The 144,179-nt window shown below is 40.4% G+C and overlaps 2 protein-coding genes across 4 annotated transcripts; one reads left to right on the top strand and one right to left on the bottom strand.

The window, feature by feature from the left end:
- The first annotated feature begins 45,183 nt into the window (after positions 1-45,183).
- On the top strand, positions 45,184-121,982 carry LOC121866550 (probable pyruvate dehydrogenase E1 component subunit alpha, mitochondrial). Of its 2 annotated transcripts, XM_042366320.1 has the most exons (8): positions 45,184-45,295; positions 52,863-52,931; positions 55,367-55,576; positions 67,495-67,636; positions 77,741-77,946; positions 102,560-102,715; positions 115,241-115,489; positions 121,224-121,982. In XM_042366320.1, exons 1-8 carry the CDS (start codon positions 45,245-45,247, stop codon positions 121,410-121,412), a joined length of 1,272 nt encoding a protein of 423 aa, XP_042222254.1. In that variant the 5' UTR covers positions 45,184-45,244; the 3' UTR covers positions 121,413-121,982. The 2 variants fall into 2 exon arrangements, with proteins under 2 accessions (XP_042222254.1, XP_042222260.1); XM_042366326.1 differs by lacking the exon at positions 52,863-52,931.
- A 224-nt stretch (positions 121,983-122,206) lies between these two features.
- Positions 122,207-130,162, bottom strand: LOC121866566. Of its 2 annotated transcripts, none has more exons than XM_042366337.1 (2): positions 129,716-130,162; positions 122,207-122,710 (listed from the first exon to the last, which is right to left on the bottom strand). In XM_042366337.1, exons 1-2 carry the CDS (start codon positions 130,007-130,009, stop codon positions 122,576-122,578), a joined length of 429 nt encoding a protein of 142 aa, XP_042222271.1. In that variant the 5' UTR covers positions 130,010-130,162; the 3' UTR covers positions 122,207-122,575. The 2 variants fall into 2 exon arrangements, 1 of the variants encoding a protein (XP_042222271.1); XR_006088993.1 differs by lacking the exon at positions 129,716-130,162 and adding an exon at positions 128,678-129,017 and having other exon boundaries at positions 122,581-122,710.
- Positions 130,163-144,179: the final 14,017 nt, after the last annotated feature.

Genomic DNA, 144,179 nt, shown 5'->3' with positions numbered 1-144,179 from the left:
AAATGTAAATTCGCCTTTGGTAAACCCTAATGCATGTACTGAGTGAAAACTTATGCAGTAAATCATTCATTATTGGCGAATAATTATTCTCCAACAGTAGTAAATACACTCCTCACTTTCTACACTTCCACAGTTGTATATTTTTAAGTAGCAAGTGAGTGACTCTTGTATCGTTTTCTTGGGGGTTTTGGGAGAGTTTCATTTGTCTTCTGTGATCAATACAAATGTTCCAATATGTGTCATCACAGGGGATAAGACAAAGATAAACCTAAAGCTTGCTCAGTTTTGTTTTGTTTTTTATACGATGTTTGTGAGTGAATACTTTGGGCAGATACTACTCCCTCTACAAAAAAAAAGATACTGTATATATAATAATGTACAGTACAATATATAAGAAGCAGTCGAAACTTGCCACTAATGTTACTCTCTCGTTATAACATTGAAGAATCCTATTTCCTTTAAGACCTACAAAAGATTTCCTCAGAAACATGTTCCTATTCTCTGGCAGTTTGTAAGTAGTGGCGTAATTTTAACTTTCCATGCGGCTGACGGGGATATAACACCGGCTTCGACATATCATTCATAATAGTTTCGATACTGATTTTTCGAAGGTAATGTTTGACAAAATTTTCTCTCTGCTATTAAACATGTTTTAAGATCCCATTTTTGCTATATACGAGGAGTCATGAGTCATAGAGAAAGTGAATACTAGATTAATTTTGAATGTTAATCTTGTGGTAAATGAACAAATGACATGAAGTTGCCCTTCCTGCTGGTAATGGACTAACCACTAAGCTACCTTAATCCTCTGCCTTATGACTTGCACCTCCATTATCAACCAACATTGATCATTAGTGCGCAAACGATTAACGCCGAATGTAGTCAACACGGTGATGAATAGGTACTAGTGTCCTTAGTGCACAGATGATAAACATTTACGTGGCCCATCAAACAAACGGAGAGGCGCGTAGTTTGTTAGTCTTATGTTCTGCGATAATCACATTGACACACAGCACATTGTATTCGATTGTAACCTTCTCTTCTTTTGAAGCAATTCAGTTTAGTGTTGGGGCAGATTATCTGGAAAAAAACAGAAAGAAAAAAATAGAATAAATAAATTTCTTTGGTCATAAAAAACTTGAATAAATTACCACTCCAATGCATTTTACAGATTGTTTTTATCTCCTATATAACCTAAGTTATTAATATTTTAAACTGCTGCACCAGGACTCACGGGCAACCCAATTACCTTTCCCTAATGGCAACACACTAGACGTGACCATGCCGAGGGAAGGTAGGTGGCCAGTGGCCTGTGTAGGATCCCTCCATTGTTATTTATAACTTTTCGAGCACTTTTTTGAAGCCCAGTTATATATTAATTTATTAGTTTAAAATTTACTCAACCAAGACCCCGAAATGAGATCTAGAAGGCCTTGACACAAGTTAAACAACATGTATTTTCTCCCAGGACGTTCTTGGCTGATTTTCTCATTCAGAGTCTTGGCAATATAACTGATTTTCAACCTTACAAACGTATGGTAAACAAACTTGGGGTTGTTTAGACCGTCCTTGTTACCTCTCATGGAAGAGCAATGTTAATTCAGCTAAACTCAACAGACAGCAAACACGATGCTCATCCTCTTGAGTTTTCGAAAATTATCAACGAAACTTAATTTACATCTTACAACAACGTCACAAGATTATTTGACACAACATTCAAAGCCACGAAATAGTCTGAAAATTTACAGTATATAGCATGCAGACGGATTAACTACCACCATCAACCACACCCGACCATCAACCATACCACCACCACCATCAACCCCACCACCACCACCATCAACCCCACCCGCGCCATCAACCACACCACCACCACCACCATCAACCACACCCGCACCATTAACCACACCACCACCAAAATCAAGCACCCCACCATCAACCACGCCACCACCATCAACCACACCTACCACCATCAGCACACCTCCTGCAACCACACCACCACCATCAACCACTACACACCATCACCACCAACCATTACCACACCATCAACCACTATGCCACCACCATCCGCCATTACACCACCACCGGCAACCACTACACACCATCATCAACCACCACCAACACCAGCAACCACTACACCACCACCATCAACCCACGCCACCACCATCAACCACACACCACCACCATCAACCACGCACTCCACCACCAACCACACCACCACCATCAACCACCTACACCATCACCACCAACCGTACACCACCACCATCAACCACTACCACCACCATCCAGCCAGTACATCACCACCACCATCAACCACTGCGCCACCACCATCATACTACAGCATCACCAGCAACCACTACGCCACCACCACCAAAGCAACCTACTACCACCATCAACCACTACATCACCACCACCATCCTTCTACCACCATCAGCCACTTCTGTCTTAGCAACCACTACTACTACCACCATCAGCCACCATCACCACCGTCAGCCACTACACCTGCCATCCTTTACTACTAACAACTACACCACCTGCATCAACCACTGCACCACCACCATCAACCACCATCACCACCACCATCAACACACTACACCACCACCATCATACCAGCATCACCAGCAAACACTACACTACCACCACCATCAGCCAGTACATCACCACCACCATCAGCCACTACACATCAGCCTACTACACCACCACCATCAACCACTGCACCACCACCATCAACCACTACATCACCACCACCATCAGCCACTACCACCACCATCACAGCCACTACTACAACCATCATCAGCCACCTACACCACCACCATCAACCACGACACCACCACAATTAACCACTTCATCACCACCAACAACCACTATACCACCACCATCAACCACTTCATCACCACCATCAACCATTACACAACCACCATCAACCACTACACCACCACAATTAACCACTACACCACTACCATCAACCACTACACAACCACCACCATCAACCACTACACCACCACCACCACCAACCGCTACACCACCACCATCAACCACTACACCACCACCATCAACCACTACACTACCACCATCAACCACTACACCACCACCATCAACCACTACACTACCACCATCAACCACTACACCACCACCATCAACCACTACTCTACCACCATCAACCACTACACCACCACCATCAACCACTACCACCACCATCAAAACCACTACATCACCACCATCATACACTACATCACCACCACCATCAACCACTGCACCACCACCATCAGCCACTACTGCACCACCATCAGCCACTACATCACCACCATCAGCACTACATCACCACCACCATCAACCACTACATCACCACCACCATCAGCCACTACACCACCACCATCAACCACTACTATCACCATAAGTAACTACTACCACCATCAACCACTACTACCACCATCAACCACTACTACCACCATCAACCACTGCTACCACCATCAACCACTACTACTACCATCAACCACTACTACCACCATCAACCACTGCTACCACCATTAACCACTGCAACCATCATCAACCACTATTACTACCATCAACCACTGCAACCATCATCAACCACTGCAACCATCATCAACCACTACCATTACCATCAATCACTACTCCCACCATCAACCACCACAACCACCATCAACCACAAAAACCACCACCACCATTACACACCTCCACACCATCACCACACCACCACCACTACACCACGCGATCACCACTACACCACACCACCACCACTACACCACGCGATCACCACTACACCACACCATCACCACACCCACCATCGACTCATCACCACCACCATCAACCACTACCACCACCATCAACCACTACATCACCACCATCAGCCACTACATCACCACCACCATCAACCACTGCACCACCACCATCAACCACTACCCACCACCATCAACCACTACATCACCACCATCAGCACTACATCACCACCACCATCAACCACTACATCACCACCACCATCAACCACTACACCACCACATCAACCACTACACCACCACCATCAGCCACTACACCACCATCAACCACTACACCACCACCATCAACCACTACACTACCACCACCATCAGCCACCTACACCACCACCACCATCAACCACTACATCACCACCACCATCAACCACTACATCACCACCACCATCAACCACTACACCACACTCCAACCACTACACCATCATCAGCCACTCACCACCACCATCATCAACCACTACCACCATCAACCTACCACCACCATCAGCCACTCATCACCCACCATCATCAACCACTACACCACCACCATCAACCACTACACCACCACCATCAGCCACTACATCACCACCACTATCAACCACTGCACCACCACCATCAACCACTACACCACCACCATCATGCCCCATCATCACCACCATCGCCACTACACCACCACCATCAACCACTACACCACCATCACCACCCTACACCACCACCATCAACCACTACACCACCACCATCAACCACTGCCACCACCATCAACCATCACCACCACCATCAACCACTACACCACCACCATCAACACTGCACCACCACCATCAACCACTACACCATCCAGCCACCAACCACTACACCATCAACAGCTACACCACCACCATCAGCCCTCAATCACCTGCCACCACCACCATCAACCACTACATCACCACACCATCAACCACTACACCACCACCATCAACCCTACACCACCACCATCCAGCCTTACCCCACCATCATCAACCACCCACCCAACCATCAACCACTACACCACCACCATCAACCCTCTTCACCACCATCACCACTCATCACCACCACCATCAACCACCACACCACCATCAGCCACCACCATCTCACTCACCACCACCATCAACCACTACCACCACCATCAACCACTCACCACCACCATCAACCACTACACCACCACCATCAGCCACTCATCACCACCACCATCAACCACTACACCACCCATCAACCACTACACCACCCCATCAGCCACTACATCACCACCCATCAACCACTACCCACCACCATCAACCACCACCACCACCATCAACTTCATCCACACCATCAGCCACTCACCACCATCAACCACGCACACCGCCACATCAACACACCACCACCATCGGCCATGCATCACCACCACCATACCCACCCCACCTGCACCACCACCATCAGCCACTACCAGCATCCAACAACCACTGCACCACCACCATCATCCACTGCATCACCACCACCATCAACCACTACACCACCACCGCAAACCACTCACACACCATTATTACTCTGGCGTCACCATTAACCGCTGCACCACACCATTAACCACTTTTCACCCACCATCAACCACTACACCACCATCAGCCACTACACCATCATACCATCCCGTCATACCACCATCCACCCTGCACCACCACCATCCAAGCCACTCACACCACCACCATTCACACCACCACCATCAGCCACTACGCTTCTACCATCAACAACTCACCACCACCATCAACCACTACACCTCACCATCAGCTACAGCATCACCATCAGCCACTACACTACCACCACCATCGTCACTGCATCACCACCATCAACCACTACACCACCACCATCAGCCACTCACCTGCCATCCACCTACACCACCCATCAGCCCTACACCATCCCATCAACCAGCTGCATCACCACCATCAGCCCTGCCTATCTACCGTCACCCTTCCTCATCAGCCACTCGCCATCAGCCACTCAACACCATCAACCACTACCTGCAATCAACCACTACCACTCCATCAGCCGCACCATCAACCACTGCCACCCCTCATCACACTCACATCTGCCACCATTAACCACTACAGCCTGCATCAGCCACTGTCCATCAACCACCACCACCAGCATCAACCCTGCCATTCACCATCAACCACTTCATCCACCTCCATCAACCACTAGCCACCATCAACCACTACACTCACCCATCAAGCCACTATACTACATCAGCCCACTGCCATGCCTACCACTGCACCACCACCATCAGCCACTACACCACCACCATCAACCACTACATCACCATCAACCACTATACTATCTACCATCAACCACTCCCACCATCAGCCCCTACCACCACCCCATCAACCACTCACATCACCAACCACTACACCACCACCACAACCCACGCCACCACACCCCCATCAGCCACTACCCACCACCATCAACCACTACACCACCACCATCAACCACTACACCCTCATCACCTCACACCACCACCATCCACAGCCACTACACTATCCCCATCAGCCACTAGCACCACCATCAACCACTGCACTACATCCCAGCCACTACACTGCCACCATCAACCACTACCTGCCACCATCAACCACTACACTACCATCAACCACTATAACCACCACCATCAACCACTGCACCACCACCATCATCCCTACACCCATCACCATACACCACCCACCATCAACCACTGCATCTGCACCATCAGCCATTGCACTCAAATCAACCATGCACCACCACCACCAACCACTACACTGCCGCCATCAACCACTACACCACCACCACCAACCACTGCACCACCACCATCAACCACTACACCACCACCATCAGCCACTACACCACCTCCATCAGCCACTGCACCACCACCATCAACCACTACACCACCACCATCAACCATTACACCACCACCACCAACCACTGCACCACCACCATCAACCACTGCACCACCATTAACCACTACACCACCACCATCGACCACTGCATCACACCATTAACCACTACACCACCACCATCAACCACTCACCGCATCCAGCCTACATCACCGTCGTTAACCACTACACCACCACCATTAACCGCTACATCCCCACCGTCATTATGCATCACCAATCAACCACTGCATCGCCACCATTAACCACTACACCACCATCAGCCACTGCACCACCATCCAGCCACTACTGTCCCATCAGCCACTACACTACCACCATCAGCCACTATCACCACCATCAACCACTACATCACCACCATTAACCACTACACCACCACCATTAACCACTACATCATGCCATTAACCACTACATCACCACCATCAACCACTACCACCACTACCATCAACCACTACACCACCACCATTAACCACTACACCACCACCATCTACCACTACATCACCACCATCAACCACTACCGCTACCATCAGCCACTGCACTCAATCAGCCACTATCCCCCTATCACCACTGCACCACCCACCAACAACCACTTTCACGCTCCGCATCAACCACTACACCGCAATCGACAACGCATCACCACTCATCAACATCATCGCCAATCAACCACTGCATCACCACCATCAGCCATTACATCACCATCAGCCACTACACCTCCACCATCAACCCTACACCACCACCATCAACCACTACATCACCATCAACCACTCACCACATCCATCACGCCATCGCCGCCATCAACCTGCACCTCACCATCAGCCACTACCACCACCATCAACCACTTCATCACCACCATCAACCACTACATCACCACCATCAACCACTCACACCTCACCATCAACCACTACACCACCACCAATCAACCACTGCATCACCACCAATCGACCCTCACCACCATCAACCATACATCCACCACAACCACTGCATCACCTCAACCACTACACCGCACCATCCACCACTGCACCACCAATCAACCACACACCACCACCATCAACATCATCACCACCATTAACCACTCACATCACCACCATTAACCACTACACCACCACCATTAACCACTCACACCACCACCATCAACCACCTACACATCCATCAACCACTACATCACCACCATCAACCACTACATCACCACCATTAACCACTGCACACCACCAATCAGCCACTACACCTGCCATCAACCACTACACCCACCACCATCAGACCATCACCACCATCAACCACTATACTATCCCCATCAGCCACTACATCACCACCATCAACCACTGCATCACCGCCTCCACCATTACACCACCACCATCAACCACTACATCACCACCATCAGCACATCTTACACCATTAACCATGGCACCACCATCAACCACAACACCACCTCCATCAACCACTGCATCACCACCATCAACCACTACATCACCACCATCAACCACTACATCACCACCATCAACCACTACACCAAATCACCCTGCATCACCACCATCAACCATATTAATCACACCATCAACCACTGCACCCACCACCATCAACCACTGCATCACCACCATTAACCACTACATCACCACCAATCAACCACTACATTACCACCATCAACCACTACATCACCACCATCAACCATTACCACCACCATCAACCACTACACCACCACCATCAACCACTCACCACCACCATCAACCACTACATCACCACCACCATCAACCACTACACCACCACCATCAACCAAATCTACCATCAACCACTGCATCACCACCATCAACCACTACATTACCATCAACCACTGCATCCTTACCATCAACCACTACACCACCACCATCAACCACTACACCACCACCATCAACCACTACACCCATCAACCACCTACACCACCACCATCAGCCACTACATCACACCCATCAACCACTACATCCCCACCATCAACCACTACATCCACCATTAACCACTCCCCCAATCAGCCACTTTCACCCATCAACCACTACCATCACCACCATCAACCACTACATCACCCCCATCAACCACTACATCGCCACATCAACCACTACATCCCCACCATCAACTCATCACCACCATCAACCACTTTCACCACCATCAACCCCCAAATCAACCACTACATCACCACCATCAACCACTACATCACCACCATCAACCACTACATCACCACATCAACCACTACCACCACCATCAACCATACATCACCACCATCAACCACTACACCACCACCATCAACCACTCAACACCACCACCATCAACCACATCACCACCATCAACCACTACATCACCACCATCAACCACTCATACACCACCATCAACCACTACACCACCACCATCAACCACTACATCACCACCACATCAACCACTACATCACCACCATCAACCACTACATCACCACCATCAACCACTCACATCACCACCATCAACCACTACACCACCACCATCAACCACTACACCACCACCATCAACCACTACACCACCACCATCAACCACTACACCCACCATTAACCACATCACCACCATTAACCACTACACCACCACCATCAACCACTACACCACCACCATCAACCACTACACCTCCATCAACCACTACATCACCACCATCAACCACTACATCACCACCATTAACCACTACACCACCACCATCAACCACTACACCACCACCATCAACCACTACATCACCACCATCAACCACTACACCACCACCATCAACCACTACACCACCATCAACCACTATACTATCCCCATCAACCACTACATCACCACCATCAACCACTACATCACCACCATCAACCATTACACCACCACCATCAACCACTACATCACCACCATCAACCACTACATTACCATCATAACCACTAGAGCACCACCATCAACCACTACACCACCTCCATCAACCACTACATCACCACCATCAACCACTACACCACCACCATCAACCACTACACCACCACCATCAACCACTACATCTCCACCATCAACCACTACACCACCACCCATCAACCACTACACCACCACCATCAACCACTACACCACCACCACCAACCACTACAACAACACCACCACCATCAACCACTACACCACCACCATCAACCACTACACCACCACCATCAACCACGACACCACCACAATTAACCACTTCATCACCACCAACAACCACTATACCACCACCATCAACCACTTCATCACCACCATCAACCATTACACAACCACCATCAACCACTACACCACCACAATTAACCACTACACCACTACCATCAACCACTACACAACCACCACCATCAACCACTACACCACCACCACCACCAACCGCTACACCACCACCATCAACCACTACACCACCACCATCAACCACTACACTACCACCATCAACCACTACACCACCACCATCAACCACTACACTACCACCATCAACCACTACACCACCACCATCAACCACTACTCTACCACCATCAACCACTACACCACCACCATCAACCACTACACTATCCCCATCAACCACTACACTACCACCATCAACCACTACACTTACACTACCACCATCAACCACTACATTACCACCATCAACCACTACACCACCACCATCAACTACTACAACACCACCATCAACTACTACACCACCACCATCAACCACTACACCACCACCACCAACCACTACACCACCACCATCAACCACTACACTTCCACCATCAACAGCTTCGTTTTGGTCATCCATTCCGAGACTGGATGACTAAAACGAAGCAGTCATATCTTTGAGACTTCACAGTGATCTTGATGTTTAGCCCATCATCTGGAGGCAAACTTCAGCAATATAGAATAATTTATTGTTCCGTGTTAGATTTTCTCCCAGAGGATACTATTGACACATCTGGCAACAAGATACATCGCCACTAGGAAACCTGTCTAACAGAGATGATTTTCTTTAGGTTATGAACTCATCTTTTACACCTTTAGGTCAATCGGATGAAATTTTAGAGGTTAATTACTGCCTGGCTAGGCCTTTATGTGTAAAGCTAGGATTCCATTCACGCAGTAGCGGTAGAGTTAGCGCCGAAAATAGGTCGTAGTAACATGTACATGGTTGTTTCCAATAGTACGGTCGCATTAGCGGTAGCGTTAGCGTTATGCGTTTGCATTACATTTCAATCGGTTCCTGTACCGATTGAAAACGCTACCGTATGAAAACAGACAAGGGAATTCCACACTGTGACGTCACTAGTTCCTGTTTCATCCACCAGCCCTTGAGACATCAGATATTCTTGCCACAGCTGTGCATTTCACAAAAATGTAAGGGGAAATGTGACCAAGAAAACAACTTAATTTTATCCAGCATTTATCTGCTGTGTTCTTAGAAACTTAGCAACTGTTTCATCAGTTCACTCAGTATTGCATGTATATAATACCTAGCAAGTGTTATTTAATCAGGTAATTAAGTATGCACTAATCTTATATATTATTTAACTAGATTCATATATTTTTGACACACTTGTTCTGAAATCATGGTTAATGGTCTCAATAAAAGGGTTCTTTAGAAAACAAATTTTTGTGTCACATTATCTATCTATGGTCCCTACTATTTCCTATGTTATAATTATGCATGATTTACCTTATAAATATTGCAAGTCGTTGCCTTTGGTAAATGACTTCTCTGTTCTTGCTGTGTTTCACCAAATCCTCCTCGACCAAGGAGAGTACATGTGCGAATTGTTGTCTGGTCAGTCGAAAATATTCTTTTAATTTTTCTTCATCCAAGCTTAGCTCTTTTACCAAAGTATTGGAGGCTCCAAATTTGGACGATTCAGCAGCAATTTATGCATCCACCATCTATGCTTCCTTTACCGTTTTCCCTTTTGCATCACACATGATCTTATACAAAACCAGATAATTAATAGCAAATCATCCTGTTCATAATAAATAGCTTCGTAGCTTCGATGCACTGGGAGCCATCTTTCCTGTCCTGTTCCCGCTGTGTAGGACAGAATATGCAACTGCAAATGGAAACAGGGGTGTCTGTTTCCCAAGGCAATTTACGTAAACACATATCGCAAACGCACTGCCAACGCATATAGGAAATCCTAGCTTGAGTTATTAACGCCCAAAATATTGTAATTACACATTACGTAACGTGAAAACAGATCAAGAGCCTGCGTGCCTCATAAATTCGGGAACTATTTTAATATTTTTTCACTAACCATTCAAGGCTCTTGTCTCCCTTTGGAAAATAATAGAAAAGACAATTAGTGAATTTGATTTTCTCGCATGTAATCACAGTTAAGTGTACGGCATCCATGAACGCTGTGCCTCTCAGTACCATTCGACAGTATAGTGTTATCAAGTACCACTAGCACCTTGTGGAAATTCCGTTATTGGTATGTAATATTCCTTACTAACTTTATGGTTATCGTGGAATTAGACAGAAGGCTACAAGTGACCATGCTGAAATAATTATCTTCATCTATGATCATCACCTCTCTGTATATCGTGACATGTTTAACCCAAAGATACAAATTTTAGATATCCTTTATTATGATAATGTTTCTTAGCTATTAGGAAATTTGCGAGAATCAGTTGACACGAAGAGCGAAATCATGAAGACCCGACATCAAATATAATGACGGTGGATTAATATTAAAAGTTAATATGGTGGTAAATGAACGGGTAACGTATATCATCTACCTTGCCTAGTACGTGGTAATAGACTGGCTAGGCTACTTTAATCCCCTTCCTTGGTCTTTCCGCGTCACTTATATTTGTTTCACATGTAAAAAATGCAAGGAAGCAAATTACGGTAACCTATTTCACCATTATCACCCTCAACCCTTCTCTCTCACATCAAAAAATCATTCCCATCATTAGGACACTGTGATTAAAACCACGGACGCCGGGAGGGTTTGCTCTTAGCGGCTTAGCGTGGCTGTCGTGTCGTGTTTGTGTATTACATTGCCAAATTATAGATAATTCTCACCCTCGAGACCTTACCCGTCCGTGAAAATTGCTATCGAGCGTCCAGTACAGAAATCTATACGACACATTTACTCCGGTGACTTGTTATTTATCGTTTGTTATCGAACCACTGGTACAATCTGCATAGGGGGGAAAGGTGTAATTAACTTGTCTCGATACTTACGATACCTGACGCTTTGATCCCCACCAAAAATTAATTATTTTGTGTGTGTTTATTACGCCCGTCCATCAATCCGTCAACGCTGATTTTGTTATTCCAATAAACTTGACATATCTTAAGTATTTCGCCCCTAAGGATAGGAAGGTGACTATTAAATTTTGGTCATTGGGTCAAAGATGCTGAAAACATAAATGTTATCCGAATCCGAACATGAGTGGATCTCGTGAAGACTATAAACCCCAGCTTATTTACCTGATGATTATACACCCAAATGCTAAATGGGAGGTTAGGTATTAGATTAAGCTAGGTTAGGTTATCATTAGGGTGCTTAATCATCAAGTGAAGTAAGCGGGGGTACCTAATGATCAACTTGAGTGTCCCTGCACCAACGATCATGATAATGAAAATGTTCCTTGCTCCTCTGGGAGAGACTGTTACTTTATCAAATATGTTGTCATTGCATCGAGGGTTAGTGTCATCCTTGGTTTCCGAGCTCAATGTTATGTTCTTGCAGATACGCTATGAGTAAAGAATGAACAGTGGGAAAAGATGGATGAACAAAGATTTTTTTTTTTATATTTAGTTTCTTTTCAAAATAACTTGTGTGCCTCCCTGGTGTATTGTGGGAAAATTGCTGACATCTGTTCAAAAATAGCTGCCAGAGTATTACTTGAGATTGAGGACTAATTTTGGTGGCAATCCATAGGTTTGGGAGTCTTTCAATTCAATGAAACTCATTCAAAATTGTGGAACTATAAGTTATATATCTTTATAAGATGGAGCCAATAATGGACTATCACAGCCCCTTGGTTGTATAAAATATCAATGGTATGCTATGTATATAACGTTGCTAGCCTGCTGCCAAATATAAGTTCTTGAGAATAGAAAATTCAATAAAAAGCTAAAGTACAATCGTTGTACAAGTGAACACCAGAATATTCTTCTCCAGTAATATGTAAGTATTGGTTGTCCATGTCGTATTTAATAAAAAGCTTTCCAGTGGCGTAGTTTGGGGAGGGGGTAAGAGGGGGCCCCCTATTGCCATCCTGATCAGAAAAAAATATCTGGTCCAGTCGGAAATCGAGAACAGGTTGTAAAAATATGGCGATAAAGGAGAGAGAGAGAGAAAATTTCATGTGGCCCAGTTTTAATTGTACTTCTCATAACAATAAATTATATTATCTGTAGAATAGATAGTACCATGGCTTAACTTATGACGTAGTGGCTTGAAAACGTGTATGAGTCATTAAGAGGTTTCCGAATTTCTATGATTACAAAGGATTTTACCGACATTTTGATCTACGTAGCTTGCAACACTGTCACTGCTGTAGACTGCAGCTTATTTTGCCACTAGGCTACATCAACATACGCTGCAGGTGATTCATGATTGCCCCAGTCCAGTAGGTTGCAAATTTGTTCGTCTTGGTTTTCCTTAATTGCGGCATCTTGTACTAATTACAGTAAGTTAAGCCAGAGATAATCCATATACTAGTCGCCTTTCTTTGGGTGAGTCTTCTGCTTCCTTTTGTCAACTAATCAGAGTTCGTTAACTTAACTCTCATGAGTTATTTTAAGTTGACGTCTTTATTAGAAGTGGTGGAATTGTTCATGTTTTCTTTTCTAAATAAAAGCTTATATTGTGTAACCCTTTTGCCCCCTCTGTAAAAAGACCACGCTCTGCCGCTGAAGCTTTCTTCTGACCTGTTTCCCATTCTAGCTAGATACGTCTTGCAGTTGGCAACTTCGCTCCTCTCACGACTTATTCAAAATATATAAATATATACCTATATATATGACATCCTTACACTTGCAGTATTTAATATAAAAAAATACTGAAATGTGGCAGAAACATTTTTTTAAACATTTACAAATTTTATAAGCGTTGTCACCATATATTGCATATATGAAATTATATCGATTGTTTTCAAATGCATGAGTCCTTAGAAAAATGTATGGGACATAACCTCGGTAATAAAACTGCTGTCTCGGCTATCTTAACCTGGCACCAGTTTAACACACAAAGCAAATCTTACGCTTTTTACATTTATCCATTGTTGATATCATAGATTCTATGAAACCCTGAAGAAATGAAGGAAAATATTTCAGTTTCTATAGATAGACATGTGATGTGACTTGTGCAGATGTCATTACAATAGTAAGACGTTACAACTCGGTCGACCCAGGAGACTGAGCGGTGCTTATTGTACATAGTCTTAGAGCAGGGGTAGGGAACCTTTGAGGTCGGAGGGCCAGATTGAAATTATAAGAGTTCTTCGGGAGCCACCTATTATTTTCACTGTTAATAATAATCTATGCATATTTAACAGGTATGACCGCTACTCAATACGGTTCCTCTATTATAAATTAGTCTTAAGATAGTGTATAAATATCCTCTAAATTTAATTCAAATCTACCGATAAATCCTATACCCCCCCCCCCGTCTCCCCTTAAAAGACAAACGAGCACTAAACTCGGCGGTCACAGTTTCCCCAACTCTGTGTTAAGGAGTTAATGTGTGTTATTTAGGTCACGATCACTTACCACTAAATTATACACATGATCAAAGAATAAAACATGCAGAGAGAAGCTCGAGAAGCAGCCATCCCCCTGGACTTCCCCGCCCACCTGGTACGATGTCATCCGTAAACTTTCTGACCTCCCTTATGTCTATGGGAAGGGGTATGACTTTGCTTGGGAGATTGGTATCCCCGCATACCCTGAGCAACGCTCTTGTGCATTATGCAGAAGACCCGACAGCCGCACCCTTGTCCACTGCCTCCTAAGATGTCCCCACACACAACGCTTCCGTGACGCCTGCTGGACCACCACTCCACGACCCCCTGACGGAGACACGATGATCCTCCCCATACTGGCCAGACATTATGTAAATAATATTGATAATGTGTTGAAGGAATATCCTTCCTTCCTTCCTTCCGTAGGCTTTAGTAAGCACCTTTATAATATTTATATATACTTGTGTCATTTGCCAGATGCTTCTGGTGTTATTGTACAGGGGTACTTAGTGACTGCACAGGATCCCGCTTCCTCTATCAAGGAATAAATATTGAAATTGAAATTGAATAAAACATGAATCACGAAAATTGGAAGTAAGTTGTTCAGACTGGCAGAGCCTGGTTAAGGCTTACGCTAAGTACAGTATGCCATGGTATAGCCGATTTGGGGGAGGGGGGGGGGGCCGCCCCCAGTAATTTTTTTCCCAGGATTAATTTTATCTTTTTTCACTTCGTACCATTTTTTACATAATTACAGCAAGATAAATTCTCTTTATGTTTTTGAAAACTGTACTTTTACAAATTAAAAGAAACTCAACAATGAGACGTACTGTACTGTACACTCACGATAGTCAGCGTTTACGGCCTTTCATACCCCCACCTTCTTCCTTGCCTGGTTAAGAACTGTATGAGGTCATGCCTCTCAGACAATAAGTTTAGTAATTCTTATATTCTCTCAACAGAGTTTGATCTCACACGATCATTAAATTTCAAATAAGTTGTGAATGACTTTGCAGCAATGAAGACAAGGAAGAAAACTTTTGTGGAAATGTTTGTGTTCTATATTCTTGTACATCTCTTGTGAAATATTTGTTACTCTGAATAAAGCTATTATTATATGCGTTAAGTGAAGTACCTTTTGTCATCTTGTGCTAAACTAGAAATAATATATCGGAAGAAGACTTTCTTGTAAATGTACGAGTTCTATACCCCTGTATTTCATTGTCAGTATTATTCTAAACTAATTATTTATTCCTATAAAATATTTGTTATCGTGAATAAAGCTTTTTATAATACTGTATTCACATTCAGTGTATTCATTTTATCTTGTGCTGAGCTAGAAATTATAAATAAAGAAATGATTCTAGGGATAAACTGCAATCTATTTTAATTTATTGAGACAAAATAATATATATACAGTTGGTAATGAATATATGAGCCCCCCCCCCTTGAGCTCTTGGCGTAGGGCCCCCACTAACCTTCGCCAGGCCCTGCTGAGTGGTATTATATATACTGTATATATATATATATATATATATATATATATATATATATATATATATATATATATATATATATATATACAGTATATATATATATATATATATATTACAAATATTGACACCCCTGCAAGGAGTGGCTACTTAACCTCTATGGGTGCTAGTCAGCCATTAGCACATCAGTAAAGTAAAGTAGGTTGCTCAGCCATATTACTGTCACAACAGTCATCCATCATCAACCATAATCGAAAGCTGGCCGACCAAAAAACATGTTAAGAGATTATAAACATGAACCTGACAGTTAAGATCGGTTAAATCATAGTTTATGACCCAATGTTCTCTCACTCTCACATCAAATACTTATATACCATTCCCCTCACAAACACTTGCGTTTACGTCAAACATCGACCCCCTCTCCCCAATCACACGGTATTGTTGACTCTGGCTCATCACTGACATCTAATTTAACACTATGAGAGTGATGTTCCCATATCAAAAAATAATCCAAATAAATACCCACCCTCTTTTATGACAGCCGCACAGCGCAATAAAGCATTAAATATTGAGTGTCCGGCAGGCAACTCTGATCCCGTAACCTTCGATGCGGATCAAATATTTACCCTGTGAACTCGTTACCTATACTCACTGGGGCCCTCGACACGCGAATCCCTCGGTCAACGACGCGAATCATAGGGTCTGTGCTTTAGCGGCCATGTAACATTAACTTAGCTATATTTCTCAGAGAGATTGTAAACAGTGCAGAGTAATGCCAATAAATTGATATATACCTCTGTAAGTGATTAGAGTGCTAAGTAGGTTACACTTTATTTTTTCTTAGCTGATTGCGACATTGGTAGCGTAGAAGAGACCGATACATGCAAACACTCTCTCTCTCTCATTTGTTTGTTTTTTCTTCATTTTTTTAGTAATTATCAATTGTATAGAATTGAGGATGTATTTTATATAATGGTGGTAGTATTGTATATAATAGTAGTAACATTGTACATAATGGTGGTTGTGTATATAATGGTGGTTGTATTGTATATAATGGCAGTAGTATTGTATATAATGGTGGTAGTATTGTATATAATTGTAGTAACATTGTACATAATGGTGGTTGTGTTGTATATAATGGCAGTAGTATTGTATAAAATAGAGGTTGTATTGTATATAATGGTGGTAGTATTGTATATAATGGTGGTAGTATTGTATATAATGGTGGCAATATTGTATATAATAGTGGTAGTGTTGTATATAATGGTGGTTGTGTTGTATATAATGGCAGTAGTATTGTATAAAATAGAGGTTGTATTTTATATAATGGTGGTAATATTGTATATAATGGTGGTAATATTGTATATAATAGTGGTAGTATTGTATATAATGGTGGTAGTATTGTATATAATAGTGGTAGTATTGTATATAATAGTGGTAGTATTGTATATAATGGTGGTAGTATTGTATATAATTGTAGTAACATTGTAAATAATGGTGGTAGTGTATATAATGGTGGGAGTATTGTATATAATAGTGGTAGTATTGTATATAATGGTGGTAGTATTGTATATAATGGTGGTAGTATTGTATATAATAGTGGTAGTATTGTATATAATGGTGGTAGTATTGTATATAATGGTGGTAGTATTGTATATAATAGTGGTAGTATTGTATATAATGGTGGGAGTATTGTATATAATAGTGGTAGTATTGTATATAATGGTGGGAGTATTGTAAATAATAGTTGTAGTATTGTATATAATAGTGGGAGTATTGTATATAATAGTGGTAGTATTGTATATAATGGTGGTAGTATTGTATATAATAGTGGTAGTATTGTATATAATGGTGGTAGTATTGTATATAATAGTGGTAGTATTGTATATAATGGTGGTAGTATTGTATATAATAGTGGTAGTATTGTATATAATGGTGGGAGTATTGTATATAATAGTGGTAGTATTGTATATAATAGTGGTAGTATTGTATATATTGGTGGTAGTATTGTATATAATAGTGGTAGTATTGTATATAATGGTGGTAGTATTGTATATAATAGTGGTAGTATTGTATATAATGGTGGTAGTATTGTATATAATAGTGGTAGTATTGTATATAATAGTGAATGTATTGTATATAATAGTGGTAGTATTGTATATAATAGTGGTAGTATTGTATAAAATGGTGGTAGCATTGTATATAATAGTGGTAGTTAGGTTAGGTTAGGTTAGGTTTGTCTACATATGGACAGATAGTACTTGCATAAATCTGGGCTATTTACATATTGATTATAAAACACACTACCCGGATTCACTAACACAGGGGCACAGATCCATATCCTGTCATGTTCATACAGGAATTCATAGCTTTGAATCAGCATTTCCTGTCGGCTGTCACGTTGGTAGGTGACATGCAGCTTCACGCCCCAGTAAAACCTATCGAGTAAGCATTTAACTCACCAGCGAGCTAGCCAAACTAACCCTGAGCCTGCTACATCATCTCGTAGCCCTGTGTTAGTTAACCCGTACATAAAGCCAGCTGAGTGTAATTTATTTTATAATAAATAGAAAAAGATGTTATGTGTTTACTTTAAGCATGAACTCTCAAATAATGCAAGCCTATATTACTTGTCTTGTTACTCCTAGTGTATCTAACAAGAAGTATTATCTACGAGCAATACCATAAAATCACATTCAAGTATTCCCAGGTGGATTACCAATAATTATCCGTGCCCGGAACCGGACCACAAGGATTTGGTAATAGAAATAAGAGAGGAGAAATATTGACTTCTGTAAGGAAAACAAGATGATAATTACAAATACATGGGTCTATACAAGGGTCTCATCTCAGAACAATTTAAACAACTCACTCAAGAATCAAATAGAGTACATTTTAATTCAGGAAGGATTCAGAAATTCAGTAACCCGAACCAACACCTATCCAGGGGCAGATTGTGGGTCAGATCACGTCCCAGTAATGAGTTAACTGAGGCTAAGGCTTAAAAAAAAAAAAAAAAAATATATATATATATATATATATATATATATATATATATATATATATATATATATATATATATATATATATATATATATATATATATATATATATATATATAGATAAAATCAAATGGGATTAAAAGTAAACTCAAAACTCAGTGAGATCAATCATATTGTGTCTTGTCTGAAGACTTGTTAGTCTCAAGGCCGTCAGTCTACTTGGATAATCGAGATGACATAGTTCAGGAATTATCTTAGAGCGACAGTGTTGGACCTTCTCTTGGGATGCTAAACCTTTCTGGACGTAAGGTTCCCATGCCTGTATACAGTAACTCAGACTGGGACGTACTGTACGAGAGACGTAAAAAATCGAAGCAGCATTTTCTTATCTTTGTATTTGAAGGTACGTCTTATAATCCCTAAATCTCGGTTGGGTTTTCTCATTGCTACTCCCACTTGTTGCGCCGGCTTTAGTTAGTGATCTGTTACTAAGTGTTATGGAGAATAATTATGATTAGGGTTGTTGTAATCTACTTGCTGAGTCTTACATTTTGTAATGCTATAAAGTATTTGCCAGTCTCGAGACCATTTGAACAGTTCGTCCAAACTTTTTTGCATGATTGCGACATCGTTTTTACTTGATACTTTCCTAAATATATTCGTGTCGTCTTCAAACTGATATTGTAGCTCGATATATTGTCATCAATATCATCAATGTCGACAAAGGAGTTCAAGAAATCATAAGTAGAGACCTTCTTGCTCTGAAACCAAACTGAGAATCTGTAAGGATGTTAATGCCATCACAGAAGGAGTTTAGTCTATTACATGCTAGCTTATACAGTATCTTACTTAAGGCTGGGAGGACTGATATTGGGCGGTAATTATTGAAAAGACTTTTATCACCAGATTTTTTGGTATCTTGGGCAAACTTTACCAATTTTCAGTTTATCCAGAAAGACACCACCAGTGAAGGAGGAGTTACAAATGCGTAAGAGAACAGGTGATCAGTAATATTCTCAGCAAGGTTCCTGCCAACACTGATGAAGTAATCATTGAAGTGGTTGGTAATGAGAGAAGGTTCTCGTACAGTTATACCTTCTATCATAAAAGCTGAGTGGGGAGCCGTGGGTTGAGTGTTTCTGTTCTGGGGTTCTGGGTAGGATTTATGACACTAAGTTTTCTCACTATTGCCTGATGCGGTCTGTGTTTTCTTTGTATAAAATCTACGTCTGGCAATCCTAATTGTTTGTGTTACTCTATTTAGAATACAACTGCATGCAGAACCGAGTTACGGGCCTTTTTTGCAAATTTTCATTGAAATTTGTATTTTACTGCTACCATTGCCTTGATTTCAGTTGTAATGCAGAGTTTGGAGACTGATTTACATATTACTAAGTTAGTTTTGAGTTACAAACATTTATCAAAGTAGACACCCATGTAATATGACCTTTATACCCCTATACACACACAGCTACGTTACGGTGTAAGGAAAATGTTGTGTTTAATATAATTAGTCATAAACTGCTAGATGCAAGAAGACTAGGGCTGGGGTGTAGTAAGGAGCCAATGGTATGAGTGGGCCGGACGGTATTAGAGATAAATGGTTTTAGTGGGATAGTCAGTCAATCAGAGTTGTTTGACTGCTGGTAAACATCTTCATGACTTGTGTAACAATGATGTAATTGCCTTAGTTACTCAATATATTTAGTTATGAAAATTATAGTGTTACCTATAACAAACATTAATAGTCGCCTCTTCTGGCAGCTGTGCAAGAGGAGAGAGGACCAAGGAAGCCTAAACTGAAGCAGCAACAACAGCAGACAACACTAACCGACTGTCCAACTCCCAATGTTGGAGGAAGTCCTACAGGTTGTGGTGGGGGCGCCCCTAACCCTACTAGAGGCCCACCACCCCTATTTTCCCCCTTTAGTCTGAAGGTTACCCCAACCAAGATCCCTGGCGCACACCTCCCCACGCCCGTCGACCTCCCACCCTCCCTGGCCAGACACCTTGGGCTCCCGGAGAACCCTTTGTCGTAAGTATTGTAGGTGAATGACTGCTTCTGTAATTTAATTAAAAATATCACCTTTAATCACTGTTTACATTTATTTCAATTTGTGAAAAAGACTGCAGAAATGCTATGTTTGGTCATTACTGTTGTATGGGTCAGGAACTTAAACACTTTAAACAGACACCAGAAATGTAGTGCTACAGGAGATTGCTAAAACTAAGTTACGCTGATAGGAAAGCAAATCGAAGAAGTACTAATGACAAAAGAATCAAGAGCAATATTTTAAATTTACAGATATGGAAACGAGATTCTTTGTCTTATTAGGGATGAAGGATAATAGAAAACTATTGATGGGAAATTTTGAAAGTAGGAGGGCCAGGGGAAGGCAAAGATTGAGGTGGAAGAATTATATAAATGCTAAACCCAGAGGTATGCAAAGTCTGGGAGGATTGGTAAAAACAATCCGAAGACGTTTGGAAGCGAAGATACCGAGGTTGCCAACCCTGAGACATGAGGATGACGCTTTTATAGATATATTAAATGAAATGTGCCATTCTCATTTTAAAGTAGGTGTCTGTTGAACTGTCGTTGACTTTCAAACATAGCAGTAGCGTATTTTAGCTACTGTATTTGATTTTTTCTCTTAAGTTAACAGAATTTGTGTTATTGAGAAATGTTTTCAACTACCTAGTCTATACTGTAGAATGACAAGGGCCGATTTAGTACAGGTTTGTAAGCCAATCAAAGAACATTATTCAGTCATATAAATATATATCAGGAATTAGCGGATGGCTACTCCACTGGAGGTCACTGCTTCCAATCAGGGCTAACTTCTATGACGTAAGTTTTGTGAACTCTTGGAATAACTTCCCCTAAACTCTTATGACAGCACCAAGTGTGATTTCATTTAAGTCTAGACTTCACCAACACTGGTAAATGTTTAGATATAGTCGGCCACAGTTTCACCTGGTACAGTGGCTGGCGAATTTTCTGAGATGTGGCAACTGATTTTGTTTATTTCGTAGTAAAACTCCCAGAATTGCCCTAATGAACCTCGTAATATTAGCCAGACTAGGATGCTAAATAAGCATGACTGCATGGTTATAGTTTTAATTCAAAATAGAAAGTTTAACGTCATTAGCTACCATCTTCTATCTACTGGATAGTGGTTGGTGGCGGTGTGGCGAGGCGTTATGACGTAAGGAGGAGTGACACAGAGTAGGGGTAGGTGAGAGGTGCACCGACGTAATGTTGTGTTTAGTAATATATCCTTATCTGTGAATGTGATATTTCATTTGTGGTTTTAGGTAATTTTAGCATAAACTAATGAAGCATTATTGCATCCAGTCTTTGTTATGTGAACAACATTCACACTCTCCATGTTAACTTTTTTTGCCAAACCTAGAGCATGACGAAATGTGCAATTCCTTTGGGAGAAATGTTATTTATATGCATTTGCTGTATGCTAGAATAATGTTATTTCTCATACTGATGGAATAAATATACGGCTAATGATAGTTGATGACACAATTGAGTCGTGTAGGTCACATATAGTAAAGGGGTAAATTGGGTGACTTGACAGCTATGTGGCTGTCCAGACTATTATAGACTTTTTCTCAGAATCGGAGGCACTATGTCATTGTGGGTTGGATGGGTATAAAGAAGTTTGGTGGCGGCAGGATAGTCATGTACCCGTATTTTGACTTCAGATCTTGTTTAAGGCTGGTTTGGATATTACAAATATTCTTGATCACATGTTTCTCATCTGGTCTGTGTTCCTCCATCTTAAAATCAAAGATGGCCGCTTACCAAAAATAGAAAAACTAAACATAAATGGACTGAAAATAGTCAATGAATACCATTTTGAAGGTCTTGGTCAGGAGAATTCATAATAGTATGATTATATCAGCCAGGCTTATTTTGCCCCCGGTAGACATAAGGGGTTTGGAGGCGTTGTGTTTGTGCTGCCCGTTCACTAGTCTGTCCGTCCGGCATGGGTTTGTTAACTTCATGAAATCAGCTCCCACAAACATTTCGATGATTTTGAAAATAAATGAGATGAACGATATTGTAATATGGTTCATATCTCGTGTGTTTTTCATCCTTTATAATGCTTAGAACTTATCGAAGCATCTAGAATTCACGTACACCTATTTGTACTGCATTGTACCTTCTTTTAATTGCTGGTTCCACACTTTTAGTCATCATTTTATATTCTTTTGCAGCTGTTCTCTATTTCGATGTTGAACTATTCACACAGTTAATATTTCAGTGTTTAGGGTTTGTATGATTAAAACTTTATAATACAGAACTCAAATCTTATCTAAAAGAGTCTCTTGAAAAAATTAGTCAATGTCAACAAAATCTCCATCGGGCTTTGAACCAATAACAGCCTCACATAATGCTTTAGTTTGTCAAATGTTTCATATATGTATTTCAGAGATTTAGCTGTTTTCACTTTTCTTACAACAACGGTTTCTGTCTCCTTCCAGCTTGGCATCATTCTTGGCCTCCAGTCCATTCTTTACCTCATCTCCCACCTTGGTGTCTCCTCCCCCTCCCTCCTTGCTAACACCGCCAACGCCCACATTGCCACCCATAATTCCTCCCATTCTGCCACCACCTCACCCACACCCTCCACCCTTTGGACTACACACCTCCGCCTTTAGTGCCGTCAGACCTAACCTCCAGGACTATGGTAACTCAGGTAGGCTGGGATTTTTTTTATTTTGTGTGTATAATTTTTTTTTCATCTTAATCGTTTTTATTTGCTTGTTAGGCTGCTTGTATTTTTTCCTGTTTATTTCTGATTTTATTTAGGTTTCATAGCTTATATGTTTACCTACCGGTATATATTATACTGCGCAGTATTCTTGTTTTAAACTACTTGTTTCTAGACGGTTTGACGTCTGTGTGCTTTGTTTGTCTCCTGCAAAGTAATTAAACCATAGTATTGTATTGATGTGCATGAATGACCCGAGACAATGGCATCGATTAATGCTTTGGGAAGGACATGATACTGATGGCGGTGCACCTCTCTTACAGTGATTAAAATGAAGGAATGACAGTGAATAGAGGTAGTGAGTGTGCCGTGCTTGCCTTTACTCTGTACTCAGGAACCCTGCACTATAGTAGGAAAAGTCTGGTAGACTGCCAAAAGATAATGCTCTTATATCTTGTACTATAATGTATGTTTTTATATTGTGCTCACTCAGATCTCTTGCTTCTGTTACACGTATTCTGGAGTGACAAGTCAACACAATTTTATGTAGCATAAAATATATATATTTTTTTAATTCTTTGAATAGACGTGGAATTGTTTAACACGAGTTTTGGTTATCTGTGAAATCATGATCATTGTTTGGGCAGTGATCTATTTAGTATTCAATCTGCTCGTAAGAGCTGAGATTTCATAAAACAACGAAAGCAACCATATTCAAAGATCTCTGTCAGCTTTGGGAGTGGTCAGAGAATAGCTATTAGATTCGGTGGTACGAAATGCAAGAAGATGCACCTAGGTCGTACCAACAGTAAGCAGGAGTATCACACTATAGGTAGGCAAGGGGTGACTCAATAGAAGTTTATTAACATCTCGGAGGGCAATACTCAATCGAGCATACCTGGAACTGGCGGATACCCGACCCACAAGGGGTCACATTTTAAAGTTGAACAAACCACAAGTCGAGTTGAGAAAATTGTTAGGGCAAACTTTTTTTTACTGAAAATTTTAAACTTTCCGAGCAGTTTTCCAGAGAGTGTTGTGATGGCACCGAATGTATGATCACATTCAGACCAGACTTGACCACTGGCGCAGGTACAGATACATTCTAAAGCCAGTACAGTACTTGCCAACAGTGTGTAACAGAGAAGTGACCGACCGCCCAAGCTGCTAACAAGCCAATTAATGGTGAAGAGGATAAAGTAAAGCATAAGTTTTTGTATAATGTATTTAACTTACTGATATTGATATCGTAGCAGTTTATTTTGACAGAAAACATACAGATACAACGTTAACAATAAATATCAACAATGTTGACATGGCTGAGCCAAGTGAGAGCCTGGGCTCTCTTAGTGGCACCTGGTATATACTGTACTGTACATTATCTAAAGAAATTATTTTATAACATTTAGTGTCGTCTGGATTACAACATGTTACACGGTGTAGTCAATACATTTAGCACATTACCACGTTTATCACAATTTATTTATTTATTTATTTATTTATTTGTATATTTATTTATTTATTTATTTACATGTATTTATATGTTTTTATATATGCTGTATATATTTATATTAAATATTCATACTTGCTTTTTCACTCTAACATATGCTAGATATCCTATTGATAATACACTTACACCTCATCCTTCTTTATCATAGGTCGTTTGCGAGAGGAGGTGGGAGTGCAGGTGTTAGGGTGGGTGGTCCGCCAGGCACGAATTTCACCCTTCCTCACACCTCTGGCACCCTATGATCTCCTGTTACTACTCACCCGCGCCTGGCCACAGCTGCTGCTGCTTCATGCTGCCTACTGGCCACTAGACCTTCTACTCCTCTTGCAGAATGGGCCCAAAGTTGACTTGGAGGTCACGGTGAGTTGCTTCTGGACAATGGTTCTTAAGTTTACTCTGAAATAACTGTTCATTTATATTGTTCCATGATATTTTGTAATGATTATCCCGTAAAAAGTAACTTACACCGGTTTTTAGAATGGTAAAAAAATATGCCTCTGTTTTCTCCAAGTGAGAGTTCAAACTCTTTAAGTATCTTTTCTTGATTCACTTCTGAAATTAAAATTCCACAGCTCCCTATCATTATAAATTTTGTTTTGTTTTTGCCAGACTGGTTTATTTAAGAGTGATGAAGTTGGACAGGTTGCTGCAATACTACGGATGTGTCGGCAGTACTCCCTAGACTCCAGTGAACTCCTGCTACTCTCCGCTGTCATCCTCCTCAGATCTCGTAAGTCCCTGGTAATAAAGTAACAGTCGTGGAAAGGAAGATTTATTGTAGTATATATTTTTGTAACCTTGGTTCACTGGAGGAGACTGGTGCTGGTAGTCTCGACTCAACATAACTAACCAAGTCAGTGACACTAGAACAATGGTTCTAGTAAAGTAATTGTGTGTATATTTTTCAGCAAATTGGTAGTGCTGCTTCCGAAGTCCTGTGGTTGGTAGTATTAGTCTAAGTAGGCTGTGGGGTGGAGGATGAAAACTACCGGAGTTACTATAGAAAATATAACCAAATTGAGTCAAGATATGTACAGAGACTCTGGGCCTTGACCACTGTCACAGGTTCTGAGGATAAGAAAGCCCAGTTAAGACTGTCAGTTCACCGACATGTCAAGGGCCATGGCGGTGAATATACAAGGACACTAACTTTAACAAAGCAAGGTATACATTTCTTGAATTGGTTAATGCCAGAATTATCGTTTTCTTCTCACCCTCGCCGGTGGTTACATGTGGAGACAGGGTAAGATCATACTCCTGATTCAGCATACTGGAGGCGTTCTCATGCTCGACTGTGGCAAACATGTGGAGGGGTTTAGAATTCTACTGACTTCCATTTTGGGCCCTCACGACTGCCGAGTTATACACTGGTTATTCACCACGGTCATTCACCATGGTGAATAAAATGCCTTGGACACCCTACTTCTTAAGGATATTACTTTCAAGTGGGCACATATGAAATGGTTATACGTACAAGAAAGTCAATGTGCGCATTATCAAGTGCAGGCAATAATTCCTTATTTTATGAACTTTTTAGTATTTTCAAAGATTTGTAACAATTCAAAATTTGAATTGAGGTGACAACTCTCTATTAGAGAGTTTGCAATAATGAACTCTTTATTATAAGAGGAGTAATTATTTGAAGTTAAAAGTTTACAGTCAGCCTATCAACCCACCAGCTATTGAACCAACCAACCAACAGGAGTAAGCTTATGCCCCTCCCTGAAAGGTAAGAATATTTAATGTATGTGCAGGCTGCTATAAACATATTGAACTAAAGTTAAAAGTGATAAGTGATGACCATCAAGTAGGACTTGTTGCCTTATCATACGTGATGTTGAAATGCATTTATTGTGGATTCTAAACAGTATGTGTTGCTTGTCGCATCACAGCAAATGACTTTTAAACGTGTTTACAACTTGTATCAAACTGGCTGAACAGGGTAACAATTTTCATGAACACAATATTGTTTATTATTCGATACTTCTGATTTAATTTCAGTACCTCAAAATCAAGGGTATACCAATATTTTGTTTCTATAATTAAAATAATTCTACCAGATATAGCTATTTTTTATATATTTATCCTTTTCTCTGTACAATTTAAAATTTCGGTATATTGCCTGAAATTTTGGTAGACTTTGCAACGCTAACTGGTTGTGCCAGCCTTGGACCCTTTTCACTGCTCGCTGCGCTGCCAGACTCACAAACGTTGAAAGTAATGAAAATCTTTGGTATGATGATATGGTGTGATAATTTCTGGAAATTTACTGTATTTGCTTGAAATTATTGTATGTATCCCCGGAAAAGATGTCTTATTATTAGCTTATACAGTATATATATTACAACATACAAATGATAGAACAAATTGCAAGTTTAAAAAAAAATGGGGGTTAAATTTTTCCTGCCGTAATATAGCACAATTTAATTAAACACCAAATACTGGATATTCAACCAGATATCCAGTATCCATCATTTATGATAGGCAGGATATTCGGTATCGGGTTATCCGACACATCCCTACAGTAAATAATACCTAAGTCCGGTTGTCTCGGAATATTCCTTGATACTGAGAGTCATACAACTTGTTAACTAAGGGTGCAGTTGTTGTGTTGGCGACAGCTTCTACATTTTAAACAAATCCATGCCCTAGTCCTGGCCAACCTCGAGCTCGAGGGGCAAGTATTATTACATAATACCTTAAATTTACATTTATCTCCATCATCTTTTATCACCTTAATTGCTGGTCTGTAACATCTTGATTTTACATGGTTAGTGATACCCCTGAGTGTACCTGGGCATGTGCCAGTACTGGTCAATTCTAGACTCAAAAAGAGGTCACTCCTCTGGACAACAGCATTACTCTTATTGTATGCGGCTGGATCTTCAGCCACTTGACAGACAGTAGTCGCTATTACTACATACAGTGTTGCTACACACAGTATATCCGGAGTTCTGTATGACTACAATATGCATTGAGAAGATTTAGTGTCTCAGCCTATCTATTTATGTGTCTTAAAAAGCTTAAGACTCTGACTTCCGGTTAAACTGCAGTGTGGTTTCAGAACTGGTCATGCTTCATTATGCTCAGGGAGAGACCAGACAAATTATAGTTGTTAGGTCTATTCATTGAGACATCCCCTTGCCACTGTGTGAAAATATTTGAAGCAGAATGTTTTGAATTACTGGAGGGAGTTCTGGGGTACAGTAGGAGGTTCTGCAGTTTATTAGCAACATTGACATCCTTATTACAATTATATGAGAACTTAAATTTGTGTTAACAAAAATACCGTGATCTTTCTCACATCTAGTTTCAACTAGGGAATGTCTTCGTCGTGCACCTTCCCACTTCAACATCATGAAATGCAAGGGGATGCATGTAAGTCATACCAATAGTAAAGAGACTTATCACATGTCCCAAAGTGATGAAGACACATTATTAGCTGAGACCAAATGTCCGTCCCTCATAAAGCTTTTCAAAGCTGGTCTCCCAGATATGCTAGAAACTGTCAGTTGATTGAGTGTCCACAAGAAAGCCTGCACTACGGCACCTCAGGTATTCAGAGAGAATAGAACGCTTGTAGTTGCCTAGCTTATACTATAAACAGGTAAGGGGTGATTTAATAAAAGTCTATGAGCTAAAAGTACCCTAGAGGACATTACACAGTCGAATGTTCATGACAAGAACTGGCGGATACTTGCCTGACTAGAGGTCACAACCTTTTGGTTTAAGAAGCCACAATTTTAGAAAATTGTCAGGGAAAGATTTTTTTGAAGTGAGAGTTGTGAACTGTTGGAACAATCTGCCAGAGTGGATTGTGGTGACACTGACTGTTAACTCATTCAAGACCAGACTTGACCAACAATGGCGTAGGTTTAGATAAATTGTGAAGCCAGTGCATGCTCAATACTTGCCAACAGTGTGTAACAGAGATGTGATCGACCGCCCAAGCAGCTAATAGGCCGGTCAGTGACAAAGAGGATAAGTAAAGGAAAATACTATTGGTATGACCATGTCGCATTCTGAGCCATTCTCTTACATTTTGCAACATTGAATCTCAGCATTAATTCCTTTTGACCAATTATGAAGCCAATTAATATATTTGTAATGTTTCACAATCTATTAGATTTTTAATTTATCTGAATAACTTACTGTCATCTGCAAACATTCGTATGGAAGGATGAACAACTACTGCTGAATGCTAAGAATTAACACATGTCTGGTCACCTTGCATCACATCAGGAAAAGGTTTATATGAAGGAGAAATATACTTTACAGCGTTTCATCACGTGGTTAGGTAATAAGACACATTTTTCTTAATTTTATGTTCGAATGAAATTCTCTTTTTTTACGATAGTTAGTAAAATTAACTAAAGTGGTTTCAGAATTATATTATGCTAAATAGCGTCCTTTCTTTTCAGAGCCAGGCTTATCCTCTGAGGGAACAGTGCTCATGTCAGTGCTGCATGAGAGAGCACAGGCTACTCTTCAGACCCATACAGCCACAGCTTTTCCTGGTGATCCCCTGAGACCATCAAACCTGCTGCTGCTGGTGGCATCATTACACCGCCTTCCACAGCAGGTAGTAACCCGAGCCCTTATTCCCAGTCTTGCCTCCCCGCATGCGGCTTCTCTTGTCATTGCCACATTCCTCACATCCAGTTAAAAGGATTTAGAAGTTGTCAAAAAGTTTAGAAAATAAATTTAACAATTTGTAAAATGTTGTTAACAGAATTTTATGTAACACAAAATGTGATTATTGAACAAATGTAATATTAGAATTGACCATTTTTGCTCATTATGGTATACCAAAAAAATAAGTATTTTGTTCTTGATGTTTATGATATTTATGTTATACTCTATCAATGCTTTCATAATACAGGTATGCAGTTTTAAATTTTGCATATGCAGTATATTGTAACAACTATGCAGTTAATGTTATTAATGCTCTATGTATTGTAAGGATATTTTTTTTGTAATACTGTGCAGTAGTGCAGGGTGAAAGTTATGTACAGTCCCCCTCACTGATCATTGATAACATACTGTAATCAGTGTTTAACACTTGTGTCATTTAAGAAATTTTCAATCAGTTGTCATTTCAGACAATTCACACCCCTCGCTTGGCCCTGATTCTTTACAGATAAAGAAATAGATATAACTTACAGAAAGGGCATTAGTTGTACTTAGAAAAAAGTATTATTTTCATTTACATTTCACCATCCTAACACAACCAGACGTGACATGCACCTCGGATACTGAGACAGATTGCAAGCACTATTATTATTATTACATGTTTTATTTACTCTATTAGTATAGTATAGTAGATTGTTCTAGCAAGCAACAAGCACATGTGAATAAAGAATCACCGCAATTAACTTCAAACATCCTCTTGTTCACACTATGGCCAAAGTTTAACGTGAACAATATGAATGTTATCTGCATAATATAGCAGACGAGGGAAAATAATAGATATGAAATTAAGCTTCAAGTAAATGTTAATAGTTCACCATTAATGGTTACCATTACTGCAGGGCACCTGCCTCCACTTCCCTCCCTGCTGCCCCCAATTCTCTATACGTCACTTCACCTCGCTAGGCAAAAGATACTATCTGATAACAGTCTATTTAATGCATTTCTTATTAAACATGTAAACATCCCACAAATATTTACATCTATATATTTGTTTTAATATTATTTTACCTTTATTCCATAGTATGTTTCTATTACGAGTATCCTATAACCAAATACAGCTCTGCCACTGCACAAAACCTGAAGAGCCCCTGTAAACGCACGAGTGAGAGCGACTGTACACTTGCAACACTGTACAGAATAAGTACATATAAATTTTATTTGCAGAGGCTTCCTTTGCTCATGGTCAATTATTAATGCATTATTTTTTTATTATTATTGTTTGTTGTTTCGAGTTAAAGTTAATGGTGTATCTCAGTACCTGTTAGTTATTACTAAGCTTTTGTTTCAGTCATAAATCGCGATGTATTTTTATCTGATCAAGCAAGATTTTTTTTTTCAACGATACATACTGTATTTGTTATTGAGTAATACGCTACTGCCCTGTGATAAGTAGAAATGATCCCATAATCCTACCCCAGCTCTGGGTCCACTTCTCAATATTTGTACTTTTTCCCAAATAACTAATGTCGAGAAGAGAGCACATCTAAGGTAAGGTAGAATTTCAGTGCAATTTCAATATAATTTTAGTCGCTATCTTAATTGATTGGTTACCGCAGATGTGTTCTCACATCCCCTACTAGAGGGAAAAATAAATGTATGAATCTTTGAAATTACAGGCCCTATCTTACTGTACGGAGCAGTAGTTAATATAACATTGTATTTTTATATACAAGTGAAACACCTATTGATGCGACAGTCACATAAAGTACCAAGGCGAAGTGATAGATGCCTGGCTCATTTTGTGAAATCACCAAAAGGTGCCTCATTATAGACTAAGGTTGATTAGTGCCGTACCAATTGTTTGTCAAAGTACTTTCAGTAGTAAGTATAAGGGAAACAGCTATGGGGCCAATAGGTGGAGTGACTATTATTTGTTTGTATTAAATACATATACCATGTGGTTAGTTCACCTCAAAATATTAGTAATTATAAGTTTATGTATGACTTACAGTACTGTCATTCTTCCCACTGAGTACTTACATTATAGTCAAATATAGAAATTTAGAATTTAGTAAAAGTTGATGCTAAGATATTAACTATCGTATTACATAAAATACACTTGGTCTTGGAAGTTCCTAGAAAATGGGACAGTCAGCCAAAGATGCACCGACCCCACCCTGGGTGTCGTACTGGCAATTTTACCTGGCAATACTTGGTTAAGGAAGACTGTATGTAAAGGTGGTTGTGATTGGTGGATCTGCTTTCGGCTGTATCACTGTCAGGATAATTATTAAACAAACCAATGGTAGAATTTTTATAATAATAAACTATTCATTGTTAAAGGTCATGAGAAGTTTCCAAATTTTCGTATATTTGCTTAAATAATGAAGAAAATTATATTAATGAATTGGCAACTCAACTACAACCACAGCTGCCACAAGATTCTGACCTTAAATAACAATGAATAGGTTATAATTATAAAAAATCTACCTTTAGTTTGTTTAATAATTATCCTGACAGTGATATAGCCGAAAACAGATCCACCAATCACAATCACCTTTACATACAGTCTTCCTTAACCAAGTATTGCCAGCACGAGACCCAGGGTGGGGTCGGTGCATCTTTGGCTGACTGTACCATAAGTATATCCTACCAGTTAGATAATGGAAGCAACGGATATTGTTATTCTCAGCGATAAGGATGTGACACATTAGTTTTTGATGACTTAAATTTTGTGTATGTTCATGTTTAGTACTGTACTACAATTTTAATAACAGATTATGTAAGTACAGTATTGTATTAAGTAAAGACTTGTACTTTATTACTTGGTATGTACAAATATTTCATCTGTGATTTGTATTGTAAAAATATCTGATTATTGTATAAAATGTATTGATTAAACAAGATGTTAGTCATTGACCTTTAATTTTGAGTTTACACACTAAATACGATGTGGTACAGTCACCCAAAAAAGTCCTGTCGCGAACCATGAACCCCGAGATTCAGACGCTTGAATCCGAAGCATTTATGTATCAGTGTCTACTGCTTCGGGTTCACGAGTCTGAATCATGGTTCGCGACAGGACTTTTTTGGGTGACTGTACATGGTACAGTACCTTAAACTTTCTGAACCATCGTTCACGTGCCACCATAATGTTTATAGCTATGCATCATAAGTGAACCCTTCCATGAGATACTGGTATTGTTCTATGCCGATGGTATTACTCTCATAGCTATGGCCTCACTGCTGCAGTAGATTTACATTAGCAATATCGGGGTGTTGGTGTTAATGCGTGTGCCTCTCACCATTGTGTCTTACGGCCACAGTTTTAATCACCCTCTTCCATTGACATAGGTCGTCGTGTCGACAACCATAATTTTAACCTCTGGGCTTCAGGTCACATCCTGTGGTGAACCGGTAAGGCTTCGAGTCACGTCACATGACGTTTTGATGTTCCCGGGCCTATTTGAATAAAAAGGGTGGTACTGGGTAGATTATGTTGCCAAATAGGTATTTATCTTTCTCTCTCACACATGAGAGCCTTCCAGTTGCTTCTCAGTCTTTGTAATGTAGGTATCTATTCCTTGGAGTTGACTCACGTCACCATGTGTTTCTACCCCCCCCTCCTAACCCCCAAGCACATGTCTAGTATTCTGATCAATTACTGGAGCAGTAATAATGATTATTAATAGTGTAAATAGTAATAACATAGTAAAGCAAGTGTCTTGTACCTCATTACTGCAAACAAATTAGTGTTGTTTACCTTGTTACTACTGCTTCACCCAAACACCACTTCATGAACAGGATATTTATTTACTGTTTATATCATTCGTGGCCAGTTTGTAAGACTAAAGTTGCCTTTTTTTGTTTTTTAAATGTTCCCGAATATACCCACTGTAACGCTCGGAAGAGAGGGGAGGCGGAAAAACGAACTAATAATATTGGAATTTGAAGAAGTGGCAGTTAGCTCCTCTTCGTCACCCCATCGTAATTGGTTTGTTTGTTTTGTTGGATCATTATAACAAATACGTTTAATGAACAAATACGTTTAATGAACAAACACGTAATAATAATTTTAGAATATATTTTTTTTTTACATTAATGTTTCATGGCCTTGTTGGGATCGTGACAGCCAGTAACCGTTCGCCAGCGGCCAGCCAGGCATCACAGAAGGTTCTCTTCAGGCAGCGTGTTATTGAAGTATCTGTATATTGTAAATATGGGGATATACTTAATGATAGTAATAATGTTCAGAAAAACGCCATTCAAGTTTACAATTGATTTGGCATGTATGTAGACAAAACATGTACATAGTTCATCATGTATATTATATACAGTGCTGTATCTTTTGGACCTTTACCTGGCACGTCAAAAGACTTTTAAGCTGTTTTGTAAGTGTGTTTTCGTTTGGAAATTATAAGCTGGCGAGTTTCTGGGTGAATTATGTATAAAGCAAAAATCACTTTGAGGACATCGTCACCAAACTTTGAGAGATTTACTACTAAAGTATTCGCATTTAAGATAATTTATTCAACTTTTTAACAGTTTTCTAAGCGAGTTTTTGTCTGAAAAGTATTGTTTAAGCTGGTGTGTATATTGGCGCCTGCTTTTGTAGACAAATGCATCTCCGTCATACCAACCACATGAGCCATAATTTGTGGCGGCCCCATATGGGCATCTCCCAGCAGTCCTAACATGGACTTCGAAGAGGTCCATGTTTGTACACTGCTACCCAAGAGAAGAGAGGAACGTAAAAAAAAGGTACTGGGTACATCCAGTGATCAGCTAGGTTGCTCAGGGTCATTTTTACTCTCCCTTTAAGATCGTACTTTGCCAAGTTTTTTTAAATCCTTTAGAATGACTTCTAATACTTTTAATGACCTAATGAATGATTACCATAATTGGACCAGCAATTTCACATCAATGCACCAACATAAAGAAATGAGTGCAAGCAGAAGAGACTAGCAGTAACTTTAAGGTAACAAGAACATATTGCATATAATTTAATTCAATAAGAAATCCGAATTCAGCATTCCACTGAATGTAACAAAAAAATGTGTTATGTAGATTTCATGAAGTGAAATGCAACATTATATTTTTTTAGTAAGAAGACTAAAAGGATACTGCATTGAATTAAATATGTAAACAAAATGCACATTCCATAGAGTTTAAGAAGCAAACAAAATTCCTCATTGTATTGACCTTTTGTAAAACTAAATGCAGCCCTATGTTCAATCATGAATGTATTAAAAGGAACATTTATATGAATTCAATAAGAGAAGCGAAATTCGTCCTTATTTTATATCTAAAAAAGTATGAAAACATTAGGAAGATTTACGCTAAATCAAACAGTTCAGGTCTCTCGAATAAACTGACAATGGTTTCTGACGCTGGAGATGGTACACTTGATACAATCTGCGAACATTAGCAAACGTCCTGCTGTGGTGGAGAGTTGACGTTACGGAGAGGACCTTGGTTATGGAGAATATTTGTAGAGGACCTTGGTTAGGTAGAGGAACTTGGTTATGTAGATGACCTTGGTTATGTAGACTGATTGTAGAGGACCTTGGTTAGGTAGAGGACCATGGTTATGTAGATGACCTTGGTTATGTAGACTGATTGTAGAGGACCTTGGTTAGGTAGAGGACCTTGGTTATGTAGATGACCTTGGTTATGTAGATGATCTTGGTTATGTAGAGGACCTTGGTTATGAAGAGGGCCTTGGTTATGAAGAGGACCTTGGTTATGTAGAGGACCTTGGTTATGTAGAGGACCTTGGTTATGAAGAGGACCTTGGTTATGTAGAGGACCTTGGTTATGTAGAGGACCTTGGTTATGTAGATGATCTTGGTTACGTAGAGGACCTTGGTTATGAAGAGGACCTTGGTTATGTAGAAGACCTTGGTTATGTAGATGATCTTGGTTATGTAGAGGACCTTGGTTATGTAGAGTACCTTAGTTATGTAGATGATCTTGGTTATGTAGAGGACCTTGGTTATGAAGAGGACCTTGGTTATGAAGAGGACCTTGTTTATGTAGAGGACCTTGGTTATGTAGAGGACCTTGGTTATGTAGATGATCTTGGTTACGTAGAGGACCTTGGTTATGAAGAGGACCTTGGTTATGTAGAGGACCTTGGTTATGTAGATGATCTTGGTTATGTAGAGGACCTTGGTTATGTAGAGTACCTTGGTTATGTAGATGACCTTGGTTATGTAGAGGACCTTGGTTATGTAGATGATCTTGGTTATGTAGAGGACCTTGGTTATGAAGAGGACCTTGGTTATGTAGAGGACCTTGGTTATGTAGAGGACCTTGGTTATGTAGATGATCTTGGTTATGTAGAGGACCTTGGTTATGTAGAGGACCTTGGTTATGTAGATGATCTTGGTTACGTAGAGGACCTTGGTTATGAAGAGGACCTTGGTTATGTAGAGGACCTTGGTTATGTAGATGATCTTGGTTATGTAGAGGACCTTGGTTATGTAGAGTACCTTGGTTATGTAGATGACCTTGGTTATGTAGAGGACCTTGGTTATGTAGAGTACCTTGGTTATGTAGATGACCTTGGTTATGTAGAGGACCTTGGTTATATGTAGATGATGCTTTATATAGAGACCTTAGTTATGAGACCTTGGTGCATAGCAAAGACCTTAGTTATATAAAGACACTTGAATTATATAAAATGATCTTAATTTATGTAGAGACACTTAATTTATGTAGAGACAATTATGCCAAATAATCTTAATTTATGAGACCTTAATTGAAAGAACCTTAGTTATATAGAGACTAGTTATATAGATAATCTTAGATTATAGAGAGACCTTGAATTTATGTAGAAATACACACCCAATTTATATAAATGACCTTAATTTATATATAGAGACCTTAATTTATAGCAAATGATCTCTTGAATTTATGTAAAAGACCTTGAATTTATAGAAAGAGACACTTAATTTATATGAAGAGACTTGAATTTATGTAGAGACCTTGGTTATGTAGATGATTTTGGTTATGTAAGAGGACCTTGGTTATGTAGAGGACCTTGGTTATGTAGATGACCTTGGTTATGTAAGAGGGACCTTGGTTATGTAGATGATCTTGGTTATGTAAGGGACCTTGGACATGAAGAGGACCTTGGTTATGAAGAGGACCTTGGTAATGTAGATGATCTTGGTTATGTAGAGGACCTTGGTTATGTAGAGGACCTTGAATTTATGTAAAGTAGTCTTAGTTATGGTTATGTAGGGACCTTGGTTATGTGGATGACCTTGGTTATGTAGGGACCTTGGTTATGTGGATGACCTTAGTTATGTAGAGGACCTTGGTTGTAGAGGATCTTGGTTATGAAGAGGACCTTGGTTATGTAGAGGACCTTGGTTATGTAGATGATCTTGGTTATGTAGAGGACCTTGGTTATGTAGAGGACCTTGGTTATGTAGAGGACCTTGGTTATGTAGAGGACCTTGGTTATGTAGAGGACCTTGGTTATGTAGAGGACCTTGGTTATGTAGATGATCTTGGTTATGTAGAGGACCTTGGTTATGTAGAGGACCTTGGTTATGTAGATGATCTTGGTTATGTAGAGGACCTTGGTTATGTAGAGGACCTTGGTTATGTGAGGACCTTGGTTATGTAGATGATCTTGGTTATGTGAAATTGGTTATCATGGGGACCTTCGTTATGTAGGTAGATCTTGGTTATTCTTAGAGGACCTTGGTTATGTAGATGACCTTGGTTGTATAAAGGACCTTGGTTATGAAGAGGGACCTTGGTAATGTAGATGATGTCTTGGTTATGTAGAGGACTTGGTTATGTAGAGGACCTTGGTTATGAAGAGGACCTTGGTTATGTAGAGGACCTTGTGGTTATAGACTGGTGTAGGGACCTTGGTTACGTAAGGGGGCTGATTAGAGGACCTTGGTTATGTAAGGGACCTTGATTTAAATGTAGAGGACCTTGGCCTGTCTTAGAGGACCTTGGTTATGTAGACTGATTGTAGAGGACCTTGGTTATGTAGAGGACCTTGGTTATGAAAGGGACCTTGGTAATGTAGATGATCTTGGTTATGTAAGAGGACCTTGGTTATGTGGGTAGACTGATTGTAGAGGACCTTGGTTAAGTAGACTGATTGTAGAGGGACCTTGGTTATGTAGAGGGATTGCTTGGTTATGTAGAGGACCTTGGTTATGTAGACTGATTGTAGAGGACCTTGGTTATGTGGTGATTGTAGAGGACCTTGGTTATGTAGACTGATGATTAGAGGACCTTGGTTATGTAGACTGATTGTAGAGGGACCTTACGTAGTTATGTATACTGATTGTAGGGGACAAATTAGGTAGAAGGGACCTTAGGTTATGTAAATGACCTTGGTTATGTAGACTGATTGGCAAGAGGACTTGGTTATGTAGGACCTTGGTTATAGAGGACCTTGTGTGTGGGCCGAAGAATGGTTATCATGTGATGATGATTTATGTAGAGGACCTTGGTTATGTAGACTTGGTGTAGAAGGGACGCGTTGGGTAGAGAGGATGCTGGGCCTTGGTTATGTAGACTGATTGTAGAGGACCTTGGTTATGTAGAGGACCTTGGTTATGAAGAGGACCTTGGTAATGTAGATGATCTTGGTTATGTAGATGACCTTGGTTATGAAGAGGACCTTGGTAATGTAGATGATCTTGGTAATGTTGATGATCTTGGCTATGTAGAGGACCTTGGTTATGTAGACTGATTGTAGAGGACCTTGGTTATGTAGAGGACCTTGGTTATGAAGAGGACCTTGGTAATGTAGATGATCTTGGTTATGTAGATGACCTTGGTTATGAAGAGGACCTTGGTAATGTAGATGATCTTGGTTATGTAGAGGACCTTGGTTATGTAGACTGATTGTAGAGGACCTTGGTTACGTAGACTGATTGTAGAGGACCTTGGTTATGTAGAAGGACCTTGTTATGTAGATGACCCTTGGTTATACAGGACCTTAATTATGTGACCTGTGGATGACCTGTAGAGGACCTTGGTTGTAGATGACCTTGGTTATGTAGAGGACCTTGTTATGTAGAGGACCTTGGTTATGTAGAGGAGTTATGTAGATGACCTGGTTATGTATCAGGACCTGTATGTAGAGGAGTAGATGACCTGTTGGTGTAGGAGGACCTGACCTTGGTTATGTAGAGGACCTTGGTTGTGTAGAGGTGGTTGGTTATGTAGAGGACCTTGGTTATGTGAGGACCTTGACCTTATGTAGAGGACCTTGGTTATGTAGAGGACCTTGGTTATGTAAGATGATATTGGTTGGTGTACCTGGTTGTGTAGAGGACCTTGGTTATGAAGAGGACCTTGGTTATGTGGAGGACCTTGGTTATGTAGAGGGTTACCTGGTTTGGTTATGTAGAGGACCTTTATGTAGAGGACCTTGGTTATGTAGAGGACCATGGTTATGTACAGGACCTTGGTTATGTACAGGACCTTGGTTATGTAGAGGACCTTGGTTATGAAGAGGACCTTGGTTATGTACAGGACCTTGGTTATGTAGAGGACCTTGGTTATGTACAGGACCTTGGTTATGAAGATGATCCTGGTTATGTAGAGGACCTTGGTTATGTAGAGGACCTTGGTTATGTAGAGGACCTTGGTTATGTAGAGGACCTTGGTTATGTAAAGGACCTTGGTTATGAAGAGGACCTTGGTTATGTGGAAGATCTTGGTTATGTAGATGACCTTGGTTATGTAGAGGACCTTGGTTATGTAAAGGATCTTGGTTATGAAGAGGACGTTGGTTATGTAGTTCGGTCATTTGCTCATCCCACCCGATGCCTCGCCTGCACTCGTCCTGGAATTTGATTTTGGCTCATATGGTGCTCAGAGCGATGATTCCTAATGGGTCGTATATGGAGCTGACCATACTCAGGAGACCTTGCTTCATTTGTGGCTTCGTTGGGATCTGGATTCAGACTGCAAGTTCGTCATTCTCTAGATCTCACACGATTCCCAATGTCCGCTCAGCTGGGAGCCTGCCATCCTTCAAAAGTACTTCTTTCACTTCCATGGCTTTTTCCATTTGTGGGACTGCTCTGGGGGCCCCTTTGTGGTTGCAGATCCATTTTATAAGTGTGAACCCGCTTTTCTTCATCAATTGCCTCAATTGGTGAGTGACTATCACCGCCTTCCCTGGTGATGCTACTGAAAGAAGCAGATCGTCGACATAGAAGTTTGACTTGCTTTCTTAATTTCTTCATGGAGCTTTAGCCCGTGGTCTTTGAATATTCGTCCTAGTGCATATCCAGCACATGATGGGCTCCACACTTCCCCGAAGAGATGTACCTTCATCCGGAAAGTGACCTGATCTCCCGATAGTTGGTCATCTGTCCACCACAGGAAGCGCAGGGCGTCTCAATGCTCAGGCAGCACTCGTACCTGGTGGAACATAGCCTCAATATCAGCCGTGAGTGCCATCCTTTCTTGTCGGAACCTAATGAGGACTTCCACCAATTTGTTGTTGAGGTCTGGCCGTTGCATCACTTGGTTGTTCAGGGACACTGACTCTGTTCCCTTGATGGTTAAACAAGGCCGGGCCCAGGCGAAAAGATGGGGATGCTTGTTTACATGTTTGGCCACCCGAGCTATACACCTGGAAGTCCTCACCTCACTGGATACAGACTCATTCATCAACGCTATGACGAGGTTCACATCCCGCAAAGGACCTCCCAAGCGCATAAGATCTGACAATGGAACCAACATGATTGGAGCGAACAGAAAACTTCAGGAGGGGGCGAGTAAGTGGAACAGCAGTAACAATGTAAGGAACACACTCATGCAAAGACAAATAGAATGGGAGTTCAACCCTCCGACTGCCTCTCACATGGGTGGAGTATGGGAGCGTCAGATCCGCACGGTGAAAAAGGTTCTCCAGGGGGTGATGGGCACACAGGTACTAGACGACGAGCGACTCAACACCCTGTTCTGTGCCGTGGTAGAAATCGTCAACGTGAGGCCCATCACCCCAGTATCCAACGACCCGAGAGACCTAGAAGCACTCACGCCGCTTCACCTACTGCGAATGCACGTGGGAACCCTGCTCACTGGAGGCGATCAGTCCATAGCAGAAGCATACCGATGAAAATGGAAGCATGCCCAATTAATTGCAGATCAATTCTGGAAGAGGTGGGTTTGTAATGACGGGTTTCCTTCATCATTACTATCCTTCAGATTTATTCTCTTCTTTTATTATTCTTCAATACTTATATCTTATTTGGCACATGAGTATTTCACTATGTTAAAACATGAACACTGATATTCACAAAATCGACTAAGTTAAACTGACTTAACATGGTGGCAGGAAACAATCGTTCACATACCTGGAGATGCGTTGAGGAAGAGTAACGAAAGTGTGATTTTTCCATGTGCATCCGTATATATGTGAGCCTGGGGCGGTTCCGGCCCACTCATACATACCAGAAAGGCTGATTTCACCAACAACAGAAATTCTATTCACCTCGGTCGCTGTACAATCGACTATGAAAATCAGTGTAACGGGTCAGGCTACTTTTCCAAATCTATCCCTATAATCTAACCAGAGATTGAGTCTGTCAGGAAAAAGGTGAAATGGACGTTATACCCGCACTAACAACTCTACTTACAGGAAACCACAAACCACAGCCAAGGAATTCTTCCTGAGAAGAGCCGTTAGGTCTTGGAGATTTTGAGTTTGACAGAATCTTTTCAGTAGATTAATGACTTTCTAAAATAGACAACTGACACTAACTAAACTACAAACATCCGATTCTCTGATGTTTGGGCATCAAAACAATCTAACTTCAGTAGCACTAGGAACTCATGGCTACCCCCAAGGACGATATAAGGATAGGCCACCCATACTGACAAACTCGACACTCACTTACTTGACAAGTTTTACTAACAATAAGGACAGTTGAAGCTTGCAACATTACTCACAATGGATCTTGAATGTTCCAACTGTAATCAGACATATCTAAGTTTCCTCAACAATTGTAACCACAGTTGCAATTTCAAATTCTGTCATTACTAAGGAACAACGAAGTCTCGGGTGCACTCTAAGATTGAGAGAAAACGAAGGACTCAGGCGTCCTGAAGCGATGAGAAAACGGACTCCTCATACGGGGGACTCAAAGGAAGGCATAGGTACATGTTTTGTGGGCTATTGAGCGTAATATGAATCGTCTGATTTTACGTTAACTGTTGTATACGACCGTGGTCATTACAGGTTAAGGAATAACTCCCGACACTCCGGCGGGGACAGAAGCACTTCCGGGCGCACCACAACTTCCGCACTGGGGACATTGTCATCATATCTGGACATCCTCTCCCAAGGAGCCAATGGATGCTAGGAAGGGTATTGGAGGCGGTACCGGGTGATGATGGCCTGGTGCAAAGTGCCAAAGTGAAGACGAAGGACTCAGTGTTAATACGTCCAGTGACAAAGCTCTGCCTATTGGAGGGAGTCGGATAGTGAGACTCCCGGCAGACAATGGGTTTCGAGCAAGCTCAACAGGGGGAGTGTTACCGCCACAGTAGGATAAACTAGAAGGGAGAGAGGGAGAGAGGGAGAGAGAGAGGGATACAGAGAGAAAGAAAGGTAGACAGTGGCGTAGCTAGAGTGTGTGCCGCCCGGGGCGGCCCTTGAGTTTGCCGCCCCCCCCCCGTGACCCTACAAAAAATACATATTGCACAGTGACTCACTCTTTTATATATATATATATATATATATATATATATATATATATATATATATATATATATATATATATATATATATATATATAGTTTGCCTTACTGTTGTCAGACAAAAGCCACCCCGATCAAAGTAGGGGGCTTTTGTCTGGGTGGCTTTCGTCTGGGGGGCTTTTGTCTGGGTGGCTTTTGTCGGGGGGGCTTTTGTCTGTACCCCAGTGAGGATAGTGTCTTAGTATAAAATCGCAATGCTGTGAAACAAAATCTTAATATTTAATCTCAGTACCGCAGCAAAAGTCACATCAATATTTTTTAACCAATACTTTAATATTTCTTACCTTATAGTATTATGTCTTCCAACGAAGTAAATAACTGGATCGAAAACACAAGAGAACTTAAAAGTCGTCTAGCCTCCCCTCGTCTTGTCACGATGGAGACTTGTGGAGAACTGAAGTGAATTGCTTGTAACTGGTGGATTGGTCGGCTGTACATGAACTGATATGACCCGAGACTGCATGGTTTTGCAGCTACTGGAGACGTTAATTCTTCCCTTTGTATCGGCGGCAAGTTAATCCTCGTCATGTCTGACCTAACACCTGACCCACACCACATGAGCAGCTTGTTTGAAGTTGTTTCCTTAATCCTCAACAGGTTACAGGTTGTGTGTGTGGGGGGGGGGCGCATAGCAAGGGTGTACGTAGCTCATGACGTGGCCGTGATGATGTGGGTCAGGTGTTAGGTCAGACACGACAAGGATTAACTTGCCGCCGATACAAAGGGAAGGATTAACGTCTCCAGTAGCTGCAGATATGGGTGATGAGCAGACCCAAAAGTGCCGCCCTGCCGCCCGGGCGGACCGCCCCCCCCCCTAGCTACGCTCGTGAAGGTAGACGTGAGAGAGACAGAGGGAGTGTTGACAACGAACATTGCTGAGGTGTCAAATGTGAAACAGATGGACCTGGCCTCGGGGACTAACTCGCTTCCTGTGTAGTTCAGAAGATAGTCTCTAGCCGTCCAGTGAGCTAACAAGTCAGGGAGCTAATAAGTCCTACATAAGACCCGAAACACGGTTTGACTGCAACCGCCCAATGAACGAATAAAGAACACGCGAGTCTTATTTGCAAGGGTCTCATTATCCCACAGTTGCTCATTGGGTGGTTACATCCACACTTCTGCAAGTTCTGCTGGATGGGGTCCGTTCATCTTATCCTAACCTGAGGATTGTGTTTTGAACATCTTTATGTATTTATAGAACCACGGTTTTGTGTTGAAATGGTGATGTATTGATGGAACTGAGTAGTAATCCGATGAAGTATCTGGTGTAGCCAATTCCCCATATATACTGTACATAAGAAAATTTCATTGTGTAAGTAAATTCATGAGAATAAAATTTCATTTTGTAGATAATTTCAAAGGGTCACAGAAGATCATTGCTTATGTATTGATGCCGAAAGTATGTATTGATGTAATAAGCTGATGAACTGTTATGAATATTTCCCAAGTATTATTGTAATAAGGCAACATTATTGTTAAGATGTGCATGTTAACGGAGACCCGCTTATGAAAAGTTTTAAAAGAAGCAAGAGATAATCCTAAGATATAGCCACGAGCAAATCGCTGAACTATTTATTTTTAGGCAACAAGAATCAACCAAAAGTTATAAAATATAATTTAATTTACAAGATTTATTTTTATATATCATGTATGTTTTATTTTTGTGGCATACTTAAGAAATATAGGGGGTGTTCGAGGGTCGTGGCAGTTTTTGAACACTATGACCCGCAGCAGAGGGCCGTCGAGGAGCAGCTGCTACCAACAACAACATCAAAATGTTGTCCAAAATCTTGAAGTCTGTGATCAGTCAGAGTCAAATCAGTCAGGTGTGTGTGAACAAGTTAAGGTATTTTTGCATGTTAGTTGAGGATTATGGTACAGTATACTGGTTGAATTACGGCCTGACATGATAAGGCCGATGTGTTGCAGACGACACCAGCTTGGCTGAACACTGTTGTTGGTTAATATTCGTTTTATTATCATAGGTATTTCGGATTTTGTACCTTGGTGACTACGATAGGATTCTTTTTTTTTTAGCTAGGAACCGGCAATCATAGGTTAGGTTAGGGTAGTACGTTAGGTTTAGGTGGTAAAAATTATTTTTTTCCATTTTTTTTTATCAATATTAACAAGGTAGTTGATATCCCAATTGGGATAAAAACGAGGTAAAACTGCAGTTTCGGACAATACGCTCTAGTAGTTGAGCAATGTGTTTTTCCGGTGGCTAAGACTATTTTAAGACATCTTTTCTATGACATTTCCATCGCAAATGACCAAAAATTAACAACTCTAACCTCCTAACCAGGGGCTCCGCCCTCATGGATCCCCTGGTATATTTAAGTAATTTGCGAGGGAAACGTCATAGAAGAAAGGTGTCTTACAATTGTCTAAACCATTGGAAAAACACATTGCTCAACTGAAGATCCATATTGTCCAAAATTGCAGTTTACCAAAAACGAGTTTTTACCCTGATGTTTTGACCATTATAATAAACTTGACAAATACAGACTTACATATACTCACAAGAGACTTCTGGAAGAGGCTATTGAACCTTTGACTCTAGCTCTAAACTTTCACTTATACTTGTGTGGTTGATTTGGTGATGGTTGAAGGTATTGGATCGTCTTTAGGGAGTGAAGAGGCAGCGCTGGTGGGGCATGAGGCGACAGCAATGGGAGACTTCTTAAAATAGATGTCCAATTTAGACTGCACAGTTTGCTTTTTCTTTTTGTTATAAATTTCCCTGTAGCAAGCAAGTGCATCTTGGAACATTCTGTCAACTTTGGCAAAGTGCTCAACATTTTGATCCATTTCGTCAACCATTTGCATCCCCTTATTGATTGTAGCAAATGCCTCTGCCATTTGCTTCACTGAAAAATTTTTGGGGGTGCGCAGGTTCTTTTTCTACATTTAGACTCTCTTCTTCTTCTGCATTTTTCTGTGCTTCCAGTTCGATAAGATCCTCATTACTTAACTCTTCTGCTACACTTTCAACCAACTCTTCAGCATCTTCATTATCAATTTCTAACTCAAGCTGTTTACCCAACTCCACTGTCTTGTTACTAATTCAGAAATTACTTCATCTTCATTAAATCCTCTGAAACTGTTCACATATCTTTTCAGGACTTTCTTCCATATTCCATTCATGTTCTGACCTGTAACCTCATCCCATGCTGCAGCTATGTTCTTTATACATTTCAAAATGTTGTAGTCCTTCCAAAACTCTCTTGAGCGTTTTCTCACCTTCAGTAGCAGCAACAGCCTGAGTGAAGGTCGTACGTAAATAATTTGCTTTAAAAGCTGCAATAGCACCTTGATCCATGGGTTGGATGATAGAGGTAGTGTAAGGTGGAATGTAGACCACCTTAACATCAGCGTGCATGTCGCCCAGGTGTGGTGGGTGTCCCGGAGCATTATCCAAAATTAACAAAATCTTGAATGCAATCCCTTGTTGCAGACTGTACTAGGGTACTAGGGTCATCCATGCTTTCTTATTACTGCAATAAAACACTGGCAGTGTGTGCTTGCTGACATATTTAAAAGCCCTTGGGTTCTCTGAATGATAGATCATGGAGGGCTCTATCTTAAAACCAGCTACTGTATATTCCCCCCCAACAGAAGTGTAATTTGGTCCTTGAATGCCTTGAATCCTGGCATTGTTTTCGCCTCTTTGTGGATGTATGTCCATTCAGGCATGCGCTTTCATAATAATCCAGTTTCATCCACATTGAATATTTGCTCAGGCAAATAATTTCCTTCCACGATGACACGATCTAGCTCCTCCTTAAAAGCTTCAGCAGCAACAACATCAGCACTAGCTGCCTCTCCACTCACCTTTACATTATGTAAACTGTAGCGGTTCTTAAATCTGTTAAACCACCCATGACTTGCTGTGAAGGTTTGCTCGCACTCATCTCCTGCCTGCTCCTTCAGGCTTTCGAAAAGCTTCTTGCCTTCGCCTGTAAGGTAAGAAGGCTTAAGGGTACACGCTTTTGTATCTGATCTTCCATCCACACCACAAGTAATTTTTCCATCTCATGAAGAGGACCTTGTCTTTTCTTCGTTATTATAGTTCCCTTTATAGGTGCTGATCCTTTCACTACCTCACGAATACGTTCCTTGTACTTCAAAATAGTGGATATGGTCGAGTGCGAGAAGCCTAGGTTGCGTGAAATTGTTACTACAGTTTTTCCATTTTCATACTGCATTATTATCTTCATTTTTGTCTCAAAAGTAATTGACTGTCTCCTTTTCTTCTGAGCACCACCAGCACTCTCACTTCTACGCTTGTCAGTCATTCTAAAGTCAATTAAATACGAAAATAATGTCAGTACACAGCGCGATCAGTTGCGGATACAACGACAGCCAAACACCAACTAAGCGCTCTACGGCGTGGGTGCTGTAGCCACGAGGCGACCCAAGCCACACGATGCTCTCGTACTGGACGGAAAAGTTTCGGTCTAGAAAATGTGTGCGTCATTTGAAAAAAATTTTGGTACCGACTGTGGCGGTCGTATGTGCGGGTGGTTGTTACAGACTGAGGCAGGTTGTAAGTGCGGGTGGTCGTAGGTCAAGTAGGTCATAAGTCGAGGAGTTGCTGTATACGTACAGGGTATTATATTATTATTATTATAGGGGGTCCCCGTGTTACGAACGGGTTCTGTTTCTGAGAAAATTTTTAAGTTGGATTTGTATGTAAGGGTACGCACAGAAAGAAAGCAGGTTTACCAGCGAGTTGTGGTCCAGCTTTTTCCCTATATAATTGTAATATCTTTGCCTACAGTTTATTTTCTTTATTTATGTACTCATTACATAATGTTGAGAAAGTACATTGTAATTTTATGATAAAGCCTAACTGCCCCCAAAAATTTTTTTACTTACCATCACAGTTCATTTCCTTGCAGATTTCAGCCCATCATTAATCCACAACATTTCTGTTTGCATGCAGTTTGCTTTTTTTGTCCCACACTGCAGGTCTCTCATATACACACGATATCAACACCTCAACATCCATGTTGCAATGCCTCCACACTCCACAGCAGCACGTCTACCCGCTCGGGCAAGCGTGAAAAGAAGGGTTTGTTTATTCCGGTAAACTTGTAGGCGCGGGATGTCAGCTCCGACAAGCTTGAACCTGCTTTTACTGTGTGTGGCTGCACTTGATAGCATGGTCATATTCATTGCGCTTGCCGTTAGGTGCTGGCAACCTGCTTTCTTTCTGTGCATACCCTAAGTTGGAACACATGCTATGTGCATACTTTACTTACAGAACTATGTTTAAAATCCCACTATATCATAGCCTAAGTCCTGAAATCACTTAATTTAAGACAAAAGACGAAATAGAATGACAAAATAGAGTAAATGAAAATAAAAAAATAAGTCATCAAGCAAATAAAACATTGTAAATTTCAAGTTTAACCCCGTTCGTATCGGCCGACGTTCATGAGTCGGACTTTGGTAAGTCTGGGACCGCCTGTATTATTAATTTTATCATTATTATCTTAAAATGTGCAGTTTATGGTGCAAAGCAATATAGCTGTTGTTTAAAGGTCTTAATAATAAAGTTGCTTCTATGTTTTGCACGAGAGTGAATCTTCGACTCCCCACTCCTCCACCCTCCCTGACTCACCACGCAACTCCTACTCTGAGTTGCTGGAAGTTGAATCACTGCAGACAGTTTACAGATTAAAATAATGTTGTGTCCTCTCATTTCCATGAGGCAATTATGATGAGAATACAAATACAATTGATACCCAATATTTCAAGCAACTCATATACAGTGGTCCCTCGGTTAACGAGCACAATTCGTTCCAGAAGGATTCTCGTTAACCGAAAAACTCGTTAACCGAAACCATTGTTTCAATGGGTTTTTGGGTAATTGGTTCCAGCTCACCGAAAATTGCCTAAATTCAACAAAAAAGGTAGTAAAGTACACTTACTTAGAGGTGTGTATGTAGAAGGCTCCTGGATGATGATGATGATGATGGGAATTAGAATGGGTTTGGAGGAGAAGGGAGAAGAGAAGGCATTGGGGTGGAAGAGAAGTTACCCCATGGTGCCATTTCACCCATAAAATTTTAGTTCTCTTGGTGTAATTCAAGATTATTTTCTTTAAATCAACACTGCACTGCATTAAATATTGTCAATATGTAAAATAAATTTCAAATTGACCAATAATTTGCTTGGAAACACAGAAAAAAGTATTTAGTTGAAGAGAGTCTTAAGCAAGAAGTTACCTCCAGTGAAAAGACAGAGACTGACGCCTGTATGGTGTGTTGACAGGCTGTTTGGCGAGCAAAAAACTAGCTTCCTATACTTCAATTATGTTCAATAATTGTTAAAATGACCAAAAAATTTAATATAAAACTTTTAAATTTATTGAATAGATCAAACTTCTTGATATATACCAAAATAGTAAGGAATTTAAGCCCTAGAACCGATTACTGTATTGGCAGACTAATACTACAGCTGGTGGACCAGCCAAATGCAAGCGAAAACATGTGGAGGGGCGCTCGTTAAAAACTCGTTAATCGAGGGATTGCTCGTTAACCGAAGTTAAGAATCTTATGGAAGGTAACTCGTTAACCGAGGCGCTCGTTAACCGAGGGATCACTGTACGTATGAAGTAAAGTAATATTTGTATGATTATTCATTACTTGGTTGCTATATGGCATAGACAGGCTCACACCAGAATGGTATTAGGACTTTTGGGCCACCAGCTGTATGTAGGGTGGATGTTTGGGCTATGGACCAAAAATTTCTTGACTGTAAATTATAAGCCCCTTAGTACCTTTGAGAACCTTCCAGGGATTGTGGCCCATATGTCCGGAGGTCGTGGCCCACGACCCAAATGTCTTACATTCCCCCCATGACATACAGTCGAAAAGTAGTATAAGGTGCAACAATTAGTATAAGATGCAACAATTAAAAACACTCAGAATTTGTGGAAAACTACATTTATTTTAACCAACACCTAATAATGTGAACAAGTAGCTAAGACTAATAACTCCCACACCCTGGTTGGTTGAAATACTGCCTCATAGAAATGAGAGGCCACAACATTATTCTACTCTGTAAATTGTCTGCATTGATTAGACTACCAGAAACCCAGAGTAGAAGTTGGGTGATGGAGGCAGGAAGGGTGGGGGAGTGGGGAGTCAAGGGTTCAACCAGCAATTCTGTCCAGGACTCCCTTCACGTTCACTGCACTAGATAGAAACTTTATTATTTAACACCTTTAGGCAACAGTAATATAGCTTAGCATCATAAATTGCACATTTTATAATAATAATAATACATGTAATAGTTTTTTGTTTTTGTTTTTTACCTCACTGTTTGGCAGAACTGAACTACGTGGTTTGCTGATTCGTTACCAGACAGCTGTCAACTGAACTACAGTATTTTTGTTCACATCAAATTTGCATTACAATAAATATATGGTGCCCACTTCCTAATTGTTTTGATTGCTACTTAATCCCGTCAGTACGATGTCATAATATCTATTTTATTCTGGCTACCACCAAACAATTTTATTCGGCCGGGGAAATTCCATCTCGTAGTCAAGGGGTTAATCAAAACTTTGCTTCTTCTAAAAAATATAGATCCTAACATTTCCATAATGCATCTGTTCATAAATGCTCACTTTTGTAAAGGAATGCCTTACTGAGAACATGAATTCATTCCCCTCTCATCCTTTTGTAACTTTAGTACAGTATTTTCATCTGGCCAGCGCTAGACGATTATACTCAGATGAGGAAACCCATCGGTATTGTCAACGTGTTATTCTGCATTGTAATCTCTCCCAAATGAAATACTGTACACTTCCCTCCTTACTCCAAGTACTCCCATCGCCTCCTTCCCGTCACACACACAAAAAGACAACTACTGTACCCCGACACACCCTTCCCCCTCTCCCTCCTGCTCAATGGGGGAATACTTCGAATTCAGAGTTCAGTGTTTGGGGTTCAGACCTGAGGGAGAGAGAGGATTGGCAACACTAAGTGGTAAAGTCAGGAGTGGAGCCAAATGAATGTCAACGAAAATGGAGCGGAGGTATGTTTTCATGGCTAATTTCATTGACTATATGTACAGTGCAATACTGTACTGTACACTAATTCTATTTCTTAGACACTTTAGATCTACTCAGCAACCACCTCCACTGCCTTCTCTGAGGCAGGCAGCTGCAGGTGCTGAGCTCTCCCCATCCACGCTCAGGCAAACATTCGTGCTGGACCCCAGTTAGGATTGCAAGGGGATTTGGATTAAGCAAATCTGGGTTAGAGGGAGTTTACTGTAAAGTCAAAGTTGTTTTTTCCTCTCTCCTGTGTTGCTTCTGCATTAAAACAAATATTTCAGCGGTAATCTCCTGGTGGTACAATGGTAGCATGCTTGTATTACTACTGTGTTTAGGGTTCAATCCCTGGCTCAGGGCAGCTGTGAGAAGGGTGTTATCAGCATGACAACCACACAGCAGATTTTCTCCTGGTAGTTAAATTTCCTCCTGTACTAGACAATGAAGGTCATATAGAACTGAACAACTGCCTGAAGAGCTAGTAAGCTGATAAGTGATAGAAATGATAAATGGAAAACTAGTAAGTGGACCAGGGGAGGTGAGATAGTAAGTTACTAAGATGAATTATAACTATGTACAGTACTGTATACAGGTAATGCTGACATACATATTTAGGGCACATCATGTTTATAATATGTTTTTCTATGCATTTTTTACTTAAAGATTTCATCTGTAAAATACAAATCCAGTGGTGGAACAAACCGACATTTGAATTTACTTAAGAAACCGAAAGTGCTGAGGTTCTATGGTCTCCTTGCCTTTGGCAAAGTGATTTTTTTTTTGCTGAACCATCTCTAATTTAGTATGAGGAATGAAATGCAGTGCAATATTTAATAATGTTTGGCATGTTAGTGTTGACACCTGGTGTGTGATAGTTAAACCTCACAGTAAAACACTTTTTCACTTGTGTGTGACACTGAGCCCTGTTACAGATACAGTACTCTAGTACTGTACTGTATTTATTGATAAACGTTGATTGAATTGGCTTTAATTATGGGTGGAAGGAATTTAAGCTAATGACTTTTTTATGAAATTTAGAACAGGTTATTCCTGTGATATTCACTTGAATTGTTTTGGACTCATTCTTTAACTATAATCTTTATGTATAAAAAACAAAACTGACCAAGATGTATGAGCAGTAACATTAGTTGATTTATTTTATCAAGATAATGAAGATTGAATTATGTGGTTCCTTGTCAGGGACTCAGTCTTCATTGTTTTCTTTAAACTTTTACTGAGCAAATATTGTAAATTGCAGTACTGTATCTTCTTGTGAATGGTAATTTATTTAAATTTCTTCTCATGCAACACTCACGGAACAGTACAGTGCATGGTCGGGCGCCCGCAGTACAGCTTCTCTCATGTGGACAGACTTCTGGGAGTTGTCTATGGTATATTATTAATGTTCCTTTTCATGTGCATTGGTGTTGTTGTTCATTTATATACAGGTATTTTTTATTTATATTTACTCTTATTTTTATAAATACTGTACTATACAACACAGTAGGTTGCACATTTATTGGTTTATGGGTAAAAACAATACTGTGGTGCATGTGTTGGTAGCATACAGCTACATCATTGTTGGTAGTGTACTGTTGTTGGATACACAATAAGAGAACTGCTAGATAAGAGCTGTAAAAAGCCATGAAGAAGGAAGGCTGGCAAGAAGAATCTCCTGCCAGACTATCAAAGGCTTTTTGGATATCTAGAACAAGATAAAGTTTATGGGGTAAGGACAGGGAGAAGATGTAATGGGTCAAGATGTAACCCATGTTGTACACCAGAGATTAAATCATTTTAACCTAGACTGCAAAGATGCAACTATTCTAGTTAATGCCATCTGTCAGATGGCTCTTGAAAATGCCTCAGCCACTTGGTGAGATGTGGGAGAGTAAAGCTGGGGGCTGGTCTTGTGAACACACACCTTTTCCTGTCACAACTAGTACCCTTAAAATAAATACAGTATTTGCTATAAATGTTGTCTTCTCGAGGCAGGGAGTCAAAAAGTAGCCATGTCCACCAATTGATCACACATTTTGTCATCTTTTTTCAGTGTCAATCCTGTGATGTAACCTCCTCTTGTATTTACTGCTAGCATTCCACATGTAAGAGGCGAGCTTGGGCTCTTTAACTGAAAAGTCATCAGATAGTGGATGAAATTATATTCACCTTCCATTCACTTTGCTGTCATTAGCATGTCACTCGCTGCTCACTTGTTCTTGTTGAATTGGAAGAGATTGGGGATAGGAATGAGGGTACAGAATCAAGTGTACAGATTCTAGTGTACTAGTCTAGCGTGCCGAGTCTAGGGTACAAGGTCTAGTGTACAAGTCTAGCGTGCCGAGTCTAGGGTACAAGGTCTAGTGTACAAGTCTAGCGTGCCGAGTCTAGGGTACAAGGTCTAGTGTACAGGGTGTAGTGTACAGAGTCTAATGTTCAGGGTGTAGTATACCGAGTCTAGTGTACAGGATCCATTGTACAGGGTGTAGTGTACAGAGTCTAGTGCATAAAGTCTAGTGTGCGGGGATTAGGGTACAAGGTCTAGTGTACAGGGTCTAGTGTACAGGGTCTAGTGTACAGGGTCTAGTGTACAAGATTTAGTGTACAGAGTCTAGTGTACAGGATCCATTGTACAGGGTGTAGTGTACAGAGTCTAGTGCACAAAGTCTAGTGTGCAGGGATTAGGGTACAGGGTCTAGTGTACAGGGTCTAGTGTACAGGGTCTAGTGTACAGGGTCTAGTGTACAGGGTCTAGTGTACAGGATCCATTGTACAGGGTGTAGTGTACAGAGTCTAGTGCACAAAGTCTAGTGTGCAGGGATTAGGGTACAAGGTCTAGTGTACAGGGTCTAGTGTACAAGATCCATTGTACAGGGTGTAGTGAACAGAGTCTAGGGTACAGAGTCTAGTGTACAGTATCTAGTGTACAAGGTCTAGTGTACAGAGTCTAGTGTACATGGTCCAGTGTACTGAGTCTAGTGTGGAAAATCTAATGTGTAAGTTCTAGTCCACAAAGTGTAGTGTACAAGGGCTAGTGAACAAGGTAAAATGTACCAAGGTCTAGTGTACAAGGGCTACTGTACAGTGGTTAGAGTACAAGGGCTAGTGTACAAAATCTAGTGTAAAATGCTTAGTGTATAAGGGCTAGTGTGCATGGCTTAATGTACAAGGTGAGGTGAAATTTTTTTAAAGAGTTACAGAAACACTAAGATATTCATTTTAGAACTGCTTGGATCACAGAAGTAATTAGCTGTCCATGTTATTACAGGAAAAGTGTTTATTATATGTGATTGTAAGTAAAGCAGGAACCCAACCTTGTAAATAATTTTTAAAATTCCATCCTTGTAGGTAAAAATTTAACCTAACCCTAATTAACCTGCATTTGTAATCATTTCATCACTCAGAGTTCTTGTAAACATTGTCCTGTATGTTTACTGGCTTGGTACAGTACTGTGTCCAGTAATTAAGGGACACCTTAATCCTCAGCACTTTTCTAAGTCATCTTAGATCTTCAACGTAACTGTGTGGCCGTGAAGATCTAGTTGGTTTAGTTTTTAGGTACTTTATCACTGTCTTTTATAGGTACTGTATTAGTAAATCCTCGTATGCTCAAATATCTTCAAGCCCTATTCCTTCTCTCTTACCTAAACTGCAGACTACTATAACTTAATTACTTGGTATTTACATGTGTTTAATGGGTTTTATATTTACATTTACTTGTGATTTATGTTTGTGGAGGGTTAATTAATTTATGCTTGCATGATGCCCCACCTCTGGTGTTCTTCATGCTTTAATAATTTTGTTTTCATTTCATGTCTTCCTAAAGAGAGCTCTGGCACCCTTTATGACATCTGTTAGAAGTAACAGCACTGTATCAGAAGCCACCTTTAAAACTCAACCATACAAGCTGCACCGACTTGAAGAACCTCCCAGTGCTACAGCCACCTGCACCAGGGATGAAGCTCTCCTCTTTTACCGTCAGATGCAAATTATTAGGAGGATGGAGTCTGCCGCCAGTAACCTCTATAAGGAAAAGGTTAGTGGCTCTCCTCTCTCTCTCTCTCTCTTAGGTACTGTTTAGTGTATAGTAAGTATTGTATTTTGTAGTATCAAATTTACTCTCTCAAGCTTTCAAATTGAAGTGTCGGGGTTTCAAGTTGATATTCCAATATTTCAGCTTGAGACATAAAAAATTAAACACCACCTCTGTTTTTGCAGGTTTCACAGGAACTGCATTTACCCTTATATGGTTTGCTACACTGATTTTGTTTATAATGGGCTACAGTCTACAAAAATATAAAATACACATTATGCTCTTCATCTTTCTGGTTTGTAAGGCATCAGGCAAAAACATACCACACACCAGACTGCTCTTGGAACATGTGTGGAGAGTTTTTTCAGTACTTGTGGCTGAATTGTATCTCTTTGCCATTGATAGTGGTTGTGCTAAAGCATCCTTCAAGTTCTTCTTCAAGTAAGTAAAGAAGCCTAAGATGTTAACAAGAGACACTAAGGTGGATATATTGACAAGTCTTGTGGAGGTTGAAGCAGCTGCATCGCTTGATAGGACATATATGTACAGTAATTGAAAATAAAATTATGCCCCAAGATAGGCAAGAAACCGAGCAAGCTGTCATCTGCAGACTTTGACTATACAGGTATTTAATTGATCACACTCTGGGAGTGGCAAACCTAGCATTAGTCATTAACTTTGGTGAATGGATTGAGTTTCTGCTGCAAACATCTCTTCTTTATACTGTACTTATTGAACTGGTAGTACTGTAATTCTCTTTACTCACTGTACAGTATATAAATACAGTCATGCGCCAGTTAACGTCCGACCGAACAACATCCGATCGCTTATACGTCCGTGGCCCCCCCCCCAAAAAATACACGTGACGCCTGCTGGACCACCACTCCACGACCCCCTGACGGAGACACGATGATCCTCCCCATACTGGTCAGATATTATGCGTTAAAGGAATATGCTTCCTTACTTAGGCTTTTCTAAGCATTTGCCTTCAGGTGAAATGTTAACCTACATCTATTGAGGATAAAATCTTTCATCTACTAATTGACAATAACACATTTGCTGTAATCAGACATATCTAGTTGCCTCAACAATTGCAAGTTGCAATTGGGGTTGCAATTTCAAATTCTGTGGCATTACTAAAAATAGTAAAGTTTCTGGTGCACTCTAAGATTAAGAGAGAAACCGGAGGCCTCAGGCATCCTGGTGTGAGAGAAAACGGACTCGTATGACGGGGAACCAAATAAAAAAAGCATAGCTACATGTTTTGTGGACTACAGTATTAAGCGTACCCTTTTCATACTTTGTAATAAACCTAGCCATGCCTATGTGTGTTTATGATATTTACCATAACATTATATATATATTTAGTGGGTCTAAATGGTCGTAAAATGGGTGATTGAACCAATTAGAATAAATCCCATAGGTTCTGTACTTTCGTTATCGGCGGGGTCCCAATTAGGCGCGATAACCAAGGGATGACTGTATATACTTGTGACACTGGCCAGTTGCTTCTGGTGTTATGGTACAGGGGTACCAAGTGACAGCACTAGGATCCTGCTTCCTCTATCAAGGAATAAACAATTAAAATTTAAATTGAAAAAAATAAAAATAAATTACTATCTTACAAGAATCCCTCCAATGTAAGTTATATTCACCCAGGTCGTTTGGGTGGAAAATTATGAGAAGAGCTTAGTCACTCTTAAGTAATGATAAATAAACACGCAGGCAGGCCTTCAGCGCCAACTGTCAAATCTTATCTCAAATAAATAAACAAACAAATGCTAGACATTGTCTGTCCCCCCCCCCCCCTGTCTTCCCACCACCCTAGTGTTCAAGATAAAAGATTGGTGATTTCTTTATGTTTATTTTATATAATATCTCAGACTAAAGTTAGGATAATATAATTTGCATTGCTGAAATCCTTGCAAGACAGAGATTAATTTGAATATAAGCGTCATATATTTTGCTCAAGATATAAAAAATGTAGTACATTAGTGTACAATACTGTAGTACATTTTATAAAAAAAAATTCTACTGTATTTTTGGGTAGATTTACATAAATTTCTTCATTTATTTTCATACATTTACATGCACACACCATACTAAAAGAAACGTAAAAGAAATACTGTAAATGACTTTAGTGCAAAGCTGGAGTGCACATGTACTAATTTGATTACGGTACTAAAATTGTTATGTCTAGTGCGAATTACAACATGTTTATATTCAAATAAATCATTATCTTACAAGAATCCCAGCTATGTTAATTATATTCTCCCAGGTCATATCACTGGCATTTTAAAATGAGAGAAGCTTAGTAGGACTGTTAAATAAACACACAGAGACCTTCGCCTCAAACTTATCACCTCAACCCCCCAACCCCTCGCTGGGTGGCGTGGCTGGCTACGTCCCCCCCCCCCCCAGCCAGGCTTTTAGGCTTACAGTTTTTATCTTATATAATATCTCAGACTAAAGTTAGGAGATTTTAATTTGCATTGCTGGAATCCTTGCAAGACAGCCAATAATTTGAATATAAACATCTTATATTTTGCTCAAGAGATAAAAATTGTTGTACATTAGTGTACAGTACTGAAGTACATTTTATAAAAAAGTTTTTCAACTGTATTTTTGGGTACATTTACATAGATTTCTTAGTGCATATGTACTAATTTGATTACGGTACTAAAATTGTTTTGTCTAGTGCAAATTATAGCATGTTTATATTCATATTAATCAGTATGTTACAAGAATCCCAGCAATGTTAATTATATTCACCCAGGTCATTTCACTGGCTTTTTATAAGAGAGAAGCTTAGTCACCTAAGAACTGATAAATATACACTCGTTAGACCTGGGCCTGTGCCAACTGTCAAACGTACTACCTCCCCTCCCCCCACGCCCCCTCGCTCGCTCCCACCCTCTGTCTCCCCATCTGCTGGCGTTGCTGGAATCCTTGTAAAACAGTGAATAGTTTTAATATAAACGTCATGTATTTTGCACTAGAGATAAAAATTAATCACCTGTATCACATTACAGTAGTGATTTAAGAGTAAAAGTGTATATGTACGTATATAGTATTCCACATACACGTAAGTATAAATAAAAAGTTTCTGATGATCAGACATCGTTCATTTCGGTTAACGTCACGTTTCCAAGAACGTATCTAGGACGTTAACCAGCGCATGACTGTACTGATACAGTAAAATACTTTTTAATAGTTATCCCTTTTAACATTAATAAAGATCCAGGTTTTCACATAAATTCCTAGGCTTGTCAGTAGCGTGATCCCTCAGTTAACGAACGCCTCAGTTAACGAAATTTCGTTTAACGAATTACCTTCCCTAAGAATCTTCATTTCGGTTAACGAAAAAAATTTGGTTAACGAAATTCTTACGAAATCGTGTCAACATGTTTTCGCTTCCTCACCAGCTGGAATATTAGTCCGCCAATACAGTAATCGGTTCTAGGGCTTAAATTCGTTCCCATTTGAGTAAATGTCAAGAAGGTTGTACTATTCAATAATTTTCCAAGTTTTATATTAAAATTTTTTGCCATTTTAACACTCATTTAACGTAATTGGAGTACAGGAAACTAGTTTTTGGTGCACCAATGAGCCACTTGACTCACCCACAAAGGCGTCAGTTTGTATCCCTCTGAAATTTATTTAACATATTGATAATATATAGTGCAGTGTTGATTTAAATAAAATAATCTTTATTTACAGCAATTAAACTTAAAATTTTAGTGTTGATATTGAATCCAGCATGGGTCCAAAGAAATCTAGAAAGGCGATTTCAATCCAGGTAAAACAGGAAATAATAAAGAAACGTGAACAAGGCATTAGAACAAATGTGCTTAGTAAAGACTATGGCATGTCGGCATCAACTGTGTCGACAATTCTTGCACAGAAATTTATGAACATTTGAAGGAAGAGCAACCTGGTTCTTCTGGGACAGAGTTTGAAGAGTTTAGGGCCAGCAAAGGCTGGTTTGAAAAATTTAAGAAAAGAAGTGACATTTTCATTGTTATTAGGCATGGTGAGGCTGCCAGTGCAGATAAAGAAGGAGCAGCAAAATTTGTAGTGGACTTTAAGGAACTGGTGGAGGAAGAAAATTATCTTCCACAGCAAGTGTTCAATGTGGACAAAACTGGGCTGTTCTGGAAGAAAATGCCCAAAAGGACATTCATCACCAGAGATGAACCCTCTTTACCTGGGCATAAACCCATGAAAGACCGTCTCACTCTATTGCTTGGTGCCAGTGTTTCAGGGGATTTCCTACTGAAGCCTATGCTTTTCTGCCACTCTGAGAACCCCAGGGTGTTCACGTAACAAAAAGTGGTAAGAGGACGGCTTGGAGTTTATTGGAAGTCCAACCGTAAGGCATGGGTGACAAGACAGCACTTTAATGAATGGGCTGTTGAGGTGTTTTTCCCTTCTGTGAAGAGCTACCTAACCACCAATAAACTCCCTTTAAAGGCTCTTCTCCTTATGGATAATGCCCCTGGTCATGACCCTGAACTTGCCAGCACTTTGGAGGCTAGATTTGACTTTGTCAAAGTGTTGTTTTTGCCTCCCAACACTGCATCAATTATACAGCCAATGGACCAGAATGTTATCAGCAACTTCAAGAAGCTGTACATGAAGAAAATGTTCAGAAGGTGTCATCAGGCAACTTCCACTGATCCTGAACTAACACTGGCACAGTTCTGGAAGACACAATTTAACATCCTGGAGGCTGTAAATTTGATTGTTTCATCATGGCAAGAAGTCTCCATTAGATCCCTCAATTCTGCATGGAAAGCACTGTGGCCATCAGCAGTTCATGATTTTGATGGATTTGAGGAAGAAGCAGAGTTGGACAAGGAGATTGTGTCCATTGGTCAGTCAATGGGCATCGAAGTGGAGGATGATGTAGAAGAGCTTGTGATGTCTCATGAGCAGGAACTTACTCCTGAAGACTTGCAGCAACTGGATGAGATGTTAGAAGATGACAGTGGTGAGAAGGAAAGGAAAAGTGATGACCATATGTCTTCTTCAGATTTGAAGGATGTTGTTCACTACTGGGAGAAGTTCAGGAAACTGGCTTCAAGGCACCCTGATGTGGAAACAACAGAACCTATTTTGTGTAATGTTGAGGACAGAGTGGTCTCCTTCTTCAAAAATCAGTTAATGATGAGGAGAAATGACCCACAAACAAAGATCGACAGTTTCTTCTCTAAGAGGCAGCGGGAGAAAGATGCTACCCCTCAGCCTTCCACTTCAAAAAGGAGAGAGGATTTTCCTGCTGGAGAATCTGTCAGTCCAGAGGTTCCTGAAATTTTTATGGAAGGTGACTCACCTTCCAAGAAGCAGTAAAATGCTTCTCCACCCCCACTTCCTTCTTTTCTCCTCCTCCACCTCCCACTTCCTTCTTTTCTCCTCCTCCACCTCCCACTTCCTTCTTTTCTCCTCCTCCACCTCCCACTTCCTTCTTTTCTCCTCCTCCACCTCCCACTTCCTTCTTTTCTCCTCCTCCACCTCCCACTTCAAATTCATATCAGCATCATCAACCAGGAGCCTTCTACATACACACCTCAAAGTAAGTGTACTTTACTGCATTTTTTTTTTACTTTATGTAATTTTCGGTGAGCTGGAACCAATTACCCAAAAACCCATTGAAACAATGGTTTCGGATAACAAGTTTTTCGGTTAATGAGCAACCTTCTAGAACGGACTGTGCTCGTTAACCGAGGGACCACTGTACCCATATTTTACAACTGTTTGAGTATTTTAATAAGACAAAGATCGAGGTCGTGTGGATAAAATAGCAGCATTAACCCATTTACAGACAGTCCCCGACTTACGACGGGGTTAAGGACCCAAATCCAGGTCGTAAGTCGAAAATGCGAAAATAATACATAGCAAATCTAAAATGGGTGTCCCTTTTTCTTCTCAGCACCACAAAACTCTCACTTTTAAGCTTGCCAGCCATTTTAAAGGGAATTACAAACGAAAATTTTGTCAGTACACAGCGCAATCACCAACGTCGGGACTCGAAAAGGGAAACAATGGAGCACCTTAGCTTTTGTCTTCATTCAAGACATCTTCAGAGGCAACTGAATTACATAGACAGAGAGAGGCTTAAGTACACATGAGGTCAGGTCAGAAACATGACATTCACTAATCCGCATACCAACACCACCACACACACAAAGGAGCTTAAAACAAAGGGCGACGTGACTAGTCAAGTTAAGTCAGGTCAAAAATATGAGACCCACTAATCATCTATCCTACATTTAACTCCAATGCTTTAAAAGCATTTTTAACCTTGGGCCACTGACAAATAAATTTGTGTGACAAATTATCGATTTTGTACTGACCATCACTAAGGTTTATAGAATTCAATTCCCTAATCAAACTAGCTTCAACCAGAAGTCTTTCTGTGACACATGATGATATGTACATTCTAAGTTGTTTTCTCAATCCGTGGGATGATTATTATTCCTAACATGAATGAACAGTGCACTGCTTTCAGATGCTGTTCTGATATTGTACTTGTGCTGTTTAATTCAGAGTTGCAATGCTTTCCCAATCTGTCCTACATACTCTCCATTTGCTACATGGAATGCAGTAAACACTTCCATTTACATTCAAGGTTGGGCTATTCTTCATTAATATATTGGTAATAGTAGAGTCATACTTAAAAACAACATTAATATTTAATAATTTACGGGACTGAACTAACGGAATTCTTTGCAATAAGGCAGTCAAAATATTCTTACGTGTAGGAATTTGCCTAATTTGAGTAGAATGAAAGGATTATTTAGCCCTTTTATAACCTTGAATGTAAATGGAAGTGTGGTCCCTCGGTTAACGAACACAATTCGTTCCACAGGGTCATTCGTTAACCGAAAATTTTGTTAGCTGAATCTGTTATTTCAGTGGGAAATTGGGTAATTGGTTCCAACTCACAGAAAAAGTACAAACAAAATACGTACTGTATACCAGTACAGTAATAGAATTAACAAAACATTAAGTATAAATTAAATACAGTACTGTACTGTACAGTATATTGTACAATAGTAAATGAAAAACAATAGAATACAGTACAGTTGTACCCCGCTTTACGCGGTTTCACTTTACGCGATTTCTCATATACGCGGTGCCTCGCCAGAACCGAACTTTCACTTTACGCGGTTCATCTACCCATATACGCGTGAAGTATAATTTTTTTTTTTTATTTAGCTCATAAAATTCATACAAATTACCCGGCCAGAATATAATTTACATTGCTGGAATTCTTACAATTTGATGATCATTTTGAATATAAACATCATAGATTTTGCATTAGACATACAAATTTTAGATGTAATGTTTACTCTGAGTAAATATGTTATCTTTTGTGCAAAATATATGACATTTATATTCAAAATATTCCTGGTCTTACAAGGAATCCAGCAATGTCAATTATATTATCCTAACTTTAGTCTGAGGTATTATTTATTACTAAAAAGGTAAATATTCTGGTTTTCCCACACATTTATCTGGTAGGGAGGGTTGGTGGGGGGTGGGGGGGAGGGAGGGACCGACCGACCATCTGGCACGGTGTGAAGAATATTTTTTTTTATTAACTGAAGATATTTGTTTTAGCTCATAAAATTCATACAAATTACCCGGCCAGAATATAATTTACATTGCTGGAATTCTTACAATTTGATGATCATTTTGAATATAAACATCATAGATTTTGCATTAGACATACAAATTTTAGACATACACGACGGGGTTAGGGACCCAAATCCAGGTCGTAAGTCGACATGGTCGTAAGTCCGACATAGATAATTTTTTTTTTTTTTTAATAAATAATCTACAATGAAATACAGTACAGTAAAAGTAATGAATAATGAGGAATGGATACAGTACAGTGAAAGTAATAAATAATAAGGAATGGTTACAGTGTGACTGAGCACTTACCTTTAATGTAGTCAGCTGAATGCACATGGGGCCCCCATAATTTTCTAATTATACATGGAGACTACATTAACTGGAAACGTTTCGGTATAGAAAAAAAAATAATAAAAAATCTGCGGCGGTCGTAAGTCCCGACGGTCGTAAGTCGTAGCAGTCGTAAGTCGGGGTCTGACTGTATTTTATCTTTTGTGCAAAATATATGAAGTTTACATTCAAAATATTCCCTGACCTGCAAGGAATCCAGAAATGTCAATTATATTATCCTAACTTTAGTATGAGGTATTATTTATTACTAAACGTTAAAATCTAGTGTTTCACCCAATCATTTCTCAGAGAGGTAGGGGCCAGTGAGCTGGGAAGAGGGGGGGGGGGATTTGAGTCTATTATTTGAATGGACATTAACCTGGCGACTGTATTTCTCTTAAATATTAATTGTGTGAGCATACCATCATAAAATTTAGATGTTATTTTTACTACATCATAGGTATTGTGTCGGAAAAAGTGGAGTTTGGGGTCGGGCCAGTCTCTATTGGAATGAATCCCATATGTTCTTTTGTTCCATTTACGCGGATTTCACTTAACGCGGTACCCTGTGGGTTCAATTGACCGTGTAAATCGGGGTACTACTGTACTGTATTTTAACTTACTTTGAGGTTTGTATGTCGTATTCCCGGCAGCTTTGTTTACATATCAAACAGATGATTGTAGAGGCAGTCGCTGATGACATGCCATATTCTTTACAGAGTGCATTGGTTCTAATGCCTTCTTCGTGTTTCATAATAATTTCTGCACTGTACAGCTCCTCCCCGTCTTACGAACCTACTCGACTTATGACCACCCGCACTTACGACCTGCCTCAGTCGTACCAAAATTTGGTCAAATTACATATTTTCGAGTGCCAAAGTCAGTACACAGACAAAATTTTTGTTTGTAATGCACTTTAAAATGGCTGGAAAGCTTCAAAGTGAGTGTTATTGTGGTGCTGAGAAGAAAAAAGAGACCCATTTTAGATTTTCTATGTATTAAGCATTTCCGACTTACGACCATTTCAACTTACGACCTGGATTTGGGTCCCTAACCCCATCGTAAGTCGGGGAGGAGCTGTATATTATCAATATGTTAACTAAATTTCAGAATGACCAATAATTTTAATGTAAAAATGCAAAAATATTCACGAGACCAACAAAATCGATGTTCACTCCACTGTAAACAAAGTTAAACTGAGACGCATTGTTGGGTGATTCAATCAGCTGATGGGCGCACAAAAACTGCTCCTTGTACTGTATATATTATCAATATGTTAACTAAATTTCAGAATGACCAATAATTTTAATACCGTATATCACGGCCTATAAGACGAAATTTGAACATTAAAAAAATCTGCCCAAAGTTAGGGGGTCGTCTAAACCACCAAGTTTAAAATTCTTACCTCTTAAATATTGTGGTTTAGTGTGTCAAGAGTGGTGATGAAAACATCGTAAGCCACTCACAAGGTCTTACCACTAATTATTTTATACTGAAACTTACGTTTGGCAAGCTGGATTCAAATTAAGATTACCGGTATATTAAAATAATAAAAATGTATTATAAACCTGTCTAACATACCGTAAAAGAGATTTATACCCCTGTAATAAACACAGCTATCATCACACACCCCTCCCCACGCCCCCCCCCATTTGCCAGTGAGGAGACAAGAAAGGGAAAGTGACCACGAGATTGGGCTATTTTTAGCCGTGGAGGTGGTCAGTAATGCATACCGGTATCGGTATATTTACTCATAATAATATTTATCTCCTATAAATAATTGATTTAAATTTTATTTTTTTCCAAAGAATATTCAGTAAATGAGTGCATTAATTCTTGAAACTATCGACGGTTAATTACAGACGCTCAAGTGACGTCACTAGTGTTTACACTACACCAGCTGGTAATATTTGATGCCATTACTTGAAGTGAATTGGCCTTATTTTAAGTAACTAACTATAAATAAATACAAAAATTAAAAAAAAAGATCAAAACTGAGAAATAATATACTGTATGTATGTTGTGTTGTCAAAGTAAGAGGAACAATTGAAACTGCAATTCGGTAAATCTATTTCAAGTAAATGGAAAATAAGCAAACATGTTATTTACCAAGACGCTTCCCTCTGGCTCAGGGTGAGATGGAGGGGAGATAAGGCTATTTATAGCTCGTCTGAAGTGGCCAGTACCCTAATGCACCATAAATAATTCATTGAACATTCATTTTTTGTACATAGTATATTCAGTATATATATATATATATATATATATATATATATATATATATATATATATATATATATATATATATATATATATATATATATATATATATATATATATATATATATATATATATATATATATATATATATATATTTGTGTAATAAATGTATGTAGTAAGTACATACTGGTAACCTTTTTCACTCAAATCCTAATGAAACACCACAATTAGAATACGGTGGTTGCTGTTGAACCACATGTTGTATAAATAGTCGGAACACAGCCACACCACCGAGACGAGGGAACACTCCCACCACCGATCGTCTCGTGTGAAGCAAGCGTATAAATGAAAGAAAATACTTGCAGTGTGTTTAATATGTTACAGTATATTATAAATAAATAAATAAATAAACAAATAAATCAGTAAATCCATTTCAAGTAAATGGAAAAATTTTACTCGATACCGACATTAGTTCCAGTTATCGGTAAATAGCAGACGCTTCAGTGACGTCACTAGTGTTTACACTACACCAGCGGGTATAATTTGATGACATTACTTGAAGTGAATTGGCCTTATTTTAAAAAATCAAGGATGGTTGGTAAAGGACTACTGAGTCAGTGGGTAAGTGTCACATTTGGGGTACTGGTCTTATACAGCAAATAGAGCTCAAAAGCTACTTTTTAAATGGAAATTTGGGGGGGGGTGTCTTATGCACCCCGCCGCCTTATAGGCCGTGATATACGGTATAAAAAATGCAGAAATATTCAAGAGACCAACTTTCTTGATATTTACTCCACTGGAAACGAATGTAAACATAGAACCAATTACAGTGGTCCCTCGGTTAACGAACACAATTCATTCCAGAAGGTTCCAGAAGGTCGTTCGTTAACCGAATCCATTGTTTCAATGGGATATTTGGTAATTGGATCTAGCTCACCGAAAATTACATACAAAGTAAAAAAAAAAAATGCAGTAAAGTACACTTACTCTAAGGTGAGTATATAGAAGGCTCCTGGTTGATGATGATAATGGGAATTAGAAGTGGGGGTGGAGGAGAAGGGAAAAGAGAAGGAAGTGGGGGTGGAAGAGAAATCACCCCATGCTTGATGCCCTCATTTCACCCATAAAATTTTAAGTTCACTAGGTGTAATTCAAGATTATTTTCTTTAAATCAACACTGCACTGCACTATATATTGTCACCATGTTAAATATATTTCAGAATGACCAATAATTGTACTGTAAAAACGTAAAACTACTCTGTGTTCAAGAGACCCACAAGCAAGATGTTTCCTCCACTGAACAGAGATACAAACTGAGGCCTTCGTGGGTGAGTGAAGTGGCTGATGGGTGCACCAAAAACTAGTTCCCTGTACTGCAATTATGTTAAATAAGTGTTAAAATGACTAAAAAACTTAATATAAAACTTGGAAAATTATTGAATAGTACAACCTTCTTGACATTTACTCCAATTTTAACGAATGTAAGCCCTAGAACCGATTTCTGTATTGGCGGACAAATCTTCCAGCTGGTGAGTAAGTCAAAGCATGTCGAAACATTTTCGTAAGAATGTCGTACACCGAATTTTTGTTCGTTAGTCGAATTGAACATTCTTATGGAAGGTAATTCGTTAATCAAAATTTCGTTAATCGAGGGACCACTGTATTTTTATCATTCTACATAAGCAGTTAGGAGTCTCTAATTATTGAATGGAGTAATTCATTTTTACAGGCCATTCGTGGATTCTGTCACTTGTACAGTGGTCAAGAAGCCATCTGTGTAGGTATAAAAGCAGCTCTGAGGCCTCAAGACTCCGTCATCACTGCTTATCGTGACCATGGATGGGCGTACGTCATGGGCTGCTCACTTATAGGTGAGTTTAATACTTGTGTAAAACTTGTTCTGAACATGTATCTTGAGACATGAATACCTGGTGTATTAGGCTGTGCTTGGACATGGTAGTGGTGTACAGTACTTTATATAGTAAACCCTTGCTATTCGCTGGTGTTAGGTTCCAAGGAATGGCGCAAATTCGCAAAACCGCAAATAGCAACTTATACTTTCTTATTGCACTACTGTATACATTAGGCCCTCCAAATTCGCTGGGGTTTGCCCTTAGGACAGTTATTTCTTTTACATGTAGTGTATATCTGTGTGTGTGTGTGTGTGTGTGTAGACACACACACACAAAACACATACAAATAAATAATAATGGGAAAATCCTCTCACAAATACAGTACTAATCAGAAACAAATTTATTAAGAATGTGACCGTCTGCCCTCAAGTCCGTGCTCTATTACTTTATTAATAAAGCACGGACTTGAGGGTAGACTCATAATTTTAATAAATTTCTTTCTGATTATTTATGAGAATATTTTCCCATTTTTAATTATTTGTATGTGTTTTGTGTGTGTGTGTGTCTACACACACACACACACACACACACACACACACACATATTTACAATACAGGTAAAGGAAATTGCTGTCTCTAGAACTAATGGCTCCCTGTCCCAGCCACAAAAATACTGGCAACTTTAAAACTATCCACAGACATTCTTGGGTACAGCCAGGGTGTCATCCATGAATAATAAAGAACTACAAATTTGGGGGACCTCCTGTACCTATACTGTGTATAAGAGATTTAAGTCACTAATACTACTCTCTTTCGTATGTTGAAGCTTGATTAAGTGTACTGTACAGTAGGATGAAATCTAGTTACTGAAGCATAGGGAGATCATCAGGATCACTGTTGGAAGAGGGTGATGCAGTGATGGTTGGTGGAGAGGTGAGTGGTGGAGCGGCAGGGAGGCGGGTGGTGGGTGGCGCATGGTGAGGAGGTGAGTGATGGAGAGGCGGCAGCAGCTGACCGAGTAGGTAAGGGAGACGAATCAGCTGGGTGAGCGGCTGGTTCTCTCTTCAAAGACATTGTGATTGGTAGTTGTTTCCTCTTGGCATTGAGGTCTGAATGTTTTACTGCACTAGCATCACTAGGCAGCCTTTTAGGGGTCATTTCAGACAGAAACACTAAAGTTTTGAGTACAACACCAGAGATGCTGTGCCGCAGGCAATGGTTGAGCACAAACAAAGGGAGAGGAGATGGTGCAGATGCATGTGGGTGACTTGTTGCGCTGCGGGAGAGGCTTATAAGCTAGCCACCATACGCTTACTGCAAATAGTCACAATTGTGAATTGCAAACCCCTAAATAACAAGGGTTTACTGTATAAATCATAACAATTGTGACCAAGTCCCAGGTTGCTGATCTGCCTTTCTCCTTCATTTACACACAATTGCAGGGTTTACATTGTTTCTTTTAATTTGGCAACGCGGCATACATACAGTCTGCGAGGAATGTGAGATCGTGTGCTGAAAAATATTGATATTTACGATTGTTATATAAATAAAGTCAAGTAACACTTACCACTTCAATTAGTACTTTGTAGTGTTTCCACTGCACTTCAGACAGTCTTTTAGCCTTCGAGAAACACTGTCAGAAAGGTTTTGCAAGACATCAGGTGGCAAGTTAGCCCAGGTATCCTTGATGGCTGCCTCTTGCTTCGGGATTGATGATGTGTCAGCGTCGCGCAGACGACGCTTAACAGTGGACCACAAATTTTCTATTGGGTTAAGATCTGGGCTTCTGTCAGGCCAGTCATTAAAGAAAGGTACCTCACAGTCTTTGAGCCACTGTATGACACTTTTAGCAGTGTGGCATGGGGCACCGTCCTGCATGAAAAGGCTTGCCTTAGCTTTATCAAATGATTCAGGTAAGAAATCACTGAGCAGTTCAAGAAAGTTGTACTGATTCATCATCTGGTTCTTATGGAGGATTACTAGTTCACCAACACCATAATACGTAAAGGAAGCCCAAACCATAAGCTAGGCAGGGTGCTTAACAGTCTTTACAGTGTACTGTGGGAGGTGTGCGTCTGAGTGGGGCGGGCAGTACACCCTCCCACCACTACTCCCAGTCACAGAAAACGTAGCCTCGTCGGACCACAATACACTTTTCCATGACTCTAAATCCCACACTTCATATTTCTTGCAAAATTTCACTCTATTTTCCTTGTTTCTTTGTCAACAGAGGTTTACGGCGGGCACGAAAACTCTTAAATCCCAGGTCATCGTGCAGGGCTTGTTGAACACAACGTAACGAGACGTGACTCAAAAGACGGGGGTTTCTCTCTTTCACTTCACGTGCTGTGAGTGAGGGATTGGGCCGAACTTGTCGAGAAATAACCTTAAGTGTCCGTGGAGACAATAATTTAGGCCTACCAGACTTAGGTAATGGAGCTGGTAACTCGTCCTCTCCAAGATCACGGAAACGTTTGACAAGATTTTGAACAACTCGTAATGCCACACCAGTCTGAGCCAAAATTTCTCTCAGTACATGGTTCGCTTTGTACAATGCAATCACTGCTGCAATATCATCTCTTTCTAGTAACCCTCCTGGACATCTCTGATGGCCACTATGTCGGGTTAATGCACCTCAAACTAGACACTCACGATGAATTGGACAATAAGTCTCAGGTTGTGAAGCTGGTTCCCTTTCAGTTTATGATGAGCGACCCAAATTCTGCAGAACCTGAGAGCCGTTGTGAGCCACCTAGAATGTGAGACTGGACCTATCTGCAGGTAAGCAAGTCTATCAGGCATGACCCCAGTTTTTGGCACTGCAAAATCATGTAACCATAGTACTGGTCAGTACTCAGGTCGTCAATGACAGTATGTGCAAGCTCAACGAGTGGAGGGCCAACTGTGATTTTTTCAAAGCTCAGATTTATTTCTAACTCAGTGGCAGAGTCCAGCATCTTGCCAAGAGGACCAGACCATCTGTTGTTTGAAAGAGTCTTGCCATCCAGCTCCTGGATCAGATGTCTGAGTGGCAACTCGTTGGTGTGGAGGTCACAAACAATCCAGACTAGCTTCCTCCCAATCTTCCGCTCTATCCACTGTATGACCCCCCCTTGCCACCCTGTGTTCGTGTTGGTGCTGTCCCCTCCAATGGCCTGCAGGGTCTGGTCTACGTTCCTCTCTCTGAGCCAGTTCACAATGTTATACATAAGAACATAAGAAAGTGGGATACCGCAGGAGGCCGACTGGCCCATACAGGGCAGATCCCTTTCACACCCATCCCAGCACTTCCATGTGCCTATCCAACTTCGTCTTGGAGCTCCCTAGCGTCCCCGATCCTACTATAGCACTCGGTAGCCTATTCCACATATCCACAACTCTATTACCAAACCAGTGCTTGCCTATATCCTTTCTGAATCGGAATTTATCTAATTTAAAGCCATTTGTTCTAGTTATTTCGTTATTACTGAGCTTCAGAACATCTTCCATTTTACCCTTGTTAATCCCACTTACCCACTTGTACACCTCTATCATATCTCCCCTAACTCTACGCCTCTCTAATGAATGTAAGCCTAAGCTTTTCAGTCTTTCTTCATATGGAAGGTTTCTAATATTATGGATCATTTTTGTCATTCTTCTTTGTACTCTCTCCAAAGAATCTATGTCCATTCTATAATAAGAATTATCTGCCACTATCACAGCTGGTTTCCTGATGTCATCTTTCTCTGGAGTGAAATGCCACAAATACTTCCCTCCTGGTTCACTGCAGCAGGAGTAGTGTTCCTCCTTCACCATGGCAGGGAACAACTTTTCAGAATCTCCAACTTTCATGAACACTTTAGTGTCATCCCTTCTCCCATCAAAGAACAAACAATTGATTCCATTTTCTCTTATCCCCTAATCAAACTCCTCTTCTAGGTTACTGACAAGTTTCTCCTGAGCTCTCCTTACTTTGTTATGATCTATCACCAGGTGAACATCATCAGGTGTTATCAAACCACCGTCAATCCAGGCAGCTGTTGCTATCTCTGCAGTTTCTCTGAGACCAGTGTGGTGTCGCATGCTGGCCAGAGCTATGCTCGGATATCTTTCCTATTTCGAATCTTATGGCTGGAAGGTTTGGAATCATTATTTTCTGGGTTAGGGACAAAGTCACCATTCTCCTGGTCAGCACTCGGATCAGCCATGGGGAAGTCATTAAACTCTGAATCAGCTTGACTCCAATCATCGGCCTTTTTTACCTCACCCTGGGCCTTCTCAAGTCTCTTTTCCTCGGCAACTCTTCTCCTCTTCTGTCTCTCTGTGGCAGCCTCCTGTCTCTTGGACTCCGGAATATCTTGGCTAGAAATCATGAGAGCCCCTATACTGCCAGTCTTCTCTCTCTGTGCTTTGACAAATGCCAGTTCGATCACAGGAATCTTCAGTTCACGCTTGCAAATACAGGAGATGTGGGCCTCGGATTTACAGTCACGATCGCATCCAAACTCAGGACAGAGAACAATTGGGCACTTGCAAGTAATTATGTCAAATAACTGGTCCAGTTGCTTGGCAACAAAAGTTTTCCCAACTGGCTAGCAGTCTCTCACTAATCTTCTTCTGACTTGTTATGACTGGAGGCTTGAACTGAGCGTTAGCCAGAGTGTACTGTGCCAAGACAGCTTTGGTCATATCACTGGCAATATCTTTGTTTGTGTAAGTTCTTTGGTTCTTTTCACTGATTTGCCTGATTAAAACACCGTATCTCAAAGCATCTCTCAATGTAGGCAACTCCGACTTCAGGAGCTCTCTCCCAGACCCAAGATAGTGACTGAGATGGCTGGATTTTTGGTTCCTCGTCCTGACACAAGCAGCCATCGCAAATATTATCAACTTATAAATGCATCAGAATCTGAAACAGAAAAAAAATATTGTTAGTTGGGTTGTTAAAGAATGAAGTCAGAAAGCAATGTTCACTATTTAATTGTAATGCTAATGCAGCTGTACGTTAGATTTTCGATAAATTTCACGCTAAAATTTACCTAGCAAAAGGTTGCAAAATATTGAAACTGAAATTATTTTCTGTTTATATACACTAAAATCTACCAAAAAAGTGATGGGCCATTAGTTTTAGCTGATCTTCCCTCCTATGACACACCCTAATGTGTATGTCTCCCAGGGGGGTCAGGGCTGTAAGGCATGTGTATGTCTCCCAGGGGGTCAGGGCTGTAGGGCAATAAACATACATGTTTGATTTTGGGTATTGTGTATTGTAACTATTAGGTGCTCACAAAATAAGTAACACTGAGAAATTAAGTTAAATATGATAAAAACTTCCCAGGTAGGTGTTTCCCAGACCCCACAGCTCTTTTTTTTATTTATTTATTTACTTTTTTTTTCTCCAAGACCCAATCACATCCCTGAGTGTCCTATTATTCCTCCAGTACCTCAGACTTACTGCGGTACCCCTCCAGTACCTTAGACTTACTACCCCTCCAGTACCTCAGACTTACTACCCTCCAGTACCTCAGACTTACTACCCCTCCAGTACCTCAGACTTACTACCCCTCCAGTACCTCAGACTTACTACCCCTCCAGTACCTCAGACTTACTCACCTCCTTACTACCCTCCAGTACCTCAGACTTACTACCCTCCAGTACCTCAGACTTACTACCCTCCAGTACCTCAGACTTACTACCCTTACTACCCTCCAGCACCTCAGACTTACCCCTCCAGTACCTCAGACTTACTACCCTCCAGTACCTCAGACTTACTACCCTCCAGTACCTCAGACTCCAGTACTCAGACTTACTACCTCCAGTACCTCAGACTTACTACCCCTCCAGTACCTCAGACTTAGTACTACCCCTCCAGTACCTCAGACTTACTACCCTCCAGTACCTCAGACTTACTACCCTCCAGTACCTCAGACTTACTACCCTCCAGTACCTCAGACTTACTACCCCTCCAGTACCTCAGACTCACTACCCTCCAGTACCTCAGACTTACTACCCTCCAGTACTCAGACTTACTACCCCTCCAGTACCTCAGACTTACTACAGTACTCAGACTTACTACCCCTCCAGTACCTCAGACTTACTACCCCTCCAGTACCTCAGACTTACTACCCCTCCAGTACCTCAGACTTACTACCCTCCAGTACCTCAGACTTACTACCCCTCCAGTACCTCAGACTTACTACCCCTCCAGTACCTCAGACTTACTACCCCTCCAGTACCTCAGACTTACTACCCCTCCAGTACCTCAGACTTACTACCCCTCCAGTACCTTAGGCTTACTTTTCTTGTAATGCTTCATCATCTTGAGTCAGAATGTCTTCTTTTTTTTTCTTCAATTAATATTTGCATTCTAATCTTTTCTTGCATTTTTCTTTGGTTAGCAACTTATTCTCAATGTACCTTCTGTTAACCACATGTGTACAGTATCCTCTCTATACTGAATATAATCGTCTGACATTAGCCAAATCAAATATTAAAAGTGCCATCTCCATAGGGAAGGAGTTAAGTATCCCACACCTTTAAGGAGTACTGGCATTGAACTAAATTTCTACATAGAATAATTGTTATCTTCCAATCCTTTGCCATTACCCAAAGAAGTTCACTCATGTGGATGCTGTTTTGGAACTTTGAGACTCCTGGATAGGAGGTTCATCTGTTTTCTTCTCTTTTTGAAGACTTTGGAAATCAACTTTTTATGGGAATAATAATCCTTTCTGGTTCAGTTGGATTTTGTTTCCTTAACTGCTTATGCTTAGTCTGAGGCCTAGTGCCTCTTTTGTTATGTGCCAGAGAGCAAGAGATGATTCACTTTTCATTGATTGTCCTCAGTTTGTAAATATCATAGTCCATGGGATACCATGTTTTTTTGGTTGTGTGAGCTGTGTCTTTTCAGTATCTGCTTGTCTGCCAGACATATTCCTCTGGAATAAGAAGTAGGCCCATGTTATGTAAGAGCAACATGATGTTCAAATCTTTGCAATCTGACAGCTGAAAGCATTGACAGAGGCAATAAAAGACTGCCTTGACTCATTTTATTTGAATAAAAAGGAATCGTGTTTTACATTTCACAATTAATATTCATCTTTTAGCATAACAGAAAATGCAATAGCAGATAAAGTACTTCATCTCAACAGTAAAGGTATGACTTTGCTCATAGTTGAGACTGGAAAAATATATTTACATAATCTAGTTGTCATGTTCACTTATGCATTCAAAAAAACTATCTTAACCTTTTTTTTTTACTAAAATTTAACTTCATTGTGTTTCATATTTGACAATTTTTAAGAGTTTCATTCATCTTCAAGTTTAACAAAAGTTCAGTGGAAATGTACTCGGTATCAAAAGACGGGGTATGCTCTTACTCAGTTGAGACTGTAGAAAAAATCACAAAATCTATTCATCATGCTCAAAGATGCAGTCCACGAGATTACAAAATTCTGGGTCTTCTTCATCCTCCACTGTCTTCTCTGGGGCCTCCATCAACACATCCACCAGCTCTTCTGTTCACTTAAACTTCCAATTTTCCTCCTACAAGTTGCCAACCATGAGCTTCTGGTGCAGGAATGGCCTAGGTTTATTTGGCTGCCTGATTCAATCTTAGAGCTTGAAAATTAGTCCTTCTGATGTGCATTTTCAGGGAATCCCTGCAAGGAGGAAGAAGGCTCATGTCCACTCCATCACAACGTGTCAGCAATGCTCCGAGTTTGCTACTAAATCATTCCAGGAATTTCTTGTGTCTCAGTTTGTTGATGACCTTTACTTCTTTGTTGATTATCCTCCAGCCAGTCCAGCAGCAAACACAATGTCAGGAATTTCTTCAGAGTTCCCAAATTGTGCAAATGTGTCAAGAAACTTGAGGTTTTGCCTGAGTATCTTTATAGTTGTAATCATTCCCTTTCTGTCAAATGCACTTGTGGTATCACAACCACTGAATGCATGTACAGTACTGCAGGAAGAACTTGACAGATCTCTTTCCCCACATCCCAAATCATCCTTTGTATGTCTATGAGTCTTCTTTTGTTGCCAAGTTGTGTCAAACACAACTTTCAGTCTGATGTTCTGTGCAAAATTTAGCAGAAGAATGAACACATCAGTGTCTGGAGATCACATAGTTATAGATACTTTTACTTTTTTTGCTTTTATCCTTTTCGCCACTGATCTGCTCGTTAGGCGCTTGGGCAATTGTCACGTCTCTTATTACGCACTGTTGGCAAGTACTGGGCATGCACTGGCTTTTGAATGTATCTGCACCTGCATCAGTGTTGGTTCAAGTCTGGTCTTAAAAGAGCTCGCACTCGGTGCCATCACAACACACACTGGTAAATTGGTCCACAAGTTCACAATTCTCACTCTGAAAAAGTTTGCCCTCACAGTTTTCTGGACTTGTGGCTTCTTCACCCTTGAGCTGTGACCCCATGTGGGGAAGGCATCTGCCACCTCCAGGTATGAACACTCGACTGCATAGTGCCCTATGCTTTCTTTATAAGCTTCAAATAGGTCGCCCCTTGCCTGTCTATAGTATTAGCTAGGCAGTTGCAGGCATTCTAATCTCTGGTTAGCTGAGATGCCATAGTGAGGATACCAGTCTGGTGGCACTCCTTTGGGCATTTTCAATCAATTGACGGGCAGGGTCATCTAAGGGCTGGCTCATGAACTATCATGTAGGGTTTATAGGTATTCTCTTCACTTTGTTTTTAGTGTATGAAGGTTCATGTTTAACTTTTTCTTGTTGTCTGAACTCTTTTAGAGACAGCTAAAGGTTCAAGGCTTGTGATGCATCACAGAGTGGTACAGTATGTAGGTTACCTGAGCATTTGAGGTGTCACAGCTGGGAGAGAAGCTCCTTGTGGATATTTGTTATTAAGTTTTTACCTTTGTGAACTGTTCTGCTTGGAATGACAGCTCAAAATGTTCTTGAAGATGGTTCCACAAGGAACTGTTTTATAGATTGTGTAACACCCATGTTACCAGAGGCATTGGACACTGATTGAGCTTTGCTCCAATAGCCAGGGACAACACCTGAGAATTGTGTGGTACAGGGGAGATAGGTCAGTGTGCTCATTTTAGTAAGCCAACCTTTGTTTTAATAAGTAGATTAACATCTCTTAAAGGGTAAATGTTTGCTTGGCCTTTGGTGCCATTGTAATAGCACCACTTTCGACTTTTTTGGCTGGCTGCTGCTATGAAAATCTCTTAAGGGAGAACATCAAAGTAGAATTATAAGATTTATCCTGAAATCCAGCTTTTGAACTGAAGTAATAGCTGAGTAGCTCAGATATTCTTCCTCCTCCCTCGGGTTAGTGGGTGAATAGTTGCGAACTAAATGTGGAGGGTCAGTCCTGGAATTCAAGGTGGCAGGTTCTCAGCTGTGTCAATCTTTGTCATCTATAGTACAGTCTGTCTTTGACTTACGACGGGGGTTCCGGACCGACAACTAGGTCGTAAGTCGAAAATAATACATAGAAATTCTAAAATGAAATACGGTATAGTAAAAGTAATCAATAATGAAAAATTAATAAAGTGTTGCTGTGCACTTACCTTTAATGTAGTCAGCTGAATGCACACGGGGCCTCAATAATTTTTTAATTGTTGATATCGTCGAGTGAGAGACGCCTAGGTCGCGTGAAATGGTTGCTAATGTTTTTCCATTTTCATATTGCATTATTATTTTCATTTTCATCTCAAAAGTAATTGACTGTCTCCTTTTCTTATCAGCACCACCAGAACTCTCACTTTTATGCTTGCCAGTCATTTTAAATGGAATTAGAAACAAAAATTTTGTCAGTACACCGCTCGATCACTAACACCAACGACGGCCAAACACCAACTGTGCAGGCTACGCGTGGATGCTGTACACCACGAGGCGTCCCAGCCCATGCTGTCATATGGGACGGAAACGTTTCGGTACTAGAAAATACGTAATTTGAAAAATATTTTATACACTGTACAACTGCGGCGGTCGTAAGTCGAGGAGTACCTGTATTATAAAAAAAATGGGGAAGTGAGGATGCTTATATATAAATATGGCTCATGTATGTAGAATTGTAGTTAAGACTGTTTGAATGTCGTATGTTATGATAATGTCTGAACAGTGTCATCTTAGAATTGAAGACTGTGTTTGTGGCAGGTGTCATGGCTGAGCTGACGGGGAGGACACAAGGCGTGGCACGAGGCAAGGGAGGATCCATGCACATGTACACCAAGAACTTCTACGGAGGTAATGGTATCGTAGGAGCACAGGTTCCCGTCGGTGCGGGTGTTGCTCTAGCCAACAAGTACTTAGAGAATGGAGGCATCAATGTGTCTCTGTATGGTGACGGTGCTGCTAATCAGGTGAGTGGATAATAACACCTTGTGGAAGTTTATTAAATTAATTGTCTTCAGGTTTGCTATACCTTTTGAGTTATACAGGCAATGATCGTTTTGCAATAGGGTTAGGGACCTCAAACAGTCATCGCTAAGTGATCGATCGTATATTGATATTGTTACAAGTAGTTGAGTGGTTACCTACGTGTGTGTTGGTATGCATACTCGATTTGGTGTTTGGGTTTAATGTTAGCGTTTTTAAATATAAAGTGTACTGATATGAGGCGTCCGGGGCAAGAAGGGCTAACGGACCAAATGTTACTTTTGAGATAATTGACTTTAAAGTTGATCGGTCTATACCACCCTCTATGTGTACGAAAATTTGTACATATTGGGTGTCATTAGATTTGTATGATGAAGGAGACTATGTTTCTGAAATAAATTAATGGTATGATCCCCCAACTCCTGGCTCGGAGCCCAAGACCTGGTATGCATGTTTTTCTGTCAAAATCACGTAACTTTGGACCGCATGCTAGGGGGGAATAAAGTCGAATTTCCTTTAGATTTTTACACCACGAGGTCTGGACGGTTGTACTCGGCTGGAGTCTGGAAAAATCACATTTTCTATGAAATGGTCGGTTCGCCCTTCTGGCCCCGGACACCTCATATAAGATGATAATGTATCTGATGTTGTTGCTAAATAATGTTATTGCTCTATGTAATATAATGTATAAAGACAAAATTTGTTAAAAATAGTTGACTTATATCGAGGACAAGCCAAATTAATTTCCACACTAGATAGTGGTAGGTTTGAGATCCCTCAGTCTGGCTGCCAGCGAGAGTCACACACGGCCAGGACTCCCAGCAAGGCAGACATACATTTGCTGAACTTGGGGAACACTTACTCAGTACTGCTTTAGTGATTTTATTAGGTGACCATTTGTTGTGTATTTGTGTTATATATGTGTATTGAGAGTTTAAAAATTAGATTACTGTGACTGAAGCTTTGTTATGAAGAGTTGAACCAGAAACTTTGAATGGTCTAGGTCCAGCTTATGATATACCATACACTAGTTTATTTTATATTTAATTTATCATTTGTTAAGCAAAGTGCCACTGACATTGTTATTCACAGTAAATTCACTTTATTTATTATAAGTGTAAGGTAAAATCTTGAACTGTGAACCCTAACCCTCCCTCTGAAGCAGTCAACGAACCTGCTCATTTGTTGTTGTTACCTCTACTCACAGGATCTTACAAATACTAATATATTAAGTTAACCAATCCCATGTCCACATTCCATATTGTAATACGTATACGTTTAGCCATTAAACCATTAAAATGTTATATGATTTCACAAGACCCTAAACCAAAGCTGCACTTAATTAATGAGGGTTTTATCGAATTTCAACTGAACCCATAAGCATTTTAGTAGCTCTGTTTGCCATTTGGCCCTCCTGTGTAACATTATAATACATGACATAACAATATTAATAACTTACGGGAAAAGCAGGTTCCATTCCTGAACCCCTGAAGAGACCAAACAAGTTTTATATCCTGCTGCTGTAATGATTAAATAATGTCTAAATAACTCAAATACTGTAATGAATAAATAGACATAAAATCCATACATTTATACAACACAAAGATTCATTTTCATTTACCTTACATGAACAAGTGTATGTGGACTTTGAAGGTCGCCAAGTTAGATGTTACCTCTCTTCGTACCGGGCAAACTCTGTTATTGTAATTTTTCAACTCGTAATTTCGAGTAGGCCAAAAACATAAATACAGTGATATCCCCCGTTAGCTGGAACAATTGGTGCAGAGCACTTCTGGTGATGAAAGATTTCCAGCTAACCAGACTACTTTCTCAAACCCGGAAATATTCCTTATCCCGGGAATCTCTTCCAGTTACTGGGAAAAGTTTCCGAGTGTCTAAACTATACATCTTGCACAGATGGACACTAACCCTCTTCCCCAGAATGTTTCTGGGTGCTGGGGATGTTTTCCTTGAGTCTAAACTACCAGAGTTCATAAATGCAGTTCGAATTAAGTTAGAAACTCCATTTCTTTACTATAATAATCCAGAATAGTTTATCTAAACATTTGGTTCAATAAATATATTTAAAGTTAAAAATCTTTATGATATGTCTCACAGCAAAGACTAATTTTTCACACCCATGGAGCTGTGGGGGATTAGTGGGTCTCTTGTAACTGACCTGATCCAATGTCAGGTGGAGGTAGGGTGGGGGGGGATTAGTGGTCTCAAATTACTGACCTTTGATGGAATATTAGGTCACCGTTTCTTAGGTGAGGGATTAGTGGGTCTCATGACCTGAAGATGTCTTGAATAAACACGGAACCTAAAGTATTTTTAGGAACATTGTGATAAGTATACCGTATATCTCGGCCTACAAGGCGACGGGGTGTATAAGACGGCCCCCAAAATTTCCATTTAAAAAGTAGCTTTTGAGCTCTATTTGCTGTAAAAGACCGGTACCCCAAATGTGACACTTACCATTGGGAGCTTACTGACCCAGTAGTCCTTTACCAACCATCCCATTGACCAGTGCTGTTTACACATCATTGGTTTTTTAAAATAAGGCCAATTCACTTCAAGTAATGGCATCAAATGTTACCGGTTGGTGTAGTGCAAACACTAGTGACTCACTTAAACGTCTGTTATTTAAGTGGAACTAATGTCGGTGTCGAACACAATTGTTTCATTTACTTCAAATGGATTTACCGATTTATTTGTTTATTTACTTATTTATAACATTCTGTAATATATTAAACACACTGCAAGTATTTTCTTTAATTTTTAAGCTTGCTTCACGAGAGACAATCGGTGGTGGGACTGTTCCGACTGTTTACACCAGCTACAGTATTCTAATTCAATAGTGTTTCATTAGGATTTGAGTGAAAAGAATTACTGTACATACTTACTAAATACATTTATTACATATATATATATATATATATATATATATATATATATATATATATATATATATATATATATATATATATATATATATATATATATATATATATGAGTATTACTTCCCGCTAACGCGTTTCACTTTAACGCTTTACATATATAGCGTGCCTCAGATGGGAACTTTCACTTAACACGATTTTTTCCACATATCATGAGTGTCCTGCCGGACGCTTATTTTAGATTTGCCCCACCTTGCCTGACTGCCTGTTTTAGCTATAAAATTCATACAAATTACCCTGCCAGAATATAATTTACATTGCTGGAATTCTTATAATTTGGTGATCATTTTGAATATAAACATCATATATTTTGCATTAGACATACAAATTTTAGATAAAAATTTTCTCAGAGTAACTATGTTGCAAAATATATGGACATTTATATTCAAAATATTCCTGGTCTTACAAGGAATCCAGCAATGTCAATTATATTATCCTAACTTAGTTTGAGGTATTATTTATTAAAATTTAGTGGTTATCCCAACATCTCCTGGGGACGGTTGGTGTGGGGGTGGAGGGACCGAATGACCCAACCAAATCATCTACCCCGTGAAGTTTTTTTTTTTTTTATTAACTGAAGATATTTGTTTTAGCTCAAAAAATTCATACAAATTACCGTTCGAATATAATTTACATTGCTGGAATTCTTATAATTTGATGATCATTTTGAATATAAACATCATATATTTTGCATTAGACATACAAATTTTAGATAAAAATTTTTCTCAAATTAACTATGTTATCTTTTGTGCAAAAATATATAACATTTATATTCAAAATATTCCTGGTCTTACAAGAATCCAGCAATGTCAATTGTATTATCCTAACTTTAGTTTGAGGTATTATTTATTAAAATTTAGTGGTTTTCCCAAAAAATTTCTCTGAGGAAGATTGGTAGTGTAGTGTGAGAGGGGAGAGTTGAGTCCATTATTTGAATGGACATTAACTCGGCAACTGTATTTCTTTTGTGTAGTTGTGCATGTACCATCACACACACACACACACACACACACACACACACACACACACACACACACACACACACACACACACACACACACACACACACACACACACACACACACACACACACACACACACACACACACACACACACACACACACACACACACACACACACACACACACACACACACACACACACACACACACACACACACACACACACACACACACACACACACACACACACACACACACACACACACACACACACACACACACACACACACACACACACACACACACACACACACACACACACACACACACACACACACACACACACACACACACACACACACACACACACACACACACACACACACACACACACACACACACACACACACACACACACACACACACACACACACACACACACACACACACACACACACACACACACACACACACACACACACACACACACACACACACACACACACACACACACACACACACACACACACACACACACACACACACACACACACACACACACACACACACACACACACACACACACACACACACACACACACACACACACACACACACACACACACACACACACACACACACACACACACACACACACACACACACACACACACACACACACACACACACACACACACACACACACACACACACACACACACACACACACACACACACACACACACACACACACACACACACACACACACACACACACACACACACACACACACACACACACACACACACACACACACACACACACACACACACACACACACACACACACACACACACACACACACACACACACACACACACACACACACACACACACACACACACACACACACACACACACACACACACACACACACACACACACACACACACACACACACACACACACACACACACACACACACACACACACACACACACACACACACACACACACACACACACACACACACACACACACACACACACACACACACACACACACACACACACACACACACACACACACACACACACACACACACACACACACACACAGAGAGAGAGAGAGGTAGTACCCCGATTACGAGTCAATTGAACCCACAGGGTACCGCGGAAAGTGAACCTGGTAAATGGAACAACAGAACATATGGGATTAATTCCAAAGAGACTGGCCCGACCCCAAACTCCACTTTTGACAACACACAACTATGTTGTAGTAAAATTTTATCTTAACTTTATGATGGTATGCACAAACAAGTAATATAGAAGAGGTTAGGTTAGAAAAATAAAGGTTAAGTTAGGAAAAATAAAGGTTAGGTTAGGAAAAACTAAAAGTTAGTGTAACACTTACGTTAGTAGAAGAGATGGGTCGCATACGGGATGGAGGCTGGTTCCTAAACAGGAGGGCAGATTACTGGCACTCAGGTGAATCACCATTACTAGGTGCATCACCATCACTATCAGTTACAGTTGTGCTTCCTTGACAGATCCCTCAGTCACCTTCACTGTCACTATAACTGGCTCTGGCTGGCTGTGGTGGGTTGCGCTTAAGAATTCGTAATGCTTTTTTGACTTGCTAGTGTTGATGTTGTCTTGATACACCTGATGTATGGCTCCATAGCCTGCACCAGCCGGGTATGGAAGACTATAGCGTCATCATTGTCGCTGGAAAGGTTTTCTCTGTGAACCGGCGGAAGCCATTTCACAGAATAATGGATGCACGATACACGGTGTGGAGGGATGAAACTCGTGGCTAGGCTGCCGCCGCCTTTTCCTCCCTCCCTCCCCCCGGTGGACACGCTATATTACTTTAAACCAATACAGCTAGCAGCAGAGGGGGGTAGGGATGCATGGCCAATCACAGTCCGACACGCTATATGACGTCCAGTGATAACGCAACAGAGACATGCACTGCGAACCTACTGCTGCGTTGGCCAGGCGGAGGAGGAGGAGGCGGTTACGATCTAAAAAATAGCGCCGAGCCGACACTGCGCGATATGTAGATGAACCCCTGAAAGTGAAAGTCGGTTCTGGCGAGGCACCGCAGATATGAGAAATCACGAAGTGAAACTGCTGTGAAAGGGTAATACTGTATATATATACTGTATATATATATATATACAGTCAACTCCTCACTTACGCGGTTAATGTAACCTACAGGGTACCGCGAAAGTGAGAAACGCAGAAAGTGAATAAAATAACATATGGGATTAAATGAAATAGAGGCCAGCTGACCCCCAAACTCCACTTTTTCCCGGACACAATACCTATGTTCTAGTAAAAATAACATCTTAATTTTATGATGTTACATGCACACAATTAATACTTAAGAATAGAGAAATACAGTCGCCAAGTTAATGTCCATTCAAATAATGGACACGACTCTCCCTCTCTTCTCATTACACACACTGCTGGCTCTTCCCTCTGAGAAATTTTTGGGGAAAACCAGGTATAGTAATAAATAATACCTCAAACTAAAGTTAGATAATATAATTGACATTGCTGATTCTTTAGGACCAGGAATATTTTGAATATAAATGTCATATTTTTTCACAAAAGATAACATATTTACTCAGATTAAACATCTTATCTAAATTTGTATGTCTAATGCAAAATATATGATGTTTATATTCAAAATGATCACCAAATTGTAAGAATTCCAGCAATGTAAATTATATTCTGCCGGGTAATTTGTATGAATTTTATGAGCTAAAACAAATATCTTCAGTTAATAAAAAGAAATATTCTTCACGACACTATTCGTCAATCAAAGTACTCCACCTTGCCTCTTCTCCAGCCGCACGGTCAGTCCCAACCTCCCCCCACCCCCCACCAATTGTCCTTTCAAGAGAAAGAGTGGTGAAAAATAAATTTTAACATTTTGTATTAAATAATACCAGATTAAAGTTAGATAATATAATTGACATTGCTGATTCCTTGTAAGACCAGGAATATTTTGAATATAAACTCATATATTTTTGCACAAAAGATAACATATTTACTCAGATTAAACATCTTATCTAAAAATTTGTATGTCTAATGCAAAATATATGATGTTTATATTCAAATGATCATCAAATTGCAAGAATTCCAGCAATGTAAATTATATTCTGGCTGGTAATTTGTATGAATTTTATGAGCTAAAATAAAAATCTTCAGTTTATAAAAAAAATATTCTCCACACGGTAACAGATGGTCGGCCGGTCCTCCCTCCTCCCCCCCCCACCCCACCAATGTCCCTACTTGATAAATGTGTGGAATGCCAGACTGTTTACCTTTTACTAATAAATAATAAATCAGACTAAAGTTAGATAATATAATTGACATTGCTGATTCTTGTAAGACCAGGAATATTTGAATATAAATATCATATATTTTTCATAAAAGATAACATATTTACTCAAGAGTAAACATTATATCTAAAATTTGTATGTCTAATGCAAAATCTATGATGTTTATATTCAAAATGATCATCAAATTGTAAGAATTCCAGCAATGTAAATTATACTTGCTGGATAATTTGTATGAATTTTATGAGCTAAATAAAAAATTATACTTCACCGTAAAGGTACACCCACCATGAATGTGAGCATCCTGTTCTGGCAGGCACCGCAGAACGTGGAAACGCGAATGGGACCTGCAGTGAGGCGATTGTATATATATATATATATATATATATATATATATATATATATATATATATATATATATATATATATATATATATATATATATATATATATATATATATATATATATATATATATATATATATATATATATATATATATATATATATATATATATATATACACACACACAGACAGACCTGATTTACGATTGCTACGACTTACTTAATCGTCGGGACTTCACGATCGCCTAGATATAGATAAAAAAAAATTATTTATTTATTTATTTTTTTTCAAATGACACACGTGATTTTCTATAACAAACGTTCAGTTAATGTAGTCTCCATGTATAATTAGAAATTATGGGGGCCCAAGTGCATTCAGCTGACTACATTAAAGGTAATAGAAGTTCTGCTATAACGCGATAATTGTGTTCTTGTAAAATATCGTGTTATAGAAAATCGCTGTAATAGAAATATAACAGGGCTTATGGAGAAAATAGGGTTCGTGCAGTTTGATAAATCGAAAAAAAATTTAGTAGTTAGCCTAACACAAAGGATAGCACAGTCTAAATAAATGTTACATTCATATCTAATAATGAAATCATACAGTAAATTTAACACTTTACCTGAAAAATATGAATGTAACTTGATGGGAGAAGGGTGATTTTGAGGTTGATAACATCAAGCTTCTTCAAGTGTTATATCCTTTTCACGATAATCACCGGGAATTCTATCATCGAATGCTTTTTGGAGATATTCTTCTTACCATATTCACAGTTAATACCACAAAATTGGAGAAATAGTAAAGGAAAATCGCAAGAGTAGCAAACAAGCGATCGCGTATACAAATATTGTCCAATTCATAAATCGCAGAGCAAATTCCAAGTATCAAACACGCTGCTATAGCAGAACTCACTGTAAGTGCTCAGTCACACTAACCATTCCTTATTATTTATTATTTTCACTGTACTGTATCCATTCCTCATTATTCATTACTTTTACTGTACTGTATTTCATTGTAGATTATTTATTTAAAAAAAAAAAAAATTTTTTTTTTTTTTTTTTTTTTTTTTATCTGTCGGACTTACGACCTGATGGTCCCTAACCCGTCGTAGTCGGGGTCTATCTGTATATATATATATATATATATATATATATATATATATATATATATATATATATATATATATATATATATATATATATATACACACACACACACACACAGTCGGCCTCAACATTAGATGCGGGTTTATAATACAGATTTGCAACACGCTGGATTGCACGCAGAGGAATTTGTACGTTGAAGTAATTGAAGTACATTCAAATCGCTTCATTCAACTGAGCGCAATGAACACGGACACCACCGCTCCCACAACCTCACACACACACGCATAGCTCTCTCACTCAGTTAGTCTCGCTGTAACCACGCTTTTGACGATCAGCATTGTAGTTGCAAAAATATTACATTTCGTGAATGTATTATATCAAGCACAGTATGAATAGAATATCACAAATATAGGAGTATTTTAACCAAAAACTACTAAAAAAACGAGTAACATATCTTGAACATCGGAAGGCAAGGTAAAGTCTTTTGTTTTCATGTAGTTTATCCTAATTTACATTGAAATGCATTACGTTTCAGCAAAACTACTATTTATTTCTGAGAATATGGAAATGTAATATTTTGCTGAAATGACGTACGTATTACAGTGGAAAGTGACAAAAGCAATGACTCGCTTTCTTTCGTTCAAAAGATGTTACCGTAATCGCTTTTCGAATGGTTTTCAGTTAAAAAACTGTTGTATTACAATAATATTCTATCCTAATTCACTTGTGATGCAACAGTTTTTAACTGAAAACCATTCGAAAAGCGATTACGGTAATATCTTTTGAACGAAAGAAAGCGAAAGTCATTGTTTTCGTCACTTTCCACTGTAATACGTACGTCATTTCAGCAGAAATATTTCATTTTCGTGAATGTAGTATATCAAGCACAGTATGAATATAATATCATTGTAATATAACAGTATTTTAACCGAAAACTATTAAAAAAGCGAGTAACATCTCTTGAACATTCGAAGGTTAGGTAAAGTCTTTTGTTTTCGTCATGTATTTTATCCTATTTTACATTGATATACATCACGTTTCAGCAAAACTACTATTTATTTCTGAGAATATATTCATTCAGGCACAGTTTAGGTAAAATATACATGTGCTGTAACATTTTTTTAATTGAAAACGATTCAAAAAACACGTACCCTCTAGCCCTGCTCAAGGAGAAGACTGGGAGGAGCTGTTTGGTGCTTAAGACGATGACAAGGAAAATGATTTTGATGGATTTTAATGAAAATATTCAGAAAGACCCTGGCACTGTCAAGGAAAGTGGCTGCTGAAGGCTTCCGGGACATGGCAGAGGACGAGATTAGGGAGCTAATTGAAGAGCACGACACTGAGCTGACCGAGGAGGATCTACAGGAGTTAGTAGACTCAGGCAAGGAAGAGGAAGCGAAAGGGAAAGAGGATGAGGAAGAGCACCAAGAAATAACATTGGAGAAGTTGGGGGAGATGACCAGGAATATTGAGGCACTGAAAAACCTGGCCTATAGTATGGACCCCTCCATGGTGCGTGCCCTGAAATTCATGCGAGGGATGGATGACGTTTTCGCTCCATACAAAAACATCATGGAAGAAATGAATGAAAGAGACGACAACTCCCCATCACCATGTTCTTTGATCACCGAAGGAGAGATTTAACACCATCAATCACTGGCGGCAGTGAGGAAGCAGCTGAATCCACCGTCGCCCCCACTTCACCACCCGTTATGGAATTGAGTGACGATGAGCCCGATGACCCCCGTCCTGTCGCCGAGGATAGGTACTGTACAGTGAGTTCTGCTATAGCAGCGTGTTTGATAGCGAATTACATGATTTATAATTGAACAATATTTGTACTCTTATGAGCAGCTTATTTGCTTTCTCTTGCTTGATTTTTTACCTTACTATTTCTCAATTTTATGGTATTAACTGTGAATATGGTAAAGAATATCTCCAAAAAGCGTTCCTGATGATAGAATTCGGTGATTATATCGTAAAAAGAAGGATATATAACACTTGAAGAAGCTCGATGTTGTAAGCCTCCAAATCACCCTTCTCCCCCATCAAGTTACATTCATATTTTTCAAAATTAAAGTGTTAAAATTTACTGTGTGATTTCATTATTAGATATGAATGTAACATTCTGAACTGTGCTATCCTTTGTGTTAGGCCTAACTACTAAATTTTTTAGATTTAAGTAATCTCCACCTAACCTATTTTCTCCATAAGCCCTGTTATTTCTATTCTGTGATTTTCTATAACCACGATATTATTACAAAACACAATTATCGTTATGTAGAACTCTGTACAGTAAAGTGAAATTTTTATCTCTTTTTTTTAATAGCTTTTCTTGCCATGTTTATTGTTTGTAAAAATGCACAGCACAGTACAGTTCAGTACTGTACATAGGAAGTGGAGGTGCAGTTATTCACAAAACATTTGTGTTTGTTGGCGGCAGTAGTGACGGTGAGGAGGTGGAGGAGGCAGAGGGGGTGGAGGAGGCAGAGGAGGTGGAGGAGGGAGCGGAGGGAGCGAGTTGGGAGGAGTGGTGACCTTGGACGCAGGAGCAGGGACGAGTGGAGATGCCAGCCAGTACATTACGAGTGTATTAATTGTTTTTATAGCTATTTTTGCATTTTAATATTAAATATTGTACATTACGTTTCAACAAAACTACCATTTATTTCTGAGAACATGGAAATGTAATATTTTTGCTGAAATGATGTACGTATTACAGTGAAAAGTGGGATAAAATTGTGACGAAAGCAATGACTTTCTCTTTCTTTCGTTCAAAAGATGTTACCGTAATCGCTTTTCGAATGGTTTTCAGTTGTGGGATTATAAGGCTAATGATAGGATAGAATATTATTGTAATACAGTACGAGTACAACAGTTTTTAACTGAAAACCATTCGAAAAGTGATTACGGTAAAATCTTTTGAATAACGAAAGAAAGCGAAAGTCATTGTTTTCGTCTTTCCACTGTAATATGTACGTCATTCCAGCAAAAATATTATATTTCCATATTTATTTCTGAGAATACCTATATTCATTCAGTCACAGTTAAGGTAAAATATACTTGTGATGTAATATTTTAATGAAAATACGGTATCGTAGTTTTCTTTTGTTTCAAATTTAATTAACAAAGATTGATGTTTCAAATGTAATGAACAAAAATTTATGTACAGTATCTATAAATAAACTTTAATAAATGAATACTTTATGTTTTACATCGTCCTGTGCTACCATACCATGGATTTGGCTACTTTGGGCTTGCTATGATGACGCAAGAGATCTGCCCTGGCAACTGTACCGACACTCACAGCTGGTGGTGCGTTGGTGCATCGTTTCCATTGTTTACTGGTAGTTACTGGTAAATATTTTTCAACCTAACGAAACTATTACCCGTTTAGAGGTCGACCCCCAATTTTTTGCCAAATAATTTGGTCTTAAAAACTTGAACTACACACAGGTATATACGGTAAATAAGGACATGGGGGGACCAGGTTCTTTTTGGGGGGGAGGGGCAGCACATATACGCGGATTTTTAACATCCACGGGTATCTCTGTTACGTAACCCCCCGCGTATGTTAAGGGCCGACTGTTAAAATCAAGTATGCTATACGCCCCCTAAAAATCCCTGGCCCCCCATGTCATATTTACCGTATACCTGTGTGTAGTTCAATTTTTTAAGACCAAATATTAACCATCAGTCGACCTCGCAGTAATAATTCGTTAAATTAATATTACAACCAGTAAACACCAGCTGTAGCAAGACAATGTAAAACAAAATTTGTGGTATAGATACTGGACATTACATTTGAGGAAATAAATATAGAAATGTAATATTTTGCTGGAATGATGTACATATTATATGTGAGTGGAAGTGGGATAAAATGTGACGAAAGACTTTAAAACTTTCTTCGTTTGTTCAAAATATTTTACATGTTGCTTTTGAATGGTTTTTCGAAGATTAAAAAAACTGTTTATTACTCGAACTGTATTACAATAATATTCTATCTATCATTAGCCTTATAATCCCACAACTGAAAACCATTGGCGATTACGGTAACATCTTTTGAGCGAAAGCGAAAAGTCATTGCTTTCGTCACTTTCCGCATGTCGTGCATCATTTCAGCAAAAATATTACATTTCCATGTTCTCAGAAATAAATGGTAGTTTTGTTGGGCGTAATGTACAGTATTTGCTTGATAAATAAAAATAGCTATAAGCAATTCATACACCCGTAATGCATTACTGGCTGTATCCACATGTCCTGCTCCGCCAGTCATAACTCCTCTATCCCTCCACCTCCTCCCGCTCCTATCCCCTCCGCCTCCTCCCGCTCTATCCTCCGCCTCCTCCAACCTATCCCTCCGCCTCCCCTCCTCGCTCTATTCCTCCGCCTCCTCCCCGCTCCTATCCCTCCGCCTCCTCCCACATCGTCACTACTGTTGTATTAATAATATTCTGCTCCTAATTGACTTGAATAAATACTACGATACCATATTTCCAGAATACTAGAACAAAATCATCAAATCATTTTCCTTGCCATCGGCAGCACCAAACAACTTCTCCCAGTCCTCTCCTTGAACAGGACTAGAAGTGCGATGTTTTTGAATCGTTTTTCAATTAAAAAAATGTTACATCACACTTATATTTTACACAAACTTCTACGCCTGAATAGATATATATTCTTGGGAAATAAATATAGTAATTTTTGGTGAAAGCGTGATGTATTTCAATGTAAAAATAGGATAAAATACATAGCGAAAACAAAAGACTTCACCCTAACCTTCCAATGTTCAAAGAGATGTTACTCGTTTTTAATAGTTTTCGGTTAAAATACTGTTATATTAAATGATATTATATTCATACTAATGCTTGATATACTACATTCACAGAAATGAAATATTTTGCTAAAATAGCGTAAAGTATTACAGTGGAATGTGGGACAAAATGCGTGGCGAAAACAATGACTTTTGCCGCTTTCTTTACGTTCAAAAGATGTTACCGTAATAAACTTTTCCGAATGGTTTCAGTTAAAAACTGTTATACAAGTGAATTGGGATGGTATATTGTAATACAGTTTTTAACTGAAACCATTCAAGCGATTACGGTAACATCTATTGGCGAAAGCCGAAGTCATTGCTTCGTCACTTTTTCCACTGTATCGTACGTCATTTCAGCAAAATATTACATTTCCATATTCTCAGAAATATATAGTACTTTTGTTGAAACGTGATGTATTTCAATGTAAATTAGGATAAAATACATGATGAAAACAAGAGACTTAACCTAACCTTCCGATGTTCAAGAGATGTTACTCGTTTTTTTAGTAGTTTTCAGTTAAAATACTCTTATATTAGTGATATTCTATTCATACTATGCTTGATATAATACAATCACGGAAATGTAATATTTTTGCAACTACAATGCTGATGTCAACACAAGTGTGCTTACAGCGAGACTGACTGAGTGAGGGAGAGCTATGCGTGTGTGTGAGGTTGCGGGGGCGGGCGGTGTACCGTGTTCGGTGCCGCGCGCGAGTTGAATGGCGCGCGATTTGAATGTACTTCAATCACTTCAATGTACAGAATATTCCTCTGGCGGGGCAATCCGCGTATTTGCGAATCCGTGAATGCTAAACCCGCGTATGTGAAGGGCCGACTGTATATATATATATACAGTTGTACCCCGCTTTACGAGGTTTCACTTTACGCGATTTCTCATATACGCGGTGCCTCGCCAGAACCGAACTTTCACTTTACGCTGTTCATCTACCCATATACGCGTGAAGTATAATTTTTTTTTTTTTATTTAGCTCATAAAATTCATACAAATTACCCGGCCAGAATATGATTTACATTGCTGGAATTCTTACAGTTTGATGATCATTTTGAATATAAACATCATAGATTTTGCATTAGACATACAAATTTTAGATGTAATGTTTACTCTGAGTAAATATGTTATCTTTTGTGCAAAATATATGACAATTATATTCAAAATATTCCTGGTCTTACAAGGAATCCAGCAATGTCAATTATATTATCCTAACTTTAGTCTGAGGTATTATTTATTACTAAAAAGGTAAATATTCTGGTTTTCCCACACATTTATCTGGTAGGGAGGGACCGACCGACCATCTGGCACGGTGTGAAGAATATTTTTTTTTTTATTAACTGAAGATATTTGTATTAGCTCATAAAATTCATACAAATTACCCGGCCAGAATATAATTTACATTGCTGGAATTCTTACAATTTGATGATCATTTTGAATATAAACAATAGATTTTGCATTAGACATACAAATTTTAGATGTAATGTTTACTCTGAGTAAATATGTTATCTTTTGTGCAAAATATATGACATTTATATTCAAAATGTTCCTGGTCTTACAAGGAATCCAGCAATGTCAATTATATTATCCTAACTTTAGTCTAAGGTATTATTTGTTACTAAAAAGGTAAATATTCTGGTTTTCCCACACATTTATCTGGTAGGGAGGGACCGACCGACCATCTGGCACGGTGTGAAGAATATTTTTTTTTTTATTAACTGAAGATATTTGTATTAGCTCATAAAATTCATACAAATTACCCGGCCAGAATATAATTTACATTGCTGGAATTCTTACAATTTGATGATCATTTTGAATATAAACAATAGATTTTGCATTAGACATACAAATTTTAGATGTAATGTTTACTCTGAGTAAATATGTTATCTTTTGTGCAAAATATATGACATTTATATTCAAAATGTTCCTGGTCTTACAAGGAATCCAGCAATGTCAATTATATTATCCTAACTTTAGTCTAAGGTATTATTTGTTACTAAAAGTTAAAATTAGTTTTTTCACCCAACATTTCTCTGTTAGGGAGGGAAGGTAGGGGGTGGGGGGGAAGGTTGGGACCGACCGACCGACCATCTGGCGCGGTTAGAAGAGGGGGGAGGCAAGTTGGGGTACTTTGATTGACAGATAGTGTCGTGAAGAATATTTTTTTTTTTTTATTAACTGAAGATATTTGTTTTAGCTGATAAAATTCATACAAATTACTGGACCAGAATATAATTTACATTGCTGGAATTCTTACAATATGATGATCATTTTGAATATAAACATCATGGATTTTGCATTAGACATACAAATTCTAGATCTAATGTAATAATTTGGTTTACACAAAGCAAGTATTTTATCTTTTGTGCAAAATATATGAAGTTTACATTCAAAATATTCCCTGACCTGCAAGGAATCCAGAAATGTCAATTATATTATCCTAACTTTAGTCTGAGGTATTATTTATTACTAAACGTTAAAATCTAGTGTTTCACCCAATCATTTCTCAGAGAGGTAGGGGCCAGTGAGTCTATTATTTGAATGAACATTAACCTGGCGACTGTATTTCTCTTAAATATTAATTGTGTGAGCATACCATCATAAAATTTAGATGTTATTTTTACTACAACATAGGTTTGTGTTGGAAAAAGTGGAGTTTGGGGGTCGGGCCAGTCTCTATTGGAATTAATCCCATATGTTCTGTTGTTCCATTTACGCGGATTTCACTTTCCGTGGTACCCTGTGGGTTCAATTGACCGTGTAAATCGGGGTACTACTGTATGTATATATATATATATATATATATATATATATATATATATATATATATATATATATATATATATATATATATATATATATATATATATATATATATATATATATATATATATTCACAATATTTTATAATCGCAGTCATGTACTGAATATTCTATGTAAAAAATATAAATTTTAAATGAATTATTTTAGTGTGGTTGACTTCCTACACAAAGACGGGCTATAAATAGCTGTCTTATCTCCCCTCTGTTCTCAGAGAGAAGGTCTTGGTAAATAACTTTTGTTTGTTTATTTTCATTGTTTGTCTAATTTATCATGTTGTATCAAAGTAATATTACTAAAAATTTTAGGCAGCTACCAAACAGGGAGATACTACCGCCTGGGAAGATATTGGAAGCATAATGTACAGTATTGTCTAATGGTAGATCCTACTTCCATATGGCATCACGAAAATTGTGACCAAGTCTTAGGTTGCTGATCTATCTTTCTGCCTCATTTACACACAATTGCAGAGTTTCAATTGTTTCTCTTCCTTTGACAACACAACATACATACAATATAATGTTTCTCACCTTTGATCTTTTTTCCTTTTTGCATTTATTTATGGTTGGTTATTTAAAATAAGGCCAATTCACTTAAAGTATTGGCATCAAATTTTACCGGCTGGTGTACACTAGTGACTCACTTAAGCGTCAGTTATTTAACTGGAACTAATGTTGGTGTGAGTAAAATATTTCCATTTACTTGAAATAGATTTGCCGATTTATTTGTTTATTTATTTATTTATAATATACTGTAATACATTAAACACACTGCAAGTATTTTCTTTAATTTATATACTTGTTTCGCGAAAAAGGGAGGCTACCATTATAACTGGTAGGTGATCATTAAGGACCAAACTCCGAATCCATGACGTGACTTCTGTTAATCATTCTCATCCTAAATTTACCACTGTCGGTAGTTTCAAGAATTAACGCAGTCATTTACTGAATATTCTTTGTAAAAAAATAAATTTTAAATTAATTATTTATAGGAGATAAGTATTATTATCAGTAAATATACCGATATGCATTACTGACCACCTCCACGGCTAAAAATAGCCCAATCTCGCGGTCACTTTCCCTTTCTTGTCTCCTCACTGGCAAATGGGGGGGGCATGGGGAGGGGTGTGTGATGATAGCTGTGTTTATTACCAGGGTATATTGTTCTTTTACGGTATGTTAGACAGGTTTATAATACATTTTTATTATTTTAATATACCGGTAATCTTCATTTTAATCCAGCTTCCCAAACGTAAGTTTCAGTATAAAATAATTAGTGGTAGGACTTTGTGAGTGGTTTACAATATTTCAATCACCACTCTCGACACGCTTTTGTTAAATGACCCATCCACCCAATGTTTTTTTAAGTAATAAGTCATTATTGTCTAATGTATATTTTCAGCCTTCAGGCTGCAGATCTTTTTCAATAAACCATTGATTATTATTATTATTATTATTATTATTATTATTATTATTATTATTATTATGATTATTATTATTATTATTATTTAAACCGAGCAAAAAATAACATAAAAAATGCTTCCCACTAAATCGACAGATAGTTTTATTGGATTCCATTAAATTGAGAGTATACTGTATATTGCGACTTTCATGTATGAAAATTTTTAAAAAATTACCAAAATTTTGAGGGTGAGTTTTTTGTCCAGATCACAAATTTCTTGGTCATAATTTCAAAATTCCCTATGGGCAATTTTTTTTAACCCGGATTTCCGTATCGTTGGGAAGCCTGCACAATAGAACCTCGATAAATCGGACTAATTGAGGCAGACCCCAGTCGAAAAATGCGAAAGTAAAAAAAAAAGAAGCGAATACAGTGATCCCTCGGTTAACGAAATTTCGGTATACGAACTGCCTCCCATAAGAATCTTCAATTCGGTTAACGAACAAAAATTCGGTTAACGAATTTCTTACGAACCGACCTCAACATGTTTTCGCTTGCACTGGCCGGGCAACCAGCTTTAGTATCAGTCCGCCAATACATTAATCAGTTCTAGGGCTTAAATTCCTTACTATTTTAGTAAATATCAAGAAGTTTATACTATTCAATAATTTTAAAAGTTTAATATTCAATTTTTTAGTCATTTTAACAATTATTGAACATAATTGAAGGTAAAGTGACTAGTTTAATGCGCGGCATCCAGCCTCTTAACACAGCAAACAGGCGTTAGTCTCTCTGTTTTCACTGGAGGTAACATCTTGCTTGAGACTCTCTTCAACTAAACGCTTTTTTCTGTGTTTCCAAACAAATTATTGGTCATTTTGAAATATATTTTACATATTGACAACATATAATGCAGTGCAGTGTTGATTTAAAGAAAATAATCTTGAAATACACCAAGAGAACTAAAATTTTATGGGTAAATTGGTGCCATGGGGCGATTTCTCTTCCACCCCAATGCCTTCTCTTCTCCTCCACCCCCATTCTAATTCCCATCATCATCATCATCGAGGAGCCTTCTACATACACACCTCAAAATAAGTGAACGTTTCTACCATTTTTGTTGAATTTAGGAAATTTTCGGTGAGCTGGAACCAATTACCCAAAAACCCATTGAAACAATGGTTTCGGTTAACGAACTTTTCGGTTAACGAACAACCTGCTGGAACGGATTGAGTTCGTTAACCGAGGGACCACTATATATTGGGAGGGGGGATAACACTGCTTATAATAATAATAATAATAATAATTAACGGTTTATTGAAAGAGCTTGGCAGCCAGAAGGCTGAAAATATACAGTTACATATTTGGGGAATGGGTTTCGAATTACAAATAATATACAAGTAACATAAGTGATACAAACAAGATATATAATAACTAGATGGGGAAAAGCTCAAACTACTGTTCATTTCAACATTGTGACAGTGCGAGGAGTAGTGTTTACTGGGAGTGAATACACTGGTTTATTACAAGTTATTGATAATTTTTACAATGGTTGGGACTGGGCTGTTCTTATAGCGATCAGTTCGTGCACGTATGGGCTGGATGCGGTTGTGGTGTCGAACAGCAATTCTCGGGCTAGGGATCTCAGGTAGTAGAGCCAGTCGAGGATGGTGAAGCTTCTTACCAAATTTGGCAGATGAGGTCGGTGATGGTCAGTAGAGTCTAAAGGGTCAGTGTGTTGAGCGCTTCTTGATATGTGGAGTAGGAAGGGGAGAGAATAATCTTGCATGCCCTCTTTTGCACTTTTTCTAGGTGTTTACGTTGTGTGGCATTTAGGGAGGAAGACCAGGTGGGGGAGGCATAGGTGAGCTTGGGGAAGTATGAATGTTGTGTAAACACTGAGGAGCTCGTGTGCAGGAACTCCGAGGGACTTGAGTCGGCGGAGGAGGTGGAGACGGAAACTGGAGGATTTGACAACTTCACTGACGTGTGGTTTCCAATTTAGTTTGTTGTCTGTATGGTGACGCCGAGAGCTTCGTGGAATCTACAACCTGGAGTGTGTTCGGACCTAGAGTAATGGAAGGAGGTGGGACAATGTCGGAGGAGAGGTTGATGTGCATAACCATGGTCTTGGTATGGTTGATGGTGACATGGTTGTTGGTGGCCCAGTTTTGGAGACTGTTCAATTAATCCTGAAGGTGGTGATAGTTGGGAGCAGAATTGTTGACGCTGATCCCAATGGTGGAGTCGTCGACATATTTCCAGCGAGCAGGGGTTTCTCTTAGGGCATCATTGATGAGCATAAGGAAGCAGAGTGGTCCCATCTTGGTGCCTTGGGGGACGCCACAGGTGAGTGACTGAAAGGTGGAGACAGCCCCTCGGAAGCGTACAGCTTGGCGTCGGTCACTGAGGAAGTCTGTAAGCCATGGTATAAGACTTCTCCGAAGCCCGAGGTCAATAGCTTTGTTGATGATTATATTGTGGTCGACTAGGTCGAATGCTTTAGTGAAATCAATGAAGGCGACAGCTACAGACGTTTTTCGTTTCTCGAGATGGCGGTATATGTAATCGAGAAAGCTGACAAGACAGTGAGTGGTGGAGGAAGTTTTCATGTTGCCAAATTGCTGAGGGTCTACGACTCCTGCAATATCAGCATAAGCCCAGTCGAACACAAAACTTTCACAGATTAGGCTGGGTATTGGGGTGATTGCAATAGGTCGTAGCTGATTTAAGGATTGTGGGCTGGTTGACTTGGGCACTGGTGATACATAAGAGGTCTTCCAGTCAGCTGGGCATCTGGCTTGACTGAGAGAAGCATTGATGATGGAGCATAGGGGTTTAGCAAGCTCCGGGGAGAACTCCTTGAAGAGTTTCATTGGTAAGTCAATGGGGGTGGTAGAGCGTTTTAATTTTAGTTTGTCCAGGCGTTTTGCTACTTCAAATTCTTCTACTAAGTCAGTGGGAAGGGGGGCTGGTTGGTAAGCAGGGAGAGTGGTTGTGTCAAGCCGGGGGAGCGTCTGGCATATAGTAGCGAAATGGTTATTTGTTTGCTCAGCTGCGTCAACATTAGTGAGATGGCTAAGGAAGGGGAGGGGGTGTGTCTTATTGTTTAGTCCACAGAGTTCTTTAAGCTTACCATACCATTGACTGATGTTGGTCTGCTTCAGGTGTTGTAATATGGTTGGGTAGTGGGACTTCTTTGCAGTGCGTATTTCGCAGATGACTCGGTTGCGAAGGGACCTGTAGCGGATGTGGTCATTGAGATGAAAGGCTCTGTCTCTCTGTTGTATAAGTCTTTTGATCCGAGGTGTGATCCAGGGCAAGTCAGCTAGGTGAGATCTGACGGACTTCTCGGGGAAGAAGTGGTGGTGAGCTTCCGTGGTGGTGTTGGTATAATTTATCCATTTGGTTTCCACGTCATCCACGCTAAGTACTTCAGTCCAGGGATGGTGAACTATCCACTGCCCTAAGAGGCTCACTGCAGAGTCAGTAATCGGCCTGTAGGTTCTTGATGTAGGGTCTCTGTACTTGAGTGGGAGTGGCAGCTGGGGACCAGAGCACTGATAAGTGTGTGCTACACCCGATAGGAGGCATTGGTTGAGGAGGTTGGTACTGGTCCGCTAAGTCAGTTAAGATAAGGTCGAGGGTATTTTGACCGTGTGTGGGGAAGGTCACAACTTGTGATAGTGATAGCTGTTCCTGGATATCAGTGGTGTCAATTTCATTAAAATCCCCACATAATACTAACTTGGCACATGGGTACCTAACTCTGAGATGGTCTGAGGTGGTAATGAGATGATTGATAAGAGTGTCTCTGGTGGGTGAGCGAGGCAGATGGTATGCCACACAGATTATGATGGAAGCAGTGTGGCATGGGTGGGCTGGCTGTTTAAAGAAAATCAGTTGTTGTATTATTAATGCACTTCAACAACTAAGGTCATTAAGTGTATAACAAGGTTATTAAAAGAATATTATATCAACAATAAAAAAAAATATGTAACGGAACTCTCTGGGTTGAAAATCGGACATAGAAGTCTGGCCGTCACCGAGATGATTGTTATTTACTGTTAAGTGTTATATGCAAGTAACCACAGAATTTGTCTTACGAATAAAGAGAAAACTTTATACTGTACATTACTATAAAGATAAAAATAAGAACAAATAAGTACAGCAGTATAATGTATGTGGAAGATGAATGTTTATCTGGGAGCAGCTGGCAGAGGGGCGGGGGGGTACTGTGGGGTACGGGATGTCTGGGTTCACACTCGGGATGGGATGGAGAAAGGAAACTCACAATGTGCTCTCTGTATACATGTTGTATTGGATGTACAATGCAGCTTGGTGCTGGGAAGTGGCAGCGTGGTTACAAGCGTGATGTAGAGAGAGCTGGTTGGTGAGGGTGCTCAGAGGAGGACAGCTTGTGGGTCGCCATGCTCTCCGGCGGGAGCGAGGGCCGCCAGTCAGTGGCGGAGGTGGTGGTGTAGCTTGCTGCGGCTGTAGCTAGAAGAAGAGAGAGGTCACCACGAGGTCAAGTCTTATATAGCGGAGGTAGGCGTGGCTTAATAGTTGACCTCCGTGATGTATGGCGGCGCTGGTTGACCCAGACCACGAGGCATACACAGGGGAATTCACGGGGTCGGCTACTCAGCGACAAACAGCGTTTGTAGGGGAGAAATCCACTACAGTACCATGGGTGGGTGGCTCACCCCCCTTTAGCTCTCACAAGAATCCTTTAACACTTCTTTATGCAATTACACCACAATTCTCATATAGTTTAGGATCATTTGGTGCCAGGTTGATAAAATATTATCCTAAAAGAATTAGCTTTCCTGAAAAAAGAATCCCACACTGAAAACCATGAGTCATTTGTTTACAAAGGGCAAACAGCTGATCGGCTTACCACAATGTCTGTCTTCAACATTTAGTAAGTTAGTATAGTACAGTTGTGTATTTATCATCACTTAATAAATACTATTGCAGTGTATTTATCACCAATTAGTAATATTGTATTATGTATCTGCATATACCCTGGTTTATTCATTAATCATTTGTCTAAGTGTACAAGTAGCCAAACTGAGTCATCATATAACACTCAAAGATAGTAAATAAAATTTTTAAGAAGTTATCTTCATATCAAATACTATACAGTGTGTTATGGTGACCCCTGTTGTAAGCTGGTCTACTGAAAGCTGTCACACAAATGCATCTTGAGTAGATAACCTTCTGATACAGCTTATCCTTTTATTTTCAAGTCATATTACAAATTACTTACAGTCTTGTAATTTTTTCTCTAATACTGAAGTTGTTATATTAATCATGATGAACCATAAACAATAAGAGGCCAATCATATGAGAATATAATACTGAATCAATGAATAAATAAACCTGACAAATTTGGCAACACCTGATCAGCCCCAGCCTGCACACATACTGGTACTCAAGTGTCTTAGTTCTGTTGGTCTATAGTAAATCTGATGAGACCACTGTACAGTATTCAGTAAGTGTTGTTCATTTCATAAGATTTTTTTTATAATTTTTCCCAGTTATTTATTTTTTAATTTTTATTTTTTATTTTTTTTAGTATTTCTGGTGACCAGAGAATCTCATAGTCCAAAAAAAGTTAATTCCGATATACTGTACTTTGTATGGGATATTTATTTGCTTGGCAGCTCACCTCGCATATAATCTTTGTCTCTAAGTTTAGTCGCCCAGTTACCTGCTAGCTATCATGACGAATGCATGTCCTTCGACATCTCATGACCAGCCTCGTCCTTCCACACCCTCAACAGAAGTGCTGTTCATCAAGAATTGCTTGATGTGAGTGGTATTAATATACAGTAGATTTGGGTGACCAAGACAGTGATGGGGAAGAAGCAGACCCAGAAGACGTCGAGTTTGTTGAGGCGGCCTGCAGTGAGGACAGTGGTATAGGCACACGAGTTTTATGTATAATTTCGGAAGTGATCGGACCCACCCTGTCAGATACTTTTAATAGGTTTGTATCATAATCTAATGCAAGCAGAGACAACGTTATATCTGTGAACCATAAGTACATGTCAACGATACTTGTGTGGATAAGGAAGAAAGTGATCATAGTATTGGATGAATATATTTTCAGCCCGTTCATTATCTCTGCGATGGATTGTAGGGAGAAAAATGGCTGAACGTACTCTTGTTCAGTAGGTCATGCTGGGCTTATATTTAGGCCTAAAAGTTCCTGATTGGACAGCCATAATTTTGAGACATGGTTATTGATTAATTGAGAGTTATTGATTAATCTCAATAGAAAGATAAGCAAATAAACACGTGAAATGCTTCGTGTCTTTTATTTTTATCTTTAGTTGACTATTTTTTTTAATTTACTGTGGATTTGTTTTAATAATTGAGACAAATAATTATTCTATTTTTTTACTTTTTACTTTCATTACTTGAGTACTTTAAGAATGAGATACTTTTTTACTTCTACTTGAGTACATTGACATTTGGATACATTTACTTCTACTTGAGTTACATTTTGCCAATGTAACAATACATTTACTTAAGGAACAAAGTCCAGTACTTTTTACAACTCTGCAGTTGCCACAGATCATATAAAAAGTATTTATTTTACCAATTAACTGAGCATAGTATTACTGTTAATGATCATAATGTTTATCAGAATTACATTTCACCAAGAAATTATAAACAAAATAAATTATGGTAAAAAACATCCGACAGACCGGCAAATCTTTAGCCATGGTCCGCTGATCATAGATTGGAAACCACTAATGTAGAGAATTTACATCGTCTGTTAATGAAAGGTTCACTCTTTTCTCAGGGTCAACTTTTTGAGGCATATAACATGGCCAAGCTGATGAACCTTCCATCTGTTTTCATCTGTGAGAATAATGGTTACGGCATGGGCACCAGTATTGATCGTGCTTCAGCCTCTACCAACTACTACACCCGAGGAGATTATGTCCCAGGAATATGGGTAAGCTACACTAGCTGTGTCTTGTTCAACTTGGTAGTTTCCCACTTTTCCCACTAACCAAACACCTCAGTCACTGTAATTTTGGTCATGTATCCTCACATTAACTGATCCTCTTTTCATCCCAAAAGATGTATTTATGAAGGATAAAAGATATGACATTTAGTCTTGGCACAAAGTTTAATATATTCCATTGCTGCAAGTTTAAGATACAGCTGCTAAGACATGAATTGGTGGACAGATGAATCCAGTGCCCTATCAACAAGAAGACTATTGTGGTCTGTTGTGCATTACATGAGTGAACATGTCCTGTTCATGTTAAAATATGTGTGGCGTTATTTTATATTTTCTCATATTCATCCTAGAACAACAGATCATTCATCTCAGCAGCAGTCTCATCTATCCCCAGGTTGCTACAAGTTCACAACTTGGCATTATACAGGTATCCCACTCTATACTAGTGTTCACTATAGTAAACCCCAAAAATACCAGACACTGTCTATAATGGACCTCAGCTTTAATGGACACTCTGACCCGTTCGGACTATTTTCATTAATTACCGACTCAAGTCTGTTCAAGTAAAAAATAATGGACTCGGTTCATTAAGGTAAAAAATTATGGATTCAGGTCCATTAGTATCCATATCAGAAATACCCCATTTAGCCTTACAGTACCCTGCATAATACTGATTTGTTGTTGAGTTATTTGGTCCTGTCCTGGAATTCTTTTTACAAGGAAAAAAAAGGAAAAGATGAAAATCCATAATACAAGGCAGATGTTAAAAGACAGAACACTCGGGACTCTGACAGCGACCACGCTTGTTAACAGTCTCTGTCAGTGAGAGCAATGTACCCATGTACGTTTGCAGCCAATCAGCGCTCTCCTCCTTATACTAGAAAAAATCCACTTATGTCTGGCAGTGCAGCAGTCATTATTATGCCTCATCCCCCCCACCAGCACCATACATGTTACAGGTATCCCCCAATCTACGATCTCCCTATCTAAGATATTAACAATGGTGATGTATTAAGAACACCACCCTGGCAGTAAGAAGTGATACCACCCTCAATGTCAAGACCTGACTTAATTATACTCAGAATAGGCTTTTGTACTTCAAGCTTTGTCAATAAATTTGTTAAACTAAAAAAAAAAACACCCTACCTTCAATGTAAACAATTCCCAAAAGAGTGCAATGTGAACGTTAATGATTGTCCTCTCACTGTAAGGGGAGAAAAAAAAACACTGATGACAAGTTACAGCACCGATACTGACCAAATCATTGAATTACTGCACAATCTTAGCCATGTGACATTACCATAGAACATAGCTTGCTACTGTAGTGCACCAGGTGCCTACTTGGCAGTGCTCATGTTTGTTGTTGTCAATATGAGGACCGCAAAGTGGGCACCTGTGCACTACAGTAACAAACTATGTTTTATGGTGATGCCTCATGGCCGAGATCATGTAATTCAACAATAATCCATCAGGATCAGTGTTGTTTCTTATCTTTCTTTTTTTTTGTTACCTTATAGTGAGAGAACATTACTACCGTTCACATTCTACAGTACTGCTCTGTTTTGGTGACTATGATGTGGTGTGTGCTTAATTGTTTTATTTACTGTATATTATTAGGGATGGGATATTTTCTCAGTAATACATTTGGGTGTTGGACTGGCTGGGATTGTATGCTATTGAACCCCGTGTTATAATGATCCTGATCTGCGATATTTCACATAGCGATGGGTTTTCAGGAACCTAACCCCATCGTAAATATGGGGATACCTGTACTAACGTGTAGAACGACTGTTTATTCTGTTAGCCTGCAGGCCACCACCCTGTCACATTTAAATGCATCCGCATCCTGTAGCCCACCACCCTGTCACATTTAAATGCATCCGCATCCTGTAAACATCAGTTGGTGGTGTTGAATGTTAGTGGTGATGATGAGTGTTGGTGCTAATTTTGGTGGTTGTTGGTGGTGGCAGCGAGTGTTAATGGTGGTGGAGTGTTGGTGGTGATGCTGAGTGTTGGAGGTGGTGAGTATTGGTGGTGATGCGGAGTGTTGGAGGTGGTGAGTGTTGGTGGCGAAAAGTGACCCACGTAGTCACTTTAGACTACAGGAATACCTCGCTATTTGCAACCCCGTTTCTCCACATTTTATATTTTAACACCCCTATTCATATTCACAAGCATACCCCCACTTACTTTATACAGGGGGTCCCCGGGTTACGAACGAGTTCAATTTCTGAGGACATCCATGAGTTGGAAATACAGTATACTCTTGATTTAATGGAATCCGATGTAACGAACTCTAGATTTAGCAGAAGGAATTTTCTCCTTTATTTTTCACTCGATTTAGTGAACTACTCACTAAATCGAGATTAATTCTGATGATACGCTCACACCTACAGAGACACCTCAGACACATGATACAGTAAAACCTACTTCAGCCTACGACAGATGTACTAAATGTATAAAAACGATAAATAATGATATAAAAAACACCTTATAAGATTCACCCCCATTTTAGCAGGGAGTATTTAGGACACTGTTACCAGTAACATATAAAAACACAGGAAAAGAGAAACACTGGAGTACCTTAGCTTTCATCTTTATTTAAGACATCCTCAAAGGCAGCTGAATTTATAGGGACTGAGAGGCTTAAATACAATGAGTGACCTTACATAACATCAGGTCAGGTCAGTAACATGGGATCCACTTATCCACGCACCACCTTCACCACAAACGAAAGAAGAGCTTATTAAAAAATGGGTGACATAACAACAGGTCAGGTCAAAGACAGAGACCCATTTATCATTTACCTTACATCCACCTCCCAGCCAGAAGGAGATAAGGATTTTCAGGATGAAGTTGGTTTTAGGCTTAAAAGTTTTTATCTTATAAAATGTCAGACTTGATTTAGCAGAATATAACTTGCATTGCTGGAATCCTTGCAAGATAATGATTAATTTGAGGGGGAGGTGAGGCAAAGGTTTTAGTTTGTAGTCCTCAGCAGCATTGCTCCCCAGCAGTAAAGGTCAGCCTCTCCTTGACAGCCTTATGCCCTGGTGCTGTTATTTCATGTTTTGAAAGGTACGTGCATTCCAATATCCTTTTCCAAAATAAACCAGTCTCACCAATATTAAAAACTTGCTCAGAACAATAACCTCCTTCTTCAATTACTTTAGTTAAAGCAGCAGGAAATTCACTTGCTGCAACTTCATCTGCACTGGCTGCTTTGCCTTGCACTTTAATGTTATGTAAGTTTGTCCTTGCTTTGAACCAACTAAACCAGCCCCTACTAGCAAAAAATCTTCCCCATCACTTTCGCCACCACGTTTAGCCTTCAAGTCAGCGTGCAAGCTTCTCGATTTTTCCTGAATCAAGGCTAGACTTAGAGGTAGACGCTGTTGATTTTCATCTCCCACCCATATCACTAACAATCTTTCTATTTCAATTAACAATCCACTTCTTTGTTTAGTTATCACAGTTGACTGTATTGGTGTAGATCCTTTAACATGTTCAAGAATTTTCTCTTTCAAAATTGTTCCGACCGTTGAACGGCTGAAGCCCAGCACCTTACCGATCACTGATGGTGTTTCACCTTTCTCAAAACGTTTAATTAAATCAAGTTTAACTTCCATCATAATTGCTTTCCTCTTCTTGGATGCACCACTATCACTTACATCAGGTTTGTGTTTGGGAGCCATGATGAGGGCTGAAAGAGATAAGTAAAAAACAACAGTTTGCACTTGATCACACACGTTATAAGGTAAGGGTAAAGCGTACTGTCGCTCCCTCAAGGCATTTATCTGAGTGACACATTACTGTACTCCCCATGTGCCGCTCCGCCATCCCTCTACGCTGTGCAAACTAGTTCTTGTACATAACTGCTACGAACCATTGTACTTATGTCGTATTTTTATAATAATTGACCTTATGGTACCTGTTCGTATCGGCGGGCATTCGCAAGTCAGACGTTCGTAAGTCGGGGACTTCCTGTATATGGTTTTGGGCTGCATTGTGAAAAGTATGAAAAGAGGTGCCTATTTCCATTTTGGCAGCACCAGTATTGAGCAAAGGTGAGGGGAGTGAAGGACAAAGAGTCTTCTATTGGTTTTCTAGATGGGTAGGTGGAGTACATGATGAATTAAGGTGTTAAGGGTATATCTGTCCTCTTTTTATGGCAGGACCTTGATTGAGAGGAAAATTCAATACAAATTTTTGAGAACTTTAACCCCAGAATAGTAATAGTAACCCTATTTGTTACCGTATATTATGGCCTATAAGTCAACTTTTGAAGCTCCAAATTTTTAGTTCAAAACTATGGGGTCGTCTTATACAACAGGTATAAAATGTCAACCTCTTAAGTACACTCCACCACTAGTATCAGATTTTCACTTTATCTTACTGGTAGGTCTCAGTCACTTAATTTCCAACACTCACAAACAAATTTTGCTTGTCTGTAGCTTTTTTCCAGAAGGATAACTGTTACTGAATTCTTCCTAAGGTCAGTGTTTACACTATTCATACCGACACCTTTCAAAACATCAAAATATCTTTTGGTGTTAACTACAGCTTCTTACAAACAAATGCTACTAGGGCAGTTACTTGTAGTATTTGTTGCTTAATTTTTTAATAATGCACCTGGATTTTGTAAACATTTACACCAGAGACTGTAGACTTCGTTCGCTTGTTGCTCCATATTGCCAACACAATGTACTACCATTAATAATATAAAGTATGCACTGTTAATTGAATTTTTAAATTACTTATCCAATATTTACTTTACATTTAAGCAACTTTTATACTGTATTGTTTTAGGTGAAATAATATAACCCTTTTTAATTATGTACCAAGAGTTCATTTGCTTGTTGCCGTATACTGCTAGTACAGTGTTCTACCATATACTGTACTGTCACTATAATGTACAACATGCTTTGCTTACCATATTCAATAATTATTAAGTTTGAAACTTTTTTACTTGCCAATATATTTAATAATAAACTTATCTCTACTGTACATACCGTATATCTCGGCTTGTAAGACGGAATTTGAACTTTAAAAAAAATCTGCCCAAAGTTAGGGGGTCGTCTTAAGCACCAAGTATAAAATTTTTACTTCTTAAATATTGCGTGTCAAGAGTGGTGATGGAAACATGGTAAACCACTCACAAAGTCCTACCAGGGAAAGTGACCATGACTGTGATCGCCTGTGGCTATTTTTAGCCGTCCTTGTGTTCGGAGGTGGTCAGTAATGCATATCTGTATATTTACTGATCATAATACTTATCTCCTATAAATAATTAATTTAAAATTTATTTTTTTACAAAGAATATTCAGCAAATGACTGCGTTAATTCTTGAAACTACCGACAGTGGTAAATTTAGGATATAAATGATGAACAGAAGTCACATCATGGATTCGGAGTTTGGTCCTTAATGATCACCTACCAGTTATAATGGTCGCCTCCCTTTTTCGCGAAACAAGTGTATAAATTAAAGAAAATACTTGCAGTGTGTTTAATTTATTACAGTATATTATAAATAAATAAATAAACAAATAAATCGGCAAATCTATTTCAAGTAAATGGAAATATTTTACTCACACCAACATTAGTTCCAATTAAATAACTGCCGCTTAAGTGAGTCACTAGTGTACACCAGCCGGTAAAATTTTATGCCAATACTTGAAAAATTTGATGCCAATACTTGAAGTGAATTGGCATTATTTTAAATAACCAACCATAAATAAATGGAAAAAAGATCAAAGGTGAGAAACATTATATTGTATGTATGTTGTGTTGTCAAAGAAAGAGAAACAATTGAAACTCTGCAATTGTGTTTAAATGAGGCAAAAAGATAAATCAGCAACCTAAGACTTGGTCACAATTTTCGTGATGCCATATGGCAGTAGGGTCTGCCATTAGACAATACTGTACATTATGCTTCCAATATCTTCCCAGGCAGTAGAATCTCCCTGTTTGGTAGCTGCCTAAAACTTTAAGTCATATTACTTTGATACAACATGATAAATTAGACAAACAATGAAAATAAACAAACAAAAGTTATTTACCAAGACCTCTCTGAGAACAGAGGGATGGAGGGGGAAGGAAGGAGGTTGAGATAAGACGGCTATTTATAGCCTGTCTTTGTGTAGGAAGTCGACCACACTAGAAATAATTAATTTTATTATGGTAGTGTTGTGAGGATGTGTGAGTGGTGTGGGAGGTTGTGGTAGTGTTGTAAGGATGTGTAATTGGTGTGGGGGTTGTGGTAGTGTTGTGAGGATGTGTAATTGGTGTGGGGGAGTTGTGGTAGTGTGTGTGAGGAATGTGGTGTGTGTTGTGAGTGGTGTGGTAGTGTTGTGAGGATGTGTATGTGGTGTGGGGGTTGTGTGTAGTGTTGTGAGGATGTGTAATTGGTGTGGGGTTGTGGTAGTGTTGTGAGGATGTGGTGTGGGGGGTTGTGTGTAGTGTGAGGATGTGTGAGTGGTGTGGGGGTTGTGTGGTGTTGTGAGGATAGTGGTGTTGTGAGGATGTGTGAGTGGTGTGGGGGGGTTGTGGTAGTGTTGTGAGGATGCTGTATGAGTAGTGTGGGGGCTTTGTGGTACAGTTGTGAGGATGTGTGAGTGGTGTGGGGGGGTTGTGGTAGTGTTGTGAGGATGCTGTATGAGTAGTGTGGGGGCTTTGTGGTACAATTGTGAGGATGTGTGAGTGGTGTGGGGGGTTGTGGTAGTGTTGTGAGGATGCTGTATGAGTAGTGTGGGGGCTTTGTGGTACAGTTGTGAGGATGTGTGAGCGGTGTGGGGGGTTGTGGTAGTGTTGTGCGGATGCTGTAAGAGTAGTGTGGGGGTTTTGTGGTACAGTTGTGAGGATGTGTGAGTGGTGTGGGGGGGTTGTGGGAGTGAGTCATAACCACACACCACCCTCAACACACTACCTCTTTCCTGCATCACCATCCAACACTACCAACGTGCAACACACCTGGTCACCTCTACATTATTAACACCTATACTGAAGTTGATTGGGATCAGGTGCTGTGTACATCGATGTATTTCTGCCCCTGACACTGAATACGTCATCAACCTCTAGGGTCCAGGATAATATTAAGCCCTGGCACGGTGACTCCTCTCTCTTAAAGTGCATTAAGGTGATTGAATTTGGTGTCATCTAATCCCTAACTTCATAATGGAGTTGTCAAGGCTTCACTGTAATTACAATCTCCAGTTTTTTAGTTTCGTTTATTCAACTGGTATTATATCTACAAGAGTTATTTAACCAGACGTGGACATTTCTTTTTGTAAAGTCATATGTAGTATGAAATACAATATTTCAGTATATGAGTGTCATGTTGAGATGGGAGTGGTGACATTAGTGGGGCAGCTAAATGCAATTTTTCAAGGGAATCATGAAAATGGTGGTACAAGCACCAAATTTGACATGGTAATTCTCTAATGGTTACTAGTCAAGTCTGCCTGATTGACCATTTAAAAATCCAAGATGGCGACCATTTTTCAAGATGACCGCCATATTGACCTTCAAAACTTGATTTTTCTTATAGAAATTGATGTACAGTTGTACCCCACTTAACGCGGTCAATAGAACCCAGAGGGTCCCGTGTTAAGTGAAATCCGCGTTAAGTGAACAACAGAACATATGGGATTAATTCCAATAGAAACCAGCCCGACCCCCAAACTCCACTTTTTGAAGACACATAACTATGTTGTAGTAAAAATAACATCTTAATTTTATGATGGTACATGCACACAATTAATACTTAAGAGAAATAGAGAAATACAGTCGCCAAGTTAATGTCCATTCAAATAATGGACTCAACTCCCTCCCCCTCTCACACTACACTGCCGGCTCTTCCCTCTCTGAGAAATTTTTTGGGGAAAACCACTAAATTTTAATAAATAATACCTCAAACTAAAGTTAGGATAATACAATTGACATTGCTGGATTCCTTGTAAGACCAGGAATATTTTGAATATAAATGTCATATATTTTGCACAAAAGATAACATAGTTACCCAGAGAAAAATTTTATCTAAAATTTGTATGTCTAATGCAAAATATATGATGTTTATATTCAAAATGATCACCAAATTATAAGAATTCCAGCAATGTAAATTATATTCTGACCGGGTAATTTGTATGAATTTTATGAGCTAAAACAAATATCTTCAGTTAATAAAAAAAAAAATAATCTTCACGACACTATCTGTCAATCAAAGTACCCCACCTTGCCTCCCCCCCTCTTCCAACCGCGCGGTCAGTCCCAACCCTCCCCCCACCCCCCACCAATCCTCCCTTCAAGAGATGTGGGGTGAAAAAAATAAATTTTAACATTTTGTATTAAATAATACCTCAGATTAAAGTTAGGATAATATAATTGACATTGCTGGATTCCTTGTAAGACCAGGAATATTTTGAATATAAATGTCATATATTTTGCACAAAAGATAACATAGTTACTCAGAGAAAAAATTTTATCTAAAATTTGTATGTCTAATGCAAAATATATGATGTTTATATTCAAAATGATCACCAAATTATAAGAATTCCAGCAATGTAAATTATATTCTGGCTGGGTAATTTGTATGAATTTTATGAGCTAAAACAGGCAGTCAGGCAGGGTGGCGGGTGGGGCAAATCTAAAAATAGCATCTCGAGCCGGACACTCACCGCGTATATGTGGAAAAAATCCGTGTTAAGTGAAAGTTCAGCTCTGGCGAGGCACCGCGTATATGATAAAACGCGTTAAGTGAAACCGCGTTAGGCGGGGTAATACTGTAGTTGGTCAATCTGGGTGATCTTGGTGTCGATATGTATGTTTTCAAGCATGCTCAGTTGATTTTTTATAGTTTTAAGTCCATTGTAACATTTTTATCCACATAAAATAACACTTTTAGTAAAAAATATAACAAAAAAGAACTTACTAAAAAAAAAGTATGGTAAACAGTGGGAACACAGTCCCACCACCGAGACGAGGTAACACTCCCACCACCGAGACGAGGTAACACTCCCGCCACCGATCGTCTCGTGTGAAGCAAGTATATAAATTAAAGAAAATACTTGCAGTGTGTTTAATATGTTACAGTATATTATAAATAAACAAATAAATTGGTAAATCCATTTCAAGTAAATGGAAAAATTTTGCTCGACACCTACATTAGTTCCAGTTACCGGTAAATAGCAGACGCTTCAGTGACGTCACTAGTGTTTACACTACACCAGCGGGTAACATTTGATGACATTACTTGAAGTGAATTGGCCTTATTTTAAAAAACCAAGGATGGTTGGTAGAGGACTACTGAGTCAGTGGGTAAGTGTCACATTTGGGGTACTGGTCTTATACAGCGAATCGAGCTCAAAAGCTACTTTTTAAATGGAAATTTGGGGGGGCCGTCTTATGCACCCCGACGCCTTATCGGCCGAGATATACGGTACTAGTAAATTGTCATTACTCACCTAGCGTATCTTAAATATTTTTTACGCTTGTAGGAACTGTATTGTCGTGATTTGTTTACACCACATTTGTGTGTCCTAGTAATGTTTGTTTGTAAGAAAACAGTAGTTAACACCGAAAGGTATTTTAACATTTTAAAAATGCTACAATTAGGTAAAAAAAAATTTGAGTGCTGAAGTAAGTTTGGGTAAGTTTAGCTGACACCGAGGACAAATCTTTCAAACTGCAGCTTAGGGGGTGACTTATCTGCCAGGTACAGGCCTAGATCAACGATTTCATTTGAAATAATTAAGGTCATCTTATATGCCAGGTCGACTTATAGGCCGTACTATATGTTAATTAAATAGGAAATTGATTCACTTGAACACAGTTTTCAGTTGAACTTGGTATAAATTTCAAGAGGCCTGACATAAGGTGTATCTACTATCAAGAATTGATTCATTAGTATCTTGATCACAATGTGGAAGCATTGTTTCGATTATCTATCATCATTAACTGTTTAAGGCCTGGAGATTCAAGAAAATAAATTTACAGTGTAGAATATAGGCAAACTGGAAAATGACAATACAGGAGGCCATTAAAATTCGCTGGTTTTTAATTCACAGCCTTTGATTATTCACGTATGACACCCGGGATGTGCACAAGAATGTCTGCGGGTGCTTTTAAAGCTGGCGGCATGTTGGCGGTCGGGACTGGGAGCCTCAAGTTTTGTAATGTCCTGCAAGGTGTCTCTTGTCCCAGGAGGCTGGGCCATGCCACACTCTGCCTCAGTCTGGGATAAACACTTGTCCATCTCATGTGTGTACTACTCTGCTCTCTTAACAGCTGTGCTCCTTGTGCTTGTCATGGCTCCCAAACGCCCTCATCCAGCCACAGGAAGGTGCCCAAACAAGCAAAGAGAGGAAAGAAGGTCATGACCCTCTTGGAGAAGAAACAACTGCTGGACAAACTTAGGAGTGGCCAAAGTTATGCTGCATGTGGCCAGGAGTATGGCATCAATGTATCAACTGTCTGCTACATGCTACATCAAGAAGAAAGAGAGGGATATTCATAATGCTGTTGCTCTAAGTGCCCCCTCTTCTGCCAAGGTAGCCACTAATGTGAGGTATACAGCTATGGTGAAGATGGAGAAAGCCCTTAACATCTGGATTGAGGACTTTAACCACTCCCAGAAGTTTATCTGTAACAAAGCCAAGATCCTGTATGACCAACTCCATGGTGGTGAAGGTGGTGCTAGTGCTGGTGGTTCTGGTGATACCACAAAGAAAGGTTTTAATGCCAGTTAGGGATGGTTTGAGATCTTCAAGAGGCACTACAACCTGCACTACTTGATGCTCAGTAGTGAGTCATCCTTGGCAGATGATGTACTGTAGCAGCCAAAGAGTATTCTGCGATCTTTGCTGAGATTTTCCAGGAGAAGGGCTACAAGCCGGAGCGGGTTTTCAACACTGACGAGACTGGATTGTGGTGGAAGAAGATGCCAGCAGCGACGTTCATTTCCAGGAGGAAAGAAGTACACTGGGCTTCAAGGTGGCTAAAGATTGTGTGTCTCTCCTGCTATGTGACAAAGCTGCGGGACACATGATCAAGCCCATGCTGCTGTACCATGCCAAGCGTCCGCTTGCACTCAAGAACAAAGACATGCACCTCCTCCCAGTCTTCTACTGCCACAACAAGAAAGCCTGGATGACGGCAGTGTTGTTCACTGACTGGTTTTACAATTGTTTTGTGAGGGAGGTCAAGGATTACCTGTAGGATAAAGGCCTGGAGTTTAAGGTTCTTCTCATGATCGACAACTGCCCTGGCCACCATGAAGCTCTCAAGGTTGCCAACATAAACATTGAGGTAATCTTTCTGCCCAAGATCACAACATCATTGCTCGAACCACTCGACCAGGGAGTCATCGCTGTCTTCAAAACCAAGTACATGACCCACACCTTCAGCAGGATACAGCAGGCCCTGGATGATGACACATAGGCTGGTGCTGAGTCAGTGCGGGAACTGTGGAAGAAGTTCTCCATTGCAGACTGCCTCTCCTTCATCAAGCAGTGCCATGATGACCTGACAGTTCTCTGTGTTAACTACTGCTGGAGGACCTTGTGGCCAGAGGTGGTGGACGACTTTGTTGGCTTCCCCAAGGATGTGCAGCACATCGTCCAGCTTGCTCGTCGAGTGGGAGGTGAGGGGCTTGACGACCTTCAGGAGGAAGAGGTGTAAGAGTAGCTCCTGGGACATACTGGGGAAGAGCTGACTGAGGGAAAAGCTGGCTGAGCTTGTTGAGGATCAGCATCTTAAGGATGAGGAGGAAGAAGAAGGTGAAGTAGGGGACTCATAGACATGTTTTTCGAGGCCGATCCCTCTATCAAGAGATCAGTCAACTTAAAGAGAGGGGTGGAGAAGCTCCTGCTTCCTTATAAGAAAATAATGAAGGAACTCAAGCACGAAGTTGTCCAGCCTCCAATCATCATGTTCTTCTTGCTTACATCTGCAAGAGAGCCTCAGCCTCCTGTTAGTGCTCCGCCTTCTGACTCTGATTTCGACATGGACGACCCTCCTGCTGCCCCTAGCTGTGACCAGCCTCCTCTTCTGAGGCAGATGAGGAGTACTTGTAACTCCCCTGACTTCATCTTCATCATCATTACCATTATCATTCATCATATTCATTTTGATATTCATCAGTGGCAGGGGAGAGAGGACAGGCTCTACACAAGCAGTCTGCATGGAATGGTGATTGTTACTCTATTTTTTATGTACTTAAAATAATTAAAAAATAAATAAAAATAATAATAATAAATTTTTTTTTACATAAGAAAGATGCAAAAAAATGACCCCCATCCTACTGTCAGCAAATGATATTCGCTGATTTGGCAATTCGCAGCCATATTGAGACCCAAACCCTTGCAAATTTTAAGGGCATGCTGTACATTGATTATAGTGTTTTTTGTGAGGATACCATGGCCAGTCAGAGGCAGTGACAGCCATGGTTACCATGAAAATTTAGCCAGATGTTTGTAAATAATTCATTATTTGGGAATACACATGAAATGTCTCTTACAGATTGATGGTATGGATATGCTGAGTGTGCGGGAAGCCATCAAATATTGTGTTGACTACTGCACATCAGGAAAAGGCCCACTGGTACTGGAAGTTGCTACTTATCGTTACCATGGACACTCCATGTCTGATCCAGGCACCTCTTACCGCACCCGTGATGAAATCCAGGAGGTCCGCCAAACCCGTGACCCCATCATGTTGTTCAAAGAACGCATTGTTGATGCAAATCTTGTTACTGCTGATGAACTTAAGGTAAGAAATTGTTCTTTTTCCACAGCTAGAAAAAGGTTGAGTGATTGATTGTGGTAACTACTTCCCTGGCAATGCAACAGTCTGTTACTCTCCACTCAAAATCCAGTAGAGAGAGTGCTGAGCACAATGAGAGATCTATGGCTGTAGTAGTGTTGGCCTGGACATGATAGTGAGTGTTATCACCAGTATTTAATTTGCCCAGGTCCATTTCTTCACTGATTGAGACTATCAAGCCACCCCTTGAATTAACCATTGTATCACCCCAGAGGGTATGCCTTCCGTTAAAATCACCGAGGATAAGATAAGGAGAAAGAAGTTAACAAATGAATGAAACCAAATCTTCCCTGGCAATATGTGAACTGGTAGGGAGGTAAATGGAGCAGAGGGTATAGCTACAGTACATCGGTGGTGAATCTTGCAAGCTGTCACCTGCAACAGGGAAGTGTTAGATAATGGGCTATAGGGTACACCACTCCTGTCCGAGACAAGGATAGCTGTACCCCCATTCTGTCCTGGATTTTAGAGAGATTAAAAAGCCGAATACCCTCAGAGGGGGAATGATCATAGGCACCAAACATTGTCTCCAAAAGACAAATGCATACAGGGGAGAATTCGCTTAAGAGCAACTGGAGCTCTTCCCAGTTGGCTTGTAAGTTTTGAAAATTCCATTGGACGATGGTAGCCATGATTAGTGGGGATCTAAGTAGAGGTACGTGAGTGTGTGGCCCCCAACAAGTGTTTAGGCTAAGCTAGTGTGTTGGAGCTAAGCCTCCTCCAGTACCCCTCCTGAGGGGAGGATGATTTGTATGGGGCTGGGCCTTTCTGTCCCACCCCAGGGCTGAGAGATGTGTCTGTGGCTTTGTGGCACAGATGACCCAGATGTAGACCCATCTGATGGACCCACACCAGGGTTAATCCCTAGAGATTGCTCCCCAGGTGGAAGATCAGTAGAGGTGAGCTTCCAGTGTAAGTATAGCTGGGGTCCCATCACCAAAGGCATCCAGGAGGGGATCAGCCAGTGTCTCTGGGGAGGAGGCACCAGCCTGAGCTGATATCTGTTGAAGTGTCTGGGATCCAGAATTGGGTTCCGAAGTTGGTAAAGGAGTCTTGCTTCCTTCAAAACAGTCGGACGATTCCACCATCGAGACTTTAGTTGGAGGATTGTCCATCTCCAGAGACTCTGAGGACCCTCGATAGAATTACACTAAAATTTTTGTAGTACCAGGATGGCGAGTGAAGAAAAGATGAGCGTAGCAGATGTGCCCACCTCATCCATATGGACCTCAGCCACTACAAGAGAAGGCTGAGGATTGAGGATTGGTGGCACAGAGTCAGGGATGGGTTCCGAATACAGTACAAATACAGATGATTCACGGGGCAGTGTTGCAGCAACAGTTCGCCAAGCTTTATGTTGGGTCAGAACTTGTGCATAGGAATAATCCCCATGGCTTGAGACTGATGTCAATGCTGCGCTTCTGGCTACAGCAAGGCTCACATGGTCTCTCGAGTGGACATAGAGGATCTCTCTCTCAAGTTGCAACCAGTTGTGTTTAAAGTAAGCGGCCGGGTGCGCCTCACTACAGTGAAAACAGCAGACCTGACCCAGACGTTTCTGACCCTCATGGGCCTTACCACAGTTAACACATACTGCAGGAACATTCTGCTGTAGCTTATGACAAGTTCAGCTGACATGGCCATACATCTGACAATGGAAGCATCATCTAGGGTTTGGAATGTATGGTTTCACCTTAAATTACTTTGAAATTCATGTGGAGTATAATTACTTTACTTTTCTTAAACGTGACATATTATAGATCTTCTTAATTATTGCTTTTGTTTTGGGTGTATGAATTTTTTTCCTAACCTACCTGTAATGGGCCCCTGTCTCATCAGCAGAACATATTATATAAATGGGTCAATACATCTGATATTATATTCAGATTCACCACCCTGTAACTTTCCACTGGTTATGAGGTGACATGTTCAATGCACATGATAAGGTGTGCCCACGGGAAGCTGCGTCATACTATGCTGAGTAAAGGCATAAGTAGCCGGCTCTCTGGCCACCTGAAGCGAGCAGTAGTTTGATATCCTTGACTAGAGGAAGACGTTATTTGAGAGCCCCAGTGGATGGCTCCGTATTCCCTCGAGGGGGAACGACGTACCCATACCGTTCTCCCTCGATGGGTCACTCCTCATGAGTCGCTCACAACAACTTATATCATAAGGACGTGACCTAACGTTTATAATGCATAAACGCCGTCCCTTTCTCATTCACTCCTATACAGTGGGACTTACGGTCGATCTACACTCAGGAATTATATATACAACCCTTTTATAATAAAACAAGGAACTACCGTTTGGATTTCGTTACTTAAACCCAAATAATAAATATATGTGAACGGCCTGGTTAATTGCACAAGCAGCCGATTCATACCATTTTTTCCAAAAATATTTGTAAAGATAAATTGGCAAATAATAAACCAAGCCAAATATAAAGAAAATCTATATGTTACACCATGCCCAGCATGTTATTATACTGTACTGTACTACTTAGTTTCTGTTTTATTAGAATCGGCCCCTAAATGGCTGAGCCTTCGGGATTTGAAAGTTAGAAAAACTCATTCTGATATTCGGGCCGGTAGGGTGGCATGAGAGCAACAGACGGTTGAACCTCTCCCTTGCATCTTTTGTGTGTTATTGTGGTGTACAAGACTCTGGTCCTGCTCTTAGCTAGGTGAGAAAGGTGCCAGAATGCCAGATGCTGATTTTTACTGAGTGATTGGTATTACTTTACACCAAAATATTATTATAAATACTTTTCTATAGCTTTTGCTATGTAAACAGAAGGACCCCCTCTAAATGAAAAGGGTAGAACAATCATGCATAGCTACATAAATTTTGCGAATTATGCAATCAAATTATGTCAGGACATAGCCATAAGCAACAGCTTTCCTCAGGAATTTTACTGAAATTTTTTGTAATTTTCCAATTTTCATTGTATTTTCAGCCAGACACAAGCCCTTAAGGGAGATCCAGGCAACCTTGATAGAGGTTGGAGGTTCAAAGCAGTCAAATTTCAATAACAGTATTGGTGTAGGGTTTGTCATATAGACTTTCCATAAATCATTACACACTGAGTATTTGTTTTAATATTGTTTTACTTTAATTCCATAGTATGTTTACTTTTGCAAGTTTTCTTCTGTCGTATGTAAACAAACACAGGGTTGCCACACTGCACAAAACCTGACGAACCCCTATAAATGCCTATAGTGCGTTTTTTCTCAGCTGAGAAAAGATGCCCCGCCCCCTCCTCAAGAGTTACAGCTGATTGACTGTTGCAGATCTGTTCGATTTCATCCTGAAGTAATGATGTATAGTCTCTCCTCGACTTACAACATATTCGACTTACGAATTATTTTTTGTGCTCTGGGGGAAAAAATTAATAATCTGTACTTGTACAATTTACATCACTATTACCTAGTGAAATATTAATTTTTTCACAACTTTTTTTAAATAACAAACTTTTGCTAAGTATGTATGCTTTATAATGGATAAAAGTTCATATTCCAATCACATGAAGTAATGAAGGTATAAAGTGATGTATAAACATTTTCATAAGCACAAACAAAAATTTTGTGTTCTACTCGCACTTACGTATAAATAATTATTTTATTGTGTTCACTCATAAAACTGTTTTAGATAATTTATTTACAACGCTAATGCAACAAATTCCACCTTTTTATCTCAAATGGCAAACTTGCCATAACTCATGTACAATTTTCTCTCGTGTAGTGCAGTCAAGTGCAGTGAGGTGAGTGAATGGCCAGACCCCAAGTGTCTCACCGGAGAGCACTTCCCAAAACCCAAGAGCGTTAATAATACAGAAAGTAGGTTGTCAGCCACCTGACAACCGTTGGAACTGGCAAAAATGCCCAACAAGGCCACGAACCCAACGTTAACATTCCCAACTATCGAAATGTACATGTCTTATGATTTTCCAGTACGTACAGGATATTAGTAAAATAACTAATAAAATTGCTTATAAAAATTTGTAGAACTCACTTTAAACATGGTGACACACACACTGGGAGAATATGAAAAAATCTGGGAGACCATCAATGTTTGGTGAGGCACAGTGGGAACTGACCGATTGTGCCAAAACAATAATGTGAGACAACGCAGTCGATACCAGCAACAACCTTCATCTAGCAGCTAGATTCTAGCTTGAGTTTGAGTTTTCGAAAAGTCCGGATTCTTGAGTGGTCCGAATTTCTGGCATCTGGATTTTTGGACTTTTACTGTATAAGCAATTCAGACAGATTGGGTTTGCATTAAGATATAACTACCAGCCAGATGGATGTAAATTCAGGGTTGCCTGATGGTAAGAATGAAAGAGGGTGTGGCAATGAAGTTGAGCAAGATAAAATGTGAAGGTGCAGTCCTAGAATACTAAAAATAAGCTTATAAATGAGGTTTGAGAGATGGGCCTCAGTGAAAGAATATACACCAGGGAATGAGAAAAGGAGGGTGTAAATAGTCTGGGAAGACCTGAATGACTAACTGTATTGAGAACATTGTGAGAGGAACAGATATTGATGGAAATGGATGGGATTTTAGATATATACAGTATAGTCTCGTTTTACATAAGAAACATAAGAAAGTGGGATACTGCAGGAGGCCGACTGGCCCATACGCGGTCAATTAAACCCTTGGAGGTCCGCGTATAACGCGAAACGCATAAGCAAAATAACAGAACATATGGGATTAGTTGAAATATACTGGGCCGACCCCCCAGACTACCCTTTTCCAACACAATACGTACGTTGTAGTAAAAATAAATCTTAATTTTATGATGGAATGCACACACAATTAATATATAAGAGAAATATCAATAATATTTGGTTTTTTAACACTTACGTTAGTAGAAGAGATGGCTGGGCACACGGATGGGGGGGTTGGTTCTGAGGCAGAGGGCAGATTATTGGCCCTCACCTGTATCACTTATATCACCTGTATCACTATCCACCACAGAGGCTAGCAGGGCCTCCTTGTCAAACCCCTCTAAGTCCATATCCTCACTATCACTAAAAACAAAACCGGATCCTGGACACGAGGGAGTATACGCGGAGACGGGAGACAATGGGACTGGCGCAGTTAAGGTCATCGACTCATCGCCCCTGGTGGCAGGGCAAGCATAAGTTAAATAGACCAATCACAGCTCGCGGCGGAGGGGGTGCGTGGGTGGCAAGGATATGTAGCCCAATCACAGTCCGAAACGTCATCTGACATAAGCGGTGACGTAAGAGCGACCTAGCGCGCAGCTTGTCCGCTCCTCTTCCCGCGTAAATTCAGGAATGTACCAGGTAACTAATAATTGGCGCTTCTGGACAGGTGCCGCGTATAAAAAATCTGCGTAAACCGAGACTATACTGTAGGTGGATAAGTTCCCTATTTTTACCACGGTATAGTATTACCTTTGTAACATCTACTGTTGTCATCATACATGCAATATGCCAGCTTAGTCAGGCTGGAAGGAGTTGGGATTGGTGAAGTGTTGTCTGTGCAGCAAGATTAAGGATAACCAAGAGGTATGGTTGTGGACGAGGTGGTTAAAGGATTACATACTGTATTAACTTTCAAAAAATTTAAATTTTATTTAAATTATTTTATATGTTTAGATTTTGATTATATTAGACATATTGATGGAACTTGGTGCCTATCTCCTTACCAGAAAATTGACAGTGAAGTGCGTAAAGAAGTAGATGAAGCCGTGAAGATTGCCAAGAGTGACAAAGAGATTGCTGTCCAGGAACTTGCTGCTGATGTTTATTCAAATCCCTTGGAGTCCTCCATTCGGGGCACAACACCCTTTGACCCTTACACACACCAGCGCCTCAGCAAAATCATCAATCTGCACTGATGTGTTCTTAGCAGTTGTGCTAATGTTGTAACGTATTATACATATGAAATTTGAACAGTACCTGTATGTACCCTATGTCTGTTCAGTGTTACCAGTGTTAGGTTTGCACCATAAAATGCTACTTGGTAGTTTCTGTACAGTACAATATATATATTTTAAAACTGATCACATTCTAGCCATTTTTGTTTCAAATGAATGCAAACTGTGGTTTCCATAGTTTTTGTTTCATTTAGAAATGAAGACCTTTAATTTTCTGCTGGGTGGGCTTGCTGTGCACACCATGTTCCACCCACAACTTCTTGGTCCCCCCTTCTTGAGATTCTTGGATCTGCCCCTGGAAATATATACAGGTAGAATGAATCCTTGGTATAGTTGTGGAAATGTGTTCCTATCCACCCCGTGGCCAACCTATAATGACCTATAGCAAACCTATCCACCAACTACGTCCGTCGTTACATGACCAGTGCACATTCATTCATAAACAGTGATACTACTACTGCAACGTTACCATTTCAAGACACAGGTTACCACATTTCTGAAGCTGTACGAGTACTGTACACAGTACATTTATATATATATATATATATATATATATATATATATATATATATATATATATATTGTTGTACATATGTTATTATTGTAGTAACTGGAATAAATTTATTGTTCTACCATTTTCTCTATTATATATCCACTCAATGAACATGTAATAGTATGGTGCTCTGTCTTCTGACGATGAAGTTTAGCATTTTATTTGTCTGTTTGTAATGGGAAATCATGGGTATAAACAAGAATAATTTACAAAGTGGTTTTTATTGTAAAAAAAGAACTGGGAAAACAAATTGGCACACATCATCACAAACTTATGAGATCAATAAGTTTAACATAGAAATATTGTTGCTATGTCACTTGAAGCTCATTTCCCAGCCAAGTCTTATAATAAATTAATTTTTAACTTGATTACTTTACAAATATCACTTGAAAGACCTACATCTTGTCTCCGAAGGTTTCAAATACAGTAAAGGTTTGCCCAATTAAACTTTTATCAGTGGAATAATTGAGCAAAACAAGCCCTTACACAAAATAATAAAGCGGAAAACTATTAAAAATAAAAATCTTTAGCAGGTCCATTTTTGGGGGGTTAAAAATGTGCACCAACTCTGCTACTCCTTCATTTGGCCTCCTTCTTCGTCATCATCATCCACTCCGCGGATATACAAAACGTTGTTACAGCGGATGAGCACTTCTCCTAAACTGCCAGTTGACTGACCATCGATATATTCCTCCGTGTTTGCCAGCTGTAAGAAATTTTCATCAGCCTTAAGTACATTAAAAAAAAGTGATAGAAGATGGTGGTTGTTCCCCTCCCTGAAGTGCCTAGAACTGTAACTGGACTTTAGCTAACATCACACACAAAAACCCTTACAAGTACCTGTTATGAGTCTATAGAAAGTTATTGACTGGAAATAAAATACAAGACGGCTGAAAGGAAGGACAAATTTACACTAAACCCCTGTGAACTTTTGGTCATGGTATGTAGGAGGAGGCAATCCTCTATAGAAAAAGAGAGATTTGAAATATATTGATCTTGGATGACCTAAGCTCTGGTAGTTTTAAATGTTCCTTTCCATCGATAGGGGTCTTTGTATTTACAACCAGCTTTAAAAAATTTGAGTCGCAAAGGACAATGCGCTACAACACCCAATAGGTGTGGTGGTAAAATTAACTTATAACATTAGAATTAGTTCAATCTACTGTCTCACCTCCCCATCGAGTGCTGTAGTGCAACCTCCTTTGAGACAGAAATTCTTTTAAGTCTGGTTGTTAACACGAAGATCCCCGTAGACAAAAATGGGCGTTTTAAAAATACGGGGTAAGAGTCAAGTTATTTATTCTACAATGTTGTTACAGGATATATAATTATGAAGCCATATCGAGCATACTATCAACTACAGTATATGGCTTCCTCCTATAATATCCAATATTGTCTTGTTTCATTTGGCTTTAAGAAGCAATAGGCCCAACAACTTATCTATCTAGTGCCTGAGTCTGTGTGTTACCTAAACTGGTCCCTACCACCACCACTCTATCCTCTTGTTGTCTTTACATTGATGTCCTTAAAACTTTCATTACATTTTTATTTTGCCAGTATTACTTCATGTCTATTTTCAGGATACCATTTATATTCTTGGTGTGTTATGTTTAGCCACTTTCTTTGTTTATGTTTTTAATTGTCTCCATGTTGATTTCACCAATGTATGGTGTATTAAATACGTTCTGTTCCAAGTTTGTCTGTGAATTTCATTGTTTGTGGTGCAGTGAGGGTAGTACAGGTTGATAATCCCTTATCCGAAATCCTTGGGGCCAGAGGCATTTCAGATTTCTGAATTTTTCGTTTAAATATGAGAGTTCAGATCACTGACTCCACATCATAAAATATAATACACACACACACACACACACACACACACAATACTGTAATAATAATTCATAGGTTTAGGTCGCTTTTCTCACTTTTGATCTTTTTTTCATTCTTGTATTTCTTTATTATTATTATTTTATTACAGTATTATTGTAATTATTATTATTATTAATTTTTGTATTATATTTTATTATTACTATTATTATTATTGTTATCATTATTATTTTATTTTGGTGTACAGTATTTTAATTAAAAATCTTATTACGTACTATGAATAATTATTATTATTATAATTATTATTACTATTACAATTACAATTACATTTTCGCCCACCAGACCCGATGTGAGTCAGTGATTTATGCCCGGGTGGGCTAATCCCTGTTAGGAAAAAAAAGCCCCACAAAAAACTTTCGGTTTTTAGAGCTTTTCGGTTTTCGGGATTTCGGATAAAGGGTTGTCAACCTGTATGTTATAAATATACAGTATTGTTCTTTATTTTGCAGCATCTGTGTGGTTTCTTCCCATTTGTTTTGCTTAAAACCATCAACAGCTGCTCAAACTATAGGCCCAGTTGTTCCACAGTGTGTGTGTGTGTGTTTGCACACAGGGTGGTGAAATGCGTCTAGTGTGGCAGCATTATGTTAGTGTTTAGGTGCAAACACTGCCTGCTCCCTCTCCTTTTCAGCTACCCTCGTGGCAAACAGGGAAGCAACTTGCATAAATCTTCCCCTGCTAGTACACAGCCTCTTCACCATCAAGACTCCTGCTGTGCCTCCTCGTGGCAACACACAGTAACTGGGTACCGCGTGGGCCCAGGCGAGACCAGCAGGGGATCTCGGAGAAGCAGTGGGTCCCAGAGGGAAAGTGCATAGGCCCACTGGCGCCTACCAACCATTGCCCTGCTGCCTTGCAGATTAACCTTGGTAGGCATAAAGCTACGGGAGTAAACCCTGAACGAAAAATCTGCGGTGGAGCACCGCATCAGGCAAACATGCTTACAGAGCTCCAGCAAGACCCCAACGGTGGTATAGGCGGAAGAGGTGACCAACATGGGAACCCAACGACTACACTGGTGGACGAAGGCAATGCCTGATGGACAGGCTACTGAGGCGAAACCCAACAAACTGGGCAATCGGCAGTCCATTGCAACTCTCCCTCTCCCCAGTCGTTGCAACACTTACCGCTGGATCAGGAAAAGGGAGAGCCAAGGTGTGTGGTTGCAGCCTGTGGTCCTGCCTCACCACATAAATCAACTTGCGTACAGCCATCATCCAGCTCATCATACCTCTCATCATCAAAACCCCAATACCCGAAAAGTCTTATGGCGACGGACTAGTGGTGACGGGGACAGGCAGAGATGACTGCCAGGAGTCTCTAGTCACAACTCTGCACATGGGCGGCACAGATAAGATGGTCGCTTATGCACTGGGATCTAGGTAGCAGCGCAATTCGGTCCTGTCTGTGCAACTGAGCAGCCCTTTCGAGGAGCCACTCTGCTCACCCCATGGGAGGGGGATAGAAAAGGTGACCTAAACATAGCCTGCCTAAAAAAACGTGATTTGGCGGCAATGCACCCAGTAAGGTCATCCTTATGTGGTTGAAAACACAATCAAAATCACTGATCGAAACAAAACAAACTACGTATACAACCTCTTATGGTCGCTTCATGGAATATTAGGACCCTCCAAGATAGTGGCACAAATGAGCGTCCTGAAAGAAGAACCGCCCTTGTGGCAAAAGAGCTGGCTACATATAACATCGACATAGCAGCCATTAGTGAGGCCCAGCTCCCAGACGAGGGTCAACTCACAGAATGAGGGTCTGGCTACCGGTGTTTCTCAAACTTTTTCACTCCATTCCCCCCATGAGGAACACTCAACATCCTCGTAGCCCCCCTTCAGTTCTCTCCCAAGCCCCTCACAAATAATGATGATAATAAATTGCTTTTGTACTCTTCTTTTATTTTAATGTTTACAATCATCAAACAGAATGCATATTTTGTTACAGTTCAATGGATTGGATGACATTTATCAGTGAGTCACTGATAAAGCACATCTCATGTCTGGGTCCACATGTAACCGGTTTCGGCTTTTATTCTTTATTTGAAGAAGGGCGGAGGAACCAGATTCACATAAATAAGTAGTAGAAAATGGCAAGAGGACTCTAAGTGCGATCTCACAAACTTTTGGATTCATCACCAATTTCTCTTTTTTCCTTGAATTCTGGGAAGTACCTTTTGAGCTCACTTTCCAAGGATTTCAAGTGCTGAATTATTTCATTTTTCAGTGATGGGTTAAATAGATAAACCCTCTTCAATCTCGTCAAGAACAGTTGAGAGATTCTCAAACATGGCAACATTTCCTGCACTGACTTTCCTTTGCCAGTTCTGGAGTTTGTCAAGAAATGCATGAATACAATCCATGTGGTGAAACACATTTCTTTCCTTGCCTTGTAGCCTAAAATTCAGCCTGTATAGTTGTTCAAATATGTTTGCCAGGTACGCAAAGCGTGGCTCCCACAATACCTCGTTGAAGTGACTTAATAGATCATCCTTCCCTTTCATTTCCAGGAACAACTTAAGTTCTCCCCGAAGTTCGAACACTAGATTCACAAAATTACCCTTGGAAAGCTATTGCACTTTGGAGTAAAAGAGGAGGGTTTCATGCTCTGAATCCATGCCTCTACAGAGGTTCTGGAAGAGGCGAGAGTTCAAATCTCTTGCATCCACAAAGTTGACGCATTTTATCACTGCCTCCAGGATCTTGCAAAGGGCATCAGGGAGGGTTTTTATCGCTAGTGCAAAATGATGGATCATACAATGAACTTCTGGCATTCGGAGCTACTGTGCTTCCTTGACGTGCTTCTGTAACCCCGATTTCAATCCCAGCATCGCTGGAGCCCCATCACTGCAGACTCCACAACAATTTTCCCAGGTGATCCCGTTAGCTGTGAAGAAAGAAGTCAACTTAAAGCTGTTGTGGAAGTTTCAAGCTGTGTACAAAACAGATATTTTTCCTTGATATCACACAAGAATACATACCTAACAAGAGTAGCTGTGCACAAGAACTCACATCCATTGTCTCATCCAACTGTATTGCAAACATATCAGTTGGAGACGATTTAATCTCCTGTATCAATTGTTCCATGATATTATCTGACATTTCACTAATTCTACGTTTCACCGTGTTGTCTGACGAGGAAGTCTGCTGAATCTTACGTTCACTTACCTCTTCAAGAACCCATTTGACCATCTGGCTAAATAAACTGTTTCAATTCAAATCATTTCAATCTTAAAGCACAATGCTTAATTAAAGTTTTACCAATCGTGTGGGCCGTCTTCTTCTTTGCTATTTCAATGGAAACCTCATATGATTCCTCAACTGCACTCAAGTTTTGTTGTTGAAAAGCACCACTCTCATCCAGCCTCTGTTTTCCCAAACTCCGCGTCATGGCGCTTGAAGAAATTGGGGTCTCTCCGCATACTGGGGGTGGATTGTCGTCAGATGATGCTTCAGCTTACTAGGCCTCATGAAATCGTTCCCCAGCACTTTGAAACATAACACACACTGAGGTTTCTCGATGCCATCAGCGAGGATTGATGTAAATCCATAGTGAATGTATTCATCATTGTACTTCCGCTTCTTAGCCATCGTAAACTTAAGGAAATTAAAAAACAAACGCCAAACAGACAGAAACACGCAAATGATAAAGACTAAAATTTACAATAATAAAAAACAGAAATATAAGACAATCATGAATCTCTTGGTTTTACTAAAAAAAATTAATCTCTCTCTCTCTCCCTCTCTAAGTGTGGACTATTTCTTTAAAAAAAAACAATGTCAGACAGAAACAGACGAATGATAAAGACTAAAATTTATAATAATAAAAAAAAGGACAAAATAATAGGAATGGCAAACATGCATAAAGTACATACCGTATTTTGCGGCATATAGGACGCACTTTTTTTTCTCAAAATTTTACCCTCAAAATCACCCTGCGTCCAATATGGTGAAGATCAGGATTGGGGTCCAGCTTGGGATCTCAGTATCCCCCCAATTTAAGAATCCAAACAACTTGATAATGAATATATATGGAATATTACAAGAATAATTCCATTTAACAAAGAGAACAATTAAAACAATATAGGTTGACAACCCTTTATCCGAAATTCCAAAAACCGAAAAGCTCTGAAAATCGAAAGTATTTTTGTGGAGCAATTTTTTTTTTTTTTTGATACCAAATTGACCCACATCGGCCTGGGGTGAAAATGTAATAACAATAATGATTATAATAATAATAATAATAATGATAATACAGTATTAATAATAATTATTCATAGTAAATAAAATTTTTAATAAAAATAATAATAACAATAATACTGTATTAATAAAGAAATAATAATAATAATAAAGAAATACAAGAATGAAAAAAGATCAAAAGTGAGAAACACGACCTTGACCTATGAATTATTATTATTATTACAGTATTATTATTATTATTATAATTATAATTATTATTATATTTTAGCCCCCAGGCCCCAAATACCAGCCTGTATGATCCTGTATAAAAAAAAAACTTACCATTCTGAAAACCGAAAAATTCCAAAAACCGAAATGCATGTGGCCCCAAGGATTTCGTTAAAGGGATTGTCAACCTGTAATAAATAATCAAGGCATATTGAGTAAATGACGGCGATAATTCTTGAAACTACCGGCAAACCACTCATTGTCACAGATGTTTACAGATTTCCCACCAATAACTAGTGTTATATTTCCTGTATAAACATGTCACTGCCTTATAAAATAAAACAAACCTTCATTGAGGCACGAAATGCTTCATTTACCGGCTAATGCTCAACAAACAACGGAACAACGGTCTACCCACTTGGCAGCCATTTTTGTTTTTTATTTTGGTAGTACAGACCGAACACTGACAAACCATATGCGCAACTGCACGGAGTAGCCTGCAGCCAACCGACTTCACCAGTCTGAACACAAACCTTCTCGGGGTAGCATAGTGCTCTTCCATGACTGTTCAACCAAAATACCCTAACAGAATGGAGTCGAAGAAAAGGCATAGCTACACTATCAGCTACAAATTACAGGCCGTATCAAAAGGCCTAGGAATATGGCTAAAGGTTATGGTGCTGTACATGCAAAGTGGATAACTGGTGTTACTGACAAGGTATGTGGATCTAGGACATATTTAGTGAAATGTGGTAACTCTTTGAGATATGTTCATGTGGATCACACCATTCAGGCACATGGCGAGATGAATGTAGCACCAGGACATGATGATAAACTTGACACAGTTTCAGATGATCATCATGATGATGATGTCAAAGATGATGTTTCCCAGCATCCACTCACTGTGTCAACTGACTGTAGTGATGATATGTCTGTCACTGATAATGCACAGAGTGCAAGTGAAACCCCTGTAAGACTTGATGAAGGGAATTGTCCTAGAAGATCAAACAGAGTTAGGCAGTAGTATGCCTGGGCGGCCCTGAGTTTGCGCCCCCCAGTCTCAAAAATACATCAATTGTTGCTCCACGAGCAATCCTAATTTCCAACTCCTTCCATTGTGTGAAATTCCGAACGTGAGCTGCACTGAATTCGTGCTCGCATATTCTAGGATTCAGTTTCCACCACATGTTGAATCCATCCTCAGAATTAAACAGTTTGCAACAAAAGCAGTAAAGAGCTTCCTTGGAAGGGGAGTACACCATCCATGATCTCAACATTCTTTCACCATTTGGCAGAGTTTGAAAAAACCATTCGCGTGTTAGTTTTCTAGTTTGTCCTTTGGTTGACACACCTTCACGAATTACTTCACCAAAATCAGAATCTAGATTTTGAACCACAGGCGCACCTTGACGTACCAGAAAGATCCGTGTGTCATTGCTAATCTTGCTTGGCCATAGGCCAACATCTTTTATGTCCACTCTGTCCACAGCTGGTCCCGGAATATTTTCTTCTTCATGTTCTTCATCACTTGAAGGAGTTGAAGTTGACGAATCGCTTGAAGTTGAACTTGAATCCCTTGAATTTGATAATGATTTGGTTTCTATACGACTGATGTATTTAAAGAGTGCCCCTTTATTCTTGTTTAATACTTCCTCTCTTGCCTTTCTCTTTTTTCTATACGCAGCACCACTTTCTTTAGCTCGCTTCATCTGGGGACAGAGTGATAGAAGTATAAAACATTAATTTTTCGAGAAATAAATTCACACTGCATGTTTAAAATTAAAAGATAAAAAAAATTGAAAAAAATGACGAGAACTTTAGATAAAAGTGATGAAGCTAAATATTACAAGTCACAAATTCTACACTTTTAACAAATAACACATTAAGAAAAAAGCTCTGTGTAGCAAAAGAATGCTTTTGTGAATTTACAAAAAAAAATTTAAAATGTATTACGTACATTATTTATTATTTCGGCATTGCATAATATAAAAAAACGCTATTCCAAAAGTAATATGCATAGGAAAACATTTTTTCTTAAATAGCATTTCCTCAGCATATATATATATATATATATATATATATATATATATATATATATATATATATATATATATATATATATATATATATATATATATATATATATATATATATATATATATATATATATATACAACCTCTGCCTGAGGATGTATTAAACAATATATATATATATATATATATATATATAGAATCGTGCAATTGTACTGCACCGTTGTTGGTATGATCTAAACTCACGGTATAATGACACTAGTATCAATGTAATACAATGGAAATGTAAAAAGTAGCAACTTAATCTAAAATTACAGACTCAGAGTACAATGAAAATGGATGTCTGACATAAGCCCCCCCGACGAAAGCCACCCAGACAAAAGCCCCCTACTTTGATCGGGGTGGCTTTTGTCTGACAACCCTAACCCTAACCTAACCTAACCCAACCTAATCTAACTTAACCTAACCCTAATCTAACCAATAATTAACCACAGAGAAGAACAGTATATTTTACCCTCAACTATTTAATTATGTCCGTAACTTTTGAAAGCCCTTACTGTTGTCAGACAAAAGCCACCCCGATCAAAGTAGGGGGCTTTTGTCTGGGTGGCTTTCGTCTGGGTGGCTTTTGTCGGGGGGGCTTTTGTCTGTACCCCATTGAGGATAGTGTCTTAGTATAAAATCGCAATGCTGTGAAACAAAATCTTAATATTTAATCTCAGTACCGCAGCAAAAGTCACATCAATATTTTTTAACCAATACTTTAATATTTCTTACCTTATAGTATTATGTCTTCCAACGAAGTAAATAACTGGATCGAAAACACAAGAGAACTTAAAAGTCGTCTAGCCTCCCCTCGTCTTGTCACGATGGAGACTTGTGCAGAACTGAAGTGAATTGCTTGTAACTGGTGGATTGGTCGGCTGTACATGAACTGATATGACCCGAGACTGCATGGTTTTGCAGCTACTGGAGACGTTAATCCTTCCCTTTGTATCGGCGTTAAGTTAATCCTCGTCGTGTCTGACCTAACACCTGACCCACACCACATGAGCTCACTGGCGTACTTGTTTGAAGTTGTTTCCTTAATCCTCAACAGGTTACAGGTTGTGTGTGTGGCGGGGGGGGGCGCATAGCAAGGTAATAATAATAATAATAATTAACGGTTTATTGAAAAAGTTCTGCAGCCCGAAGGCTGAAAATATACATTGGACATAAATGACTTATTACATACATTGGTGGTTTAACAAAAGCCTTCATTAGAGAAAGGAAGGAACATACAGTGAACATATAGATTAATGTGGGTGTTGAACAGCAAAAGATTATGTAACTCCTCAGATGGTGTTAGGAGGACCTCACGTGGTGTAGTACTCCTCACAGATATTATGAGGCCTCCGTGGTGTAATAATTCCCTCACAGATGGTGTTATGAGGGGCCTCGTGGTGTAGTAATTCCCTCACAGATGGTGTTATGGGGGCCTCACGTGGTTAGTAATTCCCTCACAGATGGTGTTATGGGGGGCCTCACGTGGTGTAGTAATTCCCTCACAGATGGTGTTATGAGGGGCCTCACGTGGTGTAGTAATTCCCTCACAGATGGTGTTATGAGGGGCCTCACGTGGTGTAGTAATTCCCTCACAGATGGTGTTATATGAGTGAGGTGTGGTTCCAGGCCTTCCTATCGTAGACAAATTAACACATCGCTGGTAGTTGGGTCTCACGGGCCGTTATCACTGGGTACCTGGGACCTCACTGTGTGAAAGGTCAACTTGGGTACCACTGTTACTGTTGAGTTGTTCTCACTGACTCAAGCACTGTTCACCACTGTTCACCTCTGTTTAACACTGGTTCCATTTCTTTCCTAAATGAAATAGTAACTTCTGGCGTGAACTTGTTGATATTCCGGTGGGGAGGAGGGTTCAGGGGAGGGGGTTGGTATGGGCCAACATAACAGTTGACCTGGCTGCTCCGAGAGGAGCGCCAGGTACGTCTTGACCCTTCGGTGTAGCTCATGACGTGGCCGTGATGATGTGGGTCAGGTGTTAGGTCAGACACGACAAGGATTAACTTGCCGCCGATACAAAGGGATGGATTAACGTCTCCAGTAGCTGCAGATATGGGTGATGAGCAGACCCAAAAGTGCCGCCCCCCAAAAGTGCCGCCCGGGGCGGACCGCCCCCCCCCCGCCCCCCCCTAGCTACGCTAGTGTTTAGGAGACCTGTAATTAAATTAGACTTCTAATTATCTGAATTGTGAATAGGCCTTTCAAAACTGTTTAGTTAGGAAGTTATATTTGTTGTGTTCTATTCCCTTCTTCCCTGCCATATGTAATTCTGTAAGTTTCGTTATTTAGGATTTGTATCAGCCATGCTCTCTTTTGAAAGGGAGAAATAGTGTTATATATATATATGTATGTTTATATGCTGCCTTTATTGATTATATATACATTATATATTATGTTACTTCTTACCAAAGTCAGAAAGTGTTTAGGCTTGTGTAAACACGAAATGTATTAGGCACGTTGTAACCAACACCAGAGAATAAACTCCCCAGCTAGATTGACCATGTGACTCGTCATTCTCCCATTAAATAACGCAAGATACTACAGGTGCATGCCCAGTATTTGCCAACAGAGCGTGATAGAGACATGACCGATCGCCCGGGCGGCTAGCGAGCCGATCTTTTGGTGAAGAAGATAAATGAAAGGGAAAAGTAATCAGAGACGTGACGATCAGTGGCAATGAGGATAAAAGTAAAAAAAAAGTGAACTGGTTCGATTTCTGAACTGGGGATGGTCGCCCTGATGAGACTTGTGCTGCCATGGGTGTTGGGCCCTTTTGGTACAGAGTATTGTTGGTATCCAGGCAAGCGGAATTTTTTATCTTTTGACATTAGGGTTTCTTGCAGAATGAAGACATCAATATTTTTAGCTATGGCTGCTGCTTGTACTTTATGCCATTTGTTGGACAGGCCTTGTACATTCCACCGTGTTATCTTGAGATGACAAGGAGGTGGGGCTATTCTATCATTATCTCCTCGTCGCTGGTGCTGTAGTTGCTCACGGCGTTCATGGTCGAGTCGCTCTCCTCGTCCGTTAGGAATGGTGTGCTCATTGGTGGCTGTTTCTTGGGCACCTGCTCTAAGGGAGGAGCAGGAGGTGGAATTCCGCTTGTTTTTGGAGGTATCTCGGGAGTTTTTTCCGCTCTCTTTAGGGTGCTGTCGCTCTTGCCTGTGATCGTGTGTTTGCTGACGGTCTGTGCTTGTTGTTCTGTTCCTCGTGATCTGTTGCAAGGGGCTTGAGGTTTCACGGTTTTGAGTGATCTCTCGGATGGCAAGATCTTCTTGTCTGATATCTGACTCAAGGGCGTCGTCTGTTCTACTTGTAGTTGTGGAGTTTTGGCGGTCTGGTCTTCCTGCATCTTTTCTGTGAGCTGTGTCATAACTGCATTTATTATATTTTCGGTGCTGGTATCTTGTTTCTTTATTATAGTAGAGACAGTTACTATCATAATGGTGATCATCTGTTTTATTTGTTCTTCTGTGAATGCCGCTTGTAGATTGGCAGGTTGGGGTGTATTCAGTTGGGTGGTCGCCTGGTGGGGTTGCAGTGTCCCAGGCAATATGATGTTCTCCACCAATACTGGAGTGTTCTGTGCTTTTACTGCTATACAGCTCTGGAGCTGCAGTTGTGGAGTCCACTGATTTGTCATGGTTTCCTGCATGGACTGATTTTGTCCCGGTGTCTTCAATTTTGTCCTGTAGCCTGGTGGGGGAAATGCAGGGAAGGAATCCTCTGACAGTTGGGTGTTGGGTTGACTGTTTTCTGTCGCTGTTAACCCCACACGAATGTGCTGTGGGGTGCTTCTGTTGTGTTTTGTGGTTGTATTTTTGCCATTAAAACTTTCATCTGCTCTCTCCTCTCTGGGCATGATGTGCCCCAAGCGTGATGTTTCTTTCCACAATTTGGGCACTTCGCTGTCGTGGTGGTTCCTTCCTTGTGTTTTTGAATACACATTTCTGTCTTGTGGCTTAGGCTGCAGATGCCACATCTCACTTTTTTGTGGCACCTGGATTGGTCATGTCCGAATTTATGACATTTGTAGCATCGTAGTGGTTTTGGAACAAAAGGACCACAACTTGTAAATCCCCCAGTTGCCTAGGTCTACCTCCTCTGGGACTGTCCCCTTGATGTCCACTAGCACTTGCCTTGTCTGTGCTTTGTCCTCACTCGTAACACAACGCTCTGCCTTGGTCACTTTTGGATGTTTTATGATGACTTCTACAGGTAGTTCCAGAGGATATCGTAGTAGGACCATTCTGGTTGTTTTCTCCTCGGGGTCTAATGGTATTATCTTGACCATCCTTCTGTTGAGGTTGGTGACCTCGCTGAGGATCTTGGCTGTGTTGTGGTCTTGGGGGGAGAGTATTAGGTCTCCAACTAGATTGGGCTTCACACTGAACTTGATGTTCTTGTATTCTAGTTTCAGTGCTACAACTACCTCGTATGCCTGATTGAATTCGGTTTCTTTGGGAATCTTGTATTTTATCATAGTCGGAATCACGAAGGTGGGTGGTTCTTCCATGGGGTGGATTTCTGGGGACATATTGTCTATGTCGGAGATGTTGTTTTCCTTCCGAGGCCTCTTGTGGCATTTTCCTTCCATCGATTACGTCTCTCTCGCTCGTCTTTATATCAATAAATTGACAATGAAGACTCACTACACCTACCTAGTTCCTTGTTGCCCTAGGACAAAATATGTTATTGCTGTGTACAGTACTGTATATCAACATTGTCATTAAACATATGGAAATCCATGATATTTACCGTCTACTGTATAATGAAAACAAAAACATGAAAAAATCACAGAAGCAAAACTACCAAATGAGTTAGGGCCTGGCAACTACCTTGGTACAGGTCATCTGGCATATTTGGACTTGTTAAAATATGAAATTTAGACTACTAAATATTTTTACTTATGCATTATCTTTTTTGGAAGTGTTGGAATATTATTAATTACGCTCAATACAAAAATTGGGTCGATATTATTTCTAATAAGGGACGTCATTTACAATCGCAGATGGAGCAGTTCTCACCACTCTTCAATTAGGCCACTTACGACCTTTTTTGGTTTAATTTGATTTCATACATTCCTACACATAAATTATTTGGATTAGCTGTCTTAAAGGCTTGCCTTTAATGATGATTAGAAGAATTTGAAGGATATAAGCGACGATGAGGAAAACCGAGGCAAGTGTATGTTCCCACATAAACATGGAATTCTTTTAAAAAGAACAATAAAATTTTTCATATGCTGTTCTATATGGAGGATATCTTATAAAAAATATTATTCCTTTCCATATTTCTACAATTTGTGTACAGTAGCTAAAACAACTATCTGTGAAAACCATACTTTGTGGGAAACAATATGAGACTATGGATGATAAATTTCGTCATATGAGGGCTGTCACTAGTCACACGTAAAATTTTGGAGCAAACTGATTCCCACCTGCACAGATAGTTGTTTTAGCAACTGTACATCCAATTCTATCTCTTTTCTTTTGGTTTCAAAATATAGTTCCATCGTAGTGTGCATCGGGAGCACCACTGAAATCTCCCACGTTCCAATAATAAATCGCACATTTTTTTTTTAAGCACCGAGTGCTTCTTTCAAAACGACCATGGGGATACCATAGCATCATGTACACAACAGCAATTCTTGCAATTGGCCCCGAGTGACTGCTGACTCGTGAAAGCTGCCACGGTCTGCCTCCCAACATATCTAATTATCCCACATTACCGCCCCCCCCCCCCAAGTGAACAATAATATAATGGAACAAAATACAGGATATTCTTGTAAACTGACTAAGTAGAATAGCTACTTGGTGGTTACTAGTGTTCCCTGAAGAATGCAGTGATGGGTAGGGAAACACCTTGTAACACTGAAGTCCGTTTATTATGGATGAGAGAAATACAAGTGGTGACTCGCATGTGCCATGCACGGCTCACACAGTCAGACTGAGGCTGCCTTGCCATATGGCAGCCTCGGGGCAATGTTGCCACATAACGTGCAGTGTTGCCACGTGATGATATATATAAATGCTACTTGGCACAGTAGCTTATATACAGGGTTGCTACTCGGCACAGTAGCTTATATACAGGGTTGCTACTCGGCACAGTAGCTTATATACAGGGTTGCTACTCGGCACAGTAGCTTATATACATAACCTACATCTCCCTCCCCCCTCACGCTCATAGTCTTTGTCTTGAGCGGACTTCTTAGTCCTAAGTCGCTCCGAGCGTCGAGGTGCACTGTGGGGCGGATCCTCGTGAGGTGTAGGTGACTCGTCCTCGGTCAGGGGGCCAGCAGCAGGGGGTGGGACTGGCCGGAGGAAGCGGCGGTTCCTCCACCAGACACGGCCGCTCGGCATCCTGACCTTGTAGTCCCGCGACCGGCCGACGCTCATCACTATGCCCACCTTGTCCCAACGTGTCGTCGTCGGGTCCTGGACGCGGACAAGGGCACCAATCTCCAGTGGCTGAAGAGGGCTGGCATGGTCGTCATACCGAGCCTTGGTGTCCTGGGCACGTGTAGCGGCGCGGCGGTCGCAGCTCTCGGCTCTGGTCTGCCAGTCCTTCGCAAAGGCCTTGGTGTGTGCAGGAACGCAAGAGCGGAGAGGGTGACCATACAGGATCTGGGCAGGGGAGCGTCCTGTGTGGGTGGGAGTGGACGCGGGTTCTGGGCAGCTCCATGCGGCAGCGCCAGGCGCGTCGCTCGTCGACTCACGCACCCTGCTGGCGGTGTAACGAGCAGCTGGGATCTGCTCGGGAAAGTCTCTGGGCACCACGCATAACTCCTTGAGGTGCTCCCACGACAACAAGGGTGTAGCGAGAGTAGGCTGCACATTGATCCATCCGTGACATGACCTGTCGCCGTAGGTGATCTCGGCTTGAAAGGAGCCCACAGCGTCCGGCATCTGGGAACCGTCCGCATTGTAGTACTGCAGCTGCGGCGGTGGTCCCAGGCCGCGTTTGGTGAGGCCCAGTTTCTGGAGGTGCTTCAACCCAATCACCGTAGTATCGGCGCCAGTGTCCTGTATCACCTCGATGTGACCCGACACATCACCGTGTGTGACGGCGACGTGGATGGTGGGGGAAGGGGTAGCCCTGGGGCGTGTGGTCGAGTCCACCCTTCTGATGTGACTCAGCTGCTGCTTGGGGCTACGTGGGCCATCTGAAGGGGGCTGTGTGTGAACCACCCTGAGGGAAGTGCGCTGCTTTCCTCCTCGTCTCGGGCTTTTGGGCTTGGGTTGGCGGCAGCACTTGTCGTAGTGTCCATAGCGACCACAGGCCTGACACTTGTGGCCTCGTGCAGGGCACCTGTCTGTGTTAGACCAGTGGCCCTTACGGTCACATCCACGACACAGTGCGTCGGCGGACGGGCATGTCTTGGGGCCATGCTGCTTTCCACAGCTGCCACAAGAAGCACTAGGCAGAGGCGTGGAAGAACGTGTGGCAGCCTTCGCGTTGTTGGCCGCCTTCTTACCCTTCTTGTACTGAGAGATTGCTCTCACAGCAGGAGGGGCCCGTAAGGCAGAGGTGGCGGACTTGGTGGCCTCGTATGACCGACATTCAGTCACTACCACCTGGAGTGTGGAGGAAGCGTCCAGGGGGATGAGTCACTGCACCAACTCTTCCTGCCTGACACCTGCCAAGATCCCGTGCTTGATCCAGGCTTCCTCACATTCCCGACTGTGCGCCTTGCAGACGTTGATCTCCTTTGACAAACTCTTCAAGCGTACAAAAAAGTCGTCAAAGGATTCGTTCTCCGCCTGCTTGCAGCTGGTGAAGGCGCGGCGACGCAAAGCCTCGTTATTCCGACCCTTAACATGCTCCTGTAAAAGGTCGAACACATCCGTCACTGAAGAGGTAGAATCGGGAGGCACTTGCAACGTGTGCTCCAAAACTCTCTGGGTCTCCAGCAACAAACACATCCGCAGTTGGATGAGCTGTTTGTTTGGAGGCATGCTGTCAAGGTCCACCATCGTGGAGTAATCTGTCCAACGCCGCCTCCACTCACGAAAAAGCTGAAACGTGACGTCTGGTGAGAGGGCGGGTGGGGGTTGAACAGATGCCTTGGGAGCTGTTGGGGTAGCAAGAGTGCCTGCAGGACGCTGGTGTGGTGGAGGAGGGAGGGTACTGGCGCCTATATGCGCGCTACCTGCGAGTGAGGGAGGGTGGGTTAGCGCCAGGGTCGCCAATAGTGCCTCAAAACGCAACTTTTCCTCCTCTCTTCGTGTCTCCTCCCTCTGAAGTTCCATCTCTCTGCGTCTCTCGTCCCGGTCGTCCATCCACCTCAGAATTGTGGCAATGTCCGTCACTGGAGGTGGAGGATGGGAGTCTGCACCCGGTGGAGGAGAAGGTGGTGGGGAGTCGTGTCTCCCATCTTGACGTTGTCCCTTCTTACCTCCCATCTTAGTGTGTGCGTGGACTGCACTGTTTAGTATATAAAGTGGCGCCTCAACAGCTCGAACCACATATATATGACATAAACAGCACAGAAATACGCATAGCGTCCACTGTTCTGTCCGTGAGCGAGTGCGTGCGTGTGTGTGTGTGTGTGTGTGTCTCAGAGAGCGGAGCGTGGTGGCCGGTGGAGGCAAGACCAGTGTGCCCCCGGATGTCGCACGAGAAGGGTGTATGCCTGAGTGCTCCGTGGGTACCACAAAAAACAGGCCAATGCTCAACTCTCAGCTCTGGACACACACTAATACACTGACACTAACACTGCCACCTTCACCAAAAAGCACTGTGACGGCCCAACACTGCACATCGCGGCGAAACACAGCACAACACAACACAACACACTGAGTCGACGCGCATCACCGGCAGACGCAACTGTCTCGGCACCGTTTACACACTTGTAAGTCCACAGATCCCAATCACTGCACCATGGTGGTTACAAGTGTTCCCTGAGGAATGCAGTGATGGGTAGGGAAACACCGGTAACACTGAAGTCCGTTTATTATGGATGAGAGAAATACAAGTGGTGACTCGCGTGTGCCATGCACGGCTCACACAGTCAGACTGAGGCTGCCTGGCCATATGGCAGCCTCGGGGCAATGTTGCCACATAACGTGCAGTGTTGCCACGTGATGATATATATAAATGCTACTCGGCACAGTAGCTTATATACAGGGTTGCTACTCGGCACAGTAGCTTATATACAGGGTTGCTACTCGGCACAGTAGCTTATATACATAACCTACACTACTGGAAAGAGGTAATCCTATAATCATAAGTCAGGAACAAAAAACAAAACAAAACTTTACTGTGGGGAGGGGGAGGGAGGGAGAGAACACACACACAGTAACATAAGAAAGAAAACTATCTAGGTAGTGACGTTCTCCATCCACGCTGGAGCTCTCCTTGATCGTGAGCTCCTCCGTGGGTGTGGGGGCTCTTCTGGTGGCACCAGCTGGCCCTGGTCTGTTCATCTTGTGGCTGGCTGTGGAACCTCAGGCCCACCCCCTGTGGCACCTGCCTGGGACGACGCGGCAGGTGTAGTAGTGGGCATAGCCTAGGGGATGGGTCGCAAGTGACATCAGTTGCAGAAGGACAGCCTTCCACTCCCATCCAACCACACCACGTATTGACGGAAAACGTTCGTCCTCCACCACCATCCCGATATGGTCTCACACTTTCATGGCAGGGTTCTGGAGTCTCATCCTGTCACCTGGGCGGAGTGTGGATAGCTGACGGGTTCCCTGATTATATTTCTCCTGCACCTTCTCCGCACTCTGCCATCTGGGCCTCCCTGTGTTGTAGAGTGGCCTTCCGGTGGGCGTCCACCAGGAAGTATTGCTTGGCCATTGGCACAGAGACCCGCAACTGCCTCCCAGTTGCCAGCTGCGCTGGGGATTTGCCCATGCCTCGCAGCGGCGTATTTAGGTACTGTATCAAGACCTTAGAGAACACCTCAGTGTGAAGGCCCCCTCCTCTCCCAGTGTTGTCTCTCGTGATTCTTTTTGCCACTTTGATGGCAGCCTCCGCTCTCCCGTTCGACTGGGGATAGTGGGCTGATGACAGCCAAACAGCCACTCCCCATTTCTTCAGAAACTCTTGCATCTCCTCGCTGGTAAGGTTGGTTCCTCCATCAGTGGAGAGCTCTTCTGGCTCTCCCCATCTCGTGAAATATCCCCTCAATTTGCGGATGAGGTCAGAGAAAGAGGCACTTGACTGGAGATGGGAGACTGTAACCCATCCAGACAGCCTGTCTGCATATACCAGGTATGTCCCGCCATCCAGGTGAAAGAGGTCAGCCACAACACGCTGAAAGGGGTATTCTGGAGGGGGTGCTATAATGAGTGGCTCTGGATGCTGGGAGGACGCAAACCTGCTACAGGTCTCACACTGGGACCTGTGGTTAGTCAGGTCCGCCTAAAAGCCAGGCCAATACACCGCTTATCGTGCCCTGCGTAGCATCGATTCAATTCCCTGATGACCAGAGTGTAAATTTGTGGCCACCTGCTATCGAAGCGACTCAGGTATGACCAGCTTCACATTTCCTTGTTCAAATTGTTACGAGTTGGGAATTTAGAATATAGTTAAAAGTCTACCCAGATCCCAACAGGCAACAACAATAAAAAAACAAAGACAATCGGACTATAAAAGGGTAGACAAAGGATGCGAGTTTTTGTTGTGTATAATAAAGTACCATAAATTCCTTAACAAAATATTCAGCTTTCTATAATTTACCCTTAACCATACTTAACCTAAACATTAACAGTATATACATATTTATACAACATACAACAATTTGAAGCAAGGTGGAGGTGGGGGAGGCAATATAAGATTACAAATACTTAAGTGCGGAGCTGAGATGGCTGACGAGTAAGGCTGAGTATTGTAGAAGACGGTAGGTAGTCACTGTGCCGTAGGTTTCCAGGATAGGTGATCCTGTGGTCACTTCCCAGAGTGAACTGAACTCTCCTCGAACTGGAGCTGACGAAGAAGACTTTGAGGAGGTGACGCAACAACCAGGATATGGAGAAGGGAAACCCCGGAGTGGTAACTAAGAGTAGTCATACTCGGGTTTCGTCCCTAGATGGCGTTGCTCGTGGTGCTGGGTAGGTAGATCAGGACAATAGATGGCGTGGTTCGTAGTGCTGGGTAGGTAGATCATGACAATTGGTGGCGTGGTTCGTAACACACCCCCCCTCCAAAGACCTCCGTAGCACAGGCGCGAAGGAGGTGATCACATGGTGCGTTTGGAGAGTAGCTGCTGCATTTCCACTGGAGCTCGGGATAAGGAGTCCGCAATCAGGTTGTCCACCCCCTTTATGTGCCGGACTTGTAGATTATAGGGCTGGGTGAGGAGAGCCCAGCGGAGGATTCGCTGGTTGGAGGTGTTGTTGGTTTGGATGAACGTGAGTGGGTTATGGTCGGTGAAGACTAGGGTTGTTTGTGGGCAAGACTGGAGGTAACATTCAAACATCTTTATTGCCAACACCAGAGCCAGGGCCTCCTTCTCTATGGTCGAGTAGTTGGTCTGATGTTTTTTCAACTTGGCGGAGTAGTATGCCACAGGGTGAAGGACATCAGTGGTTGGGTCGGGTTGTAGGAGCACAGCCCCCACTCCGACACCGCTAGCGTCGATTTGCAGATGGAAGGGCAAGGTGTAGTCAGGGGGGTGGACTACAGGCTTGGAGGCAAGGAAGGCTTTGAGGCGGTGGAAAGACTGGTCGCACCTCTGGTTCCAGATGTAAGGGACCGCAGAACTGGTAAGGTCTGTGAGGGGTCCGGCCACGCTGGAGAAGTTACTGCAGAACCGACGGTAGTAGCCGCACATCCCCAGGAAGCGCATGAGTTCCTTCCTCGTCCTTGGAGTGGGGAAGGACAAGATGGCTTTAACGTTTGCATCCTTGGGTCTCACCATACCATGCCCAACGATATGTCCCAGGTAAGTCACTGAGGCCCGGCCAAAAGCAGATTTAGCCAGGTTTATGGTGAATCCAGTCTCTTGCAGTCGTGAGAACAGTATCTCCAAACGCACCAGATGTTCGTCCCAGCCGTCCGACACCACCACCAGGTCATCCAGGTAGGCGAACGTCCCACCTAGGTCCTGAATCAGGTAATTGATGGCCCTCTGGAACGTGGCCGGAGCATTAGAAAAGCCAAACGCCATAACCAAATGTTGAAAAAGACCAAATGGAGTTATAAATGCCGAGATTATTTTTGCCCTATCCGTGAGTCCCACTTGATAATATCCTTTCAATAAGTCCACCGTAGATATAAATTTGGCACAGCCTATGCTGTCTATTATATCTTCAATCAAAGGTAAAGGGTAGGAGTTTGAGACCGTGACCTGCTTCACTTTACGATAATCGGTACAGAAACGAAAAGTGCTATCGGGTTTTGGAAAGAGAAGGCAAGGTGAAGCCCAGGGGGAGGTACTAGGCTCAGCTGAGTTATGTTTTAACAAAAAATCTGCCTCCTTTTTCATAATCTCTCTTTTTTGCGGATTTAGTCGATATGCTGATTGCCTAATGGGTTGTACATCATCTGAGATTAGCTTAATATCATGTTTAAGTATATTGCAAAACCCTGGGAGGTCTGACGTGACTTTAGGAAATGTTGATAATAACTTAGTGAGATCTCTTGCTTGAGATGGATTCAGAACAGAAAAATACTCATCCAAGTTGTTGAGTATGTGACTGTTAGCAGGGTTTTCTTTAGGTAGAGGGAAGTCTAAATTCTCCAATAGGTCCATGTCATCTGTCTCCGGCCCTGACAAAACCGTATGCAATACAGGTAGGCTTATAGCCTCTGGGATGTCTTCCTCTGACTGCCTGGAATGGTAAAGTTGGGGATTTAGAATATAGTTAAAAGTCTACCCAGATCCCAACAGGCAACAACAAGAAAAACAAAGACAATCGGACTATAAAAGGGTAGACAAAGGATGCGAGTTTTTGTTGTGTATAATAAAGTACCATAAATCCCTTAACAAAATATTCGGCTATCCATAAGTTACCCTTAACCATACTTAACCTAAACATTAACAGTATATACATATTTATACAACATACAATAATTTTGAAGCAAGTGGACGTGGGGGAGGCAATATAAGATTACAAATACTTAAGTGCGGAGCTGAGATGGCTGACGAGTAAGGCTGAGTATTGTAGAAGACGGTAGGTAGTCACTGTGACGTAGGTTTCCAGGATAGGTGAGCCTGTGGTCACTTCCCAGAGTGAACTTTTCTGCGATCAGGAGTATGGACTATATAGTTGAGGGGAGATAGTTTATTAGCATTGATTTGAAAGTTTTGATGGAACCGTTCCAAGCAACCTTGGGATTGTGGGTGGTAAGCCGAAGATGTACAATGGTCCACACTGAGGTCTTTCATCACCTGTTTGAACACAGATGGATCAGATTGTTGGGCTTTAATGAGCTCATCCTTACTAATGGTCTTATTGTACAGATCTTCTGTGGGTAGGAAGATATTGGAGGTGGTTTTAGATGAAGAGGGCCCATTACGCACACTCTGTGACCGGGTGACAGCACAAGATGGGAAAAGGTGAGGAATAGTTTCTTCAAGGTCAGTGGTGGAGTTGACAGGTAAGGGAGAGTCGACTGTCTTTATGTTGGGAACCACTAGATCTCCTACCAAGTCATTACCCAATAATAAATGAATGCCGCTCACAGGCATTGGATCTTTCCTAATGGCTATTTGCACTTCCCCAGTAATCAAGGGACATTGGAGGTGCACTTTAGCTAAGGGATAGGAAGAATGGGATGAGAGATCTGAAATTAGAACACTCATTAGTAAATGCAGTAGATATATCAGGA

The sequence above is a fragment of the Homarus americanus genome, unplaced genomic scaffold (genome assembly GCF_018991925.1).
Source record: "Homarus americanus isolate GMGI-L3 unplaced genomic scaffold, GMGI_Hamer_2.0 scaffold32583, whole genome shotgun sequence".
In the NCBI taxonomy this organism is placed as follows: Eukaryota; Metazoa; Arthropoda; class Malacostraca; order Decapoda; family Nephropidae; genus Homarus; species Homarus americanus.
This window is presented reverse-complemented; position numbering and strand designations above follow the sequence as displayed.

Excerpts from the sequence above, each read along its gene's own strand:
- LOC121866550 (XM_042366320.1), top strand. The coding sequence starts at position 45,245 with ATGTTGTCCAAAATCTTGAAGTCTGTGATCAGTCAGAGTCAAATCAGT. Across the intron at positions 55,577-67,494 it reads GTAACCTCTATAAGGAAAAG|GCCATTCGTGGATTCTGTCA; the intron begins GTTAGTGGCTCT and ends TCATTTTTACAG. Across the intron at positions 115,490-121,223 it reads TTACTGCTGATGAACTTAAG|AAAATTGACAGTGAAGTGCG; the intron begins GTAAGAAATTGT and ends TCTCCTTACCAG.
- LOC121866566 (XM_042366337.1), bottom strand. The coding sequence starts at position 130,009 with ATGAAGCGAGCTAAAGAAAGTGGTGCTGCGTATAGAAAAAAGAGAAAG. Across the intron at positions 122,711-129,715 it reads ATGACACACGGATCTTTCTG|CTGGCAAACACGGAGGAATA; the intron begins GTACGTCAAGGT and ends AATTTCTTACAG.